This window comes from Hordeum vulgare, chromosome 4H, assembly GCF_904849725.1.
Source record: "Hordeum vulgare subsp. vulgare chromosome 4H, MorexV3_pseudomolecules_assembly, whole genome shotgun sequence".
NCBI lineage: Eukaryota > Viridiplantae > Streptophyta > Magnoliopsida > Poales > Poaceae > Hordeum > Hordeum vulgare.
This window is the reverse complement of record NC_058521.1, coordinates 605,029,368-605,173,546: the sequence shown is the minus strand read 5'-3', so window position 1 is coordinate 605,173,546 and position 144,179 is coordinate 605,029,368. Positions and strand designations below refer to the sequence as shown.

Here is a 144,179-nt window from a genome sequence, read left to right as displayed (position 1 = left end):
CGCGGTTGATGTAGTGGAACGTCCTCACGTCCCTCGATCCGCCCCGCGAACCATCCCACGAACCGTCCCGCGATCCGTCCCACGATCCGCTCCGATCTAGTGCCGAACGGACGGCACCTCCGCGTTCAGCACACGTACAGCTCGACGATGATCTCAGCCTTCTTGATCCAGCAAGAGAGACGGAGAGGTATATGAGTTCTCCGGCAGCGTGACGGCGCTTCGGAGGTTGGTGGTGATCTAATCCTAGGAGGGCTCCGCCCGAGCTCCGCAGAAACGCGATCTAGAGGAAAAACCGTGGAGGTATGTGGTCGGGCTGCCGTGGCAAAAGTTGTCTCAAATCAGCCCTAATACCTCAGTATATATAGGAGGGAGGGGGGAGGGAAGAGGCAGCCTCAAACCCTCAAGGTTTGGCCGAAATTGGAGGTGGAGGAGTCCTACTCGAATCCTACTTGGACTAGGATTCCACCTTCCCACTTGGAAACTCTTTCCACCTTGTGTTTTTTCCTTCTCAAACCTTATGGGCCTTAGTGGGAACTTATTCCAGCCCACTAGGGGCTGGTTTATCTCTTCCCATAGCCCATGAGACCCCTTGGGGCGTGACACCCCCCCGATGGTCCCCGACACCCGTCCCGGAACTCCCGGTACACTACCGATGAGCCCGAAACTTTTCCGGTGACCAAAACAGGACTTCCTATATATCAATCTTTACCTCCGGACCATTCCGGAGCTCCTCGTGACGTCCTGGATCTCATCCGGGACTCTGAAGAACATTCGGTAACCAACCATATAACTCAAATACGCATAAAATCACGTCGAACCTTAAGTGTGCAGACCCTGCGGGTTCGAGAACTATGTAGACATGACCCGAGTGACTCCTCGGTCAATATCCAATAGCGGGACCTGGATGCCCATATTGGATCCTACATATTCTCCGAAGATCTTATCGGTTGAACCTCAGTGTCAAGGATTCATATAATCCCGTATGTCATTCCCTTTGTCCTTCGGTATGTTACTTGCCCGAGATTCGATCGTCAGTATCCGCATACCTATTTCAATCTCGTTTACCGGCAAGTCTCTTTACTCGTTCCATAATACAAGATCCCGCAACTTACACTAAGTCACATTGCTTGCAAGGCTTGTGTGTGATGTTGTATTACCGAGTGGGCCCCGAGATACCTCTCCGTCACACGGAGTGACAAATCCCAGTCTCGATCCATACTAACTCAACGAACACCTTCGGAGATACCTGTAGAGCATCTTTATAGTCACCCAGTTATGTTGCGACGTTTGATACACACAAAGCATTCCTCCGGTGTCAGTGAGTTATATGATCTCATGGTCATAGGAACAAATACTTGACACGCAGAAAACAGCAGCAACAAAATGACACGATCAACATGCTACGTCTATTAGTTTGGGTCTAGTCCATCACATGATTCTCCTAATGATGTGATCCCGTTATCAAGTGACAACACTTGCCTATGGTCAGGAAACCTTGACCATCTTTGATCAACGAGCTAGTCAACTAGAGGCTTACTAGGGACAGTGTTTTGTCTATGTATCCACACATTCACTGTGTTTCCAATCAATACAATTATAGCATGGATAATAAATGATTATCATGAACAAAGAAATATAATAATAACTAATTTATTATTGCCTCTAGGGCATATTTCCAACAGTCTCCCACTTGCACTAGAGTCAATAATCTAGTTCACATCACCATGTGATTCCAACGAATCCAACACCCATATAGTTATGGGGTCTGATCACGTCTTGCTCATGAGAGAGGTTTTAGTCAACGGTTCTGAAACTTTCAGATCCGTGTGTTCTTTACAAATCTTTATGTCATCTTATAGATGCTGCTACTATGTGCTATTCGGAAATACTCCAAATATCTACTCTACTATACGAATCCGTTTCACAACTCATAGTTATTCGGATTAGTGTCAAAGCTTGCATCGACGTAACCCTTTACGACAAACTCTTTAACCACCTCCATAATCGAGAAAAATTCCTTAGTCCATCAGTTACTAAGGATAAATTTTGACCGCTGCTAGTGATTCAATCATGGATCACTCTCTGTACCTCTCAACAGACTTTGAGTCAAGGCACACATGAGGTGCGGTACCCAGCATGGCATACTTCAGATTCTACGGCCAAGGCATAGAAGACGACCTTCGTCTATTCTCTTTATTCTGCCGGGGTCGAGTTTTGAGTCTTACTCAAATTCACACCTCACAACGCAACCAAGAACTCCTTCTTTGCTGATCTATTTTGAACTCCTTCAAAAACTTGTCAAGGCATGCATCTTGTTGAAACTTCCATTAAGCACTTTCGATCTATCTCCATAGATCTTTGTTGCTCAACGTTCAAGTAGCGCAATCCAGGTACTCCTTTGAAAACTCCTTTCAAACAAGCTTGTATGCTTTACAGAAATTCTACATTACTTCTGATCCACAATATGTCAACCACCTATACTTATCAGAAATTCTATAGTGCTCCCACTCACTTCTTTGGAAATACAAGTTTCTCATAAACCTTGTACAAACCCAAAATCTTTGATCATCTCATCAAAGTGTATATTCCAACTCCGAGATGCTTGCACCAGTCCATTGAAGGATCACTGGAGCTTGCATACTTGCTAGTATCTTTAGGATCGACAAAACCTCCTGGTTGTATCACATACATTGTTTGCTCAAGGAAACCGTCGAGGAAACAATGTTTTGACATCCTATGTGCAATATTTCATAAATAATGCAGCAACTACTAACATAATTCTAACAGACTTTCAGCATCGCTACGAGCGAGAAAGTCTCATCATAGTCAACTGTTTTATCTTGTCGGAAACATCTTTGCGACAAGTCGAGCTTTTCTTAATAGTGACTTATCACCATCATCGTCTGTCTTCCTTTTAAAGATCCATCTTTACTCAATAGTCCTATGACCATCAAGTAGTTCTTCCAAAGTCTACACTTTGTTTTCATACATGGATCCTCTCTCGGATTTCATGGCTTCGAGCCATTTGTCGAAATCCGGGCCCACCATTGCTTTCTCCATAACTCATAGGTTCACTGTTGCTCAACAACATGACCTCCAAGACAGGGTTACCGTACTACTCTGAAGTAGTATGCGACCTTGTCAACCTACGAGGTTTGTAGTAACTTGATCCGATGCTCGATGATCACCATCATCAGCTTTCACTTCAATTGGTGTAGGCGCCACGGGAACAACTTCCTGCGCCCTGCTACACACTGGTTGAAGTGATGGTTCAATAACCTCATCAAGTTCTACCACCCTCCCACTCAATTCTTTCGAGAGAAACCTTTCCTCGAGAAAGGATCCGTTTCTAGAAACAAACACTTTGCTTTCGGATCTGAGATAGGAGATGTGCCCAACTGTTTTGGATATCCTATGAAGATGCATTTATCCGCTTTGGGTTTGCGCTTATTCGACTGAAACTTTTTCACACAATTGTCGAAGCCCCAAACTTTCAAGAAACGACAGTTTAGATTTCTCTAAACCTCAGTCTATACTGTGTCATCTCAACGGAAATACGCGGTGCCCTATTTAAAGTGAATGCGGTTGTCTCTAACGCATAACCCATAAACAATAGTGGTAATTCGATAAGAGACATCATAGCATGCACCATACCAAATAGTGCGTGGCTATGACGTTCAGACACATCATCACACTATGATGTTCCAGGTGGCATGAACTGCGAAACAATTTCCACATTGTCTTAACTGCGTACCAAAACTCGTAACTCAGATATTCATTTCTATGATCATATCGTAGACAGTTTATCCTCTTGTTACGACGAACTTCAGCCTGAAACAGAATTGAACATTTCGATATTTCAGACTTGTGATTCATTAAGTAAATACTCTTGTATCTACTCAAATTGTCATTGAAGTAAGAACATAATGATATCCACTGCGTGCCTCAGCACCCATTGGACTGCATACATCAAAATGTATCACTTCCAACAAGTTACTATCTTGTTTCATCTCAATGAAAACAAGGCCTTGCTCATGTGGTATGATTTGCATGTCACTAGTGATTCAAAATCAAGTGAGTATAAAGATCCATCAGCATGGAGCCTCTTCATGCAATTTATACCAACATGACTCAAGCGGCAGTGCCACAAGTAAGTGGTACTATCATCATTACCTCGTATCTTTTGGCACCAATATCATGAACATGTGTAACACTACGATCAAGATTCAATAAACCATTGAAGGTGATTATTCAAGCAAATAGAGTAACCATTATTCTCTTTAAATGAATAATCGTATTGCAATAAACACGATCCAATCATGTTCATGCTTAACGCAAGCACCAAATAACAATTATTTAGGTTTAACACCAATCCCGATGGTAGAGGGAGTGTGCGATGTTTGATCATATCAACCTTGGAAACACTTCCAACACGTATCGTCACCTTGCCTTTAGCTAGTCTCCGTTTATGCCGTAGCTTTCATTTCGTGTTACTAATCACTTAGCAACCGAACTGGTATCCAATACCCTCGTGCTACTAGGAGTACTAGTAAAGTACACATCAACATCATGTATATCAAATATACTTCTTTCGACTTTTGCCAGCCTTCTTATCTACCAAGTATCTAGAGTTGCTCCGCCTGAGTGACCGTTCCCCTCATAACAGAAGCACTTAGTCCCGGGCTTGGGTTTAATCTCGGGTCTCTTCATTAGTGCAGCAACTGCTTTGCCGTTTGAAAGGATCGATATGGTTGGCTAGAGGGGGGGGGTGAATAGACAACGACCACTTTTTAAATAATCTTAGCAAGTTAAGGTAAACAACATACGGGTTCACAAATAATACGACAATGAGGTGAACCCTAAAGAAGCTAACAACGAGAGCTATTAAGACAAGTAAGATATAGTCACAAGCATAAGCAAATACAAACTAAAGGATAGAGATAACCACAAGTGGAACCGATGGAGACGAGGATGTGTTACCGAAGTTCCTTCCCTTTGACAGGAAGTACGTCTCCGTTGGAGCGGTGTGGAGGCACAATGCTCCCCAAAAAGCCACTAAGGCCACCGTATTCTCCTCACGCCCTCGCACGATGCAAGGTACCGTGATTCCACTATAGGTGCCCTTGAAGGCGGCGACCGAACCTTTACAAAAAAGGTTGGGGCAACTCCACACAAAGCTTGGAGGCTCCCAACTAGACCACGAAGCTTCACTACAATGGAATATGGCTTTGAGGTGACCTCAACCGTCTAGGATGCTCAAACACCCAAGAGTAACAAGATCCGCAAGGGATTGGTGGGGGAATCAAATTTTCTCTTGGTGGAAGTGTGGATCTAGGCCTTCTCAACCAATCCCTAAAGAATCAACAAGTTTGATTGGCTAGGGAGAGAGATCGGGCACTTTTGAGCTTAGGGAGCAACAATGGAGCTTGAGAGGGTAAGAGATAAGGTTCCACAGCTAGAAGAACCCTTTATATAGTGGGGGAAAAAATCAGACCGTTTTCCCACTCTCTGCCCGAGCTCCAGCGGTACTACCGATGTCTGCAGCGGTACTACCGCTGGCACTCCAGCGGTACTACCGCTGACCAGGGGCGGTACTACCGCTGGATGCATCGGTACTACCACTGGATGCAGCGGTACTACCGCTGGGCCCCTCGTAGTGCAAAAGCACTACCACCGCCAAGAAAGTCTTCGCAAAAAGGTCTGTCCACGAACTACCACTAGGCAGGCGGTACTGAGCTCCTGGAGCGGTACTACCGCTGACCAGGGGCGGTACTACCGCCTGCCAGCGGTACTACCGCTGGCTGCTGCGGTACTATCGCTGGCTGCTGCGGTACTACCGCTAGACTTCTAGCGGTACTACCGCTAGGGCCAGCGGTACTACCGCTGGGGACCAATTTGCAAGGAGGAAAGAAACACAGTGGCGGGGGCCGCTCCAAAAATGAAGGTAAGGGAGAATATGTGAAGTGTGCGCGTGCAAAGATAGATTCCACCCAAACCTTTCCACTACGGATCCCCTCTTAATAGTACGGCTTTCCTATGACTCAAATAAAGAGAATCGTAGAGAGCGTCGTGCTTCCGTTCCATGAATGAGGAGACGAGTCGTCTTCTGCCGTTGACGTGTGTTATCTGAAACCTTAACACATACGGTTAGTCCTTTACGGTACTGTCATCAATTACCAAAATTATTTAGGCATAAACTATGCCCCAACAATCTCCCCCTTTTTGGTGGATTGATGACAATACCGGATTTGCACAGAGAATAATATGAGAACAAAAAGATAGATATATATGACAATACGGGGCATATGACTCACAGCATATGATGGAAATAAATCTCACATAAGTTCATGTCTCACAAACGATAGCAAACTAGAAGCAAACCAAGTTCGAAGCAAACCACGAAAGAAAGGTAAGCAAAACAAAGTTCGACTATGAAAGCAAATCCAGCTCCTAGACTCTCTCCCCCTTTGGCATAAGACACCAAAAAGGGGCACACCTAACGCCATAGGTAGTTACTCCTCATCCTCGGCATCGCCAGACTCGTCGGTACCCTCCTGATCATCCTGCTCCTCCTCTTCCTCCTCATCGCCAGACCACTGGTAACCTTGAGCCTGCATCCAAGTAGCCTCTGGAGTGATATCGTCCTCTGATCCGCTGGAGATGTCCACATCAAGAGACCTGAGAACGCGCTTGTGCCTCTGGCGGCTCTCCTTCTGAGCCACGTGCGTCTGGTACTGACCCTTAGCCTGCATACAGAATAGAGTCTTCATCTTATCCTGCTGTTTGATGGCCCAAGATGGCATGGCAGAAGGGCGGGACTGAGAGGCGGTTCCTCTGTCAGCATCAGTCTCTGGGTCAGTATCCATGTGCTGAGAGGAAGTTGATGGGTTGGCCCATTTCTCCTTGACGCTAAGCTTGATTGGGTCGTGCACAATGTAGTCAGACTGAGCGTAGAGCACCTCCTCTGGAAAAGTTTCTTGCCACTTCTGAAAAATATAAGCGAACAGATAGGGCCCGTAGATGGGAACCTTACGCATGATGATGCAGTTCCAGAGTTCCGTGAACATCACATCAGAAATATCAAGAGGGGCAGACTCCTTAGTCATAGCCTCCTCACAAAGCAGCAGCATCTCAGCCAAAGAGCCATGAACCTCGTCAAAGTTACCAATGCGAGGGAAGAGGGTGTTGCGAAGGATCTGATGCATGATGTCCACATGTTTGGGGGAGCACACCCTTCCTCACATAGAGTTTCTGCAATCTGTCCTTTGCGGGGGGCCTATCGGTGGGGGAGGCAGCATGAGGACGCAACCCAAGTGGAGTGTCAGCTCCTTGGAAGTCAACCTTGAGGAGTTGCATGAATTCACGCCAGGAACCGGTCATCTTCTGAGACCCTGTCATCCACACCATAGAGCGCTCTTCATCAGGAGAGAAGTGGACCGTGGCATAGAACTGAGCAACAGCAATGGGGTCAAAATTTGTCTTGAAAGTGATGATGTCCTTGATGCCCAGTTTGTCAATCAGAGAGAGGGCATCACCAAAATAGTCCAGGTTCCGATGAAGATGAGCTAGGTCAATCCACTGAACGGGGACATAGGTCTTCTTGAACTGCGCGACAATATCACGGTAGATCCTGCACTGATCCTTTGCCCAAACATGGTCAAGATTCTTGATCACAACCTTCTCTTTGAGATAATGGTTCTGAGTGCGAAACTGCAGAAAGTCCTTGGGGGCATTGTTCGGACATTGATCCCCTTATCCTTGTGTGCGGTCTTCTTGAAGGACTGCTTTTTGGGTTGCAGACCTGAGGTGGCAGACCCCTCGGGAGCTTCTTGGTTGCGAAACTTCTTTGACTGCGTCTCCCGTGGGGGGTTCGAACGGCGAGAACTACCTGTGACACAAAACACACAGCAAAAAGAAGCGACAAAAAGAGTCAAGGCAATGAACTTAGAAAAAGCAGAAAAAAATAAACACTCATTGCCAAGCACATGAAAAGAATGCACAATGAATCCTCCTGGCGGTAGTACCGCTACCCCTAGCGGTAGTACCGCTGGGGCCTAGCGATAGTACCGCTACCCGTGGCGGTAGTACCGCTGGGGCCCCGCGATAGTACCGCTACCCCTGGCGGTAGTACCGCTGGGGGTCCTGGTGGTAGTACCGCTACCCCTGGCGGTAGTACCGCTGGGGCCCCGCGATAGTACCGCTACCCCTGGCGGTAGTACCGCTGGGGTTTGACTTTCAGATCTGACACATAAAAATAGACCTCGTGCATAGGGCTACACGATTTTTACGAGGGGCATGGGCTGTATATGAACACTAAGAACTCCACCCCAGCCCTACTCACATGAGGATCACAGGAATCACCGAAATAAGTACATGCCTAGGCAAGAGAGAGCAAGTTTTAGATCTAATCCAAACATAGTTCAAGTGCTAGATCTAAAACAAGTAAATCCTAGAGCATGGCAAAATAATCAGCAATGATTCATAGGACCCATACTCCCCTCAAATATCTCCTTCATGCCATCCAAGAACAAGGCACAAGATCAAAGACATGGATCCAATCCCCAAATGCTCCTAACCCTAGAACAAGAACATCAACCAAATAGAAGAAGGGGAGGAGCTTTACCGGGATTCATGGCCCTTGGAGGAGGAAGGAGAGGTGGAGCAACCCTTCCAATCCAACGAAGAGAAGGAGCTCCACGAAACGAGATCAAAACAGGGGGATTTCGGGCTAGGGGAGGGAGGAGCCGCGAGAAAGAAGAAAGAGCCTGACAAAAACGGGCTCCCCCTCCTTTATATAGCCCAAGAGATACGGGCCAGCGGTAGTACCGCTGAGGACCTGGCGGTAGTACCGCTGACTGGCGGTAGTACCCCTGGATGCAGCGGTAGTATCGCTGGGGTCCTGGCGGTAGTACCTCTCCCCCTTGAGACAGCCCTAAACATTTCCTACCCGGTCGTGTTAGATGGGAATTCTCGCGGTAGTACCGCTACCCCTGGCGGTAGTACCGCTGGGGTCCTGGCGGTAGTACCGCTACCCCTGGCGGTAGTACCGCTGGGGTCCTGGCGGTAGTACCGCTACCCCTGGCGGTAGTACCGCTGAGGTCCTGACGGTAGTACCGCTACCCCTGGCGGTAGTACCGCTGCAAATGTCACAACGCGGCCTAGGATAAGAGAAGAACTTGGGCAAATGACAAGTAAGTAAAAACGAGATAACACCTAGAAAAATGTATTGACTTGTCATTGTATATCCTTTCTTCTATACAAAAGAAAGGTGGGAGGGGCGGTGGCCGAGGTCACCTATGTTTGAGACAATGGTATGACACCGCGAAGAATTATCCTTGGGTTCATGACCAATGCTCGTCTTTGAAGCACAAGTGCCATTTGACAATGGCTAAAGTGAAAGACTAGATTGATTTATGCATAATGGGGGGAGGGACAGTTCATTGAGAGAACAACACTCCCCCTATGTCCATGCCTACATCTAGACCAAAATGGAATGCGAAGTGAGGTGCAACATGCCTAGTTTCAATCCACATACTTGAATCAATGATATTTAGCTCATGCCTTAACTCCCGGAACCTTGCTTCATCTAGAGGCATAGTGAAAATATCTGCAAGTTGCTCTTCAGTGTGGATGAAGTGAACCTCAATATCACCTAGCTTGATATGTTCACGAATGAAGTGATGACGAATATCAATATGTTTGGTTTTTCTATGTTGCACTGGGTTGAGGGAAATCTTGATAGCGCTTTGATTGTCACATAGAAGAGGCACTTTGTCACAAGTGACACCGTAATCCTTTAAAGTTTGCCTCATCCATAGCAATTGTGCACAACAACTTGCAGCTGCCACATACTCAGCTTCGGTGGATGATAAGGAGACGCAATTCTGCTTCTTAGACGACCAACTTACCAATGAGCGACCAAGGAACTGGCATCCTCCAGACGTTGACTTCCTCTCCACACAATCTCCTGCCCAATCTGAGTCAGAATAGCCAACTAGATTGAAGTTTGCTCCTTTGGGATACCAGAGGCCAAAGTTTGGGGTATGAGCCAAATATCGAAAGATTCGCTTAACGGCCATGTAATGGCTTTCTTTTGGTGCGGATTGAAACCGTGCACATATCCCTACACTCAACATAATATCCGGTCTAGATGCACAAAGGTAAAGGAGGGATCCAATCATGGAGCGATATACCTTTTGATCCACTGCTTTACCATTGGGATCACTGTCAAGCTTGCATCTTGTTGGCATGGGGAACTTGACCGATTTGACATCTTCGAGCTCGAACCGTTTGAGCATGTCTTGAGTGTACTTGGCTTGTTTGATGAATGTCCCGTCTAGACCTTGTGCAATCTCGAACCCGAGGAAGAACTTCAACTCTCCCATCATGGACATCTCAAACTTCTCAGTCATTAGTGCAGCAAATTCTTCATTGAAGGAAATGTTAGGAGAGCAAAAGATAATATCATCAACATATAGTTGGCATATGAACAAATCTCCTTTAACCCTCTTAGTAAAAAGAGTGGGATCTATCTTCCCAATTTCAAACCCAGGATCTTGTAACAACTCAGTAAGATACTCATACCACGCGCGTGGGGCTTGTTTAAGGCCATAGAGTGCCTTATTGAGTTTGTACACATGATTGGGGAGCTTGGGATGTTCGAATCCCGGGGGTTGTTTGACATAGACCAACTCATTCAAAGGACCATTAAGAAAGGCACTTTTCACATCCATTTGTTGAAACTTGAAGTTATGATGAGAAGCAAATGCAAGCAACATGCGAATAGATTCTAGACGAGCAACAGGGGCAAATGTTTCACCGTAGTCGATACCCTCGACTTGGGAGTAGCCTTGAGCCACCAATATTGCCTTGTTTCGAATCACAATTCCATTGGCATCTTGCTTGTTCTTGAATATCCATTTGGTCCCGATGACATTATGTTCCTCCGTTGGCCTAGGCACTAAATCCCAGACTTGGTTGCACTCGAAGTTGTTAAGTTCTTCGTGCATGGCCATAAGCCAATCCTCATCATCGAGCGCTTCCTGTACCAGTTGAGGTTCACAATACGAAACAAACGCATGATGCTCAAAATAATTCCAAATCTGTTGTCAGGTGGATACTCCCCTTTTTATACTGCCAAGTACATCCTTCATAAGATGTGACTTGACTCTCAGCTTGTTCGCAATCTTGGCTGCTCGACGCTCCAAGAGTTCTTCATTAGAAAACGGGGGAGCATCAACTTGTTTCCTTTTCTTGCCCTTGCGTCTTGAGCCGGCTGTTGGTGCTCCAGAAGGGAATTGTGAGACAGTCTCCTGGTCATCTTGTCCTTTGACTTGAGCAGGTTCACTAGTTTGTTCTTGTATTTGTGGTTGCTCTTGATCTTGATCTTGTGCTTCTTCTTGGTCTGGATCTCGGGGTTGCACTTGATCTTGATCATGAGCCGGTTCGGTGTCTTGGGGTAGTGCTTGAATATCCTGAGACACCCGACGGACGAGTCTGCCGCCCCGACGAACATCTCCACCACCCTCGATCCTAAATAGGAAGCCGAGCTCACCCAATTCCTCCGTGAGAACTGGGACATCTTCGCATGGAAGCCTTCTGACATGCCGGGTGTTCCCAGGGAGTTGGCTGAGCACCGACTGCATGTGGATCCCGTCGCTCGGCCCGTCCGAGAGCGCCTGCGTCGGTCCGCCGCGCACAAGAGGAAGGCAATCGGAGAAGAGGTGGCCAAGCTGCTGGCTGCCAACTTCATTCGCGAGGTTCACCACCCCGAGTGGCTCGCCAATGTCGTCATGGTGCCCAAGAAGGACAAATCACTCCGAATGTGCATTGATTTCAAGCACCTCAATAAGGTCTGCCCGAAAGACCATTTTCCGCTCCCCCGCATAGATCAAATTGTCGATTCCACTGCGGGATGCGAGCGTTTGTCATTCCTTGATGCCTACTCGGGTTATCATCAGATCCGTCTGCATGGTCCCGATGAGTTGAAAACAGCCTTCATCACCCCGTTTGGGTGCTTCTGCTACATCACTATGCCTTTCGGTCTAAAGAATGCAGGAGCTACCTTTATGCGCATGATCCAAAAATGTCTCCTCGACCAGATCGGTCGCAATGTGGAGGCATACATGGATGATATCGTAGTCAAGTCACGCAAAAGTTCCGACCTGCTGACTGACTTGGCAGAAACATTCGCCAGCCTTCGTAGGTACGATATCAAGCTAAACCCAGCCAAGTGTTCATTCGGTGTTCCCAGCGGAAAGTTACTCGGTTTCTTTGTTTCCGAACGAGGGATCGATGTTAACCCCGAAAAGATCAGGACCATCGTCCGAATGGATAGGCCGGTCAGAATACGCGATGTTCAACGGCTCACAGGTTGCCTAGCGGCTTTGAGCAAGTTCATCAGTCGACTCGGCGAAAAAGCACTTCCTCTGTACCGACTCATGAAGAAGTCAGATACCTTCGAGTGGACAGACGAAGCTCAAGTCGCATTCGACGACCTCAAAGTCCTACTTTCCACCCAGCCGGTTCTTACTGCTCCGCTCAGTAAAGAGCCCCTTCTTCTATATATCGCGGCTACAAATCAAGTCGTCAGTACTGTTCTTACAGTCGAACGAGAAGAAGAAGGCAAAGCATACAAAGTTCAGCGGCCAGTGTACTACGTCTCCGAAGTCCTGACCCCTTCCAAGCAGAGGTATCCCCATTATCAAAAGCTTATCTATGGGATCTATATGACTGCGAAGAAGGTGGCCCATTATTTCCAAGACCACTCGGTATCTGTCGTTTCTGATGCTCCGTTGTCGGAAATTCTCCACAATCGGGACGCATCGGGCCGAGTGGCGAAGTGGGCGATGGAGATGCTGTACTGCGACATCAAGTTCGAGGCCAAGAAAGCTATTAAGTCTCAAGCCCTGGCTGACTTTATAGCAGAATGGGTAGAACAACAGCAACCGACTCACATCTACTCGGCTCATTGGACAATGTTCTTCGATGGGTCTAAGATGTTGAATGGATCCGGCGCTGGTGTTGTGATCATATCGCCAAAAGGTGACAAGCTCAAGTACGTGCTTCAGATACACTTTGATTCCTCTAACAACGAGGCAGAGTATGATGCTCTTCTCTACGGATTGCGCATGTCCATCTCACTCGGCGTCCGTCGCCTGATGGTCTACGGCGATTCGGACTTGGTGGTCAACCAAGTGATGAAAGAGTGGGACGTAAGGAACCCCACCATGACGACATACTGCAATGCAGTCAGGAAGCTGGAGAAGAAGTTTGAAGGTCTAGAACTTCATCATGTTCCGAGACTGAAGAACCAAGCAGCTGATGAGTTGGCGAAACTCGGATCCACTCGGAGACCAGTCCCGAGTGACGTCTGCCTCGAGCACCTCCATCTTCCCTCAGTCAAAGAAGATCCCTTCACTGAAGAACCAGTACAACCCAAAAGCGCAACAGATTCGACTGAAGTCGATGTGCCTGCTGTGGTTGATCTGGTCACAGAGATTCTGGTAGTCGTTCCCGATTGGACTGTGCCGATCATGGCATTTATCTTGAGACAAGAACTTCCAGAAGATGAAGTCCAAGCCCGGCAAATAGTTCGCAGGTCGAAGGCATTCAGTGTCATTGACGGTCAATTGTACAAGGAGAGTGTTTCAGGCATCCTCCAACGTTGCATTTCCCCAGAGGAAGGACAGTTGATCTTAGAGGATATCCACTCGGGAACCTGCGGACATCACGCTTCTTCGAGAGCAATCGTCGCCAAGGCGTTCAGAGTTGGATTCTTCTGGCTGCAGGCTAACGAGATGGCCAAAGCTATGGTCAACCGATGTGAAGGCTGTCAATTCTACTCCAACAAGTCCCACAAGCCAACATCTACACTAAAGACTATCCCACTTGTGTGGCCATTTGCAGTTTGGGGATTAGACACAGTCGAACCATTCAAGACAGGCCAAGGAGGCTACACACATCTGTTGGTGGCAGTCGACAAGTTTACCAAATGGATAGAAGCCAAGCCCATCAAGAAACTCGATGCCTCAACAGCCGTCAAGTTTGTCAGGGACATCATTTCCAGATTCGGGGTGCCTCACAGCATAATCACAGACAATGGGACAAACTTTGACTCGGACAGATTCAAAGGCTTCTGTGCAAGTCAGGGTATCCGAGTGGATTTTGCTTCCGTAGCACATCCGCAATCCAATGGACAAGCTGAGCGTGCGAATGGACTTATCCTTCAAGGTTTGAAGCCTCGACTCTTGCGAGAGGTAGGACATGCTGCTGGTGCATGGGTCACCGAGTTACCTTCAGTACTTTGGGGCCTCCGCACCACTCCAAACCGATCAACGGGGCGATCGCCGTTCTTCCTCGTCTATGGAGCAGAAGCGGTCCTTCCGAGTGACCTGCTTCACAATGCCCCGCGAGTCGAACTCTTCTCCGAAGCCGAAGCGGAACAAGCAAGGCAAGATGGAGTCGATCTTCTAGAGGAGGAGCGCGAGATGGCACTCACTCGCTCAACAATTTACCAGCAAGATCTGTGACACTTTCACGCACGTCACGTCAGGAGTCGCACATTCCAAGCTGGCGATTTAGTGCTCCGAGTGGATCAGCAAAGACCACACAAGTTGGCTCCGGTCTGGGAAGGGCCTTTCATCGTTTCCAAGGTGCTGAACAACGGAGCATACAGACTATACAACATTCAGAGGGAGACAGACGAGCCGCGTGCATGGAACGGAGATCTCCTCAAGCGTTTTTATACGTGATCGTCGACTGAAGCAGTGTAACGAACAAGTTTGAAGAAATAATATATTCAGCAGATTCAGTTTTCTGCATATTCAGAGTTCTCAAAAAAAAAACTTAGCTGCGATCCCGAATCGCCTAAGTATTAACTTCCTCCGAGTGTGCACTATACGTCGCACTCGGGGACTTAGCCGCGATCCTGTATCGCCTAAGTAATAACTCCCTCCGAGTGTGCACTTCACGTCGCACTCGGGGACTTAGCTGTGATCAAGAATCTCCTAAGTATTCACTCCTTCCGAGTGTGCACTTCACGTCGCACTCGGCGACTTAGCCGCGATCCTGCATCGCCTAAGTACTAACTTCCTCCGAGTGTGCACTATACGTCGCACTCGGGGACTTAGCCGCGATCCTGCATCGCCTAAGTTTTAACTCTCTCCGATTGTGCACTTCACGTCGCACTCGGAGACTTAGCTGTGATCACGAATCGCCTAAGTATTAACTTCCTCTGAGTGTGCACTATAAGTCGCACTCGGGGACTTAGCCGCGATCCTGCATCACCTAAGTAATAACTTCCTCCGAGTGTGCACTTCACGTCGCACTCGGGGACTTAGCTGTGATCAAGAATCGCCTAAGTATTCACTCCTTCCGAGTGTGCACTTCACGTCGCACTCGGTGACTTAGCCGCGATCCTGCATCGCCTAAGTACTAACTTCCTCCGAGTGTGCACTATACGTCGCACTCGGGGACTTAGCCGCGATCCTGCATCGCCTAAGTTTTAACTCTCTCCGAGTGTGCACTTCACGTCGCACTCGGAGATTTAGCGGTGATCACGAATCGCCTAAGTATTAACTTCCTCCGAGTGTGCACTATACGTCGCGCTCGGGGACTTAGCCGCGATCCTGCATCGCCTAAGTAATAACTCCCTCCGAGTGTGCACTATACGTCGCACTCGGAGACTTAGCTGTGATCACGAATCGCCTAAGTATTAACATCCTCCGAGTGTGCATTATACGTCGCACTCGGAGACTTAGCTGTGATCAAGAATCACCTAAGTAATAACTTCCTCCGAGCGTGAACTATACGTCACACTCGGCGACTTAGTTGCGATCCTGAATCGCCTAAGTCTTAATCTCCTCCGAGTGTGCACTACAAGTCCCACTCGGGGACTTAGACGTGACCAAGAATCACCTAAGTCTTAATCTTCTCCGAGTACGCACTAAGTGTTCCACTCGAAACAACATTTCAACAAAAGACTAAATGTTTTCATTCCGACAACATAAGTCCAAAAACGATAGCTGACTCAGTGCGGATCAAGATTACCCGCACCGATCTAAAAGTATGACGGCCAACAGAAGTCGCCACAGTATCTTACAGGTAAACACTCGGCATACCGAGGATAAAGTTTGATCACGCGTCAGCTGGGCCGGCGTCAGGACTAGAGGGCTCCACAAAAGTGTCCAAGTCGATTCCATCAGCGATGCGGGTGGCAGTCTCAAGGAACGTCTCCATGAAGTCTTCGAATTGAAGCTTCTTCGTGTTGGCGACCTTCAATGCTTTCAGCTTATCTTCCCGCACCTCCTTGCAATGGACTCGGACCAAGGACAGCGCAACGTCAGCACCGCAACGCGCTGTCGATTTCTTCCAGGATTGCACTCGGTCCGGAATCTCCTCCAGTCGCCCCAACAGAGTCTCCATCTCCTGCCGCGACTCGTCTTCCGGCCAAAGCTCCTTCTCAATGCGGCCGATGACTTCTCTGAGTCGGCTGACGAAAGGACCCACTTTGTCTACACGGATATGCGCCCGGAGCAGATCCCGGTTGGCGTCCTCGCCGAGTGGCACATTGTCCTTCATGGACCGCTCTACAGCCGCCGCTTCAGCTTCGGCGTCACCACAAAAATCTGCACCAAACGAGCAAACAGACAGTAAAAACCGAGTGTTCGTCACACGGTACAACCACTTGACAAAGCATAAGACTTACCTGCCAGACGAGTCATCATCTCGACAGCCCAGTCGTTGACATACTTCTCCTAAGCTGTCCATCGTTTGTTCCGAACAGCCATTTGATTGTGCAGTTCAGTCCTCTGTTTCTTCAGTCTCTCCACCTCCGCCACAAACACCCTGTTTGCCTCCAGCGCCTCCTCCAAGGACTTCTCTCGAACTTCCAGCGCGTCCTTCATGCCGGCCATGGCGAGCATTGCAGCTTCCAGTTCACCAGCATACTGGTTCCTCTCCGCCCTCAAGGCTTCATAAGCAGTTCCCATTTCACAAGTTTTCTACACCACGAAACAAAGGGTAATCAGCAAGTTTCTCAATACACAATATAAGTTCTTCAGACCCCTGCCGACGCAAGCAGTCGACAGCGGTCTCGGGGACTACACCCAGTGGGTTCACTAAGAGTGACCCCACTGGCATGCACCTCAAGCAGGCCCGCCCTATTGAGATGCATGTTTTCACCTACGCCTCAGGGGATAATACTACTCCACCTGCGTGCAACTTACTCTCGGAGACTCTTACCGCAAGAGCGCTCCGACTGCAATAAGTACTCGCACTCGGAAATATTGTCTACGGACACAACTAAACTAAAGACCAAATGTATAAAGACAATTGTCGGTGCAAGCATTCGACGGAAGTCTCGGGGACTACACCCATTGGGTTCACTCGGAGTGAACCCATTGCAAACAGCAGACAACACCCAGTGGGTTACAGAAGAAAAAGAAGTTCTTACTAGACTACTTACTCGGATGTCATCGCGCGGCTCCAAGCTCCGCCTGTACAAGGCCGCAACGGAGTCATAAGCCCTCTTGGTCTCTCCGGCCATCAGCTCCGCCTGGATCATGGCCCCCTTGGCCGCCCCCACCTGCTCCTCTCGGACACACAGAATGCTGAATTTAGCATTCGACGAATCGGGAATCGTGGGAAGTTCCTGGGGCATCCCAAGGTTCGCCCCAGTAGGTCCCTCACCCACCGGCACCGGTTCAGTCGATGGAGGCACTTCAGTCGGTGGAGGCACTTCGGTCGGGGGAGCGTTGGCGGCAGGGGCGGCAGCAGGAAGAGCGGCCTCAAGGACAAGCTCCAGGACAGGCTCCACGACGGGGTCGGCTCTCCACTGGTCACCCTCGTCCAGGCAGATCGCCCCTGACAAGCCAAATAACATAACGCCTTAGAAAAAGAAAAGGATGGCGCAGTCTACAGGAATAAAATACCCGACTCTCCCACAACATACCTGGCTGAGACGAAACGACATCATCCGTGTCCATGGGGCCGTCCCCTTGGCGGGCCGGCGAGGTTGCCGAAGTGGCAACCCTGTCGAGTGAAGTCCATTCGACTTGTAAAGCAGGAGTTCACTCGGTCAACAGAAAGAGCCGAAAGTTAGATTCACTTACGTGGAGGTGACGGGGATGGCTATCCTCATCCGCGGCAGAGCCTTCCTAGGTTTGGGCCCACTTGGCTTGGGCGCCCTGGAGGACTGGCGTGCAAGTTCAGCGGCTGCGTCCCTGGCCCTCTTGGTGCCTCGAACACTCGGTACCGCCGGGGCAGCAGGCGGAGCACTCGACGACGTAGGAGGGGCTGAAGGGACGGCAGGCTCATGCCGACGCTTACTCCGATGCTCTGGCCACGGAGGTGGCAAATCTGGCTCTTCATCCTCTTCCTCTTCCTCGTTGTCTTCCTCCTCCGACTCCCCGCTGTCGAAGATGTATTCGGCGCTCTCCACGCTCCCCTCCTGGCTGCCTTCTTCCTCCTCCTCCTCCGGATTCCCGTTCGAGACGGGGGAAGACCAGTTGGTCCACTCCTGCATGAGGTTCAGTCGGAAACATTAAGCATCACACGGAGATATAAATAAACGACTGAAATCAAGACAGTACAATGCACTCGGCTAATGCTACTCACCTGATTCGGTGGAGGGTTGTCCGTGCTGTAAGGCGTCACTCGGCGGGCTCCTTTGGGGTTCTCACAGGGACCCGTGATTTGGAGCACCCATGAGGTCACCTTCTCCTCGAGAATGCCCTCCACGTTGGTCCGAGTGGAATCCTCGGGCCCTGTGTAGTGCCACATAGCGTGGTGGCGGGCCTGCAGAGGCTGGATTCGCCGACCGATGAAGACTTCCAGCAGGTCAATACCGGTGACCCCCCTCCTGACAACATCCACGAGTGCCTCGACCAAAGGCTGGATGTCGTTCTTCTCGGCTTTCGAGAGGGCGAGTTGCTTGGGCGGAGCAGGACGGTCTAGACTAAATGGAGGCAGCCCAGTCGACGCGTTCGGACAGGCTATGTCCTGGCAGTAGAACCACGTCGACTGCCAGTTCCTAACCGACTCGCTCAACTAGAGAGCAGGGTAGCTGCTTCGACTCTTCTTTTGAAACCCTAAACCCCCGCAGAGCTGGAGGAGATGCGTCTTGTCATCCGACTGACTAAGACGTTTGATGGTTTGAGAGCGGGCGGAGAAGATATGTTTGAATAAACCCCAATGGGGGGGCAACCGATAAAGCACTCGCACAAAACAATGAAGGCAGAAAGGTGGGCGATGGCATTCGGAGGGAAGTGATGGAGTTGAGCACCAAAATGATTCATGATACCTTTGAAGAAAGGATGCGGGGGCAGAGAGAAACCTCTGTGAACATGGCTGAGGAGCAAGACGCGCTCCCCCTCCCGTGACGCCGGCTCGACCTCGTCGTCCGCCGGCAGCCTCCAGGACTTATGCACGAGCTGGCCGTGCTCTACCAGCTCCAGCAGGTCCCCCTCCGTCACCGTGGAGGGGAGAAAGTCTCCCTGGATCCACCCCGCCGGCAACGGCCGCAACCGCCGCTGAGCAACCGCCGCTTTGGTATTCTTCTTCCTCGCCTCCATCTTGCTAGTCTGACCTTTGGTCATGGCGGCGATGGTGAGCTCTCGAGAAGGAGGGGAAGAGAAGGGCGTATAGGCGCAGGAGGTGGCGAGGAAGACGGAGTAAGCAAGAGCAAAGGATTCGGCGAGCGTAACCGAAAGGTCTCGTCGCCCAGAGTTAAATAGAGCACCGACTGGGTCGCTGGCGAGCGGGCCCGGAATCTTATCTGCCCAACCAGCCACGGCGATATCAGTGGAGGAGTTGAAGGCGCAGGGATCGAGGAGTCAGGCGCTACTCGAGAGCGCTGACGTCATCCCCGCTAAGCGCGCGGAACCCGAAATTTGAGATCCCGGAAAACCCGCCGCTGTCAGTTGACCGGTCGCGTCAAAAGATGTCGTGGAAGCACTCGGTTCCCGACAGTCTGTTTCGCAAGCACTTCCACTCGGAGCATTGGTCGAGAGAGAGATAAAATGGATAAGGGCAAGCAACGCCCAAGCCGAACCTAGTTCAATCAGATCTGAACCTCAAGCACCGCTTCGACATTTCAACCCCAATCCATTCGGGGACTAATGATGGGGTCATAGTCCTAGGGTAGGGTCATAGGCCTGCCCTACACGTCCTACCCAAGGGCTACCCCACACAAGGGACAGGACCTTAAGTATGCCCCGACTGAATTAAGGTACCCCCATCATCCAGTCGGTAGCAGGCCCGGAATCATCCAGTCGGAGACTAACATTCGGAGAATACCGGGCCTACCGACTGGATACACTCGGTGCGCCATAACCTCTCTGGAGGGAAACTGCTGTACGTTTCCGGGTGCATTTACTAGCATTTAGAGCATACGTTACCTGTAACGTATGCATTCAATCGCCACTACTCCATCCTTGAATCAGAACCGTTGTGGAGGGCAGCGCACTCTATATAAGCCGCCCTCCCCCACTGGTAAAAGGGTTAGCAAATCTTTGTACTCCATATCACACTCGGTAACAAGCTCCGAGAGCACTGAGACGTAGGGCTGTTACCTCCACCGCAGAGGGGCCCGAACTCATACAACCTCGCCGTAGCTAGGACTCTGCCCATCTCATTCGTACCCTACACATCTACTGTCAGGCTTATACCCACGACAGGCGCTGCTTTTCTTCTTGGAGACGTCGGTCTATGTATGCTCCTCTACCTCCCTCCTACCCGCCCTCGAGTGAAAACCCTAACTCCGGTGGGCGGCGATGGCATCCTTCACGTCGTGACCTTCCTGAAGGCGTTACCTTGAGGGTTGAGTGATGATGGGCACTATGTGGATCCTCGACGGCTACTGGTGATGGGCACTGATTCGAGGGAAACCCTAGGATCTGGTCTTCCATATCGGACGATGGCGGTACTCCGGTGTCGTTTTCTCTTGGGAACATCATTTGTGGAGCAGCGTTGGATGACAAAGGTAGGAGGTGGAGCGGCTTCGTCTTGCATGGAGTTGTGGTGGAGTTGTCAAGTCATGCCTAGCTAACAGGTGATACGCTAAGTCATGCTACGCTAAGTCATGCCTAGTTGGCAGGTGCTACGCATGACAGTTCTTTCAGAGTCTTGGTGTCTAGACGGATGAGTGCAGGGCAGTGGCGTCGTAGGGCGCCGTGGTGGCGTCGACGGATGTACGGACTTGCAAGGATGATGCAGATCTCTTTTCTGAAGATGGGTCGGTGATACGAAGATGATGGCGGCTTCTAAAACATGTGCTTGTGGTATGCGCTTTATGTTTGCTACACCGGTTGTTGGTCCCGATACGTTATATTGATGGATTGACGACGATGCCGGTTTTAGATATGGGGAATGAGAGCACTTCACATTATCGAATTTGTAGATATGAGTGATGGTTTCGGATGTATTGATGTATGTTTTTTATAGAACTTTATGAAATAATTAATAAAATTGGCCACATGCACCGATTGATGCATAGGCCGACCACCTTTCTTATAAAAAAAGGGGTTGTCGCTAGGTGATCCACATACCTAGTTCTAATTTTTATTATCTTTGATTGATGTTGCAGTTTAATTTGTAAAAAAAAAGTAATGAATGAATGAGACGCAGGTATACGTGCTCGGTCGCTACAAGGATTCTGATATTTGTTTTCCGTTGTGGTGCCTCGAACAACACGAACTGCATGCGGTCGAAACGTATCCGTATAAGTCTGTCTCTTTGCAGATCGATCGTATCTGAGTCGGGTTTCCTTTCCTTTCCTTTTGGGTCTCAAGAGTCCGTGACCGGCCGGGAACCACGTACATGTGCTTCGATCGGGGTCTCAATCATATCGTTTCCATACGAGTCGAGTCGGTTTGGGTCTCGATCAGCTGGGCACTTAAGATAAGATAGTACTAATACAAATGCTCGTGCGTTGCACCGGGCTAGAAAAAAGTGCAGAACCTACTTGTTTTGTTATTATGCGGTATTAATTTTAATAAATGTCAATTATAATGTTAAATGTAAGACATCTATTTTTGGACGGAAGGAGTTTCGTTTAAAGGTTTAAAATATAATGTAATGCTAACATAAGAATTGAATTACTTTTTTAACAATAATTATCGTTTTTATTGAATGGTAATAATGTTCAGTGCACAACCTTGAAGGAGCATTATTGGTAATTTGGTAGTATACTTCATTTGGCTGATCCTAACATACCCACCTCACAATAGGCCATGAGCAGTCTGATAATTAATGCGGTAAGTCACAACTAAAAACTCATCATCCACAATACTCTTGTGACATGCAGAAGTTGAAAACCTTATGAAAACAATTAAATAATTGATTTGCTGCAAATTATACTTTCCCCTAAAAAATAAAGAATCAACTAAGTATAAGTATCATATGTTTATATCTAACAAAGACCACAGGTAAACACCAGTGTTAACATACTCTGTTTTTTAAGGAAATGCTTGAAAACACACCTGCCTTGCTACCCATTTGCCGGAAAATTATGTATGTTGTGGTAATTGGAGGGGGGAACCTAAAAACCTATGAAAAGGCAAATCAGTTCCATGACAACACATGTCGAGGCTTAAGTCGAATATACAATAGAAAATTCATTGCACTGCGACACAGAAAAAAACCCAGTTAAAGCAGAAGCCGCATCAAAGTATTAGAGCTCTAGATCTGGCAAAACAGGTTCAAAAAAACATGACCTCAACTATCAGTTCTCTAAAATGCATGAACAAAAGAAAGGAGAAGTGAACTTGAGCACAACCATCTTCAGAGCTTGTGAAACACTCATGCTGCCATGAGTGACTGACAAAGACAACACATGAATCAAGATACAACAGAATTTGTCCCAACTACAACCTGAACATGAGCCACACTGGTTTATCTCACTACAATCTCCAGCATTTGTCCCAACTACAGCTACAAGTTACCTACCATCAGCCTACATTATTACATCACATCACTGTCAAGAACAGCCATATGCGCCCCTGGACACCGTCACCACCAAAGACCCGCACTCCATTGCCTAGGTTGTCTTGAGGCCCTTCACCACCTCCACCATGCTCGGCCTCTTCCACAGCTCGTCCGCGGTGCAGTCCAGGGCAATGGCGAGCACACGCACCATCTGCTCCCGCCACACGCCTCAGACTGGCAGGCAAGGATCAAACAGCTCGTTCCTGGTTCTGTGGGCGATCATCCATCGTGCCCAGCCAACAAGGTTCCCACCCCCTTCCACATCTTCTTGCCCTGTGGGTGGCCGTCCTGTGAGCAGCTCCAGCATAACGACACCGACAAAACTGGAAAACTAATACCTTAAATAATGGAGCAATTCTTCAAGATGATGTCTTCGCAGGTGAATTAAACTTAATGACTTTTCTGATAATGTGAATGTTTTTCCAGTTAAAAAATATGACGTGGATTCTAGTGTAAACAACCTAGACCCAAAATTTGCTTAAAGCTCCTTACCCGCATGTTTGACGGTCATGCGTGTAGCAGCACGTGGACTTTAGTCCCACTGGCCCAAAAAGGTTAGTCTGAAACTGCTATGATTTAAGCCAATATGCACCATACGCTAGTACAGTTCAATGTAAACTGGCTATGTGGTAAAAAAATGACATATTAGATGATACAGTTAAGTTTCTTTCAGTAAATAACCCTATATCCCCTCCCTCACACCACCACACAAGCACGGAAATTTGCTATGTATATAATCCTTGAAACTGCACTGTCATTTTTTACTCTAAGCATGGTGTGCGATGTTGAATGCTAACATGTACAATGACCTCTCTGTTGAGATTTTTACTTAAAACAATGTGAAGATTATCTGATATACATATACCTTGCCCGAGATTCGATCGTCGGTATACCTATACCGTGTTCAATCTCGTTACCGGTAAGTCTCTTTACTCGTTCCGTAGCACGTCATCGTGTGACTAACTCCTTAGTCACATTGAGCTCATGATGATGTTCTACCGAGTGGGCCCAGAGATACCTCTCCGTCACGCGGAGTGACAAATCCCGATCTCGATTCGTACCAACCCAATAGACACTTTCAGAGGTACCCGTAGTGCACCTTTATAGTCACCCAGTTACGTTGTGACGTTTGATTCACCCAAAACACTCCTACGGTATCCGGGAGTTGCACAATCTCACGGTCAAAGGAAAAGACACTTGACATTAGAAAAGCTTTAGCATACGAACAATACGATCTAGTGCTACGCTTAGGATTGGGTCTTGTCCATCACATCATTCTCCCAATGATGTGATCCCGTTATCAATGACATCTAATGCCCATGACCAGAAAACCATGATCATCTATTAACTAACGAGCTAGCCAACTAGAGGCTTGCTAGGGACTCATTGTGATCTATTTATTCACACATGTATTACTGTTTCCTGTTAATACAATTATAGCATGAACAATAGACGATTATCATGAACAAGGAAATATGATAATAACCATTTTATTATTGCCTCTAGGGCATATTTCCAACAGTCTGCCACTTGCACTAGAGTCAATAATCTAGTTACATTGTGATGTATCGAACACCCATAGCATTATGGTGTTGATCATGTTTTGCTCGTGGAAGAGGTTTAGTCAACGAGTCTGCAACATTCAGATCCATGTGTATTTTACAAATCTCTATTACTCCACTCTGGACATGGTCCTGGATGGAGTTGTAGCGGCGTTTGATGTGCTTCGTCTTCCGCTGAAACCTGGGCTCCTTGGCTATGGCGATGGCCCCAGTGTTATCACAGAAGAGTGTCATTGGACCCGACACGCTCGGAACCACTCCAAGGTCGGTGATGAGCTCCTTCATCCAAATAATCCTTCATGAGCCGCTTCTGAAGCAGCTATGTACTCCGTTTCACATGTAGATGCTGCCACTACTTCTTGCTTGCTGCTGCACCAGCTCACTGCCCCACCATTAAAAACATATACGTATCCGGTCTGTGACTTAGAGTCATCCAGATCTGTGTCGAAGCTAGCATTGACGTAACCCTTTACGACGAGCTCTTCGTCACCTCCATAAACGAGAAACGTTTCCTTAGTCCTTTTCAGGTACTTAAGGATATTCTTGACCGCTGTCAAGTGTTCCATACCGGAATCACTTTGGTACCTCCCTACCAAACTTATGGCAAGGTTTATATCAGGTCTGGTACTCAGCATGGCATACATAAGAGAGCCTACGGCTGAAGCGTAGGGGACATAACTCATCTTCTCTCTATCTGCTGCCGTGGTCGGCGACTGAGTCTTACTCAATCTCATACCTTGTAAAACTGGCAGGAACCCTTTCTTTGAGTTTTCCATATTAAAATTCTTCAATATCTTGTCAAGGTATGTACTTTGCGAAAGACCTATGAGGCGTCTCGATCTATCTCCATAGATCTTGATGCCTAATATGTATGCAGCTTCTCCAAGGTCCTTCATTGAGAAACTCTTGTTCAAATAGGCCTTTATGCTCTCCAACATCTCTATATTGTTCCCCATCAATAATATGTCATCCACATATAGTATGAGGAAAGCTATAGAGCTCCCACTCACTTTCTTGTATAGACAAGCTTCTCCGTAAACCTGTATGAACCCAAACGCTTTAATCACCTCATTAAAGCGAATGTTCCAACTCCGAGATGCTTGCACCAGCCCATAGATGGAGCGCTGGAGCTTGCACACTTTGTTAGCACCCTTAGGGTCGACAAAACCTTCTGGTTGCATCATGTACAACTCTTCCTTAAGGTTCCCGTTAAGGAACTTGTTTTGACGTCCATCTGCCAAATTTCATAATCATAAAAGGCGGCAATTGCTAACATGATTCAGACTTATTTTAGCTTCGCTACGGGAGAGAAAGTATCTTCGTTGTCAATTCCTTGAATTTGTCGAAAACCCTTTGCGACAAGTCGAGCTTTATAAACGGTTACATTACCGTTTGCATCAGTCTTCTTCTTGAAGATCCATTTATTTTCTATGGCTCGCCGGTTATCGGGCAAGTCCACCAAAGTCCATACTTTGTTCTCATACATGGATCCTATCTCGGATTTCATAGCTTCAAGCCATTTGTTGGAATCCGGGCCCGCCATCGCTTCTTCATAGTTCGAAGGTTCACCGTTGTCTAACAACATGATTTCCATCACAGGGTTGCCGTACCACTCTGGTGCGGAGCGTGCCCTTGTGGACCTTCGTGGTTCAGTAGTAACTTGATCTGAAGCTTCATGATCATTATCATTAACTTCCTCTTCAGTTGGTGTAGGCGCCACAGGAACAACTTCCCGTGTTGCGCTACTATCCTGTTCGAGAGGGGGTGTAATTACCTCATCAAGTTCTACCTTCCTCCCACTTACTTCTTTCGAGAGAAACTCTTTCTCTAGAAAGGATCCGTTTTTGGCAACAAAGGTCTTTCCTTCGGATCTAAGATAGAAGGTATACCCAATAGTTTCCTTAGGGTATCCTATGAATACGCATTTCTCCACTTTGGGTTCGAGATTTTCTGGTTGAAGTTTCTTCACATAAACATCGCAGCTCCAAACTTTAAGAAACGATAACTTAGGTTTCTTGCCAAACCATAGTTCATACAGTGTCGTCTCAACGGATTTAGACGATACCCTATTTAAAGTGAATGCTGCAGTTTCTAATGCGTATCCCCAAAATGATAGCGGTAAGTCGGTAAGAGACATCATAGATCGTACCATATCTAATAAAGTGCGATTACGACGTTCAGACACTTCGTTGCGTTGCGGTGTGCCAGGCGGCATCAGTTGTGAAATGATTCCACACTTCCTTAGGTGTGTGCCAAATTCGTGACTCAAATATTCTCTTCCACGATCAGATCGTAGACACTTAATTTTTCTGTCACGTTGATTCTCGACCTCACTCTGAAATTCCTTGAACTTTTCAAATGTCTCAGATTTGTGCTTCATCAAGTAGATATACACATACCTACTCAAATCATCGGTGAGAGTGAGAACATAAAGATAGCCACCGCGAGCTTCAACGTTCATTGGACCACACACATCAGTATGTATTATTTCCAATAAGTCGGTTGCTCTCTCCATTATTCCTGAGAATGGAGTCTTAGTCATCTTGCCCATGAGGCACGGTTCGCATGTGTCAAATGATTCAAAGTCAAGAGACTCTAATAATCCATCAGTATGGAGCTTCTTCATGCGCTTAACGCCGATATGACCAAGGCGACAGTGCCACAAGTATGTGGGACTATCATTATCAAATTTACATCTTTTGGTACTTACACTATGAATATGCGTAACATCACGATCGAGATTCATCAAGAATAAACCATTCACCAGCGGAGCATGACCATAAAACATATCACTCACATAAATAGAACAACCATTATTCTCTGACTTAAGTGAGTAGCCGTCTCGCATTAAGCAAGACCCTGATACAATGTTCATGCTTAAAGCCGGTACTAAATAACAATTATTAAGGTTTAAAACTAATCCCAACGGTAGATGTAGAGGTAGCGTGCCGACGGCAATCACATCGACCTTGGAGCCATTCCCGACGCGCATCGTCACCTCGTCCTTGGCCAGTCTCCGCTTATTCCGTAGTTCCTGCTTTGAGTTGCAAATGTGAGCAACAACACCGGTATCAAATACCCAGGGGCTACTACGAGCGCTGGTAAGGTACACATCAATAACATGTATATCACATATACCTTTAACGTTGTCGACCTTCTTGTCCGCAAGTATTTGGGGTTGTTTCGCTTCCAGTGACCCTTTCCCTTGCAATAGAAGCACTCAGTCTCAGGCTTGGGTCCATTCTTTTTCTTCTTCCCGGCATCTGGCTTACCGGACGCGACAACGGCTTTGCCGTCTTTCTTGAAGTTCTTCTTACCCTTGCCCTTCTTGAAACTAGTGGTCTTGTTGACCATCAACACTTGATGCTCTTTCTTGATTTCTACTTCTGCAGACTTGAGCATCGAGTACAACTCGGAAATGGTCTTCTCCATCCCTTGCATGTTGTAGTTCAGCACAAAACCTTTGTAGCTTGGTGGGAGAGACTTGAGGATTATGTCAATTATAGCATCATCTGGAAGTTCGACTCCAAGTGAAGTCAGACGACCGTCTAACCCAGACATTTTGAGTATGTGCTCACTGACAGAACTGTTCTCCTCCATCTTACAGCTAAAGAATTTGTCGGAGACTTCATATCTCTTGACACGGACATGAGCTTGAAAAACTAGCTTCAGCTCTTGGAACATCTCATATGCACCGTGTTGCTCAAAACGCCTTTGGAGCCCCGTTTCTAAACTGTATAACATGCCACACCTAACCAGAGAGTAGTCATCACTCCGCGTTTGCCAGACGTTCAAAATGTCCTGGGCTGCTGCGGGAGCAGGAGAGTCACCTAGCGGCGCATCAAGGACATAAGCCTTTTTAGCTGCTTCAAGGATGAGCTTCAAGTTGCGAACCCAGTCCGCATAGTTACTACCATCATCTTTCAGCTTGTTTTTCTCTAGGAATGCGTTGAAATTGAGATTAACGTTGGCCATCTACAACATTTATAAAGACAACTTTTAGACTAAGTTCATGACAATTAAGTTCATTTAATCAAATTAAGTATGAACTCCCACTTAAATCGACATCTCTCTAGTCATCTAAGTGATACATGATCCATGTCGACTAACCCGTGTCCGATCATCACGTGAGACGGACTAGTCACCATGGTGAGCAACTTCATGCTGATCGTATTCAACCATACGACTCATGTTCGACCTTTCGGTCTCTTGTATTCGAGGTCATGTCTGTACATGCTAAGCTCGTCGAGTCAACCTAGGTGTTTCGCGTGTGTAAATCTGGCTTACACCCGTTGTATGCGAACATTAGAATCTATCACACCCGATCATCACGTGGTGCTTCGAGACAACGATCCTTCGCAATGGTGCACACTTAGGGGAATACGTTTTTGAATTTTTAAGAGGGATCATCTTATTATGCTACCGTCGTTCTAAGCAATAAAATGAAAAAGATGATAAACATCACAAAGCAATCATATAGTGACATGATATGGCCATTATCATCTTTGCTCTTCCGATCTCCATCTTCATGCATCGCATGATCATCATCGTCACCGGCGTGACACCATGATCTCCATCATTGTGTCTCCGTGAAGTCGTCACGCCAACTACTACTATCACTACTACTATAGCTAACCATTAGCAATGAAGTAAAAGTAGTAAACACATGGCGTTGCATCTCATACAATAAATTAAGACAACTCCTATGGCTCCTGCCGGTTGTCATACTCATCGACATGCAAGTCATGAAACCTATTAAAATAACATGATCATCTCATACATCATACATGCAACATCACAACTGATACCACTGTGTTGCAAGTTTTACGTGGCTGATTTGGGTTTCTAGCAAGAACGATTTCTTACCTACGTGACAGCCACAATGATGATATGCCAAAGCTATTTACCCTTCATAAGGATGTAGGGGAACGTCGCATGGGAAACAAAAAATTTCCTACGCGCACAAAGACCTATCATGGTGATGTCCATCTACAAGAGAGGATTTCCGGTCTACGTACCCTCGTAGATCGCACAGCAGAAGCGTTAGTGAACGCGGTTGATGTAGTGGAACGTCCTCACGTCCCTCGATCCGCCCCGCGAACCATCCCACGAACCGTCCCGCGATCCGTCCCACGATCCGCTCCGATCTAGTGCCGAACGGACGGCACCTCCGCGTTCAGCACACGTACAGCTCGACGATGATCTCAGCCTTCTTGATCCAGCAAGAGAGACGGAGAGGTATATGAGTTCTCCGGCAGCGTGACGGCGCTTCGGAGGTTGGTGGTGATCTAATCCTAGGAGGGCTCCGCCCGAGCTCCGCAGAAACGCGATCTAGAGGAAAAACCGTGGAGGTATGTGGTCGGGCTGCCGTGGCAAAAGTTGTCTCAAATCAGCCCTAATACCTCAGTATATATAGGAGGGAGGGGGGAGGGAAGAGGCAGCCTCAAACCCTCAAGGTTTGGCCGAAATTGGAGGTGGAGGAGTCCTACTCGAATCCTACTTGGACTAGGATTCCACCTTCCCACTTGGAAACTCTTTCCACCTTGTGTTTTTTCCTTCTCAAACCTTATGGGCCTTAGTGGGAACTTATTCCAGCCCACTAGGGGCTGGTTTATCTCTTCCCATAGCCCATGAGACCCCTTGGGGCGTGACACCCCCCCGATGGTCCCCGACACCCGTCCCGGAACTCCCGGTACACTACCGATGAGCCCGAAACTTTTCCGGTGACCAAAACAGGACTTCCTATATATCAATCTTTACCTCCGGACCATTCCGGAGCTCCTCGTGACGTCCTGGATCTCATCCGGGACTCTGAAGAACATTCGGTAACCAACCATATAACTCAAATACGCATAAAATCACGTCGAACCTTAAGTGTGCAGACCCTGCGGGTTCGAGAACTATGTAGACATGACCCGAGTGACTCCTCGGTCAATATCCAATAGCGGGACCTGGATGCCCATATTGGATCCTACATATTCTCCGAAGATCTTATCGGTTGAACCTCAGTGTCAAGGATTCATATAATCCCGTATGTCATTCCCTTTGTCCTTCGGTATGTTACTTGCCCGAGATTCGATCGTCAGTATCCGCATACCTATTTCAATCTCGTTTACCGGCAAGTCTCTTTACTCGTTCCATAATACAAGATCCTGCAACTTACACTAAGTCACATTGCTTGCAAGGCTTGTGTGTGATGTTGTATTACCGAGTGGGCCCCGAGATACCTCTCCGTCACACGGAGTGACAAATCCCAATCTCGATCCATACTAACTCAACGAACACCTTCGGAGATACCTGTAGAGCATCTTTATAGTCACCCAGTTACGTTGCGACGTTTGATACACACAAAGCATTCCTCCGGTGTCAGTGAGTTATATGATCTCATGGTCATAGGAACAAATACTTGACACGAAGAAAACAGCAGCAACAAAATGACACGATCAACATGCTACGTCTATTAGTTTGGGTCTAGTCCATCACATGATTCTCCTAATGATGTGATCCCGTTATCAAGTGACAACACTTGCCTATGGTCAGGAAACCTTGACCATCTTTGATCAACGAGCTAGTCAACTAGAGGCTTACTAGGGACAGTGTTTTGTCTATGTATCCACACATTCACTGTGTTTCCAATCAATACAATTATAGCATGGATAATAAATGATTATCATGAACAAAGAAATATAATAATAACTAATTTATTATTGCCTCTAGGGCATATTTCCAACAGTCTCCCACTTGCACTAGAGTCAATAATCTAGTTCACATCACCATGTGATTCCAACGAATCCAACACCCATATAGTTATGGGGTCTGATCACGTCTTGCTCATGAGAGAGGTTTTAGTCAACGGTTCTGAAACTTTCAGATCCGTGTGTTCTTTACAAATCTTTATGTCATCTTATAGATGCTGCTACTATGTGCTATTCGGAAATACTCCAAATATCTACTCTACTATACGAATCCGTTTCACAACTCATAGTTATTCGGATTAGTGTCAAAGCTTGCATCGACGTAACCCTTTACGACAAACTCTTTAACCACCTCCATAATCGAGAAAAATTCCTTAGTCCATCAGTTACTAAGGATAAATTTTGACCGCTGCTAGTGATTCAATCATGGATCACTCTCTGTACCTCTCAACAGACTTTGAGTCAAGGCACACATGAGGTGCGGTACCCAGCATGGCATACTTCAGATTCTACGGCCAAGGCATAGAAGACGACCTTCGTCTATTCTCTTTATTCTGCCGGGGTCGAGTTTTGAGTCTTACTCAAATTCACACCTCACAACGCAACCAAGAACTCCTTCTTTGCTGATCTATTTTGAACTCCTTCAAAAACTTGTCAAGGCATGCATCTTGTTGAAACTTCCATTAAGCACTTTCGATCTATCTCCATAGATCTTTGTTGCTCAACGTTCAAGTAGCGCAATCCAGGTACTCCTTTGAAAACTCCTTTCAAACAAGCTTGTATGCTTTACAGAAATTCTACATTACTTCTGATCCACAATATGTCAACCACCTATACTTATCAGAAATTCTATAGTGCTCCCACTCACTTCTTTGGAAATACAAGTTTCTCATAAACCTTGTACAAACCCAAAATCTTTGATCATCTCATCAAAGTGTATATTCCAACTCCGAGATGCTTGCACCAGTCCATTGAAGGATCACTGGAGCTTGCATACTTGCTAGTATCTTTAGGATCGACAAAACCTCCTGGTTGTATCACATACATTGTTTGCTCAAGGAAACCGTCGAGGAAACAATGTTTTGACATCCTATGTGCAATATTTCATAAATAATGCAGCAACTACTAACATAATTCTAACAGACTTTCAGCATCGCTACGAGCGAGAAAGTCTCATCATAGTCAACTGTTTTATCTTGTCGGAAACATCTTTGCGACAAGTCGAGCTTTTCTTAATAGTGACTTATCACCATCATCGTCTGTCTTCCTTTTAAAGATCCATCTTTACTCAATAGTCCTATGACCATCAAGTAGTTCTTCCAAAGTCTACACTTTGTTTTCATACATGGATCCTCTCTCGGATTTCATGGCTTCGAGCCATTTGTCGAAATCCGGGCCCACCATTGCTTTCTCCATAACTCATAGGTTCACTGTTGCTCAACAACATGACCTCCAAGACAGGGTTACCGTACTACTCTGAAGTAGTATGCGACCTTGTCAACCTACGAGGTTTGTAGTAACTTGATCCGATGCTCGATGATCACCATCATCAGCTTTCACTTCAATTGGTGTAGGCGCCACGGGAACAACTTCCTGCGCCCTGCTACACACTGGTTGAAGTGATGGTTCAATAACCTCATCAAGTTCTACCACCCTCCCACTCAATTCTTTCGAGAGAAACCTTTCCTCGAGAAAGGATCCGTTTCTAGAAACAAACACTTTGCTTTCGGATCTGAGATAGGAGATGTGCCCAACTGTTTTGGATATCCTATGAAGATGCATTTATCCGCTTTGGGTTTGCGCTTATTCGACTGAAACTTTTTCACACAATTGTCGAAGCCCCAAACTTTCAAGAAACGACAGTTTAGATTTCTCTAAACCTCAGTCTATACTGTGTCATCTCAACGGAAATACGCGGTGCCCTATTTAAAGTGAATGCGGTTGTCTCTAACGCATAACCCATAAACAATAGTGGTAATTCGATAAGAGACATCATAGCATGCACCATACCAAATAGTGCGTGGCTATGACGTTCAGACACATCATCACACTATGATGTTCCAGGTGGCATGAACTGCGAAACAATTTCCACATTGTCTTAACTGCGTACCAAAACTCGTAACTCAGATATTCATTTCTATGATCATATCGTAGACAGTTTATCCTCTTGTTACGACGAACTTCAGCCTGAAACAGAATTGAACATTTCGATATTTCAGACTTGTGATTCATTAAGTAAATACTCTTGTATCTACTCAAATTGTCATTGAAGTAAGAACATAATGATATCCACTGCGTGCCTCATCACCCATTGGACTGCATACATCAAAATGTATCACTTCCAACAAGTTACTATCTTGTTTCATCTCAATGAAAACAAGGCCTTGCTCATGTGGTATGATTTGCATGTCACTAGTGATTCAAAATCAAGTGAGTATAAAGATCCATCAGCATGGAGCCTCTTCATGCAATTTATACCAACATGACTCAAGCGGCAGTGCCACAAGTAAGTGGTACTATCATCATTACCTCGTATCTTTTGGCACCAATATCATGAACATGTGTAACACTACGATCAAGATTCAATAAACCATTGAAGGTGATTATTCAAGCAAATAGAGTAACCATTATTCTCTTTAAATGAATAATCGTATTGCAATAAACACGATCCAATCATGTTCATGCTTAACGCAAGCACCAAATAACAATTATTTAGGTTTAACACCAATCCCGATGGTAGAGGGAGTGTGCGATGTTTGATCATATCAACCTTGGAAACACTTCCAACACGTATCGTCACCTTGCCTTTAGCTAGTCTCCGTTTATGCCGTAGCTTTCATTTCGTGTTACTAATCACTTAGCAACCGAACCGGTATCCAATACCCTCGTGCTACTAGGAGTACTAGTAAAGTACACATCAACATCATGTATATCAAATATACTTCTTTCGACTTTTGCCAGCCTTCTTATCTACCAAGTATCTAGAGTTGCTCCGCCTGAGTGACCGTTCCCCTCATAACAGAAGCACTTAGTCCCGGGCTTGGGTTTAATCTCGGGTCTCTTCATTAGTGCAGCAACTGCTTTGCCGTTTGAAAGGATCGATATGGTTGGCTAGAGGGGGGGGGTGAATAGACAACGACCACTTTTTAAATAATCTTAGCAAGTTAAGGTAAACAACATACGGGTTCACAAATAATACGACAATGAGGTGAACCCTAAAGAAGCTAACAACGAGAGCTATTAAGACAAGTAAGATATAGTCACAAGCATAAGAAAATACAAACTAAAGGATAGAGATAACCACAAGTGGAACCGATGGAGACGACGATGTGTTACCGAAGTTCCTTCCCTTTGACAGGAAGTACGTCTCCGTTGGAGCGGTGTGGAGGCACAATGCTCCCCAAAAAGCCACTAAGGCCACCGTATTCTCCTCACGCCCTCGCATGATGCAAGGTACCGTGATTCCACTATAGGTGCCCTTGAAGGCGGCGACCGAACCTTTACAAAAAAGGTTGGGGCAACTCCACACAAAGCTTGGAGGCTCCCAACTAGACCACGAAGCTTCACCACAATGGAATATGGCTTTGAGGTGACCTCAACCGTCTAGGATGCTCAAACACCCAAGAGTAACAAGATCCGCAAGGGATTGGTGGGGGAATCAAATTTTCTCTTGGTGGAAGTGTGGATCTAGGCCTTCTCAACCAATCCCTAAAGAATCGACAAGTTTGATTGGCTAGGGAGAGAGATCGGGCACTTTTGAGCTTAGGGAGCAACAATGGAGCTTGAGAGGGTAAGAGATAAGGTTCCACAGCTAGAAGAACCCTTTATATAGTGGGGGAAAAAATCAGACCGTTTTCCCACTCTCTGCCCGAGCTCCAGCGGTACTACCGATGTCTGCAGCGGTACTACCGCTGGCACTCCAGCGGTACTACCGCTGACCAGGGGCGGTACTACCGCTGGATGCATCGGTACTACCGCTGGATGCAGCGGTACTACCGCTGGGCCCCTCGTAGTGCAAAAGCACTACCACCGCCAAGAAAGTCTTCGCAAAAAGGTCTGTCCACGAACTACCACTAGGCAGGCGGTACTGAGCTCCTGGAGCGGTACTACCGCTGACCAGGGGCGGTACTACCGCCTGCCAGCGGTACTATCGCTGGCTGCTGCGGTACTACCGCTAGACTTCTAGCGGTACTACCGCTAGGGCCAGCGGTACTACCGCTGGGGACCAATTTGCAAGGAGGAAAGAAACACAGTGGCGGGGGCCGCTCCAAAAATGAAGGTAAGGGAGAATATGTGAAGTGTGCGCGTGCAAAGATAGATTCCACCCAAACCTTTCCACTACGGATCCCCTCTTAATAGTACGGCTTTCCTATGACTCAAATAAAGAGAATCGTAGAGAGCGTCGTGCTTTCGTTCCATGAATGAGGAGACGAGTCGTCTTCTGCCGTTGACGTGTGTTATCTGAAACCTTAACACATACGGTTAGTCCTTTACGGTACTGTCATCAATTACCAAAATTATTTAGGCATAAACTATGCCCCAACAATCTCCCCCTTTTTGGTGGATTGATGACAATACCGGATTTGCACAGAGAATAATATGAGAACAAAAAGATAGATATATATGACAATACGGGGCATATGACTCACAGCATATGATGGAAATAAATCTCACATAAGTTCATGTCTCACAAACGATAGCAAACTAGAAGCAAACCAAGTTCGAAGCAAACCACGAAAGAAAGGTAAGCAAAACAAAGTTCGACTATGAAAGCAAATCCAGCTCCTAGACTCTCTCCCCCTTTGGCATAAGACACCAAAAAGGGGCACACCTAACGCCACAGGTAGTTACTCCTCATCCTCGGCATCGCCAGACTCGTCGGTACCCTCCTGATCATCCTGCTCCTCCTCTTCCTCCTCATCGCCAGACCACTGGTAACCTTGAGCCTGCATCCAAGTAGCCTCTGGAGTGATATCGTCCTCTGATCCGCTGGAGATGTCCACATCAAGAGACCTGAGAACGCACTTGTGCCTCTGGCGGCTCTCCTTCTGAGCCACGTGCGTCTGGTACTGACCCTTAGCCTGCATACAGAATAGAGTCTTCATCTTATCCTGCTGTTTGATGGCCCAAGATGGCATGGCAGAAGGGCGGGACTGAGAGGCGGTTCCTCTGTCAGCATCAGTCTCTGGGTCAGTATCCATGTGCTGAGAGGAAGTTGATGGGTTGGCCCATTTCTCCTTGACGCTAAGCTTGATTGGGTCGTGCACAATGTAGTCAGACTGAGCGTAGAGCACCTCCTCTGGAAAAGTTTCTTGCCACTTCTGACAAATATAAGCGAACAAATAGGGCCCGTAGATGGGAACCTTACGCATGATGATGCAGTTCCAGAGTTCCGTGAACATCACATCAGAAATATCAAGAGGGGCAGACTCCTTAGTCATAGCCTCCTCACAAAGCAGCAGCATCTCAGCCAAAGAGCCATGAACCTCGTCAAAGTTACCAATGCGAGGGAAGAGGGTGTTGCGAAGGATCTGATGCATGATGTCCACATGTTTGGGGGAGCACACCCTTCCTCACATAGAGTTTCTGCAATCTGTCCTTTGCGGGGGGCCTATCGGTGGGGGAGGCAGCATGAGGACGCAACCCAAGTGGAGTGTCAGCTCCTTGGAAGTCAACCTTGAGGAGTTGCATGAATTCACGCCAGGAACCGGTCATCTTCTGAGACCCTGTCATCCACACCATAGAGCGCTCTTCATCAGGAGAGAAGTGGACCGTGGCATAGAACTGAGCAACAGCAATGGGGTCAAAATTTGTCTTGAAAGTGATGATGTCCTTGATGCCCAGTTTGTCAATCAGAGAGAGGGCATCACCAAAATAGTCCAGGTTCCGATGAAGATGAGCTAGGTCAATCCACTGAACGGGGACATAGGTCTTCTTGAACTGCGCGACAATATCACGGTAGATCCTGCACTGATCCTTTGCCCAAACATGGTCAAGATTCTTGATCACAACCTTCTCTTTGAGATAATGGTTCTGAGTGCGAAACTGCAGAAAGTCCTTGGGGGCATTGTTCGGACATTGATCCCCTTATCCTTGTGTGCGGTCTTATTGAAGGACTGCTTTTTGGGTTGCAGACCTGAGGTGGCAGACCCCTCGGGAGCTTCTTGGTTGCGAAACTTCTTTGACTGCGTCTCCCGTGGGGGGTTCGAACGGCGAGAACTACCTGTGACACAAAACACACAGCAAAAAGAAGCGACAAAAAGAGTCAAGGCAATGAACTTAGAAGAAGCAGAAAAAAATAAACACTCATTGCCAAGCACATGAAAAGAATGCACAATGAATCCTCCTGGCGGTAGTACCGCTACCCCTAGCGGTAGTACCGCTGGGGCCTAGCGATAGTACCGCTACCCGTGGCGGTAGTACCGCTGGGGCCCCGCGATAGTACCGCTACCCCTGGTGGTAGTACCGCTGGGGGTCCTGGTGGTAGTACCGCTACCCCTAGCGGTAGTACCGCTGGGGTTTGACTTTCAGATCTGACACATAAAAATAGACCTCGTGCATAGGGCTACACGATTTTTACGAGGGGCATGGGCTGTATATGAACACTAAGAACTCCACCCCAGCCCTACTCACATGAGGATCACAGGAATCACCGAAATAAGTACATGCCTAGGCAAGAGAGAGCAAGTTTTAGATCTAATCCAAACATAGTTCAAGTGCTAGATCTAAAACAAGTAAATCCTAGAGCATGGCGAAATAATCAACAATGATTCATAGGACCCATACTCCCCTCAAATATCTCCTTCATGCCATCCAAGAACAAGGCACAAGATCAAAGACATGGATCCAATCCCCAAATGCTCCTAACCCTAGAACAAGAACATCAACCAAATAGAAGAAGGGGAGGAGCTTTACCGGGATTCATGGCCCTTGGAGGAGGAAGGAGAGGTGGAGCAACCCTTCCAATCCAACGAAGAGAAGGAGCTCCACGAAACGAGATCAAAACAGGGGGATTTCGGGCTAGGGGAGGGAGGAGCCGCGAGAAAGAAGAAAGAGCCTGACAAAAACGGGCTCCCCCTCCTTTATATAGCCCAAGAGATACGGGCCAGCGGTAGTACCGCTGAGGACCTGGCGGTAGTACCGCTGACTGGCGGTAGTACCGCTGGATGCAGCGGTAGTATCGCTGGGGTCCTGGCGGTAGTACCTCTCCCCCTTGAGACAGCCCTAAAAATTTCCTAGCCGGTCGTGTTAGATGGGAATTCTCGCGGTAGTACCGCTACCCCTGGCGGTAGTACCGCTGGGGTCCTGGCGGTAGTACCGCTACCCCTGGCGGTAGTACCGCTACCCCTGGCGGTAGTACCGCTGGGGTCCTGGCGGTAGTACCGCTACCCCTGGCGGTAGTACCGCTACCCCTGGCGGTAGTACCCCTGAGGTCCTGACGGTAGTACCGCTACCCCTGGCGGTAGTACCGCTGCAAATGTCACAACGCGGCCTAGGATAAGAGAAGAACTTGGGCAAATGACAAGTAAGTAAAAACGAGATAACACCTAGAAAAATGTATTGACTTGTCATTGTATATCCTTTCTTCTATACAAAAGAAAGGTGGGAGGGGCGGTGGCCGAGGTCACCTATGTTTGAGACAATGGTATGACACCGCGAAGAATTATCCTTGGGTTCATGACCAATGCTCGTCTTTGAAGCACAAGTGCCATTTGACAATGGCTAAAGTGAAAGACTAGATTGATTTATGCATAATGGGGGGAGGGACAGTTCATTGAGAGAACAACACTCCCCCTATGTCCATGCCTACATCTAGACCAAAATGGAATGCGAAGTGAGGTGCAACATGCCTAGTTTCAATCCACATACTTGAATCAATGATATTTAGCTCATGCCTTAACTCCCGGAACCTTGCTTCATCTAGAGGCATAGTGAAAATATCTGCAAGTTGCTCTTCAGTGTGGATGAAGTGAACCTGAATATCACCTAGCTTGATATGTTCACGAATGAAGTGATGACGAATATCAATATGTTTGGTTTTTCTATGTTGCACTGGGTTGAGGGAAATCTTGATAGCGCTTTGATTGTCACATAGAAGAGGCACTTTGTCACAAGTGACACCGTAATCCTTTAAAGTTTGCCTCATCCATAGCAATTGTGCACAACAACTTGCAGCTGCCACATACTCAGCTTCGGTGGATGATAAGGAGACGCAATTCTGCTTCTTAGACGACCAACTTACCAATGAGCGACCAAGGAACTGGCATCCTCCAGACGTTGACTTCCTCTCCACACAATCTCCTGCCCAATCTGAGTCAGAATAGCCAACTAGATTGAAGTTTGCTCCTTTGGGATACCAGAGGCCAAAGTTTGGGGTATGAGCCAAATATCGAAAGATTCGCTTAACGGCCATGTAATGGCTTTCTTTTGGTGCGGATTGAAACCGTGCACATATCCCTACACTCAACATAATATCCGGTCTAGATGCACAAAGGTAAAGGAGGGATCCAATCATGGAGCGATATACCTTTTGATCCACTGCTTTACCATTGGGATCACTGTCAAGCTTGCATCTTGTTGGCATGGGGAACTTGACCGATTTGACATCTTCGAGCTCGAACCGTTTGAGCATGTCTTGAGTGTACTTGGCTTGTTTGATGAATGTCCCGTCTAGACCTTGTGCAATCTCGAACCCGAGGAAGAACTTCAACTCTCCCATCATGGACATCTCAAACTTCTCAGTCATTAGTGCAGCAAATTCTTCATTGAAGGAAATGTTAGGAGAGCAAAAGATAATATCATCAACATATAGTTGGCATATGAACAAATCTCCTTTAACCCTCTTAGTAAAAAGAGTGGGATCTATCTTCCCAATTTCAAACCCAGGATCTTGTAACAACTCAGTAAGATACTCATACCACGCGCGTGGGGCTTGTTTAAGGCCATAGAGTGCCTTATTGAGTTTGTACACATGATTGGGGAGCTTGGGATGTTCGAATCCCGGGGGTTGTTTGACATAGACCAACTCATTCAAAGGACCATTAAGAAAGGCACTTTTCACATCCATTTGTTGAAACTTGAAGTTATGATGAGAAGCAAATGCAAGCAACATGCGAATAGATTCTAGACGAGCAACAGGGGCAAATGTTTCACCGTAGTCGATACCCTCGACTTGGGAGTAGCCTTGAGCCACCAATATTGCCTTGTTTCGAATCACAATTCCATTGGCATCTTGCTTGTTCTTGAATATCCATTTGGTCCCGATGACATTATGTTCCTCCGTTGGCCTAGGCACTAAATCCCAGACTTGGTTGCACTCGAAGTTGTTAAGTTCTTCGTGCATGGCCATAAGCCAATCCTCATCATCGAGCGCTTCCTGTACCAGTTGAGGTTCACAATACGAAACAAACGCATGATGCTCAAAATAATTCCAAATCTGTTGTCAGGTGGATACTCCCCTTTTTATACTGCCAAGTACATCCTTCATAAGATGTGACTTGACTCTCAGCTTGTTCGCAATCTTGGCTGCTCGACGCTCCAAGAGTTCTTCATTAGAAAACGGGGGAGCATCAACTTGTTTCCTTTTCTTGCCCTTGCGTCTTGAGCCGGCTGTTGGTGCTCCAGAAGGGAATTGTGAGACAGTCTCCTGGTCATCTTGTCCTTTGACTTGAGCAGGTTCACTAGTTTGTTCTTGTATTTGTGGTTGCTCTTGATCTTGATCTTGTGCTTCTTCTTGGTCTGGATCTCGGGGTTGCACTTGATCTTGATCATGAGCCGGTTCGGTGTCTTGGGGTAGTGCTTGAATATCCTGAGACACCCGACGGACGAGTCTGCCGCCCCGACGAACATCTCCACCACCCTCGATCCTAAATAGGAAGCCGAGCTCACCCAATTCCTCCGTGAGAACTGGGACATCTTCGCATGGAAGCCTTCTGACATGCCGGGTGTTCCCAGGGAGTTGGCTGAGCACCGACTGCATGTGGATCCCGTCGCTCGGCCCGTCCGAGAGCGCCTGCGTCGGTCCGCCGCGCACAAGAGGAAGGCAATCGGAGAAGAGGTGGCCAAGCTGCTGGCTGCCAACTTCATTCGCGAGGTTCACCACCCCGAGTGGCTCGCCAATGTCGTCATGGTGCCCAAGAAGGACAAATCACTCCGAATGTGCATTGATTTCAAGCACCTCAATAAGGTCTGCCCGAAAGACCATTTTCCGCTCCCCCGCATAGATCAAATTGTCGATTCCACTGCGGGATGCGAGCGTTTGTCATTCCTTGATGCCTACTCGGGTTATCATCAGATCCGTCTGCATGGTCCCGATGAGTTGAAAACAGCCTTCATCACCCCGTTTGGGTGCTTCTGCTACATCACTATGCCTTTCGGTCTAAAGAATGCAGGAGCTACCTTTATGCGCATGATCCAAAAATGTCTCCTCGACCAGATCGGTCGCAATGTGGAGGCATACATGGATGATATCGTAGTCAAGTCACGCAAAAGTTCCGACCTGCTGACTGACTTGGCAGAAACATTCGCCAGCCTTCGTAGGTACGATATCAAGCTAAACCCAGCCAAGTGTTCATTCGGTGTTCCCAGCGGAAAGTTACTCGGTTTCTTTGTTTCCGAACGAGGGATCGATGTTAACCCCGAAAAGATCGGGACCATCGTCCGAATGGATAGGCCGGTCAGAATACGCGATGTTCAACGGCTCACAGGTTGCCTAGCGGCTTTGAGCAAGTTCATCAGTCGACTCGGCGAAAAAGCACTTCCTCTGTACCGACTCATGAAGAAGTCAGATACCTTCGAGTGGACAGACGAAGCTCAAGTCGCATTCGACGACCTCAAAGTCCTACTTTCCACCCAGCCGGTTCTTACTGCTCCGCTCAGTAAAGAGCCCCTTCTTCTATATATCGCGGCTACAAATCAAGTCGTCAGTACTGTTCTTACAGTCGAACGAGAAGAAGAAGGCAAAGCATACAAAGTTCAGCGGCCAGTGTACTACGTCTCCGAAGTCCTGACCCCTTCCAAGCAGAGGTATCCCCATTATCAAAAGCTTATCTATGGGATCTATATGACTGCGAAGAAGGTGGCCCATTATTTCCAAGACCACTCGGTATCTGTCGTTTCTGATGCTCCGTTGTCGGAAATTCTCCACAATCGGGACGCATCGGGCCGAGTGGCGAAGTGGGCGATGGAGATGCTGTACTGCGACATCAAGTTCGAGGCCAAGAAAGCTATTAAGTCTCAAGCCCTGGCTGACTTTATAGCAGAATGGGTAGAACAACAGCAACCGACTCACATCTACTCGGCTCATTGGACAATGTTCTTCGATGGGTCTAAGATGTTGAATGGATCCGGCGCTGGTGTTGTGATCATATCGCCAAAAGGTGACAAGCTCAAGTACGTGCTTCAGATACACTTTGATTCCTCTAACAACGAGGCAGAGTATGATGCTCTTCTCTACGGACTGCGCATGTCCATCTCACTCGGCGTCCGTCGCCTGATGGTCTACGGCGATTCGGACTTGGTGGTCAACCAAGTGATGAAAGAGTGGGACGTAAGGAACCCCACCATGACGACATACTGCAATGCAGTCAGGAAGCTGGAGAAGAAGTTTGAAGGTCTAGAACTTCATCATGTTCCGAGACTGAAGAACCAAGCAGCTGATGAGTTGGCGAAACTCGGATCCACTCGGAGACCAGTCCCGAGTGACGTCTGCCTCGAGCACCTCCATCTTCCCTCAGTCAAAGAAGATCCCTTCACTGAAGAACCAGTACAACCCAAAAGCGCAACAGATTCGACTGAAGTCGATGTGCCTGCTGTGGTTGATCTGGTCACAGAGATTCTGGTAGTCGTTCCCGATTGGACTGTGCCGATCATGGCATTTATCTTGAGACAAGAACTTCCAGAAGATGAAGTCCAAGCCCGGCAAATAGTTCGCAGGTCGAAGGCATTCAGTGTCATTGACGGTCAATTGTACAAGGAGAGTGTTTCAGGCATCCTCCAACGTTGCATTTCCCCAGAGGAAGGACAGTTGATCTTAGAGGATATCCACTCGGGAACCTGCGGCCATCACGCTTCTTCGAGAGCAATCGTCGCCAAGGCGTTCAGAGTTGGATTCTTCTGGCTGCAGGCTAACGAGATGGCCAAAGCTATGGTCAACCGATGTGAAGGCTGTCAATTCTACTCCAACAAGTCCCACAAGCCAACATCTACACTAAAGACTATCCCACTTGTGTGGCCATTTGCAGTTTGGGGATTAGACACAGTCGAACCATTCAAGACAGGCCAAGGAGGCTACACACATCTGTTGGTGGCAGTCGACAAGTTTACCAAATGGATAGAAGCCAAGCCCATCAAGAAACTCGATGCCTCAACAGCCGTCAAGTTTGTCAGGGACATCATTTCCAGATTCGGGGTGCCTCACAGCATAATCACAGACAATGGGACAAACTTTGACTCGGACAGATTCAAAGGCTTCTGTGCAAGTCAGGGTATCCGAGTGGATTTTGCTTCCGTAGCACATCCGCAATCCAATGGACAAGCTGAGCGTGCGAATGGACTTATCCTTCAAGGTTTGAAGCCTCGACTCTTGCGAGAGGTAGGACATGCTGCTGGTGCATGGGTCACCGAGTTACCTTCAGTACTTTGGGGCCTCCGCACCACTCCAAACCGATCAACGGGGCGATCGCCGTTCTTCCTCGTCTATGGAGCAGAAGCGGTCCTTCCGAGTGACCTGCTTCACAATGCCCCGCGAGTCGAACTCTTCTCCGAAGCCGAAGCGGAACAAGCAAGGCAAGATGGAGTCGATCTTCTAGAGGAGGAGCGCGAGATGGCACTCACTCGCTCAACAATTTACCAGCAAGATCTGTGACACTTTCACGCACGTCACGTCAGGAGTCGCACATTCCAAGCTGGCGATTTAGTGCTCCGAGTGGATCAGCAAAGACCACACAAGTTGGCTCCGGTCTGGGAAGGGCCTTTCATCGTTTCCAAGGTGCTGAACAACGGAGCATACAGACTATACAACATTCAGAGGGAGACAGACGAGCCGCGTGCATGGAACGGAGATCTCCTCAAGCGTTTTTATACGTGATCGTCGACTGAAGCAGTGTAACGAACAAGTTTGAAGAAATAATATATTCAGCAGATTCAGTTTTCTGCATATTCAGAGTTCTCAAAAAAAAACTTAGCTGCGATCCCGAATCGCCTAAGTATTAACTTCCTCCGAGTGTGCACTATACGTCGCACTCGGGGACTTAGCCGCGATCCTGTATCGCCTAAGTAATAACTCCCTCCGAGTGTGCACTTCACGTTGCACTCGGGGACTTAGATGTGATCAAGAATCTCCTAAGTATTCACTCCTTCCGAGTGTGCACTTCACGTCGCACTCGGCGACTTAGCCGCAATCCTGCATCGCCTAAGTACTAACTTCCTCCGAGTGTGCACTATACGTCGCACTCGGGGACTTAGCCGCGATCCTGCATCGCCTAAGTTTTAACTCTCTCCGATTGTGCACTTCACGTCGCACTCGGAGACTTAGCTGTGATCACGAATCGCCTAAGTATTAACTTCCTCTGAGTGTGCACTATAAGTCGCACTCGGGGACTTAGCCGCGATCCTGCATCACCTAAGTAATAACTCCCTCCGAGTGTGCACTTCACGTCGCACTCGGGGACTTAGCTGTGATCAAGAATCGCCTAAGTATTCACTCCTTCCGAGTGTGCACTTCACGTCGCACTCGGTGACTTAGCCTCATGTGCTCTAGAATCAAATTTAGCTAACCGTGCTCCTTTCTTGAGAATGAAACACTTACAACCGAATACCCGGAAGTACTTGAGATTGGGTTTATTTCCAGTTAGAATCTCATACGGAGTCTTCTTCAAGCCTTTGCGGATGTAGAGCCGATTGGATGCATGACATGCTGTGTTGATGGCCTCTGCCCAGAAGTTATATGGAGATTTGAATTCTGCCATCATTGTCCTTGCAGCGTCTATCAAGGTCCGGTTCTTCCTTTCTGCCACGCCGTTTTGCTGAGGGGTATATGGTGCAGAATATTGGTGTTTTATTCCCTCATCACCTAGAAACTCATCTAAGGTGTAGTTCTTGAACTCGGTGCCGTTGTCACTCCTAATCGTCAAGATCTTTGCTTCATGTTGACGTTGCGCTTCATTAGCAAAGTTGATGACCGTTTGTTGAGTTTCACTCTTCTTTTTAAAGAAATATACCCAGGTATATCTTGAGTAGTCGTCAACAATCACTAAGCAATACTTCCTGCCTCCAAGACTATCAAATGATGGAGGACCAAACAGATCCATATGGAGAAGTTCCAATGGCCTCTTAGTGTAGATAATAGTCGTTGGACGATGAGCAGTTTCATGAATCTTTCCTTCAATGCAGGCACTTCAAACACGATCTTTAGCAAAGCTCACATTTGTTAGTCCACGAACATGGTCCCCTATCAGAAGGCTTTGCAAAGATCTCATATTGACATGAGCTAAATGGCGATGCCAAAGCCAGCCCACGTCAACTTTAGCCATTAAACATGTCGCAGTCTTAGTGGGTCGCTTTGAGAAGTTCACCACGTAAAGACCATTTTCGACATGTCCAACATAGGCTACTTTAAGAGTCTTGCTTCTCAGGAGGACCACAGTGTCAATATTAAAGAATGTGAAAAAACCCATAATTGCGAGTTGACGAACCGAAAGTAAATTGTAGGCAAGTGACTCGACAAGCATGACCTTCTCAATAGATAAATCTTGAGAGACGACCACCTTACCAAATCCCAATACCTTTTAAGAGGATGCATCGGCGAATTGGACATGGGTGGGCATAGATGGAGAAGGATGCACATCCACCACTAAGTTATTTGCTTCCGGTCATATGATTTGTTGCTCCACTATCGAGCAACCATGACACCCCACCAGAAGCAAACTCCTGCAATAGATCAAGGCTTGGTTTTAGGTACCCATTTTTTAATGGGTCCTTTCATGTTAGAGACAAGGGTTTTAGGAACCCAGATAGCCCATTCAATATCCTCATCGTAGGAACCAACAAATCTGGCATAAACATGCCCATCACTAGCGCAACATAAGTCATAAGAAGAATTGAATTTACTGGTTGTGTTAGTAGGAATGGTTTTTCCCTTCTCGAGGTTTCCATAGTCCACCTTGTTCCTGTTCACCTTCTGAGTCCCCTCACCCTCTTTGACAAAGATGTCCATGAGGGTGGGAGATTGTTTGTTCCTGTTCCTTCTTTTACCTTTTGACTTGGAGGTAAGTCCAAGTCCCTCCTTTCCTGCAACACCCTTTTGAGTGCTCAAGAGGTCGTTCAGACTCTTCTCACCTTGTATGCATGCCACAAGGCCCTTCTCAAGTTTCTCCTTTAACTTGGCATTTTCCTCCACAAGATATACATGCTCACAACAGGGATTAGTTGCACAAGCATTATCAATTAACACAAAGGGAGGGCACGTAGAGATCTCCTTGGTAAGTTTTACTTGGAGTTGATCATGAGACTCTTTCAGAGAGAAATGAGCACCTTTCAAGGCCTTGTGGGCCTTGTCAAGTGTGTCAAACTCCTCTTTGAGTTTGTCATGTGTTGGGAAACGTAGCATAAATTCAAAATTTTCCTACGCTTATTCAGATATTCCTATGGAGAGACCAGCAACGAGAGAGGGGTAAGAGCATCTTCGTACCTTTGAAGATCGCTAAGCGGAAGCGTTGCTAGAACGCGGTTGATGGAGTCGTACTCGCAGCAATTCTGATCTAGTGCCGAACAACGGCACCTCCGCGTTCAACACACGTGCAGCCCGGTGACGTCTCCCGCACCTTGATCCAGCAAGGAGGAGGGAGAGGTTGGGGAAGAAGACCAGCAACACGACGGCGTGGTGTTGGTGGAGAGACGAGGTCTCCCGGCAGGGCTTCGCCAAGCGCCGGTAGAGAGGAGGAGGAAGAAGTGCAGGGCTGCGCCGAGGGAGAGGGAAAACTGTGTCCTCCAAAGGCCAAAAGTGCCCACTATATATAGGGGAAGGGGAGAGGGGGTGCCACCCCTAGGGTTCCCACCCTAGGGGGTGCGGCAGCCCTCCCAGATGGGGTTTGTGGCGGCCAGATGGGGAGGAGGGGGTGGCGCACCCCTCTGGTGGGCCTAAGGCCCACCTAAGTTAGGGTTCCCCCCTCTTTTTCTTTCCCCTGCGCCATGGGCTGATTGGGGAGGCGCACCAGCCCAACTAGGGGCTGGTTCCCACCCCCACTTAGCCCATCTTACCTCTTGGGGTCGCAGCCCCCCTTCGGTGGTCCCCCGGGACCACCTCCGGTGGTCCCGGTGGTCCCGGTACGTTACCGGTGATGCCCGAAACACTTCCGGTGTTCGAAACCATCCGTCCTATATATCAATCTTTACCTCCGGACCATTCCGGAGCTCCTCGTGACGTCCGGGATCTCATCCGGGACTCCGAACAACTTTCGGTAATCTCGTATAACAATTCCCTATAACCCTAGCGTCATCGAACCTTAAGTGTGTAGACCCTACGGGTTCGGGAGACAGGCAGACATGACCGAGACACCTCTCTGGCCAATAACCATCAGCGGGGTCTGGATACCCATGGTGGCTCCCACTAGCTCCACGATGATCTCATCGGATGAACCACGATGTCAAGGATTCAATCAATCCCGTATACGATTCCCTTTGTCTGTCGGTATAGAACTTGCCCGAGATTCGATCGTCGGTATACCTATACCTTGTTCAATCTCGTTACCGGTAAGTCTCTTTACTCGTTCCGTAGCACGTCATCGTGTGACTAACTCCTTAGTCACATTGAGCTCATGATGATGTTCTACCGAGTGGGCCCAGAGATACCTCTCCGTCACACGGAGTGACAAATCCCGATCTCGATTCGTGCCAACCCAACAGACACTTTCGGAGGTACCCGTAGTGCACCTTTATAGTCACCCAGTTACGTTGTGACGTTTGATACACCCAAAGCACTCCTACGGTATCCGGGAGTTGCACAATCTCACGGTCGAAGGAAAAGATACTTGACATTAGAAAAGCATTAGCATACGAACAATACGATCTAGTGCTAGGCTTAGGATTGGGTCTTGTCCACCACATCATTCTCCCAATGATGTGATCCCGTTATCAATGACATCCAATGTCCATGATCAGGAAACCATGATCATCTATTGACTAACGAGCTAGCTAACTAGAGGCTTGCTAGGGACACCTTGTGATCTATTCATTCACACATGTATTACTGTTTCCTGTTAATACAATTATAGCATGAACGATAGACGATTATCATGAACAAGGAAATATGATAATAATCATTTTATTATTGCCTCTAGGGCATATTTCCAACAGTCTCCCACTTGCACTAGAGACAATAATCTAGTTACATTGTGATGTATCGAACACCCATAGCATTATGGTGCTGATCATGTTTTGCTCGTGGAAGAGGTTTAGTCAACGGGTCTGCAATATTCAGATCCGTGTGTACTTTACAAATATCTATCACTCCAGTTTGGACATGGTCCTGGATGGAGTTGTAGCGGCGCTTGATGTGCTTCGTCTTCCGGTGAAACCTGGGCTCTTTGGCTATGGCAATGGCTCCAGTGTTATCACAGAGGAGTGTCATAGGACCCGACGCGCTTGGAACCACTCCAAGGTCGGTGATGAGCTCCTTCATCCAAATTCCTTCATGAGCCGCTTCTGAAGCAGCTATGTACTCCGCTTCACATGTAGATGCTGCCACGACTTATTGCTTGCTGCTGCACCAGCTCACTGCCCCCCCATTCAACACATATACGTATCCGGTTTGTGACTTAGAGTCATCCGGATCTGTGTCGAAGCTAGCATCGACGTAACCCTTTACGACGAGCTCTTCGTCACCTCCATAAACGAGAAACATTTCCTTAGTCCTTTTCAGGTACTTAAGGATATTCTTGACCGCTGTCCAGTGTTCCGCACCGGGATTACTTTGGTACCTTCCTACCAAGCTTATCGCAAGGTTTATATCAGGTCTGGTACACAGCATGGCATACATTAGAGAGCCCACGGCTGAAGCGTAGGGGACAGAACTCATTTTTTCTCTATCTGCTGCCGTGGTCGGCGACTGAGTCTTACTCAATCTCATACCTTGCAAAACTGGCAAGAACCCTTTCTTTGAGTTTTCCATATTGAATTTCTTCAATATCTTGTCAAGGTATGTACTTTGCGAAAGACCTATGAGGCGTCTCGATCTATCTCTATAGATCTTGATGCCTAATATGTATGCAGCTTCTCCAAGGTCCTTCATTGAAAAACTCTTGTTCAAATAGGCCTTTATGCTCTCCAACATCTCTATATCATTCCCCATCAATAATATGTCATCCACATATAGTACGAGGAAAGCTACAGAGCTCCCACTCACTTTCTTGTACAGACAGGCTTCTCCGTAAACCTGTATGAACCCAAACGCTTTAATCACCTCATTAAAGCGAATGTTCCAACTCCGAGATGCTTGCACCAGCCCATAGATGGAGCGCTGGAGCTTGCATACTTTGTTAGCACCTTTAGGATCGACAAAACCTTCTGGTTGCATCATATACAACTCTTCCTTAAGATTCCCGTTAAGGAACGCTGTTTTGACGTCCATTTGCCAAATTTCATAATCATAAAAGGCGGCAATTGCTAACATGATTCGGACTGATTTCAGCTTCGCTACGGGAGAGAAAGTCTCTTCGTAGTCAACTCCTTGAATTTGTCGAAAACCCTTTGCGACAAGTCGAGCTTTGTAAACGGTTACATTACCGTTTGCATCAGTCTTCTTCTTGAAGATCCATTTATTTTCTATGGCTCGCCGTTCATCGGGCAAGTCCACCAAAGTCCATACTTTGTTCTCATACATGGATCCTATCTCGGATTTCATGGCCTCAAGCCATTTGTTGGAATCCGGGCCCGCCATCGCTTCTTCATAGTTCGAAGGTTCACCGTTGTCTAACAACATGATTTCCATCACAGGGTTGCCGTACCACTCTGGTGCGGAGCGTACCCTTGTGGACCTTCGTGGTTCAGTAGTAACTTGATCCGAAGCTTCATGATCATCATCATTAACTTCCTCTTCAGTTGGTGTAGGCATCACAGGAACAACTTCTTGCGTTGCGCTACTTTCCTGTTCGAGAGGGGGTGTAATTACCTCATCAAGTTCTACCTTCCTCCCACTTACTTCTTTCGAGAGAAACTCTTTCTCTAGAAAGGATCCGTTCTTGGCAACAAAGGTTTTACCTTCGGATCTAAGATAGAAGGTATACCCAATAGTTTCCTTAGGGTATCCTATGAATACGCATTTCTCCGCTTTGGGTTCGAGCTTTTCTGGTTGAAGTTTCTTCACATAAGCATCGCAGCCCCAAACTTTAAGAAACGACAACTTAGGTTTCTTGCCAAACCACAGTTCATACGGTGTCGTCTCAACGGATTTAGACGGTGCCCTATTTAAAGTGAATGCTGCAGTTTCTAATGCGTATCCCCAAAATGATAGCGGTAAGTCGGTGAGAGACATCATAGATCGTACCATATCTAATAAGGTGCGATTACGACGTTCAGACACTCCGTTGCGTTGCGGTGTGCCAGGCGGCGTTAGTTGTGAAACGATTCCACACTTTCTTAGGTGTGTGCCAAATTCGTGACTCAAATATTCTCCTCCACGATCAGATCGTAGACATTTAATTTTTCTGTCACGTTGATTCTCAACCTCACTCTGAAATTCCTTGAACTTTTCAAACGTCTCAGATTTGTGCTTCATCAAGTAGATATACCCATACCTACTCAAATCATCGGTGAGAGTGAGAACATAATGATAACCACCGCGAGCTTCAACGTTCATTGGACCACACACATCAGTATGTATTATTTCCAATAAGTCGGAGGCTCTCTCCATTAGTCCTGAGAATGGAGTCTTAGTCATCTTGCCCATGAGGCACGGCTCGCATGTGTCAAATGATTCAAAGTCAAGAGACTCTAGTAGTCCATCAGTATGGAGCTTCTTCATGCGCTTAACGCCGATATGACCAAGGCGGCAGTGCCACAAGTATGTGGGACTATCATTATCAACTTTGCATCTTTTGGTACTCACACTATGAATATGTGTAACATCACGATCGAGATTCATCAAGAATAAACCATTCACCAGCGGAGCATGACCATAAAACATATCACTCATATAAATAGAACAACCATTATTCTCTGACTTAAATGAGTAGCCGTCTCGCATTAAGCAAGACCCTGATACATTGTTCATGCTTAAAGCTGGTACTAAATAACAATTATTAAGGTTTAAAACTAATCCCGACAGTAGATGTAGAGGTAGCGTGCCGACGGCGATCACATCGACCTTTGAACCATTCCCGACGCGCATCGTCACCTCGTCCTTGGCCAGTCTCCGCTTATTCCGCAGTTCCTGCTTTGAGTTGCAAATGTGAGCAACAGCACCGGTATCAAATACCCAGGAGCTACTACGAGCGCTGGTAAGGTACACATCAATAACATGTATATCATATATACCTTTAACGTTGCCGGCCTTCTTGTCCGCTAAGTATTTGGGGCAGTTCCGCTTCCAGTGACCTTTTCCCTTGCAGTAGAAGCACTCAGTCTCAGGCTTGGGTCCGTTCTTTTTCTTCTTCCCGGCATCTGGCTTACCGGGCGCGGCAACAGCTTTGCCGTCTTTCTTGAAGTTCTTCTTACCCCTGCCTTTCTTGAAACTAGTGGTCTTGTTGACCATCAACACTTGATGCTCCTTCTTGATTTCTACTTCTGCAGACTTGAGCATCGAGTACAACTCGGGAATGGTTTTCTCCATCCCTTGCATGTTGTAGTTAAGCACAAAGCCTTTGTAGCTTGGTGGGAGAGACTGGAGGATTCTGTCAATGATAGCATCATCCGGAAGTTCGACTCCAAGTGAAGTCAGACGACCGTGTAACCCAGACATTTTGAGTATGTGCTCACTGACAGAACTGTTCTCCTCCATCTTACAGCTGAAGAACTTGTCGGAGACTTCATATCTCTCGACACGGGCATGAGCTTGAAAAACTAGCTTCAGCTCTTGGAACATCTCATATGCTCCGTGTTGCTCAAAACGTCTTTGGAGCCCCGTTTCTAAACTATATAACATGCCACACCTGACCAGAGAGTAGTCATCACTCCGCGCTTGCCAGACGTTTAGAACGTCCTGGGCTGCTGCGGGAGCGGGAGGGTCACCTAGCGGCGCATTAAGGACATAAGCCTTTTTAGCTGCTTCAAGGATGAGCTTCAGGTTGCGAACCCAGTCCGCATAGTTGCTACCATCATCTTTCAGCTTGTTTTTCTCTAGGAATGCGTTGAAGTTGAGGTTGACGTTGGACATCTACAATATTTATAAAGACAACTTTTAGACTAAGTTCATGACAATTAAGTTCATTTAATCAAATTAAGTATGAACTCCCACTTAAATCGACATCCCTCTAGTCATCTAAGTGATACATGATCCATGTTGACTAACCCGTGTCCGATCATCACGTGAGACGGACTAGTCACCATGGTGAGCAACTTCATGCTGATCGTATTCAACCATACGACTCATGTTCGACCTTTCGGTCTCTTGTATTCGAGGTCATGTCTGTACATGCCAAGCTCGTCGAGTCAACCTAAGTGTTTCGCGTGTGTAAATCTGGCTTACACCCGTTGTATGCGAACGTTAGAATCTATCACACCCGATCATCACGTGGTGCTTCGAGACAACGATCCTTCGCAACGGTGCACACTTAGGGGAATACGTTCTTGAAATTTTTAAGAGGGATCATCTTATAATGCTACCGTCGTTCTAAGCAATAAGATGTAAAACATGATAAAACATCACAATGCAATCATATAGTGACATGATATGGCCATTATCATCTTTGCTCATTCGATCTCCATCTTCAGGCATCGCATGATCATCATCGTCACCGGCGTGACACCATGATCTCCATCATCATGATCTCCATCATCGTGTCTCCGTGAAGTCGTCACGCCAACTACTACTATCACTACTACTATGGCTAACCGTTAGCAATGAAGTAAAATAGCAAGCACATGGCGTTGCATCTCATACAATAAATTAAGACAACTCCTATGGCTCCTGCCGGTTGTCATACTCATCGACATGCAAGTCGTGAAACCTATTACAATAACATGATCATCTCATACATCATACATGCAACATCACAACTTTGGCCATATCACATCACATGTCAAACCCTGCAAAAACAAGTTAGACGTCCTCTAATTGTTGTTGCAAGTTTTACGTGGCTGATTTGGGTTTCTAGCAAGAACGCCTTCTTACCTACGTGACAGCCACAACGATGATATGCCAAAGCTATTTACCCTTCATAAGGACCCTTTTCATCAAATCCAATCCGACTAGAGTAGGAGAGACAGACACCCGCTAGCCACCTTTATGCACGATGTGCATGTCTGTCGGTGGAACCAGTCTCACGTAAGCGTACGTGTAAGGTCGGTCCGGGCCGCTTCATCCCACAATACCGCCGGAAAAGAATAAGACTAGTAACGGTAAGCAAATTGACAAGTCATCGCCCACAACCTTTGTGTTCTACTCGTGCATAGAATCTACGCATAGAAAACCTGGCTCGGATGCCACTGTTGGGAAACGTAGCATAAATTCAAAATTTTCCTACGCTTATTCAGATCTTCCTATGGAGAGACCAGCAACGAGAGAGGGGTAAGAGCATCTTCGTACCTTTGAAGATCGCTAAGCGGAAGCGTTGCTAGAACACGGTTGATGGAGTCGTACTCGCAGCGATTCCGATCTAGTGCCGAACAACGGCACCTCCGCGTTCAACACACGTGCAGCCCGGTGACGTCTCCCGCACCTTGATCCAGCAAGGAGGAGGGAGAGGTTGGGGAAGAATACCAGCAACACAACGGCGTGGTGTTGGTGGAGAGACGAGGTCTCCCGGCAGGGCTTCGCCAAGCGCCGGTAGAGAGGAGGAGGAAGAAGTGCAGGGCTGCGCCGAGGGAGAGGGAAAACTGTGTCCTCCAAAGGCCAAAAGTGCCCACTATATATAGGGGAAGGGGAGAGGGGGTGCCACCCCTAGGGTTCCCACCCTAGGGGGTGCGGCAGCCCTCCCAGATGGGGTTTGTGGCGGCCAGATGGGGAGGAGGGGGTGGCGCACCCCTCTGGTGGGCCTAAGGCCCACCTAAGTTAGGGTTCCCCCCTCTTTTTCTTTCCCCTGCGCCATGGGCTGATTGGGGAGGCGCACCAGCCCAACTAGGGGCTGGTTCCCACCCCCACTTAGCCCATCTTACCTCTTGGGGTCGCAGCCCCCCTTCGGTGGTCCCGGTGGTCCCGGTACGTTACCGGTGATGCCCGAAACACTTCCGGTGTCCGAAACCATCCGTCCTATATATCAATCTTTACCTCCGGACCATTCCGGAGCTCCTCTTGACGTCCGGGATCTCATCCGGGACTCCGAACAACTTTCAGTAATCTCGTATAACAATTCCCTATAACCCTAGCGTCATCGAACCTTAAGTGTGTAGACCCTACGGGTTCGGGAGACAGGCAGACATGACCGAGACACCTCTCTGGCCAATAACCATCAGCGGGGTCTGGATACCCATGGTGGCTCCCACTAGCTCCACGATGATCTCATCGGATGAACCACGATGTCAAGGATTCAATCAATCCCGTATACGATTCCCTTTGTCTGTCGGTATAGAACTTGCCCGAGATTCGATCGTCGGTATACCTATACCTTGTTCAATCTCGTTACCGGTAAGTCTCTTTACTCGTTCCGTAGCACGTCATCGTGTGACTAACTCCTTAGTCACATTGAGCTCATGATGATGTTCTACCGAGTGGGCCCAGAGATACCTCTCCGTCACACGGAGTGACAAATCCCGATCTCGATTCGTGCCAACCCAACAGACACTTTCGGAGGTACCCGTAGTGCACATTTATAGTCACCCAGTTACGTTGTGACGTTTGATACACCCAAAGCACTCCTACGGTATCCGGGAGTTGCACAATCTCACGGTCGAAGGAAAAGATACTTGACATTAGAAAAGCATTAGCATACGAACAATACGATCTAGTGCTAGGCTTAGGATTGGGTCTTGTCCACCACATCATTCTCCCAATGATGTGATCCCGTTATCAATGACATCCAATGTCCATGATCAGGAAACCATGATCATCTATTGACTAACGAGCTAGCTAACTAGAGGCTTGCTAGGGACACCTTGTGATCTATTCATTCACACATGTATTACTGTTTCCTGTTAATACAATTATAGCATGAACGATAGACGATTATCATGAACAAGGAAATATGATAATAATCATTTTATTATTGCCTCTAGGGCATATTTCCAACATCATGGCCAACCCCAAGAGCATACTGTTCAGACTTAAGCATGCGAATAAGAACAACATCATGATCTAGTTTCTTTTGCATTTTAGCGCAGTCATCGTTATATGACTCCTCAAGAGCCAAACGAAGAGTGCGCTCCTCTTCTAGAGCATTAGATAATTCGGCAATTTCATCGACATAGTCACGACTGTGTCCCTGAAGCTCGGAGATGGTCTCCTCATGAGACTCAATGAGGTCAGTGGCCTCACCCAGTTGTTACAAAAGAGCAACAAAGTGCTTATTGGATTCTCCCTTAATAGTGCACAGAAACTTGTCAAGATCATGCTCATTAAGTTCCCCAACATCACTATCTTCAACACAATTTAACAATGAAGGAGCAGAAGCAATGTTGGTCTTAATGATGGGAGTTACCTGAATGATACCTTTTGCCATGAGGCACTTGGTGATGTGGTTCTCGTTAGGGGCGTTGAAGAGAGACACCTTCTGGGGAGAGGTAGTGGCAATAGCAACAGTTGCCGTTGCCACTGTATCATCATCATCATCATCTGAAGGATACTCTTCAAGGGCCACCATCCCTTTTGGGTGAGGTTCCTTCACAAAGTTGTTCTTGATTGGAAATGATTTGGTTTTGTCTTTGCGAATGAGCTTGCCTCCGTTGTCTTCCCTTTTCTCATAGGGACATTCGGCCACGAAGTGACTCACGTTACCACAGTTATAGCATGTCCTTACTCGTTGTTTGGGTTTGAATCCACTTGAGTTGTTCTTGGTGAAGGTGGGTCTTGAGTTCCTCTTGTTGCCCCAGAATTGCCTTGATGCAAGAGCCATGTGCTCATGATAGGCATACTTTGTGTCCTCAGGGCAGCCCTCCTCTTCCTCATCTTCTTCTTCTTCTTCAAGCATTGCTTTTGCTTTCAACGCAAGGTTGGGTGAAGTTGTGTTTGATCGAACACGAGCAAGTGCATTGTCGGCTGCTTCGTTCATGATTGACATTGCAATGAATTCATCCAACACCCCACTCGAAGACAAGGAGTGAAAGTCTAGCCGCTGACGAATGACTGATGACATAGCTTTGTTGAAAGGCATGATGGCTTTAAGGAACTTGCGTTTGACCCACGTGTCATCCACATCCTTGCTCCCATGATCCTTGAGTGCCACAGCAATAGCAGTCACCCTCCGACAGAGATCACGAGGGTCCTCGTCTTCCTTCATCACAAACTCATCGGCCTTATCAAGTATCACTTCATAGTTGGATCGTTGAATGCTTGAGCTTCCCTTGTACAACACCATAATATGCTCCCAACAATCCTTGGCCAAAGTGAAGGGACGCAAGTGAGGAAGATCTTCAGGTGGCACTGCAGACTGGAGAATAAACAAAGCAAAGTGATTGTATTGATTGTCTGCATCTTCTCTCGGAGTGAGGTTGCTTGGATCATGGGGATAATATCCTTGCTCAATAATTCTCCACAAATTTGTTGAGTTGTGATTCAAATGAGACTTAATAGAAAATACCCAGTTAGCAAAGTCACCTTTCACAAGCATAGGAGGAGGACCAACAGGATTAAGACGTGGTGCGGGAACAGATCCTCCATAGACCATGGGGGGTGGAACTGAGGCATATGTTCCAGTCCCATCCTTTTCGTGAGATGAGGGAGGTTGCATACCTTTAGCCGCTTCCTTAGAGGAGTTGGCCTCCGAATCGGAAACGGCGGGTTTAACCACTATAGCCGGTTCGGGTGAACTTTTAAATCCCTCAATTAACTCTTTAAGCATGGTCTTGACCTCGTTCGTCAAGGACGTCTTGAGAGCGGCCATAGCCGTATTCAAGTCGTCCCTTGTGACCGAAGTCAAGTCCATGGCCTCGGGTTGCCCATGGTTAATTCCCTCTTCGCCTTCCATACTCTTCGGGTGGTTAAACCCTTAATAAAGAGACGTGGTTCTGATACCAATTGAAAGGATCAATATGGTTGGCTAGAGGGGGGGGGTGAATAGACAACGACCACTTTTTAAATAATCTTAGCAAGTTAAGGTAAACAACATACGGGTTCACAAATAATACGACAATGAGGTGAACCCTAAAGAAGCTAACAACGAGAGCTATTAAGACAAGTAAGATATAGTCACAAGCATAAGCAAATACAAAGTAAAGGATATAGATAACCACAAGTGGAACCGATGGAGACGAGGATGTGTTACCGAAGTTCCTTCCCTTTGACAGGAAGTACGTCTCCGTTGGAGCGGTGTGGAGGCACAATGCTCCCCAAAAAGCCACTAAGGCCATCGTATTCTCCTCACGCCCTTGCACGATGCAAGGTACCGTGATTCCACTATAGGTGCCCTTGAAGGCGGCGATCGAACCTTTACAAACAAGGTTGGGGCAACTCCACACAAAGCTTGGAGGCTCCCAACTAGACCACAAAGCTTCACCACAATGGAATATGGCTTCGAGGTGACCTCAACCGTCTAGGATGCTCAAACACCCAAGAGTAACAAGATCCGCAAGGGATTGGTGGGGGAATCAACTTTTCTCTTGGTGGAAGTGTGGATCTAGGCCTTCTCAACCAATCCCTAAAGAATCAACAAGTTTGATTGGCTAGGGAGAGAGATCGGGCACTTTTGAGCTTAGGGAGCAACAATGGAGCTTGAGAGGGTAAGAGATAAGGTTCCACAGCTAGAAGAACCCTTTATATAGTGGGGGTGGGAAATCAGACCGTTTTCCCACTCTCTGCCCGAGCTCCAGCGGTACTACCGATGTCTGCAGCGATACTACCGCTGTCCAGGGGCGGTACTACCGCCGCCTAGCGGTACTACCGCTGGCCCCAGCGGTACTACCACTGGGCCCCTGGTAGTGCAAAAGCACTACCACCGCCAAGAAAGTCTTCGCAAAAAGGTCCGTCCACGAACTACCGCTAGGCAGGCGGTACTGAGCTCCTGGAGCGGTACTACCGCTGACCAGGGGCGGTACTACCGCCGGCCAGCGGTACTTGTTGGAATTGTGCCCTAGAGGCAATAATAAATGTATAGTTATTATTATAATTCCTGTATCAAGATAATAGTTTATTATCCATGCTATAATTGTATTGAATGAAGACTCATTTACATGTGTGGATACATAGACAAAACACCGTCCCTAGCATGCCTCTAGTTGGCTAGCCAGTTGATCGATGATAGTCAGTGTCTTCTGATTATGAACAAGGTGTTGTTGCTTGATAACTGGATCACGTCATTGGGAGAATCACGTGATGGACTAGACCCAAACTAATAGACGTAGCATGTTGATCGTGTCATTTTGTTGCTATTGTTTTCTGCGTGTCAAGTATTTATTCCTATGACCATGAGATCATATAACTCACTGACACCGGAGGAATGCTTTGTGTGTATCAAACGTCGCAACGTAACTGGGTGACTATAAAGATGCTCTACAGGTATCTCCGAAGGTGTTAGTTGAGTTAGTATGGATCAAGACTGGGATTTGTCACTCCGTGTGACGGAGAGGTATCTCGGGGCCCACTCGGTAATACAACATCACACACAAGCCTTGCAAGCAATGTAACTTAGTGTAAGTTGCGGGATCTTGTATTACGGAACGAGTAAAGAGACTTGCCGGTAAACGAGGTTGAAATAGGTATACGGATACTGACGATCAAATCTCGGGCAAGTAACATACCGAAGGACAAAGGGAATGACATACGGGATTATACGAATCCTTGGCACTGAGGTTCAAACGATAAGATCTTCGTAGAATATGTAGGATCCAATATGGGCATCCAGGTCCCGCTATTGGATATTGACCGAGGAGTCTCTCGGGTCATGTCTACATAGTTCTCGAACCCGCAGGGTCTGCACACTTAAGGTTCGACGTTGTTTTATGCGTATTTGAGTTATATGGTTGGTTACCGAATGTTGTTCAGAGTCCCGGATGAGATCACGGACGTCACGAGGGTTTCCGGAATGGTCCGGAAACGAAGATTGATATATAGGATGACCTCATTTGATTACCGGAAGGTTTTCGGAGTTACCGGGAATGTACCGGGAATGACGAATGGGTTCCGGGAGTTCACCGGAGGGGGGCAACCCACTCCGGGGAAGCCCATAGGCATTTTGGGGGGTCACACCAGCCCTTAGTGGGCTGGTGGGACAGTCCACCAATCCCCTATGCGCCAAGAGAGAAAAAATCAAAGGAAAGAAAAAAAAAAGGAAGAAGTGGGAAAGGGGAAGGACTCCCTCCCACCAAACCAAGTAGGACTCGGTTTGGGGGGGGAGAGTCCTCCCCCCTGGCTCGGCCGACCCCTTGGGGATCCCTTGGACCCCAAGGCAAGGTCCCCCTCCCTCCTCCTATATATATGGGGCTTTTAGGGCAGATTTGAGACGACTTTCTCACGGCTGCCCGACCACATACCTCCATAGTTTTTCCTCTAGATCGTGTTTCTGCGGAGCTCGAGGGAGCCCTGCTGAGACAAGATCATCACCAACCTCCGGAGCGCCGTCACGCTGCCGGAGAACTCTTCTACCTCTCCGTCTCTCTTGCTGGATCAAGAAGGCCGAGATCATCGTCGAGCTGTACGTGTGCTGAACGCGGAGGTGCCGTCCGTTCGGTACTAGATCGTGGGACTGATCGCGGGATTGTTCGCGGGGCGGATCGAGGGACGTGAGGACGTTCCACTACATCAACCGCGTTCTCTAACGCTTCTGCTGTACGATCTACAAGGGTACGTAGATCACTCATCCCCTCTCGTAGATGGACATCACCATGATAGGTCTTCGTGCGCGTAGGAAAATTTTTGTTTCCCATGCGACGTTCCCCAACAGTGGCATCATGAGCTAGGTTCATGCGTAGATGTCTTCTCGAGTAGAACACAAAAGGTTTTGTGGGCGGTGATGTGCGTTTTGCTGCCCTCCTTAGTCTTTTCTTGATTCCGCGGTATTGTTGGATTGAAGCGGCTTGGACCGACATTACTCGTACGCTTACGAGAGACTGGTTTCATCGTTACGAGTAAACCCCTTTGCTCAAAGATGACTGGCAAGTGACGGTTTCTCCAACTTTAGTTGAATCGGATTTGACCGAGGAGGTCCTTGGATGAGGTTAAATAGCAACTCATATATCTCCGTTGTGGTGTTTGCGTAAGTAAGATGCGATCCTACTAGATACCCTTGGTCACCACGTAAAACATGCAACAACAAAATTAGAGGACGTCTAACTTGTTTTTGCAGGGTATGATTGTGATGTGATATGGCCAATGATGTGATGTGATATATTGGATGTATGAGATGATCATGTTGTAATAGAAATATCGACTTGCACGTCGATGGTACGGCAACCGGCAGGAGCCATAGGGTTGTCTTTATACTAACATGTTTGTGCTTGCAGATGCGTTTACTATTTTGCTAGGATGTAGCTTTAGTAGTAATAGCATAAGTAGCACGACAACCCCGATGGCAACACGTTGATGGATGATCATGGTGTGGCGCCGGTGACAAGAAGATCGTGCCGGTGCTTTGGTGATGGAGATCAAGAAGCACGTGATGATGGCCATATCATATCACTTATGAATTGCATGTGATGTTAATCCTTTTATGCACCTTATTTTGCTTAGAACGACGGTAGCATTATGAGGTGATCTCTCACTAAAATTTCAAGACGAAATTGTGTTCTCCCCGACTGTGCACCGTTGCTACAGTTCGTCGTTTCGAGACACCACGTGATGATCGGGTGTGATAGACTCAACGTTCACATACAACGGGTGCAAAACGGTTGCGCACGCGGAACACTCGGGTTAAGCTTGACGAGCCTAGCATGTGCAGACATGGCCTCGGAACACATGAGACTGAAAGGTCGATCATGAATCATATAGATGATATGATTAGCATAGGTATGCTTACCACTGAAACTACTCCCGACTCACGTGATGATCGGACTTGGGATAGTGTAGGTGGATCATGAACCACTCAAATGACTAGAGAGATGTACTTTTTGAGTGGGAGTTTAGCATATAATTTGATTAAGTTGAACTCTAATTATCTTGAACATAGTCTAAGTCCACTTTGAATATATTTGTGTTGTAAATCATGGCTCACGCAAGTGTCATCCTGAATTTTAATACGTTCCTAGAGAAAGCTAAGTTGAAAGATGATGGAAGCAACTTTGTAGACTTGGCTCGTAATCTTAAGCTAATCTTACAAGCTGGAAAGAAGGATTATGTCCTTAATGCTGCGCTAGGAGATGAACCACCCGCTACGGCTGATCAGGATGTTAAGAACGCTTGGTTAGCACGTAAGGAGGACTACTCAATAGTTCAATGTGCAGTCTTGTATGGCTTAGAACCGGGACTTCAACGTCGCTTTGAGCGTCATGGAGCATTTGAGATGTTCCAGGAGTTGAAGTTTATCTTTCAGAAGAACGCCCGGATCGAGAGGTATGAGACCTCCGATAAATTCTATACTTGCAAGATGGAGGAAAACTCGTCTGTCAGTGAACATGTGCTCAAAATGTCTGGGTACTCAAACCGTCTAGCTGAACTGGGGATTGAACTCCCGCAAGAAGCTATCACTGACAGAATCCTTCAATCACTGTTGCCAAGCTATAAAGGCTTTGTGTTGAACTACAACATGCAAGGGATGAACAAGTCTCCCGGCGAGTTGTTTGCGATGCTGAAAGTCGCAGAGTCTGAACTCCGTAAAGAGCATCAAGTGTTGATGGTGAGCAAGACCACTAGTTTCAAGAGAAACGGCAAAGGCAAGAAGGGCAATTCGAAGAAGAGCGGCAAGCCTGTTGCCAATCCGCCGAAGAAACCCAAGGCTGGACCTAAGCCTGAAACAGAGTGCTTCTATTGCAAGGGTATGGGTCACTGGAAGCGCAATTGCCCCAAGTATCTGGCAGATAAGAAGGCGGGCAAAGAAAAATCAGGTATATTTGATATACATGTTATTGATGTGTACTTAACCGGCTCTCGTAGTAGTGCCTGGGTATTCGATACCGGTTCTGTTGCTCACATTTGCAACTCGAAGCAGGAACTGCGGAATAGACGAAGGCTGGCGAAAGACGAAGTGACGATGCGCGTAGGAAACGGTTCCAAGGTTGATGCAATCGTCGTCGGCACAGTGTCACTTCAACTACCATCGGGATTAGTGATGAACTTAAATCATTGTTATTTAGTGCCTGCGTTGAGCATGAACATTATATCTGGATCTTGTTTATTGCGAGACGGTTACTCTTTTAAGTCTGAGAATAATGGTTGTTCTATTTCTATGAGTAACATCTTTTATGGTCATGCACCGAATGTGAGAGGATTGTTCATATTGAATCTTGATAGAGATACGCATATACATAGCATTGAGACCAAAAGAGTTAGAGTAAACAATGATAGCGCCATATTTTTGTGGCACTGCCGCTTGGGTCATATTGGTGTAAAGCGCATGAAGAAACTCCATGCTGATGGACTTTTGGAGTCACTTGACTTTGATTCACTTGACACGTGCGAACCATGCCTCATGGGCAAGATGACTAAGACTCCGTTCTCCGGAACGATGGAGCGTGCAAGTGACTTGTTGGAAATCATACATACCGATGTGTGTGGTCCAATGAGCGTGGAGGCACGCGGCGGATATCGTTATTTTCTCACCTTCACTGACGATCTAAGTAGATATGGTTATGTCTACTTGATGAAGCACAAGTCTGAAACATTTGAAAAGTTCAAGCAATTTCAGAGTGAAGTGGAAAATCATCGTAACAAGAAGATCAAGTTCCCACGGTCTGATTGTGGGGGTGAATATCTAAGTTTCGAGTTTGGTACTCACTTAAGACAATGTGGAATTGTTTCGCAGTTAACACCGCCCGGAACACCACAGCGTAATGGTGTGTCCGAACGTCGTAATCGTACTTTATTAGAAATGGTGCGATCTATGATGTCTCTTACTGATTTGCCGTTATCGTTTTGGGGTTATGCATTAGAAACAGCTGCATTCACTTTAAATAGGGCACCATCGAAATCCGTTGAGACGACACCATATGAACTGTGGTATGGCAAAAGGCCAAAGTTGTCGTTTCTTAAAGTTTGGGGATGTGATGCTTATGTCAAAAGGCTTCAGCCTGAAAAGCTGGAACCCAAAGCGGAAAGGTGCGTCTTCATAGGTTACCCAAAAGAGACAGTTGGGTACACCTTCTATCTCAAAACCGAGGGCAAAGTGTTTGTTGCTAAGAACGGAAATTTTCTCGAAAAGGAGTTTCTCTCGAGAGAATTGAGTGGGAGGAAGATAGAACTTGACGAGGTTGTCGAACCTCTCATCCCTCTGGACGGTGGCGCGGGGCAAGGGGAAACCTCTGTCATTGCGACGCCGGTTGAGGAGGAAGTTAATGATGATGATCATGAAACTCTAGTTCAAGTTTCTGTTGAACCACGCAGGTCGACGAGATCATGCGCTGCTCTAGAGTGGTACGGTAATCCCGTCTTATCAATCATGTTGTTAGACAACAATGAACCTGCAAATTATGAAGAAGCAATGGTGGGCCCAGATTCCAACAAATGGCTAGAAGCCATGAAATCCGAGATAGGATCCATGTATGAGAACAAAGTGTGGACTTTGGAGATGCTGCCTGAGGGCCGCAAGGCTATTCAGAACAAATGGATCTTTAAGAAGAAGACGGACGCTGACGGTAATGTGACCGTTTATAAAGCTCGACTTGTGGCAAAGGGTTTTTCACAAGTTCCAGGAATTGACTACGATGAGACTTTCTCTCCCGTAGCAATGCTTAAGTCCGTCAGAATCATGTTAGCAATAGCTGCATTTTTCGATTATGAAATCTGGCAGATGGATGTCAAAACGGCGTTCCTTAACGGTTTCCTTAAGGAAGAGTTGTATATGATGCAACCCGAAGGTTTTGTCGATCCTGAAAATGCTGACAAGGTGTGCAAGCTCCAGCGATCCATTTATGGACTGGTGCAAGCATCTCGGAGTTGGAACAAACGCTTTGATGAGGTGATCAAAGCATTTGGGTTTATACAAGTGGTTGGAGAATCTTGTATTTACAAGAAAGTGAGTGGGAGCTCTGTGGCGTTTCTAATATTATATGTGGATGACATATTACTGATTGGAAACAACGTAGAGCTTTTGGAGAGCATAAAAGGTTACTTGAACAAAAGTTTCTCTATGAAGGACCTAGGAAAAGCTGCTTACATTCTAGGCATTAAGATCTATAGGGATAGATCAAAACGCCTGATAGGACTTTCACAAAGCACATACCTTGATAAAGTTTTGAAGAGGTTCAAAATGGAACAGTCCAAGAAATGGTTCTTGCCAGTTTTACAAGGTACGAGATTGAGTAAGACTCAGTGCCCATCAACTTATGAGGATAGAGAGCATATGCGCTCCGTCCCCTATGCTTCAGCCATAGGTTCTATCATGTATGCAATGCTGTGCACTAGACCGGATGTTAGCCTGGCCATAAGTATGGCAGGTAGGTTCCAGAGTAATCCAGGAGTGGATCACTGGACGGCGGTCAAGAATATCCTGAAGTACCTGAAAAGGACTAAGGAGATGTTTCTCGTGTATGGAGGTGACGAAGAGCTCGCCGTAAAAGGTTACGTCGATGCAAGCTTTGACACAGATCCGGACGACTCTAAGTCGCAAACCGGATACGTATTTATTCTTAATGGGGGTGCAGTAAGCTGGTGCAGTTCCAAGCAAAGCGTCGTAGCAGATTCTACATGTGAAGCGGAGTACATGGCTGCCTCGGAGGCGGCTAAGGAGGGTGTCTGGATGAAGCAGTTCATGACGGATCTTGGAGTGGTGCCAAGTGCACTGGATCCAATAACCTTGTTCTGTGACAACACTGGTGTCATTGCCTTAGCAAAGGAACCAAGGTTTCACAAGAAGACCAGACACATCAAACGACGTTTCAACCTCATCCGCGACTACGTCGAGGAGGAGGACGTAAATATATGCAAAGTGCACACGGATCTGAATGTAGCAGACCCGCTGACTAAGCCTCTTCCACGGCCAAAACATGATCGACACCAGAACTGTATGGGTGTTAGATTTATCACAATGTAATTCACATGGTGATGTGAGGGCTAGATTATTGACTCTAGTGCAAGTGGGAGACTGTTGGAATTGTGCCCTAGAGGCAATAATAAATGTATAGTTATTATTATAATTCCTGTATCAAGATAATAGTTTATTATCCATGCTATAATTGTATTGAATGAAGACTCATTTACATGTGTGGATACATAGACAAAACACCGTCCCTAGCATGCCTCTAGTTGGCTAGCCAGTTGATCGATGATAGTCAGTGTCTTCTGATTATGAACAAGGTGTTGTTGCTTGATAACTGGATCACGTCATTGGGAGAATCACGTGATGGACTAGACCCAAACTAATAGACGTAGCATGTTGATCGTGTCATTTTGTTGCTATTGTTTTCTGCGTGTCAAGTATTTATTCCTATGACCATGAGATCATATAACTCACTGACACCGGAGGAATGCTTTGTGTGTATCAAACGTCGCAACGTAACTGGGTGACTATAAAGATGCTCTACAGGTATCTCCGAAGGTGTTAGTTGAGTTAGTATGGATCAAGACTGGGATTTGTCACTCCGTGTGACGGAGAGGTATCTCGGGGCCCACTCGGTAATACAACATCACACACAAGCCTTGCAAGCAATGTAACTTAGTGTAAGTTGCGGGATCTTGTATTACGGAACGAGTAAAGAGACTTGCCTGTAAACGAGGTTGAAATAGGTATACGGATACTGACGATCGAATCTCGGGCAAGTAACATACCGAAGGACAAAGGGAATGACATACGGGATTATACGAATCCTTGGCATTGAGGTTCAAACGATAAGATCTTCGTAGAATATGTAGGATCCAATATGGGCATCCAGGTCCCGCTATTGGATATTGACCGAGGAGTCTCTCGGGTCATGTCTACATAGTTCTCGAACCCGCAGGGTCTGCACACTTAAGGTTCGACGTTGTTTTATGCGTATTTGAGTTATATGGTTGGTTACCGAATGTTGTTCGGAGTCCCGGATGAGATCACGGACGTCACGAGGGTTTCCGGAATGGTCCGGAAACGAAGATTGATATATAGGATGACCTCATTTGATTACCGGAAGGTTTTCGGAGTTACCGGGAATGTACCGGGAATGACGAATGGGTTCCGGGAGTTCACCGGAGGGGGGCAACCCACTCCGGGGAAGCCCATAGGCATTTGGGGGGGTCACACCAGCCCTTAGTGGGCTGGTGGGACAGCCCACCAATCCCCTATGCGCCAAGAGAGAAAAAATCAAAGGAAAGAAAAAAAAGGAAGAAGTGGGAAAGGGGAAGGACTCCCTCCCACCAAACCAAGTAGGACTCGGTTTGGGGGGGGGGAGAGTCCTCCCCCCTGGCTCGGCCGACCCCTTGGGGATCCCTTGGACCCCAAGGCAAGGTCCCCCTCCCTCCTCCTATATATATGGGGCTTTTAGGGCAGATTTGAGACGACTTTCTCACGGCTGCCCGACCACATACCTCCATAGTTTTTCCTCTAGATCGTGTTTCTGCGGAGCTCGGGCGGAGCCCTGCTCAGACAAGATCATCACCAACCTCCGAAGCGCCGTCACGCTGCCGGAGAACTCTTCTACCTCTCCGTCTCTCTTGCTGGATCAAGAAGGCCGAGATCATCGTCGAGCTGTACGTGTGCTGAACGCGGAGGTGCCGTCCGTTCGGTACTAGATCGTGGGACTGATCGCGGGATTGTTCGCGGGGCGGATCGAGGGACGTGAGGACGTTCCACTACATCAACCGCGTTCTCTAAAGCTTCTGCTGTACGATCTACAAGGGTACGTAGATCACTCATCCCCTCTCGTAGATGGACATCACCATGATAGGTCTTCGTGCGCGTAGGAAATTTTTTGTTTCCCATGCGACGTTCCCCAACAGTACTACCGCTGGCTGCAGCGGTACTACCGCTCGCCTTCCAGCGGTACTACCGTTGGGGACCAATTTGCAAGGAGGAAAGAAACACAGTGGCGGGGGCCGCTCCAAAAATTAAGGTAAGGGAGAATATGTGAAGTGTGCGCGTGCAAAGATAGATTCCACCCAAACCTTTCCACTACGGATCCCCTCTTAATAGTACGGCTTTCTTATGACTCAAATAAAGAGAATCGTAGAGAGCGCCGTGCTTCCGTTCCATGAATGAGGGGACGAGTCGTCTTGTGCCGTTGACGTGTGTTATCTGAAACCTTAACACACACGGTTAATGCTTTACGGTACTGTCATCAATCACCAAAATTACTTAGGCATAAATTATGCCCCAACACCGTTTCACGAAGTATCCCTTCTAGCCCTTGCCTTTCTCGAAACTTAGTGGTTTTACTAACCATCAACTATTGATGCTCCTTCTTGATTTCTACTTTCGCAGTGTCAAACATCGCGAATCGCTCAAGGATCATTGTATCTATCCTTGATATGTTATAGTTCATCACGAAGCTCTCACAGCTTGGTGGCAGTGACTTTGGAGAACCATCACTATCTTATCTGGAAGATCAACTCCCACTTGATTCAAGCGATTGTCGTACTCAGATAATCTGAGCACACGCTCAACGATTGAGCTTTTCTCCTTTACTTCGTAGACAAAGAATCTTGTCGGAGGTCTCATACCTCTTAACAAGGGCACAAGCATGAAATCAAAATTTCATCTCTTTAGAACATCTCTTATGTTCCGTGACGTTTCAAAACGTCTTCGGCGCCTTGCTTCTAAGCCATTAAGTATTTTGTACTGAACTATCGTGTAGTCATCAGAAACGTGTATGTCGGATGTTCACAACATCTACAGACGACGCTCGAGGTGCAGCACACCGAGTGGTGCATTAAGAACATAAGCCTTCTGCGCAGCAACGAGGACAATCCTCGGTTTTACAGACTCAGTCTGCAAAGTTTGCTACTATCAACTTTCAACTAAATTTTCTCTAGGAACATATAAAAACAGTAGAGCTATAGCGCAAGCTACATCGTAATTCGCAAAGACCATTAGACTATGTTCATGACAATTAGTTCAATTAATCATATTACTTAAGAACTCCCACTCAAAAAGTACATCTCTCTAGTCATTTGAGTGGTACATGATCCAAATCCACTATCTCCAGTCCGATCATCACGTGAGTCGAGAATAGTTTCAGTGGTAAGCATCTCTATGCTAATCATATCAATTATACGATTCATGCTCGACCTTTCGGTCTCATGTGTTCCGAGGGCATGTCTGCACATGCTAGGCTCGTCAAGCTTAACCCGAGTGTTCCGCGTGTGCAACTGTTTTGCACCCGTTGTATGTGAACGTTGAGTCTATCACACCCGATCATCACATGGTGTCTCGAAACGAAGAACTGTCGCAATGGTGCACAGTCGGGGAGAACACAATTTCGTCTTGAAATTTTAGTGAGAGATCACCTCATAATGCTACCGTCGTTCTAAGCAAGATAAGGTGCATAAAGGATTAACATCACATGCAATTCATAAGTGACATGATATGGCCATCATCATGTGCTTCTTGATCTCCATCACAAAGCACCGGCATTATATTTTTGTCACCGGCGTCACACCATGATCTCCATCAACGTGTCGCCATTGGGGTTGTCGTGCTACTCATGCTATTACTAATAAAGCTACGTCCTAGAAATATAGTAAACGCATCTGCAAGCAAAAATATTAGTTTAAAGACAACCCTATGGCTCCTGCCGGTTGCCGTACCATCGACGTGCAAGTCGATATTAACTATTACAACATGATCATCTCATACATCCAATATATCACATCACATCGTTGGCCATATCACATCACAAGCATACCCTGCAAAAACAAGTTAGACGTCCTCTAATTGTTGTTGCATGTTTTACGTGGTGACCATGGGTATCTAGTAGGATCGCATCTTACTTACGCAAACACCACAACGGAGATATATGAATTGCTATTTAACCTCATCCAAGGACCACCTCGGTCAAATCCGATTCAACTAAAGCTGGAGAAACCGACACTCGCCGGTCATCTTTGAGCAACAGAGTTACTCGTAGCGATGAAACCAGTCTCTCGTAAGCGTACGAGTAATGTCGGTCCGAGCCGCTTCGATCCAACAATACCGCGGAATCAAGAAAAGACTAAGCAGGGCATCAAAACGCACATCACCGCCCACAAAAACTTTTGTGTTCTACTCGAGAAGACATCTACGCATGAACCTAGCTCATGATGCCACTGTTGGGGAACGTCGCATGGGAAACAAAAAATTTCCTACGCGCACAAAGACCTATCATGGTGATGTCCATCTACGAGAGGGGATTTCCGATCTACGTACCCTCGTAGATCGCACAGCAGAAGCGTTAGTGAACACGGTTGATGTAGTGGAACGTCCTCACGTCCCTCGACCCGCCCCGCGAACCGTCCCACGAACCGTCCCGCGATCCGTCCCACGATCCACTCCGATCTAGTGCCGAACGGACGGCACCTCCGCGTTCAGCACACGTACAGCTCGACGATGATCTCGGCCTTCTTGATCCAGCAAGAGAGACGGAGAGGTATATGAGTTCTCCGGCAGCGTGACGGCGCTTCGGAGGTTGGTGGTGATCTAATCCTAGGAGGGCTCCGCCCGAGCTCCGCAGAAACGCGATCTAGAGGAAAAACCGTGGAGGTATGTGGTCGGGCTGCCGTGGCAAAAGTTGTCTCAAATCAGCCCTAATACCTCAGTATATATAGGAGGGAGGGGGGAGGGAAGAGGCAGCCTCAAACCCTCAAGGTTTGGCCGAAATTGGAGGTGGAGGAGTCCTACTCGAATCCTACTTGGACTAGGATTCCACCTTCCCACTTGGAAACTCTTTCCACCTTGTGTTTTTTCCTTCTCAAACCTTATGGGCCTTAGTGGGAACTTATTCCAGCCCACTAGGGGCTGGTTTATCTCTTCCCATAGCCCATGAGACCCCTTGGGGCGTGACACCCCCCCCCCCCCCGATGGTCCCCGGCACCCCTCCCGGCACTCCCGGTACACTATCGATGAGCCCGAAACTTTTCCGGTGACCAAAACAGGACTTCCTATATATCAATCTTTACCTCCGGACCATTCCGGAGCTCCTCGTGACGTCCTGGATCTCATCCGGGACTCCGAACAACATTCGGTAACCAACCATATAACTCAAATACGCATAAAAGCACGTCGAACCTTAAGTGTGCAGACCCTGCGGGTTCGAGAACTATGTAGACATGACCCGAGTGACTCCTCGGTCAATATCCAATAGCGGGAACTGGATGCCCATATTGGATCCTACATATTCTCCGAAGATCTTATCGGTTGAACCTCAGTGTCAAGGATTCATATAATCCCGTATGTCATTCCCTTTGTCCTTCGGTATGTTACTTGCCCGAGATTCGATCGTCAGTATCCGCATACCTATTTCAATCTCGTTTACCGGCAAGTCTCTTTACTCGTTCCGTAATACAAGATCCCGCAACTTACACTAAGTCACATTGCTTGCAAGGCTTGTGTGTGATGTTGTATTACCGAGTGGGCCCCGAGATACCTCTCCGTCACACGGAGTGACAAAACCCAGTCTCGATCCATACTAACTCAACGAACACCTTCGGAGATACCTGTAGAGCATCTTTATAGTCACCCAGTTACGTTGCGACGTTTGATACACACAAAGCATTCCTTCGGTGTCAGTGAGTTATATGATCTCATGGTCATAGGAACAAATACTTGACACGCAGAAAACAGTAGCAACAAAATGACACTATCAACATGCTACGTCTATTAGTTTGGGTCTAGTCCATCACATGATTCTCCTAATGATGTGATCCCGTTATCAAGTGACAACACTTGCCTATGGTCAGGAAACCTTGACCATCTTTGATCAACGGGCTAGTCAACTAGAGGCTTACTAGGGACAGTGTTTTATCTATGTATTCACACATGCACTGTGTTTCCAATCAATACAATTATAGCATTGATAATAAATGATTATCATGAACAAAGAAATATAATAATACTAATTTATTATTGCCTTTAGGGCATATTTCCCACAAAGGACCCTTTTCATGAAATCCAATCCGACTAGAGTAGGAGAGACAGACACACGCTAGCCACCTTTATGCACGGTGTGCATGTCTGTCGGTGGAACGAGTCTCACGTAAGCGTACGTGTAATGTCGGTCCGGGCTGCTTCATCCCACAATACCGCCGGAAAAGAATAAGACTAGTAGCGGCAATCAATTGACAAATCATCACCCACAACCTTTTGTGCTCTACTCGTGCATAGAATCTACGCATAGAAAACCTGGCTCTGATACCACTGTTGAGGAACGTAGCATAAATTCAAAAAATTTCCTACGCATATTCAGATCTTCCTATGGAGAGACCAGCAACGAGAGAGGGATGAGTGCATCTTCATACCTTTGAAGATCGCTAAGCGGAATCGTTACTAGAACGCGGTTGATGGAGTCGTACTCGCGGCGATTCAGATCGCGGTGTGATTCCGATCTATTGCCGAACTACGGCACCTCCGCGTTCAACACATGTGTAGCTTGGTGACGTCTCCCGCACCTTGATCCAGCAAGGAGGAGGGAGAGGTTGGGGAAGAACTCCAGCAGCACGGCGGCATGGTGTCGATGGAGAGACGAGGTCTCCCGGCAGGGCTTCGCCAAACACCGGCAGAGAGGAGGAGAAAGAAGGGCAGGGCTGCGCCGAGGGAGAGGGAAAAGTGTGTCCCCCAATGGCCAAAAACCCTCTCTATTTATAGGAGGAGGGGGAGGGCTGCGCCACCCCTAGGGTTTCCTCCCTAAGGGCCGGCGGCCACCAGATGGGAGAGGGGGGACGGCGGCCAGGGCAGGGCAGGGAAAGGGGGGCGCCCTAGGTGGGCCTTGGGCCTCCCCTGCGCCTAGGGTTTCCCCTCCCTCCCTCTCTGGTGCGCATGGGCTGGGTGTGGGGGGCGCACCAGCCCACCTAGGGGCTGGTTCCCTCCCACACTTGGCCCATGTAGCCCTTCGGGGCTTGTGGCCCCTCCCGGTGGGCCTCCGGAACCCTTCCGATGGTCCCGACACTTTGCCGGTGGTGTCCGAAACATTTTCGGCGTCCAAATCCATCCATCCTATATATCAATCTTTACCCCCGGACCATTCCGGAGCTCCTCGTGACGTCTGGAATCTCATCCGGGACTCCGAACATCCTTCGGTGACCTCGTATAACAGTTCCCTATAACCCTAGCGTCATCGAACCTTAAGTGTGTAGACCTTACGAGTTCGGGAGAGAGGCAGACATGACCGAGACACCTCTCCAGCCAATAACCATCAGCGGGGTCTGGATACCCATGGTGGCTCACACTTGCTCCACGATGATCTCATCGGATGAACCACGATGTCAAGGATTCAATCAATCCCGTATACAATTCCCTTTGTCTGTCGGTATAGAACTTGTCCGAGATTCGATCGTCGGTATACCTATACCTTGTTCAATCTCGTTACCGGTAAGTCTCTTTTCTCGTTCCATAGCACGTCATCGTGTAACTAACTCCTTAGTCACATTGAGCTCATGATGATGTTCTACCGAGTGGGCCCAGAGATGCCTCTCCATCACACGGAGTGACAAATCCCGATCTCGATTCGTACCAACCCAACACACACTTTCAGAGGTACCCGTAGTGCACCTTTATAGTCACCCAGTTACTTTGTGACGTTTGATACACCCAAAGCACTCCTACGATATCCGGGAGTTGCACAATCTCACGGTCGAAGGAAAAGACACTTAGACATTAGAAAAGCTTTAGCATACAAACACTACGATCTAGTGCTACGCTTAGGATTGAGTCATTAGAAAAGATTTAGCATACGAACACTACGATCTAGTGCTACGCTTAGGATTGAGTCATTAGAAAAGATTTAGCATACGAACACTACGATCTAGTGCTACGCTTAGGATTGAGTCATTAGAAAAGCTTTAGCATACAAACACTACGATCTAGTGCTACGCTTAGGATTGAGTCATTAGAAAAGCTTTAGCATACGAACACTACGATCTAGTGCTACGCTTAGGATTGAGTCATTAGAAAAGCTTTAGCATACGGACACTACGATCTAGTGCTACGCTTAGGATTGAGTCATTAGAAAAGCTTTAGCATACGAACACTACGATCTAGTGCTACGCTTAGGATTGATTCATTAGAAAAGCTTTAGCATATGAACACTACGATCTAATGCTACGCCAGAGAGTGGGGCAACAACCAGGCATGGGCCCGCCCCCGCCCAGCCCAACCCAAACCCAAACCCAACCCAACCCAACGGTCGTCACTCACCAACACCAACACAAGAGGAAGAGGGGAGGCAGCGGCAATTTCGAATTCGGACGGCGGCTCGCTCAATTGAGAAAGACCACACAAAACACTAGGGAAGGGGGGAATCTGAAAACCCAAACCCAAATCCAAATCCAAATCCAAATCCACGCCTCTCCTCCTCATCGCTCGCACCACGCGGCGGCTCTCGGCCGGACCCTCATGGAAGCCGGCGACGACCCCATGGACTTCACCTGGACCGCCGGCTGGGAGGCGGCGCACCCGGCCTGCGACTCCAGTCCCGATCCCGCGCCCGACCCCGCGCCGGCCTGCGACTCCAGCCCCGACCCCAAGCCGGCGCCGCCGGCCTGCGACTCTAGCCTCGACCCCGCGCCCGACCCCGCGCCGGCGCCGCAGGAGGCGGAGGCGGAGCCCATGATCCTCGTCTCCGGCCCGCGCGTCGCCGTCTCCGGGCTGAGGCGGGCCGACTGCCACGCAGGTGCTGCTCCCCTCGGGCGTACCGTCGTCCTCGTCCGCCCGCTATGTCTAGGTTTTCGCGTTTCTCCCCTGCGCATTTCTTCCCAGCGGAGCGGGTGTCCTTCGCTGGTCTTGCCGTGGAATTGCCAAGTGGATCTGGCTGGAGCCCTAGAGTTGGCTCGGATTCATAAACCCACCCTAGAGGGATCTAAATCCCATTTCTCTCCCTAGGTTCAGGTTTTCAGAGCCTTGCTACCCTGCTCCAAAATGGCCAAGCCTGCCTTTCTCACCTCATTTCACATGCTATGCCCTACTCTATTGCTCCCAAACAAATTGTAAAATGCAAGTTGCTCATCTTACAATGCTTTTCCTACCTCTGTCTCAAGTTATTATTTTCTTATAACCCTTTTTACTGCCTGTGAATGCTCTCAAGCAGGTGAATGCGTCCTGTTCCTCAATGCGGGCGGGTGCGCCATCGAGGACGACGATCCCTCCGCAAAGTTCTCCAGCGATTCTTTCTTTCAAGGAGGGGAGTCGATAGAGACTTCCGAGAGCATACTCGAAGGCGGCGACTATCCGTCGCTCTACAGCTCGGCACGCTACGGCGATTTCAGCTACAGATTCGATGGCCTTGCCCCTGGAGACTATTACCTGGATCTGCATTTTGCTGAGATTGTGCACACCGGTGGGCCAAAAGGAATCAGATCGTTTGATGTGCTCGTGCAGGAAGACAAGGCAAGCCCACTGACTTGTCTGTCTCGTTAGGTTTCGTTGCATGGTTTCCTTATCCACACTTGGCTCAACAACAGTCTGCCTTTTTCTTCACAGATCTTGTCTGAACTTGATGTGTTCGCGGTGGTCGGAGGTAACAGGCCCCTTCAGGTGCTTGACATCAGGGCTTATGTTGGGAGCAATGGTGTTATCATCATCAACTTCAAGGGAGTAAGAGGGAACCCCATGGTTTGTGGCATCTGCGTTCGGAAAGCCCCAGCAACACCAGGTACTTGATTTGTTTTAGATGCAAACAATGTCCTCATTCACTAGCCTGCATTCCCAGCGATAATCTTTGCATTGAACGTGCAGCGGCAAAGTTAGGTACGCGAGGGACTGGCTTATGCAAAAAGTGTTTAACTGTTGTTGAGATTTCTTCACCTATTCAGGTCAGTTTTCTCACAAACTGTTTTACCATCCTATCTCATCTCATGTAATCCTGATACATGATCAACGTACCCAAATTGCAGAAAAGGACAATAAAACTGATCTCAAAGTACGAGAAACAGATTGAGGACCTAACCAGCCAATGCACCAGCAAGTCCGATGAGTGCTCCATGGCATGGTCTTTAGTAGAATCTACCAACCAAGAACTTGACAGGCTGAAGATGGAGCTTCACCAAAAGCTTGTGCAAAGTGATAATTTTGGTAATTACCAGACTAATGCATTAAGCATCGTCCTGTCCTGTTTTTTCTTCGTATAGGTACCATTGTTCTAATATATAATACAATAACTTGCAGAACAAGTCCTTGATACGCAAACAGACCAACTTAGAAAAGTCTCTCAGAACTACGAAAATGACAAGAAACTATGGGCTGCTGCCATATCTAACCTGGAGAGCAAGATCAAGGTAATGCTGATTTACTGTCTGCAAGATCACTACAACCACAAGAAATAGTGAATGATTGCAGTAGCTGCTGCTAATTGTATCTTCATAATACTCACTCAGGCCATGAAGCAAGAGCAAGCACTGTTATCTCTTGAAGCACACGACTGTGCGCAAGCGGTCCCTGATTTGAGTAAGATGATTGAAGCTGTTCGAGCCTTAGGTAATATCTGACTCTGAAGTGACACTGTTGCACAGCTTTCAAGTATTTAACAAAGCCTTGCATGTTTCTGGTATTGCAGTTGCACAGTGTGATGATCTGAAAGTGAAGTACCATGAAGAGATGGCCAAGAGAAAGAAACTTCATAATATTGTCCAGGAGACAAAAGGTTCTTATTGCCCCCTCTGTATTCACATCCTTACACTCATTTCTAGAATTTGGTTGGGATAATGACTCTGCCCATCTCTTTCATTTTCAGGAAATATTAGAGTTTTCTGTAGATGCCGCCCCTTGAGCAAAGTTGAGACATCTTCAGGTTTTAAGTGTGTGGTAGATTTTGATGGAGCAAATGATGGTGACATTGGGATTATGAATGGTGGAACAACAAAAAAGACATTCAAGTTTGACAGAGTTTACACACCAAAGGATGACCAAGGTATCTCTCGTTACTTTGGAGCCTGTATTAGCGTTTTGTTATGTTCCATAACTGTTCTTACAACGCGAATAATGCTAATATAGGTTGCTTCTAGTTTATGCTTCCGAGTAATGGTTGAGATATCCATTAGAAAATTCTTTGTTTGTCTGATATACAAGCTGTATTCATGAACAGCCGAGGTTTACGCCGATGCCTCTCCATTGGTCACGTCAGTGCTTGATGGATACAATGTATGCATTTTTGCATACGGACAAACAGGAACTGGGAAAACCTTCACCATGGAAGGGACTGAAAGGAACAGAGGAGTAAACTATAGAACTCTGGAGGAGTTGTTCAAGATTGCCGAGGAGAGAAAAGATACTGTCACGTACAACATATCTGTTAGTGTCCTTGAGGTTTACAATGAACAAATCAGAGATCTGCTTGCAACATCCCCTTCATCTAAAAAGTACAATCACTTTCCGTCAGTACCCTTCAGTTTTGTTCACAAGAGTTCATCTAAGAAGTGCATCCACTTTCCTTTAGCACACCCTTCACTTCTTGTTCACAGTGGTACACGGTGTGGTAACTTGTATGTCTTTGCGTGTAGGTTGGAGATCAAACAAGCAGGTGAAGGATCCCATCATGTGCCTGGCATAGTTGAGGCCAAAGTTGAGGACATAAACGAAGTTTGGGATGCCTTACAAACTGGAAGCAATTCCAGGGCTGTAGGGTCAAATAATGTGAATGAACACAGCAGTCGCTCACACTGGTTGGTCCAAATCCTCTGACATTCCTTTTCAGTTGCTATTTGAATGCATGTTCAGATGCAAAAGAGTCATTTTTCATTTCTTGGTGGAATACTTGCTTGTGGTCAAAGTGTTTTAATCTTCATATTTTGTTTTCAGCATGCTCTGCATCATGGTTAGAGCAAAGAACTTGATAAATGGGGACTGCACAAGAAGTAAACTCTGGCTAGTAGATCTTGCTGGGAGCGAGCGGTTAGCCAAGACTGACGCTCAAGGTGATCGGCTTAAGGAGGCACAAAATATTAACAGGTCGCTTTCTGCTCTAGGCGATGTAATTTCTGCTCTTGCTTCCAGAAGCAGCCACATTCCATACAGGTTTGCACTCTCAGTCAGTAACATGTTTGCACCGATCAGCTCCTGTTTTCTCACTGCCTTGATATTTTTTATTTTCCTGAGCAGAAATTCCAAGTTGACACACTTGCTCCAAGATTCTCTAGGTAACTTGATATGTTGTTCATATCAATAACACACAGTACTAAATATTAATCATTTCTGTTGCTCTGCATTCTCTCACTCGGCTACGATATTAATCTGCTCTTTTTTGTTCTTCTCCACATTTGCGGTAACAGGAGGGGATTCGAAAGCCCTAATGTTTGTACAAATCAGCCCATCCGACAACGATGCGTCGGAAACCTTGAGTTCGCTAAACTTTGCTAGCCGTGTTCGTGGTATAGAACTGGGCCCGGCAAAGAAGCAGGTTGACACGGCCGAACTTCAGAAGTTCAAACAAATGGTGAGTGTTGATACTGCCTTCTCCTGAAGCTTTCTTTCCTGTGCCTGCTTGAAGCTGAACTGATGGATATTTCTGGGTCAGCTTGAAAGGTCTAAGCAAGAGGTCAAGCTTAAGGACGATTCTTTGAGAAAGCTGGAAGAGAACTGCCAAAATTTGGAGAAACAAACCAAGGGAAAAGAGCAACTTTACAAAAACTTGCAAGAGAAGGTATGTGTAATTGTGGCCAATGCTGCAGTTTGAAATATCTGAATTTTCTGTTGATTCTAGGCTGCTTTCCTTCGCTTGGAAGTCCTGCCTTACAGATTTTTTTTTTTGTAACTTGAAGGTGAAGGAGCTTGAAAGCCAACTAGACTCTAAGGAGAAGCAGCAGAATCAGCTTTCTGAAAAACTTAAGGAGAAAGAAGAAACATGCACTGCGCTTGAGCAGAAGGTATGAATGGAAGCAGTTGATGTCGTTTAACAGCTACTGTAATGTAATTGTTTAGGGGAAAGGAGCAGATAATGATACATCCATGCTATCCTTTTGCAGATAAGGGAGTTGGAGCGCAATCTTGAACAGCAGCACCGATCAGACTGTGATGTTGCAGCTCTTAACCAATCGGTACAGAAGTCAACTTGTACAGTTTTTATCAGTATAATAATCGTCAATGGGCATTAGCAACAGACTAGGATTGATTTCGTTATTTCAGATTGAGGAGCTGGAGCAGCTGTGGCTCAAGCTGAAGGAACAGGAACAGCAAACATCAGATGCAGAATCAAAGGTATTTTTAAGCTTGAGAACCAAAGGTTTCTTAGGTTGCAGCTCTTAACCAATCGGTACAGAAGAAGTTTTTACCAGTATAATAATCATCAATGGGCATTAGCAAGAGACTAGGATTGATTTGCGTTATGTACTTGTTTCAGATTGAGGAGCTGGAGCTCAAGCTCAAGGAACAGGAACAGCAAAGATCAGCTGCAGAATCAAAGGTATTTTTAAGCTTGAGAACCAAAGGGTTTGTTTGTAGATTCTCAAGGCACCGTGTAGATGACACTTGTATATTCGTCAAAAAAATTGTGTAGGCAAGGGAAATGGAACAAGAGCTCTTGGAAGCACAGAAAACAGAATCAATGCTTGAGAGCCAGGTGGACATCCTTTTCTCATAGCTTTGCTGCATTACACTCCTCCTTACATTTTGGAGGGCACTAGTAATGCTAATGCAGATCCTGACTGACGGACCTCCTCCATGTTATTTCAGCTGCTGGACCTCAAGAAGAAACTACCGGAGATGGGGGCAAGAAAACTCCAAGACGCAAACGCGATGCCTGAACCCTGTAACAATCCAATACCAAGGGTTCTTCCTGCCACCCCTGTAGAGGCGAACATGGTGCCGCCTCCTTGTGCGAGGGAGGTGATGAGCGAGAAGGCGCAGCAGCAGCACCACCGCATCCTGAGAAGCTCGGACTCGGCCAACAAGCGGGTGCCCAGCTCCCTCTTCGCCGAGGCGGGCGTTGTCAACGAGAAGAAGAGGAAAGGGGAGGACAGCCACCCTGCCGCCTCTGCGAGGCAGAACGCGGGGAGGAAGAGGAGCAGCCTGCAAGCTGAGGTCGAGAACCAGCTCCCTGCCGCCGCCGCCGCCACAAGGAAGAGGAGCCTGCAGGGCGGGGAGGTGAGGTCGAAGAGGGCGTCGAACCCAGCTAGGCCTTCGACGTCCGCGTCTTCCAGGGCCACAACGGCAAGCGTGGCCGCGAACAAGGCGGTTTCTGGTTCTAGGGTCACCAGGCAGCAGCAGGCTACCGTGGTGAGCAGCAACAAGACCAAGGGCTGGGTGAGGTAGGCAGACCCCCTACCTGGGCTGCGTTGCGTTTAGGCGTTGTAGTAGATGAGATGAGATGAGATGAGACGAGACGGGACGCCATTGTCGTAGTGACCGACGACTTGTCTGTAACTTTGTTTGTAGAAGATGCTCTAGTCTACTTTTTTTTTTTTTTTTTTTTACTGTACCCCTCCCTCTCCCTGGTAGAAGACGATGGATTGGAATTGGACGCTCAACCTTGAGCTGAGCTGAGCTCAATTAAGGCATCATCATCATCATCATCATGTGTTTGCTTGCAGTTGCAGTGAATCAGTCAGACATTGTTTGTTGTTACTGTAATCAGCAAGTGTTTACATTTACATGCTAGAGAAAACAGAGGCTGTTTTCCAGATCATCAACACATAATAGAACATACATACATACATATGTAGTGGTACTAAGTAACTGGACTAAGTATAGAAAGATGACAGCGATCGAGCAATCGGCCAGCAGCATATAGCTCGTGAACATCTGGCTAGGTCGCTTGGGAAGTGGGGGTGCGAACCAACCGAGAAGCCCAGCGACGCACGCCATGACGGCCACCGAGAGGTACATGGCGCACACGGTGGGCACGCAGGTTGACACATGGATTAGCAATCCACGAGGCCTAAACAAGCTAATCCGCGCCCTCCATCTCACACACACGAATAGCAGCATCAGTACCCTCTCGTTTAGGGTTTTAGGACCTCCGACGGCGATCCGATCGCCGACGTGAGGATTATCGATCGCTGGGCTAGTCCGGGCAAGGCAATTTGGGCGCTTTCAACGGGGTGCGATGGCCGGAGACAATGGGTCATCCTCCTCCTCGGGGTGGACTGGGAAGAATCTGGAGGACATGTTGCAGCACCTTGATCTGAAGGACGAGGAACTAGATGATGTGGTGGTGGGCGAAGAGGAGGTCAAGAAACTTGAGGCGGACGCACGGTGGCTTGCGATTGGGAAGTTGCACACCTCTCGGCCTTTCTCATCGGCAACTATGTTTGAAACCCTAAAAACAGTGTGGGGATTGGCTAAACCCCCGAAGTACACAGAAGCGGGAGACAATCTATTTGCGTTCCAGATGTTCTGCTTGGGGGATTGGAAGAAGGTGGTCCATGGAGGACCGTGGCTGTTCCGGGGCATGGGGCTTATAGTGGAGGACTATGACGGGAAGACGAACCCTGCGGAGGTGGTGCTCGATGGTATCCATGTCTGGGCACAGATTCATGGGATCCCTGATATGTATAGGAGTATGGACATTGTGGATCAGCTTGCCCGGCGTATTGGCAGGGTCAAGGAAATCCAACTCTCTCCCAGACTGTTCTACGCAGGAGATTACGTGCGAGTTCGTGCGCGCATACTGGTTGGTAAACCTCTTACTAGGGTTACGGCTCTGGTAGTATCAGGGGAGGTCCGGCGCATGTTCCCTATCAAGTATGAGAAAACACCATATTTCTGTCAGGTTTGTGGACTTATGGGACACAGCCATGAGTGTGGTGATGGTGTGTGAGAGGCGAAGCAGAAACAATGGGGGAGCTGGATGCTGGCACAGAGGAAGGAGGTGGCGTCGGGTAAGAGAGATGAGGACCACGCAGGAAGAGGCGGTCGTTCTGGAGGTAGAGCAAGAGCTAGTGGTAGGGGGCGTGGTGGTAACAGGGGCCATACATCTCCAGCTCGCAAGAGATCGTCCCAGGATGCGGGACTGGATGATGGACAGGGAGAGGAAGATGATGTTACTAGTCCTTTGAAAGCACCCAGACCCGAGGGAGAAGCATCGGATAATGATTCAGGAACCCGGCGTAGTCTGAACTTAGCTCTGTCGATCTGTCAGCATGAAAGCACAAGGGTGCGAACAACATCTAGCAGCACGCATAGTATGGGAAGTGAGAAGGATCAGAGTGAAGGAGGGAGGGTGATGAATGAGGTTAACACAGATAAGCCCATTCCACCCCCGCCACCAACGTATATTTCTCCCCGAGAGCTCAAAAAAGCCAAGAATACATCATCGCCTGGCAAGTATAGGACGACGGTGGCATCAGGAAAAGAAGTTCAGACCTTGGCACTTGCGGCTGCCTCCCTCGAGGAGGACCGCCGGGCCTAATGTCGATCTTATGCTGGAACTGCCGCGGGTTGGGCGACCCCGCGACAGTTCATGAACTCCGCGACCTTGCGCGGGAGAGTGCGCCAGCTGTTCTTTGTGTTGTGGAGACACAAATATCAAAGAATCGCATGGAGGGATTGGCAAGAACTTTGGGATATGAAAGTGCATATGGAGTGGGAAGCTCGGGCAGAAGTGGAGGATTATGCATGTTTTGGAGGAAACCCCTCATACTACAGCTGCGAAATTTCTCCAAATATCACATTGACATGGAGGTTAATGAGGAAGGTAGAGACCCATGGCGATTAACATGTTGGTATGGGGAGGCAAATAGGAGCTTGCGGTATAAAACGTGGGAGATGATGCGTTTCCTGAAGACGGATAGTGATCTTCCGTGGTTATGCATAGGAGATTTTAACGAGGTGCTCAGGAGGGAAGAGCAGCTAGGCCCAAACGATCGCGATATGGGGCAAATTCAGGCTTTTCGCGAGGCGGTGGATGTGTGCCAGTTGGGGGACCTAGGGTATATCGGGCTGGACTGGACCTTCGAACGTAAAGTACAGAATGGGGCTACATGCAGAGTTCGTCTGGACAGAGCCTTGGCTTTGGTGGAGTGGAGCGCCATGTTCCCAATGGCCTCGTTACGTCATCTCCATGCGGTCAAATCGGATCATTCCCCTATCCTCCTTCTAAATAGTATGGAAGCACACAATCAGAGAATAGGGAAGGGGAGGCCCTTTCGATACGAAATGATGTGGGAGAGGCATGAGGGCTTCCAAACAACAGTCCAGGAAGCATGGACAACAACCACTGCTACATCAACAAAGGAGATAGGGGAGAAGTTGCAGCGCTTGGCAGTAACTCTGACGGGGTGGGGCTCCAACACCTTTGGTGCGGTTCGAGCAGAGCTGAGGAAGTTGCGGGCTAGGTTAAGTGTGCTGCGGGAGGACCTCCATCGAGTTGCCGCATCTCGGGAGGAAGTTAAAACAGAGGATAGAATCATTGAGCTGAGATTTCGAGAAGAGATCATGTGGCGCCAGCGTGCACGAATCCAGTGGCTTATGGAAGGGGATAAGAATACGAAGTTTTTTCATAAGAAAGCTTCGAGCAGGAGAAAGAAGAATACAGTGGTGAGCTTGATGCGCCCTGACGGATCCACATGTGATGATCTAGGGGAATTGCAGCACATGACAGTCCAGTACTATGAGAAGTTATATGCTTCTGAGGGGGTTATCGGAATGGAGGAACTGCTATCCCATGTACCTTGTAAGGTTTCCACACCCATGAATGAGATGCTAGCGCAGGTTGTAACGGAGGAGGAGGTAAAAAGGGCGTTGTTTCAAATGTATCCTACAAAGGCTCCAGGACTGGATGGCTTCCCGGCGCATTTATTTCAAAAATATTGGCATTTATGTGGTGCTGAAGTGACCAACATTGTTATTCGAGTGTTGAAAGGAGAAGACTTCCTCGAGGAGCTTAACAGGACGTTCATTGTTATCATCCCTGAGGTTTTAAACCCCACATTACTATCTCAGTTTCGGCCGATCAGCTTGTGCAATGTGCTCTTTAAAATTGCATCCAAAGTACTTGCTAACCGTCTGAAGCAGATTCTCTCGGAAATCATCTCTGAAGAACAATCGGCGTTTGTGCCAGGCCGCTCGATCACTGATAATGTTATTACAGCTTATGAATGCCTTCATTTTATGAAGAATAATAGAAGCAAAAAGAATGGGCATTGTGCAGTAAAGCTGGACATGATGAAAGCTTACGACCGAGTTGAATGGGTCTATCTAGAGGCCATTATGAGGAAGTTGGGTTTTTGTGAAGCTTTTGTGCGCCAGATTATGAGAGGGGTAACCTCGGTGTCTTTCTCGGTACTTTTTAATGGAATGCAGACCGAGGGGTTTAAACCATCAAGGGGCATTAGGCAAGGGGATCCGATCTCCCCATACCTGTTTTTGATTGAGGCAGAGGGGCTCTCCTGTATGCTACATCATGCCAGTACGAAAGGGGTTTTTGAAGGTATCCAAATTGCTACTCTCGCGCCAAAGGTAAACCATCTACTGTTTGCGGATGACTGCTTGCTTTTCAGTAAGATTACCTCAGAGAATGCCCACAAATTGAAGGAAATACTAACAGCATACTGCCACGCATCGGGCCAGCGAATAAACAATGAGAAATCATCTATTTACTTTGGGAAGGGATGCCCGGAAGTGCAAAGGGAAGTGTTCAAAGGTATTCTTCAAATCCACAGGGAGACACTATGCGAGAGATATTTGGGTTCACCATCAGAGGTGGGGCAAGCAAAGAATGGAGTATTCTCATATCTGAAGGACCGTGTATGGAAGAATATTCAAGGGTGGATGGAGAAGTGCTTGGCAGGCAGCGGCAAGGAGGTTCTCATAAAATCAGTGGTGCAGGCAATACCAACCTATTCTATGGCGATCTTCAAGTTACCACGGGGGTTATGCCAGCATATCACGGCCATGATTCGGAAATTCTGGTGGGGGTGCAAGGCAGGGGAGAGGAAAACGGCGTGGGTGTCGTGGGAAACTATGTGCATGCCGAAGTACAAAGGGGGTTTGGGATTCCGCGATATGGAGCTTTTTAACCTGGCTTTGCTTGCCAAGCAGGTTTGGAGGGTGATGACGGAGCCCAACACGATGAGTGCAAGGATTCTGAAGGCGGTGTACTTCCCCTCAACAGACATTATGTCCTCCCAACTGGGATCACGGCCATCGCAGGTATGGAGGGCTCCGTGTGAGGGTAGAGATATTCTCAGGACAGGGTTAGTAAAACGGATTGGTAATGGCGAGGATACTCACATATGGAATGACAATTGGCTGCCCCGAGATTTCTGCCTACGCCCCTGTGCTGCGATCTCGGCAAATCCTCCGGAGAAGGTCTCGGAATTAATATCACATGCGGACCGATGTTGGGATGATCATGCTCTGTCTGTTCACATGCTCCCAATGGACGCCGATATAGTGCGCAAGATCCCTCTTAGCTACACTGCACAAACAGATTTCTATGCATGGCATTATGAAAAGTCGGGTTTGTTTACGGTGAGATCATGCTACAGGATGGTAGTGGCAACGAAATTGCGGCGGGAACGTTGGCTCAATGGAGATGCAGAAGCTTCAGACACTGACCGACAAGAGGCCAACTGGAAGAAACTATGGGGGACTAAGGTTCCGGCAAAACTACGTCTGTTCGCTTGGCGGCTCGCTCGTGCCTCACTACCAACGGGGCAGGACAGGGGGAGACGGCAGATGACAGTAGATACATCATGCCCAATCTGTCAAGGGGCGGAGGATAGCTGGCGCCATGCTCTACTGGACTGCAATATGGCGCGAAGTGTCTGGTCTTTGCGTGCCGATGACGATGATTCTTTGCTTCCAGCCTACGGGGATGAAACGCAAGACCCGAAGCTCTGGTTACATGGGATATGCAACACACTACCCTCTGAGCAGTTCATCGCTATTCTGACCACACTGTGGGCGATCTGGTGGGCTCGACGAAAGGCCATACATGAGAAGGAATTTCAAAGCCCCCTCTCGACCCACCTGTTCATCGAGAGGTACCTAAATGAGCTACGTGGTTTACCATCGATGCAGAAGAGCACGACAAGGAGGACCAATGTTTTGCCTGCCCCCATCCGGTGGTGAGGCGAAGTTGAATGTGGATGGAGCTGTCGCCAAGTCTTCCAATATTGGGGCGGTTGGAGTAATATGCCGTGATGCACAGGGACATTTCATGGGGGCTTTGGCGATAGTCCTAATGGGGGTGATTGATCCTGCAGTGGTAGAGGCCCATGCATGCAGGGAGGCAATAGCTTTGGTGGAAGATTTGATGATCACAAACATTCGTATTGCATCGGACTGTCTGAGAGTCATAAAAGATCTTCAAATCCAAGATCAACGGGGCGAGTATTGCATGATCCTCCATGATATTCAAAAGAGTAAATCTAGTTTCAATAGTTACACTTTTGTTTTTGAACGTCGTGTTAGTAATAGTGAGGCGCATAAAATAGCAAGGATGGCTACTACCCTAGGTTTAGGGCGTCATCTTTGGCTACGGCGTCCTCGTGACAACTTACGTATTCCCCAAGACATTATGAGTTGAATAAAATGGGTTGTCAATCAAAAAAAAGGTGATAGCGGTGTTAAAAGAAAAACTTTTTTTTGACAACTTTAGGTGATATTGAGACAACTTTAGTGTTAAAAAAAAAGAACTTATTTTTTGGTCTAGTTGGACTACCTATTTGATTAATTTTTGTAAAAAATGAGAAAATCACATAAAACATAAGGCCCATTTATTGCTACGTACAAGTAATTGCATGCGGTTGATGCTTAATTGCCTATAAATACTAAATTGCCAAACATTGATGCCTAGTTGCCTATTAATGATGATGAGTTGCCTATGATTGATGCTCAGTTGACTACAAATACTGTGAAATTGCTCAGTTTTGATGCTCAGTTGCCTATTAGTAATAATCAATTGCCTGCGGTTGATGTTCTGTTGCCTATAATTGATGTCAAGTTGCCTGCTATTTGTAAAGAGTTGTCATAATTGTACTCGAGTATATCACAAAAAAGTTAGCAACTTTTAGTGTGTTTTAAAATTGTCTGCTATTTGTAAAGAGTTGTCATAATTGCACTCAAGTTGTAAAGAGTTGTCATAATTGACTGCTCGCGTGACTCGTCCATCCACCACTGGATCCAGGCGCTTGCCCCGCCATCCCCGTCACCCCATTTGCTTCGGCGATCCGACGGCGCTTCCCCGGCCTATCCCCGTGCCGCTGCTACTTCCTCTGTGTCCCTCTAGTCGCCGCCACCCTTCGCGCGCGCCATTCCTCTGACGAAGAGCGCTCAGCCGCCCACTGCCGCTCGACGCTCACAACGTGTTCGACAAAACGCTTGCAAGGTATGTATTGCTTCAACTTCACATTTTTTACATGAATTTGGTGCATGCTTTTTATAGTTTTTATAGACTAGTTTAAATTTAATATTGTAGATGAGTTCTTCATATGATTCTTCTGAAGAAGAATTTGATATTGAATAGAAGGAGGACCTTGCAATGATCCTAGCTATGCACATCAATAAAAAACCGAAACACGGTTGTTCGGTTATGGGTCGGCAGAAAATTTGGAGGGATAAGATCGATGCCGACAATAGATTGATGAGGCATTATTTTATGGATAATCCCGTGTACCCCGAGTTGTGCTTCCGGCGCCGATTTAGGATGAGCACCGAGTTGTTCAGGCGCATTGCAGAGAAACTGGTGAGTCATGATCGGTTTTTTCAGCAGCGGAGGGATGCCGCCGGAGTACTCGGGCATAGCACCTTTCAAAAGGTGACAACCGCTTTGCGTATGCTCGCATACGGTATTCCGGCTGATCTAGTTGACGACCACTTGGCCATGGGTGAGAGTCAGGCCATCATGTGTGTCAAGCGCTTCGTAATCGGAATTGTGCAAGTGTTTGGTCCGGAGTATTTGAGATCTCCCAATGCTGAAGACGTCGCAAGGCTATTGGAGATGGACAAAGCTCGTGGGTTCCCATGTATTCTTGGCTCAATAGATTGCATGCATTGCAATTGGAAGAACTGTCCTAAGGCATGGCATGGGCAATTCCGTGGCCAAAAAAAAGGGTTTCACTATAATCCTTGAAGCGGTGGCCGATCAAGAGACTTGGATTTGGCATGCTTTTTTGGAGTGCCTGGATATTTGAATGATATCAACGTTGTTCGTCGGTCACCACTCATGAATAAGATTGCAAATGGTGAACTATCACCGATGCAGTTTATAGCAAAAGGTCATACCTACAACTATGACTACTATCTTGTGGGTGGCATCTATCCAAAGTGGCAAACATTTGTCAAGCCGTTGAAAAAACGGAAAGGTAAGAAAAATTTAGATTTCCACAATGCTCATGCGACGGCTCGGAAAGATGTGGAGAGAACTCTTGGGATTTTGCAAGCCTGGTTTGCTATTGTGAGAGGACCGGCTAGATTTTGGGATCAAAAGATGCTTTGGTACATCATGCACGCTTGTGTGATCATGCATAACATGATCATTGAGAATGAGCGCGGCCAAGATTTAGACTACTCTCAGTATGAGCTCCTGGAACATCCTGTGCGAGTGCGTCGTCAGGCTGTGAGAGCGGCCCGATTTGTTGCCTCCTATCATGTCATTCGAGTGCCGAAACACATGATGATCTTAAGAAGGATCTAATCGAAGAGTGGTGGACATGAAATGCCCAACAAAATGAATGTTGATTTATACGTTTCATGTTGTACGTTTGATGTTGTGGCGTCGAACTATTTGTTTGATATTAAAACTCGTTGATTTGTTTGTTTGATGTTGTACGTTTGGTGCCGTGGAATTAATAAACTATGCTATGTCTTTTTTCGATGTTTGAAATATCCATATTGTGTTGATGAAAATGATCAAGATGCAAGCTCCGGACGCTCCAGCGCGCTAAATTTTAGCGCGTCCGCTGAAACGGCTCGCCTGCGCTATACTTTGGTGCGGCTGCTGTATAACAATTTTAGAGATGCTTTAATATAAATATATTTGATAATGATTGCTGCTAGCTGTTAATTCCAGCGTAACAGAAAACTAGCTACGGTTAATGCCATCAAGGAGGAATTAGCAGCAGTTTCAGAAAACAACATATGTGAGGGTTTTTGCAATGGATGGATCTACACAGGTACAGTCTGAAAAACTGAGAAACAAAACACCAGGCGACATCTACACATATAACACGAATTATGGTATGGCACATAAATAGGTTATACCTGGTACGTACGTACAGATTTGCACTCAAAAGGCAGATGACAGTTGTAAATTGATCTGAAACAGTTGTAAATGAATTCTAATTGGTGTCGTCGTGGATGGCAACTGATGATGCGGGCGTTGTGGCCTGCTTGTACTTGTACCACTTTGCAATCCAGAGGTAGACGATGAAGTTGAGGGCGCTGAGCACGGCCAGCACCCAGTAGAAGTAGTCGAGGTGCCCCCGGTTGAGGTTGTCCGGGATCCACCCGATGCCTCCGTTCCTCGTCGAGACGGCCGTCACGATCACCACGAGCAGCGTGCTCAGGTAATTTCCCAGCGCGTTGGACGTGAGCGAGAGCGCCGAGCCCATGCTCCTCATGGCGTCCGGCGACTGGTCGTAGAAGAACTCGATCTGCCCCACGAAGGTGAAGACCTCGGCGGCGCCCACGATCAAGTACTGCGGCACCTGCCAGAAGATGGACATGGGCAGGTAGTCCTTGGAGTCGAGCATGCCGTGGCCGGCGGCCACGCGGAGCCTGGCCACCTCCAGCACCCCGGCCGCCACCATGGAGAATATGGATATGACGAGCCCGATGCCCATGCGCTGGAGCTGCGTGAAGCCTCGCGGGTGGCCCGTGACCCGGCGCGCGGCGGGCACGATGAGGCGGTCGTAGGCCGGCGCCCACACGATGACGGCGATGGTGTCGAAGATGGAGAGGGAGGCGGCGGGGATCTTGAAGGTGGCGCCCATGCGCGGGTCCAGCGTGTTTCCCTGGAGCACGAACATGGTGCTCATCTGGCTGTAGACCGCCGACATGACGATGCCGCTCGCCCACACCGGGAGCAGCCGCACCATGCTCTTGAGCTCCTCCACCTGCGTCACCGTGCAAAGCCTCCACGGGTCGTCGGATTCGCCGGGATCCACAACCACCGCCGCCCTGTCGAGGCACCTCAGCTGCTCAGTGTGCTCCAGCCTCCTGCTGCCCTCGATGGCCGCCTTGCCGTCCGGCGACGCCACCTCGTGCAGCAGCGAGGCGTCGGCGGGGAGCGGCACGTGCGACTTCCTGCAGGCGGCGACCAGCACCTGCAGCATCCTGGTGAGCGGGCTGCCCCCGGGCCTCTGGTACCGGTAGAGCCTGCTGCCCATGAGGAAGCTGGCGACGGCGACGGCCATGGCGGCGGCGGGGATCCCAAAGCCCCAGCCCCATCCGACGTTCATCTGGACCCAGACGAGCACCGAGGAGGCGACGAGGGCGCCGACGTTGATGGACATGTAGAACCAGTTGAAGAAGGAGCTCTTGCTGCGCATCTCGCGCGGGTCGGCGTCGTCGAACTGGTCGGCGCCGAAGGAGGAGACGCAGGGCTTGATCCCGCCCGTGCCGACGGCGATGAGGTAGAGCGCGGTGAAGAAGGCGGCGTTCTGTCCCGCGGAGGGCGGGCAGCCGGCGCAGTCTGGCGGGCGGAGGGCGGGGACGGTGGCGGAGAGGGTGAGGAGGGCGAGGCCGGCGATGTAGAGTGCCATGAAGGCGGCGATGGTGCGGAACCTACCAAGATAGGCGTCGGCCAGGAAGGCGCCGAGGAGGGGCATGACGTAGCAGGTGCCGGACCAGTTGTTGACGTTGGTGGCGGCGGCGGCGTTGCCCTGGTGGAGGCGGTCGATCATGTAGTTGACGAGGTTGGAGCTCATGCCGTAGTAGGCGAGCCGCTCGCAGCACTCGTTGCCCAGGATGAAGGGGCACGCCCTCCACCCGCCAGTCTTGCTCCTCACCGCCGGCTTGCCGGACACGTCCATCGTCCCGTCCATGGTCGTCGGCGTCCTCTCTTCTCCTCCACCACCCGCCGGCTTGCCGGACACGTCCGTCGTCCCGTCCATGGTCGTCGTCGTCCTCTCTTCTCCTCCACCACCCGCCGGCTTGCCGGACACGTCCGTCGTCCCGTCCATGGTCGTCGTCGTCCTCTCTTCTCCTCCACCACGCGCCGCCGCCGCCATCGTCAATGTGATCTATCTATCTATCAAGAAGTTGTTTTTTTTCTGTCGTCGGGGGATATAGATATATATAGATATAAGGGTTGTTGCTCCACGCGTATCGGATCGGAGTCTTGATTCCCCATCGTGATTCTATTTCATTTGAATCCGTATCCAAGCCCAACACTTTTTTTCTTTTTTGCGGTTTAATATGGTTTGAATCTTATTTAACTCGTACGTATGTATATACTTACATCTAAGCCCAACTTTTTTTTTTTTTGAACGTGGTATATACTGCATCATATCATATCACACATCGGCAACTTATATGCGACGGAAAAATGGTAATAATTGGATAGTAATAATAACATGACAATTACAGTTTACGATTGGATGGTAATTATTTATAATCTGGATTTTTAGGAAACTACATAAATCTTGCCTCAAGGAAACTAATAACAGCTGGGGCGTTTGCTGGAGACGACCAGATATTTCATTTTTCGAATTTGGCTCCATCGCAACTAAACTTTGCTTCAATCTTCCTTCAAAAAGACAAACTTTGCTTCGATCTAGTGGTAAATTGTTTCCAAATAGCTTGGTTTCAACGTGTCAAACCATGCTGGTATCGGCTGTAGAATTTGATTCCATGGTGAATAGTAATGAAATTTGCTTCCACACCAACCAACATGGGCCCACAAAATAAGCGGAGGCGGCAGTGAATTTCATCCATCATAACCCATCTTTTTATTAAGATATGAATGGGAAAGCAGATACAAAATGGCCAGGTTACATGTCACATAAGCGCAGCAGAGGCTTACAACAATAGCCTCACAAGCACCCTAACAACAACAAACAAACAAACCAACCAACCTAGCCGTGAGGGCCCCCGAGTGCTACTCGACGATATGTCCACAACTTCAGAGCCCATTTACCTCTAGGTTGCTGTCATCGCTGCCAGGGATAGGGAATGATGCATCCACCGCGCTTCCCAAGCAAACACTTGACACTTCAGGTTCTAAAAGCACACTTATCAAGAGACCAGACGAGTCTCAACAAATCAGCTCAGCTTCATTGAAGCTATCTGGGTAGCAAGCTCCATGGCCTCCTTGACCCGAGAAGCATCACTTCCCTGCATTCATATTTGCATATATTGCATTGCAAGGATTATTCACAGATAGTAACGGTAATTACTCGTGCGTACTAGACTCTTTTTACCTGGCCCTGGGCGAGGCCATTCTTGCCGCCGCCTCCTTTCCCCTTGAGTGGTGCGATTGAAGGCGTAAGCCAATCCAACACCTTGAAGCCATTGGGTGCGTCGGGAGGTACACCCGCATAAATGACAGCCTTGTTTGATGCCTCGTCTGTGCTGAATACCATTATCGGCAGACCCTGGCACCAGCACATCCAAAGATTTGACACAAGGAATACAAATTTAATGATTCATAAATATAAATAAAGTTGTTGGAGTAAGTTGGAAATTATGCTGAATCTATAGTTATTTTAAGATGATGGGGAACACTACTAGACAGAAACGGATTGGACTACCGACCTTGAACCGGTCCATGGCTTTGACAACTGCTTCCCGGACAGCAGTGGTATCAAGGCCCACATCGGCGTGGGTAACACAGAAGGATTTTCCTTCAGAAACAGCAGCTTCTGCGGCATCTATGGCAGTCTTGACAGCCTTTTGGATATTTTCTTTGCCCATTTTCTTCTTCGCCTCCCTAAGTTGCTCCTGATATATGCAACAGCCATAATCAGCTTTCATTTTAACTATTGACAAGATATGACAAATGAACTGAAGCGTTTACAGACCTCCAGCTTTGAGATATTGCCTTTTAGATCAGCTTTTCTTGCAGCTGGGATAGCAGCTGCATCCAGTGTATTCTTGATGGACCCAATTTTCTGATGAAGAAACATCATTCTTAGATACAATCTGATACTATAAAGCAGATCAACAGGAAATGGCTACAAAGTACAATTGATGCCATCTATTTACATAAAGGTTACGGACATAGTATTTTTTTTCTAAGAAAACAAACAAAAATGACAATAACTTTTAACAATATCCAATTTATCAGAGTATCAAAACCATATAGCTCACACTAAGAGACACAAGCACAAAAGGGAAAAGCTAAGTACCTTTTCCAATGTCGCCCCGTCCAGTTTAGATGCTTCATTGATATCACTATCGATAGATGATGCCAACTTCATAGCCTGTGAGGCACACTCAGCAGTAACAGCCGTTATCCTCCGAACACCTTTTGCGATACCCTCTTCAGATATGAGAGCAAATGCTGCAGCATCTCTAGTGTTTGAAATGTGTGTACCTGACATACATAAACTTTAGATGACATGAACACACAAATGTAGAATTACATAGAACGGAGTAGCAAGTATACCTCCACACAGCTCAGTTGATATGGATAACCATTCTTTGCTTTCAGGGTTTGCAAGCAGATCTTCCACTTTGCGGCCAATCGATACAACTCTTACAGGATCAGGGTAGATCTACAAAGTCCATATGCAAAACGAATTACACAAAACAACAGGGCAGGCAAACGAGATATGAGAACATGGTATGCCAAGCTGGGTAAGAGAACACACTTCACCAAACACAGCTCGCAGACCATTTATGCGCTTTGCGTCAACCAATTTTATTTCTTGTGCAGATACCTCCAGCTCATCCTTTATTTGCTGGTTCACTATATACTCAATTTTTCTCAGATCTTCAGGCTGAACAGGTTTCCCTGTTATTATGTACTAACAGTTGAGTTGACAAGCTGAGGAAAAACAACATGTGTATGCATGAAATATATAAAGAATCACAGCATACCATGGGAGAAATCAAATCTCAGCTTCTCTGGAAGAACAATGGAACCTTTCTGGTCAATATGGTCACCAAGTACTTCCTACATTTACAATAGCGGAACCATCATGAGTGCAAAAAAGTACTCCCTGTAAAATCTGAGAGGCTTGAAAACATACCCTTAGAGCAAAGTTCAGCATATGGGTACATGTGTGGTTTGGAGCAATGAGAGTACGCCGTGTGTAATCAACCTACCAAGAGGAATAGAAGTATCGCAATGTAATTTAGCAAATTTCACAGGTCAATTGATTCGGTATAAAGAACTAATCAGTACAGAATGTTACTTTGCATTTCACTTCATCACCAACAGATAATGCCTTGGAGTTAGGCCCTTCCAGAAATGAACCGATATGCAGGACATAGCCAGCAAACACTTGGACATTGTTCACAGTGAAAGATCCAGTTGGCCCCTCGATACTCCCAGTGTCATAGATCTATTGCAGAAATATCACATGGCATGTCAAAAGAATTCATACAATGCATGACGCAACTCCCAAACATGCAGGGGAGCTGTGTATATATATACAACCCCTAACCCCACAAGATAGAACAAGAAACAACCATGGCAGCATGGTGACTTCAAATAAACAAGAAAACATCCATGGTTGTTGAATGTTAATTGCAATGTTTGTTCTTTTGGCAATGTACCGGTATTAACTTGTCAAATTTTGAAGCCAATGTATTGTATGGGCAACTTCGAAGCCCTCAACACTATTTTCCTCAGAGTGAGAGATTGGATATAACCGTAATGTGGTGTTCAAAATGGTGTAATGACAGAAGGCATTACTTCAACCATTTATTTATGAAGTGATGTAGATTATTAGGATGACATACAAAACAACAAAGAAAGCCAATCAGGTTTCAACCAACGGGAGGTATCACTGCAGGGTGTACTAATGAATCAACCAACATGATCATGTTAAAATTAACAAAAATTACTGTCATGTGGGGTCATTGCTACATGAGGACACCCCATCAGATATCAGCTCAATAGTTACTACAAAAAATATCTAACTCGCAAACTAAGGTAACTATCAAGCTGGTGTCAGCCGGGGTTTCTTCCTGTAGGCCCCACATGACAATTACAATATCATGTTTATTCAGTGGGTAAGCTGATAATTTATTGCATGATTGCAGCTCGAGAGGTGATTGCACTTGACATTTTCATTCAACTACAACAACATGCTGTCGAAAGTGAAGTTGTACCTGACCACCCTGTTCCGCATAGAAGCTTGTGCTTTCCAAAACAAGGCCAAAATCTTCATCACCAGATGCAGTGGCTATGAACTCTGAGCCAGTATAGATAGCTTTTACCACACTGCTATGTACCTGCAAAATGTTTTTAGGTATATCGGCCATAATCAATATACAAGTGTTTAACCACAGTGCGAAATATGAACAGTGCAAGAACAATCAAAAGCAGGTAGCCAGGTAAATTCACTACTTGAATGGAATTCTACAAAATCCCAAACAGGCACTGAATGTTTAAGGAACTGTACCTAACAGCCAAACAACAACTAAATAATCTAACTAAGCATCTAACCTCGTGTTTGAATTTCGGGCTATCATTTGTGCTGGCAAGCCCCTGATTGCGCAGGTGCGATGTAGCATTAGCATCCAGGACAATAGACTTGCCACCAGCCTGCGAGAAAAACATATATAGCAAAATCAGAAAGAAATATGGTATATAAACCATAACAGATAAAAGCTGCCAATCAATTTAAGAAGAAATAAATACAACCTTGTAGCGAGCATTTCTAGCCTTTTGTCTTGCTTCTTCCATAGCAATATTAAAACCCTCCATGTCAACAGATAGCCCGAAGTCTACTGCCATGACCTATGAGATAGGAACAACAACGATACCAGAAAAACAGACAATAAGAGCTTTAGCAACAGCATAAACATGAAAATATAGCACTGTCAAATTAATTTGATTAAATTTACTGATGAAAACATGAAGAACAAACCTCAGTCAAATCAATTGGATAGCCATAGGTGTCCCACAGAACAAATGCATCCTGAAAGAACAAATAACGGTTGCAATACATGACAGATAGCAATATAAACTCGAAAAATTCAGCAGGATGTAACAGAAGATTGATAAACATAACCGAAGTATGATCTAAGAGACATGTCTCTATGGAGTGGACTCCCATTCTTAGAATATGGACGACGAAAAGAATTATTCCACATTACTGTAGAGAATATGATCAAGTTTACCAAATAGTCAAATTCCGTAGTTTTTGACATGTTTCTCGAATACGAAGGAATAAATAGAAATTAGAACGACAAAATAGAGAATATGATCAACTTAACCAGATAGTGCCTACACAATATTTAAAACGACGTCCGAGAATAACTACCAACAACGTATCCGACAGATATCCAAGTTCTGGTTCCTCATGCCATTTTTAAGGGGTTTGGTCAGTTTGTAACTATCTGAACCATTTTCACCGCTGCCATCAAACCATTTGTATGACAGGATAGTTAGATTCTCAGGAATTGTTCTTAAGGCGCCAAGGCAACCTAAGGTGAGTACCCACTGCCCTGACATCAGTGAGATAACACAACACATGCTCAGACAACAAACAAACTATAAGTCTGCTTAGGTGCAAACATCTTCTAGTGAAAACAAAATGACTCAAGTAAGATGGTAGTAATTCAAAACCAAAGCACTTGCCTGGCCACTAAGTACAGTCCCGCCATTCTCCTTGACAGCATCTGCGGCTTTCTTAAATCTCTCATATCCCTGAAAATTACACCAACAGCACAGTCAGTTAACCACCTGAACAGCCACAAGAAAGGACAATACATATTATGATGGTTCTAAGAAAAGAACGGTCAACTAAATTTCAACTGTAAGCTTTCTTAGTCTCTGTTCCTATATGAAACACATTGGCAAGGCGCCTATTAGGAACTACCATTAAAGTATAAGCATGATAAACATAATCATGCCCAAGTGGAAACCAAATAAATAGGATTACTAATGGTCATTTCATAGAAAAGGTGAGACAATTTATCGTGTATGCTATTGTGATTGCACTAAGCTGATGTAAACCAGGATTGAAACAATCACACCGGATATATTCCCTAATGTTTTGCCTCATAACAAGAGACTACCTGGTTACTCAGCACAACACGTTAATATATATAAAGCCTTTTTAGCAGTATCTCACGAGCAAAACAGCGGTACAGAAGATACAAGGTATAAACTGGCCCAGATCCTCCGGCAACAACAAAAAGTTAGGTTATATGATAACAAACTAGCCAAATTACTGCAAAACAGCGGTACAGAAGATACAAGGTATAAACTGGCCCAGATCCTCCAGCAACAACAAAAAGTTAGGTTATATGATAACAAACTAGCCAAATTACTTTGGGACTAGCACATGTTTACAAGGATAGAGTATGCTTTAAAGAAAAGGATAGAGTATGAAAACACTGCCTAAGAGTGTGCAAACACCCAGATTTGATTGCAATGAAATTACTTCAACAAGCTTCACTTGGGCCAAATTGATGTTACTGTTATGCAAATACTCCTGGCAACCAAGATTACCTTTGCTAGAGTGCTCTCAAAGCTTGCCTCTTCTTCTTTAATTATATCTTTAATATTCTTTTCATTGTCCTTCAGCTCAGGAAACACATCACCCATCACTCGGACAAAAACATCTACAAGGCTGTACAAGACAGGTACAAAACAATGGTAAATCAAATGCCAGCTTTGAGAACAACAACGATGAGAGAGGGATGGCAGTCACCGGAAATATGGAGAGAGAATCAGAAACAAATCGGAAAAATTGATGTGGAAGTAAAAGGTATCATGCTAGCAGGAGCCAGCCACAGCCAGAGGCATGGACTATTCTAATAATTGGGCTGGTTACCCATTTCTTGCATTGGGCCTAAAAGGTCTGTTGCTCTTGTGAGCATGGTTAGTCACTACTAACTGGACAGTAATGTTTAAGCCAGCACAACCACGTATCCATTTAATCCCTTTTTATTGATTCCCTTTTTGAGCATTATATGCATGTACATAAAGTTAACTATATGTAGACTATAAAACCCAGAACAGAAACCTGAATGATTTGGTACAAGTATGTTCAGTTCCAAACACCAAACTGGAAAGGTGACCAGAATGGATTCAATAAGTATGCTTTCAACCAAATAGCAAAGATGGACCAAAGCTGCCAAATAATTTGGATGTATTTAGTAATTAATTGGTCCACATGCACTTTAAGGCTTTGTATAGAAAGAGCGGCTGTTGTATCAGTACATATATGTGTGTATCTAATGTGTGCACTTTTTTTCCACCATCTGTTAACCATCCTACGTGTGGGATGTTAGGGGAGGCAAGGTTTCAAAACCTCATTATATCTAATTTCTATGGAGCATACGCACCCCTCCTATTGATGACTACATGACATATAAAGAATCACATTAACGTTCTGAATATTGGCATTGTCTCCAAAACTCTGTCCGCCAATTTTTTTAGGAAAATTGGTGTTAAAATTTTACTGCTGGTCAACGGTATTTATTCTACAGTGGTGGGAGTGGCAGTTAATTGGTAAATGAATATTCAAGTTATGGCAAATACATTATACAGCAGTTCCAGAATACACTCAAGCATAGGACAGTGATATCCAAGAACCCAGGCCATCACACTTATTAAGGTAGTTATTATGAAAAAAAAAACTCCCCTAGGCATGTGCTTAAGCATGCTTAGGCGCTAGGCAACAACCAAACGCCTAGCACTTAATCATGCTAGGTGCGCGCTTACATGAGATAGGCACTAGGCAATGCCAAAACACACTAGCACTTTTTTTCCTACAAGCGAACAAAATTCCAAAACCATGCGTCGTTATCAGGACCAAATGCCAGTTAAAATAAACATTTGCTAGCAAAAAAATATGCACATGAACCTGCAACAAAAGGTATTGCGGGAACAATGCTATTGTGCACACAAGCAAGCAGCCAACACAGATGACTCCAGTTCCAAGTTATGCCCAAGAACCCAAACCCAAATTAAAGTAACAAATAGCAGAATCACTCATGACCCTAGGCTCATAATAAATTAGCTAAAACCGTGTGTGAACATAGTTTTTTCTTATTGTCATATGATATCTCTACAGTCATCCTCATAAGCCTTAATTGCATTTTTAGCACTCGGAGTAAAAAAAAGTTATGCAAATATACCATTAAGGAAAGCATACAGAATACAATAGATGCAGGTTACAGTTCTTACGAGCTAAAAAATCCTTGCTTTGCCATCAATTTTTGATGACCAAAGTGAACAGCACGTCTAAGTATACGCCTTAGAACATACTCTCTTCCATCATTTCCTACAGAAAAACTCATATTAGAACAAAGAAACATCACTGTATAACACAAAACAAAGCCCTGAAACATTGTAAAAATACAATCGCTCAGTAGTTGCGACAAAATCTTTTCAGTTCTACATCATCCTCACTAGATAGGTTGACCAAGAACATCATCCTCACTAGATAGATTGACCAAGAAGGTGGATCCACCAAAAACAATCCCATGAATAAACTGAATGAAGACAATAACAGATTTTCTGCAGTTGTTCTGAACCTTTATTGCCAAAAATATTATGTAACTGCCAAAATATTATCAAGGCATTTAGATGTATTATTATGCAGCAAGTAACTTAAAAAGGCATTTAGATGTATTATTATTATCCATCTGTTTACATTACACAACTAAACCATACTTATATGGATGGCAATAGTTTTAAACCATGTATCCCCAACCAAAATAGTATGAACTCACCAGGTCGAGAACCATCAGCGATAGCAAAAGAAAGGGTTCTTATGTGATCTGCAACAACCCTATATGCCATATCAACTTTCCCAACATCATCGGATCCTACTTTACCAGAGTATGGTTGAATTCCAGCGCCTGCCAGCTGCATTCATAATGCATGTCCAATTCATAATAAATATCATTTACTTAAGTTTAGGCAATAATTTTATTACTTGAGCCAAATACTGCAGTCACAACTCACAAGCACAAAAAAGAAGGTGCAAGTGTGCATCTGGACAAAATACCTTGTGGATGGCATCAAATAATGGCATGAATACATCTGTATCGTAATTGCTCATTTTGTTCTGAAGGATAGACGTTAAACGCTCGAAGCCCATTCCAGTGTCAACGTGTTTTGCTGGCAAGGATCTCAAAGTACCGTCTGCTTCCCTGTTGAACTGGGTATTAATCAAAATAGCCAAATGTCAGTGCATATAGAACAGATAAAAAGCAAATGGCTAGGCGCGCACACATGGAACAGAGTAACTGCAACGTATTTGATATTAAAGCTCAATAATCTAGAAAGAAACGAGTTTGTAAAAAATAGAATGTTAACCTGAATAAAGACAAGATTCCATATCTCAATACATGTAGGGTCATCATTATTGACTAGTGAAGCTGCGTCACGGTTGCCAATACGATCAAAATGAATCTCTGTGCATGGGCCACAAGGACCTGTGTCGCCCATCTCCCAAAAGTTGTCCTGCTCAAAGAATGCATTGTTAACACAGTTCTTTAATATATAGGGACATTCAGACAACAGCATAGGTCCAACAGAAACGAAGATTATACTACAACATAACGTCGAAAACAGATACGAGCTCGACCAACAAACCAAGCAGAGCACATGGAGAATACAATACCTTGCAACCGAAAGGCAGAACCCTTTCAGTGGGTAGATACTTCAACCATATGTCTTTGGACTCTGTGTCGGGGGCGAGACCAGCCTTGTCATCGCCACCAAAGTATGTCGCATAAATCCTATCAGTGGGCAATTTGTAGACCTGTGCATACATACATACAGTATGAAATACAGTAGTTAGCAAACAAGAAGATGATAGTTTTGGCTTGTGATGAAGGGAAGGGAAGGGATGATGAATTTGTAGACCTGTGTGAGGAGCTCCCATGCGTATGCGATGGCCTGGTCCTTGAAGTAGTCCCCGAAGGACCAGTTGCCGAGCATCTCGAAGAAGGTGTGGTGGTATGTGTCCTTGCCGACGTCGTCGAGGTCGTTGTGCTTGCCGCCGGCGCGGATGCACTTCTGGGTGTTGCAGGCGCGGCGCAGGCGGCCGAGCGGCGAGTCCGGGTCGGCGGCGCCGAGGAAGACCGGCTTGTACTGGTTCATCCCGGCGTTCGCGAACAGGAGCGTGGGGTCCTCGAAGGGCACCACGGGGCTCGACGGCCACGGCGTGTGCGCCCTGGACCTGAAGAAGTCGATGAAGACCTGCCGGACCAGGGCGGACGGCCAGTCCGGCGCCGCCTCCTCCTCCATCGGAGGGCCGGCCGTGGATGGTCGGAGGGACGAGAGGTGGATGGCGGCGGCGGCGGCGGCGGCGGCTGGCAGAACCCTATCCCTAGCACTTGGCCTTGGCTTTGGCTTGGTGGTGAGCAGCAGGCGGAGGGCCAGATGCAACATACAGTACACACACACTTCCAGAGCTTCAGTTTATGATGAGGGCCGGCCAAGTAAGCTTCCATTGCTTCCTTTTTCTTTTTTCTTTTAAAAACAAATATTCCAAAAGATCTCAGGTGTTTGGATGGATTGATCTCTCGATACACGAGGGATTGGGCAAAACCCTTTGTCTCGGCTTTGTTCGGTTATACCCAACCCCGTCGGTGATCCACGTGGATTTCACCTGATCAGGGTCCAATCCTGGTTTGCCCGCTACGTGCCTTCCGTTAGCCCCTGTCGGGATGAAACCCTGCTCAAACCCCTTCCAAACCACGTGGAAATGGCCGGGAAGTAGACCTCTCCTCCCCCTGGAAGCAACCCTCGCTCGATTACACTCTCTCTCTCTCTCTATTGCCACAACCCCTCTCTCCCTCTTTCGATTTTGTGGCGACGCCAACATCGAAGGAGGAGGAACGGCGGCAACGCTACTGGAGGAGAAGGCAGCGACACTTCCCCCTCCCCTTCCTCTCCCTCTCCCCTCTCCAACCACCAGCACCTCATCCAATAGCAGTGGCGGCGCAAGCTCAGCGGCGACCGAGAGCATAACCACTGCAAGCTTTCTGACGACCACAACGACCCTATCGTCGGCATGCTTCTTCCCCGGTCGTGGACTTGTAAGCCAACGCTCCTCCTCCTCTTCTTCCTTCCCCTCGTCCTCTAATTTCTAGGGTTCTTACTCTGCTTCTTGCATTATGACTTCTCATTGCTAGGACTAACATAATAGACAATAGTATACACGGATTGTGGGTTAGGGGATTGGGTGACGGGGTGGATGTCATCAAATCCCTGCGTGGGTATAATCATCTGGAGGTTTGATTCCCATGAAATCGAACAAAGCCTTGAGGATTTGTGGTGACAAAATTGACGGACTTCCGAAATCTGGTGTGGAGAAGGCTGAAGAAACCTATGGGCCACGAGCCAGACCGAAGGGCGCTCTCTTGGGTTGTTGTTGTTGTTGGGAGCTCCCCGCGTGGTGGCTGGAGCATGCTAGGGTTCCACCTAAATGACATAATTAGCTTAGTTAGCTCCTAAATGATCTATTTAATAAAACATGACCGATACTTAGCTAATTATCCTCGAAATGACATAATTAGCTCCAAAAAGGCATTCTTAGCTAATTTAGCCCGAAGAAGGGGACAAGAGGAGAAGAAAGAGGAAAATTAAAGGAAGGAAGAAGAAGAAGAAGAGAAGAAGAAGAAGAGAAGGAGGAGGATAAGAAGAAGGAGAAGAATGAGGAGAAGAAGGAGAAGGAGCTCCTCCTTCGGAGCTCCTTCTCCTTCTCCTTCTTCTTCCTCCTTCTTCCTCCTTCTCCTTCTCCTTCTTCTTTTCTTCTTCTTCTCCTCTTCCTTCTCCTTCTCCTCCTCCTCCTCCTCCTCCTCCTCCTTCTTTTACTTCTTCTTCTCTTTCTCTTCTTCTACGTAGCTTAGACTCATCCAAGAAAGGCTAAGTTGGCTAATTATCCTACGAAATGACATAATTAGCTTAGTTAGCTCCAAAATGACCTATTTAATAAAAAATGACTTATACTTAGCTAAGTTCTCTTTTAAATGACATAATAAGGCTTACGTTGCTGCAAGATGACCTATCCCCCCTAACTTAGGTATTAAATGACCTATAGTTAGCCTAGCTAGATCCAAAATGGCTTAATAAGCATAGTTTGCTCCGGAATGACCTATTTTACCCAAGTTAGCTCCGAAACGACCTATAGTTAGCTAGGGTTCCACCTAAATGAAATAATTAGCTTAGTTAGCTCCTAAATGATCTATTTAATAAAACATGACCTATACTTAGCTAATTATACTCAAAATAACATAATTAGGTCCAAAAAGGCATTCTTAGCTAATTTAGCCCGAAGAAGGGGACAAGAGGAGAAGAAAGAGGAAAAATGAAAGGAAGGAAGAAGAAGAAGAAGAAGAGAAGAAGAAGAATAGAAGGAGGATGATAAGAAGAAGGAGAAGAAGGAGGAGAAGAAGGAGAAGGAGCTCCTCCTTCTCCATCTCCTTCCTTCTTCTTCCTCATTCTCCTTCTCCTTCTTCTTTTCTTCTTCTCCTCTTCCTTCTCCTTCTCCTCCTCCTCCTCCTTCTCTTACTTCTTCTTCTCTTTCTCTTCTTCTATGTAGCTTAGACTCATCCAAGAAAGGCTAAATTGGCTAATTATCCTACAAAATGACATAATTAGCTTAGTTAGCTCTAAAATGACATATTTAATAAAAAATGACCTATAGTTAGCTAAGTTCTCTCCTAAATGACATAATAAGGCTTACGTAGCTGCAAGATGACCTATTTCCCCTAACTTAGGTATTAAATGGCCTATAATTTGCCTAGTTAGATCCAAAATGGCTTAATAAGCATAGTTTGCTCCGGAATGACCTATTTTACCCAAGTTAGCTCCGAAACGACCTATAGTTAGCTAGGGTTTCACCTAAATGATATAATTAGCTTAGTTAGCTCCTAAATGGCCTATACTTAGCTAATTTCTCTCCAAAATAACCTATATACACTTCTTCATCTAGTATTATTCTTCTAACTTTCTTATTTGTCATTTTGCAGATTAAATTCACTTCACGGGAAGCTTGGATTATATTGATGGAATGCTTGAAGATGATTTCTTGTACCATGGCTTGTATTGAAACTATTGTAATATATGGATATATATGAAACTTTGTATGCATGTGGATGAAACTGGTGTAATATATGGTTTGGTACGGATGCAACTTGCATAATATGTATGCACTATGGATGAGAGTTATTTTAATATGATTATGAGTACGAAAAGAAAAATATTTATGTCAAATATATATATATATATATATATATCCTGATTATTGTTAAAAATGCTGGATATAATAAAAAATAAATTAAAAAGGGGCTGGTTCCCCCCTTTGCCGTCTGCCCCCACATGGGAAAGGGGGGATGGCAGACGGCAAAGAGGGGAGAGAGAGGGGGTTGGTTCCCCCCTTTGTCGCCTGCCCCCGCATGGCAAAGGGGGGAATCAGCCCCCTCTCTCTCCCCTCTTTGTCGTCTGCCCCCACATGGCAAAGGGGGGATGACAGACGACAAAGAGGGGAGAGAGGGGGGGCTGGTTCCCCTCTTTGCCGTCTGCCCCACATGGCAAAGGGGGGGATGGCAGACGACAAAGAGAGGAGGCCTGCCGTTAACACTTAACGGGGCCGTTGCAGTATGTGTCGTCCCATTTATTTTGCCGTTTGCCCCCTCATGGCAAAGATTCTTTGTCGTCCGCTTTAAAAAAGCAGACGACAAAGAACCTCTTCACCGGATTTTTTTTGTCGCCTACTTTGCCATCTGCTGACCGACGACAAAGCCTTTGCCGTCCGTGGTTCCCCCCTTTACCGTCTACCATGGCAGACGGCAAATTTCTGAATTTCAGTAGTGTATAGGCATCACGTCCAAAACAAGTAGACCGATACTGTGTGCATCTACTACTATTACTCCACACGTCGACCGCTATCCAACATGCATCTAGTGTATTAAGTCCATAAGAACAGAGTAACACTTTAAGCAAGATGACATGATGTAGAGGGATAATCTCAAACCAATGATAAAACCCCCATCTTTTTACCCTTGATAGCAACTACTTGATGTGTGCCTTGCTGCCCCTACTGTCACCAGGAAAGGTCAGCACATGGTAGAACCCAAAACCAATCACTTCTCCCATTGCAAGAATCATAGATCTAGTTGGCCAAACAAAACCCAAGACTCGGAGAGACTTACAAGGATATCAAATCATGCATATAAGAAATCAGCAAAGACTCAAATATATATCATAGATAATCTGATCACAAATCCACAATTCATCGGATCTCGACAAACACACCGCCAAAGAAGATTACATCGGATAGATCTCCATGAAGATCATGGAGAACTTTGTATTGAAGATCCAAGAGAGAGAAGAAGCCATCCAGCTACTAACTACGGACCCGTAGGTCTGAAGTGAACTACTCACGAGTCATTGGAGGGGCGATGATGATGATGAAGAAGCCCTCCAACTCCAAAGTCCCCTTTGGCAGGGTGCCGGGAAGGGTCTCCAGATGATATCTCGCGAAAACGGAAGCTTGCGGCGGCGGAAAAGTATTTTCGAGGCTCCCCTGATTTTTTACTGAATATTTGGAAATATATAGGCCAAGGATCTAGGTCAGGGGGCGGCCAGGGAGGCCACAAGCCCTGCCACCGCCGTCTCCCCCTGTTGGCGGAGTGGGGGCTTGTGGGCTCCCTAGAGCCCACCTGGCTTGGCCCAAAGGCCCCCTGATTTTCTTCCGATCGGGAAAAATAATTTCGGGGTTTTTCTTCCGTTTGGACTCCGTTCTAAAATCAGATCTGAAAAGAGTCAAAAACATAGAAAAAACAGGAACTGACACTTGACACTGAATTAATAAGTTAGTCATAAAAAAGATATAAAAGGTATATAAAACATCCAAAGAAGACAAGATAACAACGTGAAACCATAAAAAAATTATAGATACGTTTGAGACATATCAGCCGACGACGTCGCCCGCCTCTACGCTCTCTTCAGCAACGCGCGCCTCGACGAGGAGCCTCGCCACCTTGACGGGGACATCGACATCGACGCACTCTGCGCAAGCTTCAGCAGGCTCACCCTTGAGGATATGCCTGCGCTCGATGAGCACCCGTGCTATGTACTCGACTGCAGCGATCCACCATCGTTTGCAGGGTGTCTTGCCCCGCACGGCATGGCCATTACCTTTGATCTTATGGAGGTGATGGTTGCTGGCACTAGCACCAGTCCAGGTCGTGGCAAGGCTGCGGTGGATGCAACTGACCCCCCCTCCGGGCCCTGTCGATCCGCTTCACGCCACCCTTGCCGGGCTAACCACGCCTATCGCCACTACGACAAACACTGCAGAGGCCAGGGCCGAGCTGGAGGAAGCTCGCAAGCAGCTCCTGGTGGAGGGCACCGCCCATGCCACCGTCAAGCGTCGGATGAAGGCTACGCAACGCGAGTATAGCTCCTCTTACGGTCTCACTATGGCTGCTGATGGTCCTAGCCGCACGTGGAAAGTTCCGCGGCCGCGGCCGGGTAGTTGCCGAAATCCTAGACGGCAAACTGCCCATGTACGTCGGCGTGGAGAGGTCGAACGTGGCGAGGCCGAGGCGAATGTCGCCGGAGCGGATCTCGGTGTAGTAGATTGTTGCGTCCCGGAAAAAGAAGCAGACACGCGCCTCATGAGGTTGTGGTGTTTCCTCGCCGCAGACGATCTCAGCGCTCGCTCGCTCGCAGAGAGTCACACACATCTCCCTCTCTCAGTCACGCTGCCAACGAGGCCCCACACAGCTCACGGGCCCACAGGCCATCGTCGGTTCCGCCAAGAGCACCTCGCGTCCCTCGCCCGCCACGTCGCAATGTACGCCCTCCTCCTTTTTTCCCCCCTCTCCTCTCTCGGTGGTCTCCCGACACGAGTCAACGACCCCTCTCTCTCTCTCCCTCCCTCCCTCCCTCAGTCTAGTCCAGCCGGCGGAGGCGGAGGGGCGTGACTCCGGCCGCGGCCGAGATGGTGAGGGGCGGGAGCATGCGTCGTCCCTCGCTGGCGGCGGCGGCCGAGCCCGCCGTGCCGGAGTTCACCGTCTCGCCCGACGACTACAGGCTCATGGAGGAGGTCGGCTTCGGCGCCAACGCCGTCGTCTACCGCGCAATCTTCCTCCCCGCCAATCGCACCATCGCAGTCAAGTGCCTCGATCTCGATCGGGTCAACAGTAACCTCGTCAGCTCTCCCTCCCTCTCTCTCTGCCTCCGATTTTCCAATTCCCCATCGCCGACGCCCTTCTATCTCTCTCTCTGTCTCTGTAGGAATAGGAATAGGAATAGGAATATGAATAGGAATAGGATTGGGCGGTACATGTGTTGTGGATGCACTCCACCTTGCTCTGTGTTATTAAGTTGTGGATCCTTTTTTTTTTTTTTTTTGTTTCGTTTCAGTGCTGAAAATGCTACTACTGGCTTTGGTAGCATCAGGCTTTATGTTTCCTCTTACTGGACCTATCATCGGCTGACAAGTTGATACACTCGATCCTGCGACTTCTCCTCCCAATTTTCGCATGTTTTCATCACTGATTTGCATTACTCTGTACATTACCTAGGGCTCTTTATCTGTATTATTACCAGGGGCACAATTACGAACCTCTGCTTGCTATCCTACAATTGGTTTCACAAAGGCTGCTCCTAACTCTTCTGGACGCAGTGCATGTGCTTTGTGGTCTCTAGGATGGCATGTACATGCAGCGACTTGAATCTAGGATCCCACGATGATATACCTATCTTGTTTCGATGCTGTATTTTTCTAAATTGCTTCGTCGTTCCTGCCCTACTAACCTGCAATATCGCTTGCTCATTTCTCAAGTGCCCAACTCTACGCTACCAATGAAAATGAAAATAGTCTTCATAATAAATGGATCTGTATATTCACCACTACTTTCTTAGGCCAATGTTCCGTACTCTTGCCTCTTGGTGTTCCCTTTTCTACTCAATGTCAGTTGTGTATGTAGCATCTCACAGTGGTATTCGATATGTGTATATCCTTTCCAGGATGATGTGCGCAAGGAGGCTCAGATAATGAGCTTGATAGATCATCCTAATGTCATCAGGGCTTACTGCTCTTTTGTTGTCGATCACAACCTTTGGGTGATAATGCCATTCATGGCAGAGGGCTCATGTTTACACCTAATGAAGGTCGCACATCCTGATGGCTTGGAGGAGCCTGTTATCTGCTCTATTCTTAAAGAAACACTTAAGGCTCTGGCTTACCTCCACGGCCAAGGACATATCCACCGAGATGTTAAGGTTGGCCTTCTTCTAATACAGTGTTTATGTACGCTCATTTTTTCAGTGCTTTTGCTCAATGTATGTAACGTTATGCAGGCGGGCAATATCCTTATCGATAGCCCTGGTGTAGTCAAGCTTGGGGACTTTGGTGTATCTGCTTGCTTGTTTGACAGAGGCGACAGGCAAAGATCCAGGAATACGTTTGTGGGAACACCGTGCTGGTACCGTACCTGTGTTTTTCCGAATTTCTTCCTTTTGGAGGCTCAATAAGTTTGAGCAACAACAAATCCTTTAGTCCCAAACAAGTTGGAGGCTCAATAAGTTTGAGCAACAACAACAACAACAAATCCTTTAGTCCCAAACAAGTTGGAGGCTCAATAAGTTTGAGCAACAACAACAACAACAAATCCTTTAGTCCCAAACAAGTTGGAGGCTCAATAAGTTTGAGCAATGTATGAAAAATGCTTTATATGATTCTTCTTTTGTTTGGTGTTTAGGATGGCTCCAGAAGTTCTCCAGCCTGGGACCGGTTATAATTTCAAGTATGTTTTGAATATCATGCTCATGTTATCTTTGCTACTCTAGAATACCTTTAGATGCAGTATTTCAAGTTTGTCTGGTCCATGAGTGACCATCATTTTTTAACTAAAACGAGTTATGTATACATTGGCATCATACATTACTAGTACACCTGAGGTCACTCAAGTAGTCTCTGGAATTTTATGTTCATATTAAATGCTCAATCACTATTTCTAATTTGAAGAAATAATGCCATCAATCTTTCTTACATTTTTGTCTTTTTCATCAATCCACTTTATAATTGCAATACTCTTTATTTTGTTTTCTATATGTTTTCTTGCATGTCGTTGTATTTTGTCTGAGGTCACTGAAGTATTGTCTTGGAATTTTATGCTTGGGTTAAATGCCGAACAAATATCTCTAGTTTGAAGAAATCAGGCTAGCAATCTGTGTTACATTTGTCCTCTTCATCTATCCAGTTTATAATCGCAATATTCTTTATGTTGTATTTTACTTGTTTGCAACTAGATATTTGAGGTGTGCTAACGACTAGTTGCCCTCTGTCCAGAGCTGATATATGGTCATTTGGAATAACTGCACTGGAGCTTGCACATGGCCACGCTCCCTTCTCTAAGTATCCTCCCATGAAGGTAATGAGTTATTTATTCTTTTGCAAAGTAAAATACTTCTGTCCTTTTCCAGTTTCTGTCTTAGGAAAAGAGCAAGTACTATTAAGCAAGTGTTTGATCAGCTTCATAATTGCCTTTTCTACTGTAGTTGTTCTTATACTAAAATTTTCACCATGGTGTCCTGTTAGCAGTTTGTAGACACATGTTTTTCATCATCTTTCTTTGCCAAAAATTCCTGTATTCACACTTACAACACATCTTTTTTAGCCTAGGAAAAAAAAACTCCCCACTTAGGCAAAATTCCATTATGCTACAGTTCTATGCCTACTTTTCATGAACTTGCTTATACTTACTGATGTTCAACAGTCTTGTAAAATTTAACCATAAGCTCAGCGGCCTTGTCCATGAAATTAGCAATTGAAGTCTACAAACTTTCTTGTTTATCAAGGGCATTGTCGAAGGTGGCAACCTGTGTATGTGAACTTTCTTTTTAAGTGAAGTTTACCTTGTTGGATGCAGGTTCTTCTCATGACCCTTCAAAATGCACCACCTGGTCTTGACTATGACCGCGACAGAAAATTCTCAAAGGTAGTACTGGTCCAGTTCCTGGCTTGTGTCTTCTGGCTATGTTTTAACAGCAATACCTACTTGTCCTAGGAAGCCGCTTCAGTTGTTATTATAGAGTGGACATATTAGATTACAATGTTTACCTTTCTAATGAAGGCTTTTCAGCTGTAATCAGTCTTTCAAGGAAATGGTTGCAATGTGCTTGGTAAAAGATCAAACTAAGAGGCCAACAGCTGAAAAGTTACTAAAGCATTCGTTTTTCAAGAACACAAAGGCCCCACAGCTGACAGTCAAGAGCATCTTAACTGATTTGCCCCCTCTGTGGGATCGTGTGAAGGCACTCCAGGTTTTGCTCTCGTGCTATCTTCTTATTTTACTTGACACTGAAAACAATATCTCAGCAAATTACTGTGCTTTTTCAGCAAAAAGATGCAGCACACCTGGCTTCATCCGAACAGGAAGCACTTTCGATGGTTTGTGATATAAACACTTTCTTGTGTTATTCTTTGCTTTTGGCGTAGTTCTTTTCATTTGAGGCCATGAAAGTCTGCTTATGTTATTTACTCTTGTGCAAAGTGAACTAGCAATCGTGATGTTTTTTGGAATCACAGAACAAAGTAAGACTCACTAGCCAATCAAATTTAGAAGTTGATCTCATACGGGCCAAGACATTGGTTTCTTATAATTAACCAAGTTAAGCTGGAACTCTCTGACAGATGCTCACCTGGCTATGAGCTGTTTTTTCCACATACAAACAATTAATAACATTTTATTCAGTTCGCACAAAGATATCATAACTACTTGCAAATTAAGGTGCTTCTGTTTGCTGTAGAGCTTTTCCTGCAAAGTGAACTCGTACAGTACTGTGTTGTAAACTTCTTTCTGCTGGTGGTGGTGGTTGGGGGGGGGGGGGGTTGATGCAGCATGGTAGTGTCATATAATTCATGGAAACTTTGCAGCTTGTATTATTTATCTGTTTTAGAAATGCATGTACGCAATTCCGTCCTTCAATCCACTTACGTGACTTTCTTGTGGTTTCTCCAACAGAGTGAGTATCAACGAGGTGTCAGCGCATGGCACTTTGATATTGAGGATCTCAAGGCTCAAGCATTACTGGTAAAGCAATAGCTTCTATAATTTCTAAAAAATTGCTACATGTCTACATCACTCACACATTTTTGAGGCGTAAGTGACTCTGATATGACCTTACAAATAAGCTCCCAAATTTATGCAGATTAATGATGACGATCCACCTGAATTGAAGGAAGATGATGACAGCGCCCGAGTAACTGAAATTGATAAGGTTTGTTTGATTTGATTCCATTTCAAAATTAATAACGTTAAACCTGTGCTACAGCAATGATAGAATAAGCTTGCAAATGCACTTGATGACAAAGTTTTCTGGAGTGCATCCAAGAGAAGTGATATCATATATGTCTATCATAGGAAAAAGATATACCATTTATCTAATTTGAAGAGTAAGGGCATGATTACCTACTGATAAAAGGAGTGCCACAAATGTTTCTGACTGAATCTGAAAAGTATATTTATCTCTTGTGATGCTAGAAATGTTATTGTACAGGAGACAAAGATCTGCAACCTATGGTTACTGTCCTGCAGTTTCTCACTAACTTCTGTCATTGCAAAAATCACCTGCATTCCCTGTTGCGTTATATCTAAATATTTTTCTATGTGCAAGAGAGAATCATACCAATGTTTCTTTTGTGAATGCTCTATTGGCAGGGCACATCTTTTGAGAGTCATTTTGGACAATCAGCGCTTCTGAATGGAAATAACCACAGGTTGAATCAGTATGTAACGTTTCAGCATCGATCCAACTCTATAGGATCATTTTTTATCTTATAACAGGAGGAGGATTAGCGAGCCTTGATGCATATTGTTTTCTTGCTAGTAGTGTATTCATACTATTTTGTTATATTTCAGTGAACGAACTTGTACCACTGCAGTAAATCCAGGTGGAAATGGCCCTGAAACAAGTGATGAATTTGCTTCTGACCTTGGCAATGCTGATAGTCCAAGGATGGTTGATGGACGCATAACGCAAGGAACAGAAAATGATTCGTTGTCCTCTACATCGAAGCAAGGTTCTGAGGCTGGAAACCCCAGGAGTGAAGTTAGACAAAGACAAAGGACATTCTCTGGTCCGGTTATGTATTCTGGTACCCGCAGTAGTTCACTGATTGAAAGAGGTCATATTATTGACAAGTATGGTCGACAATTTCTTCTAACTTTTTACATTCTGTTTGATCTGTTTACATATAAAAAACTTCAACAAGAAAAGGAAGTCCCCTTAACTCTGTTTACGCTCTTACTATAGGGCTGCTGTTCAGTTCTTCCAGATTTCATGTTTTAAGAGGTTCTGTTTATAAGTCCTGACCAAATTTGTTTTCTAAGAAGCATGTTTATAAATACATGAAATTTTACATATCTGAGTATTTAGACACAGAACACAATTCTCCTTTATATGCGGACTGTGGATGGAGTACGAGAGAAATTTAACTGTATATTGCTAAAGGTCATTATGGACTTCTTAGTCTAAACTTCCATGTCGTTGACAGCCTTGATATTTTGTTGTAGCCCTAAAAAAACTATAAACATATATTTTTATTATCATGATGATATGTTGAATACTTAATAGCGGAGCAAACCAAATCCTAACTGATCTGATATTTTTATTAGGATGGACAGTCTATTATAATAATAACTAATGGTTACTCTAAAAGAGCCCTTCCTTAAATCCAATGTTGTACTCTGTTCCATTAGCATACGAGTTTAAATTGCATTTGATATTTGTTCCTCTTCACAGGGATGCAGGAGGTCGATCATTATCTAATAAACAAAAGAGTGACACGGGTAGAATCGATGATCTTAGTGGTCCTCTTTCACTTTCAACCCGTGCTTCTGCAAATAGTCTGTCTGCTCCTATTCGATCTTCTGGAGGTAGGATAAAGCATCCGCTGTTCTAACGCAGCTGTGCACCACTTTTGTCAATCCACATCATAGACCTGCAGTCATGTTTAACATTAGCTTAGCACATCAGCACAGCACACAACATGCTTCAGAAAATATTAGCGTTCTTGTATCCAGTCTTTTATGATAGGGTAAAACATTTATCATTCTTACACAAATGTTTTTACTTTTGTGAATGTATATAAAAAGACTTGGGGTCCGTACATTAAAAGGGCTTGCAATTTTCTGTCTTTAATTCACAGGATATGTGGGCTCCTTGGGAGATAAGCCTAGGGTGGAAATAAAAGGCCGATTTTCTGTAACATCCGAAAATGTGGATCTGGCGAAGGTACATTACCTGTTGAGCAATGCATACCCTTCAATAGGGTAGTGCTTACGAGCAAAACAATACTTCAGTGAGAAAACTGAATAAAGTCTACTTGACAGGTTCAGGAAATTCCAGTGATCAAAATTTCACATAAACCACAGGAGGTAAGAACTCAGGTCTCTACAATGAAAAAATCAGCCAGTGTTGGTGCTTGGCCAGTGAAGTCTAAGTCAATGGTACGCTTTTATGTCTAAAGTATCATTTGTGGCAAGAGAAAAACATTTAATTAATTAAGATTATGCATTGTTGCATGAAATGTTAATTTTTACTATGTATGTAACGCTGGCGATTTTTTCCCCAAGCTCTCAAACAAAACTAAACAAGATTAGAGCAACTATAATATTTTAAGTTTTGTGCAGTTATTCCTATGAAAAGATAAAGGGGCATGTTCTCTTTCTGATGATGTTCACTGTGAACATTCGTACCCCTTGTTTAAGAATTTCCATAGTGCTGTTTAATTATTTCTGGTTAAGATTTGTTATATTTTCTTTTAGGAACGTCAATTGCATGGCATGCTATCAAGTTCATGTTTACTAGTATAATCTTTCATAAGTTGCGTGCTATAACTGAATTCTAAAGCATGCAAAAGCTATGTTTAAATTGGCAGTTTTGACATGTTTGATTATGCATGTTATTATATCAAAGAAGATTTAGATTTGTGGTGCATATCTTTTCAGTTAATTGATTTATGCTTGCTTGAATGCATCGGTTTTGCAGTCTAATAGTCATCATCGGAAGGAATTCCGAGACAGCTCAGTATCTGCATCAATTCTAATTCCCCATCTTGAAAACCTTGTACAGCAGACCACATTTCAGCAAGTATGGGAGAAACTCTATAATGCCCCTCAACACACGTGCATTACAAATATTTGTAGTACTGTATGGTTAACCATTTCCCATTTCCTTTTCACAGGATATCATCACGAACCTAATGAGTAACTTGCAACAGAATGAGAAACCCAATGGTAATCAATTTCAACTGTAGCTGCTCAAAGTTTCAGTTTCCCCTTTTTATGATTAAACTATTCTATTTTCTCCAGGGCCACAGACTAGAGTTCAGAATATGGAGGGTGATACAGGGGTGAGCTTCTCTTTAGCTTAATAAGTATAAAAAATCACATGCAGAGTTCATCATTTTTATCTCATACACATAATTGATTTACAAGATGGATTTATTTATGTTAATTACAGTAGTATTGATACAACAACAACAACAACCAAGCCTTTCAGTCCCAAACAAGTTGGGGTAGGCTAGAGTTGAAACCCATAAGATCTCGAAGCCAAGTCATGGCTCTGGAACGTGGATAGCTAACTTCCACGCACCCCTGTCCATGACTAAGTCTTTGTCGATATTCCAAACCTTCAGGTCTCTCTTAACGGACTCCTCCCATGTCAAGTTTGGTCTACCACGACCCCTCTTAACATTCTCAGCACGCTTTATCCGTCCGCTATGCACCGGCGCTTCCGGTGGCCTCCGTTGAATATGTCCAAACCATCTGAGACGATGCTGGACAAGCTTCTCTTCAATCGGTGCTACCCCAAGTCTCTCTCGTATATCGTCATTCCGTACCCGATCCTTCCTTGTGTGACCACATATCCATCTCAACATGCGCATCTCTGCTACACCTAACTGTTGGATATGTCGTCTCTTGGTTGGCCAACACTCCGCGCCATACAACATCGCAGGTCGGATAGCTGTCCTATAAAACCTGCCTTTTAGCTTTTGTGGCACTCTCTTGTCACAGAGTACACCAGAAGCTTGGCGCCACTTCATCCACCCAGCCTTGATTCGGTGGCCCACGTCTCCATCGATATCGCCATCCTTCTGCAACATGGACCCCAAATATCGAAACGTGTCTCTCTCCGGTACCACCTGCCCACCAAGGCTAACCTCTCCATCCTCGTGCCTAGTAGCACTAAAACTGCACCTCATGTATTCAGTTTTAGTTCTACTAAGCCTAAAACCTTTCGATTCTAGAGTCCGCCTCCATAACTCTAACTTTCTATTAACCCCCGTTCGGCTATCATCGACTAGCACCACATCATCCGCAAAGAGCATACACCATGGGATATCTCCTTGTATATCCCTTGTGACCTCATCCATCACCAAATCAAAAAGATAAGGGCTCAAAGCTGACCCTTGGTGTAGCCCTATTCTAATCGGAAAGTCATCGGTGTCACCATCACTTGTTCGAACACTTGTCACAACATTATCATACATATCCTTGATGAGGGTAATGTACTTTATTGGGACTTTGTGTTTCTCCAAGGCCCACCACATGATATTCCGAGGTATCTTATCATAGGCCTTCTCCAAATCAATGAACCCATATGAAGGTCCTTCTTTTGCTCCCTGTATCTCTCCATCAGCTGTCGTACCAAGAAGATGGCTTCCATGGTAGACCTCCCAGGCATGAAACCGAATTGGTTTTTGGTCACGCTTGTCAACCTTCTTAAGCGGTGTTCAATGACTCTCTCCCATAGCTTCATAGTATGGCTCATCAGCTTGATTTCGCGGTAATTAGTACAACTTTGAACATCCCCCTTGTTCTTAAAGATTGGTACTAAAATACTCCGCCTCCATTCTTCAGGCATCTTGTTTGACCGAAAAATGAGGTTGAAAAGCTTAGTTAGCCATACTATCGCTATGTCTCCAAGGCCTCTCCACACCTCGATGGGGATACCATCAGGACCCATCGCCTTGCCTACTTTCATCCTTTTTAACGCCTCCTTAACCTCACACTCCTGGATACGTCGCACAAAGCACATGCTGGTATCATCAAAGGAGTCGTCTAGCTCAATGGTAGAGTTGTCAACCTCTCCATTGTAAAGGTTGTCAAAGTACTCCCGCCATCTACGCTTGATGGCCTTATCCTTCACAAGAAGTTGATCATCTCCGTCCTTGATGCATTTGACTTCGCCGACATCCCTCATCTTCCTCTCCCTAATCTTGGCCATCTTATAGATGTCCCTTTCGCCTTCCTTAGTGTTTAAACGTTGGTAGAGGTCCTCATACGCCCGACCTCTCGCTTCACTCACCGCCCGCTTTGCAGCCTTCTTCGCCACCTTATACTTCTCCGTGTTAGCTGCACTCCTGTCCAGATATAGGCATCTGAAACAGTCCTTCTTCTCCCTAATAACCTTCTGGACCTCATCGTTCCACCACCAGGTGTCCTTAGCTTCCCTTCTACTTCCCTTGGTCACCCCAAACTCCTGTACAGCGACCTTCCGCAAGAAGGTCGCCATACTCGTCCACATCAAGTTTGCATCGCCTCCTTCCTCCCAAGGGCCCTCCTTCATGACCCTCTCCCTGAAAGCCTGGAATGCCTCCCCCTTGAGCTTCCACCACTTCGTTCTAGCGACTTTGGCGCGCTTATCCCGTTGGACACGAATCCTAAAGCGGAAGTCAGCAACCACAAGCTTATGTTGAGGGACGACACTCTATCCAGGTATCGCTTTACAATCAATGCAAGCGCGTCTGTCTTCTCTTCTAGAGAGGACAAAATCAATCTGGCTAGAGTGTAGACCACTACTGAACGTCACTAGATGGGATTCTCTCTTCCTAAAGAGGGTGTTAGCTACAACCATGTCGTAGGCTAGAGCGAAGCTCAGGACATCTTCTCCTTCTTGGTTCCTGATGCCATAGCCAAAGCCCCCATGCACCCTTTCAAAACCTGTGTTAGATGTACCCACATGGCCATTGAGGTCTCCTCCTATGAAGAGCTTCTCACCAATAGGTACCCTCCTAACCAAGTCCTCCAGGCCTTCCCAGAACTCCCTCTTGGTGCTGTCATTGTGGCCTACTTGCGGGGCATACGCGCTGATAACATTGAGGACTAAGTCCCCAACTACCAGCTTGACAAGGATCATCCGGTCCCCTTGCCTCTTAACGTCCACAACTCCATCCCTAAGGCTCTTGTTGACCAAGATGCCTACTCCATTCTTGTTTGAAGTTGTCCCCGTGTACCACAACTTGAAGCCGGTATCCTCCACCTCATTCGCCTTTTGTCCCTTCCATTTGGTCTCTTGGACACATAGAACATCAACACGCCTCCTCACCGCCGTATCAACTAGCTCCCGTAACTTACCCGTCAGGGACCCTACGTTCCAGCTACCTAAGCGTATCCTCCTAGGCTCGGCTAACTTCCTTACCCTCCGCACTCGTCGAGTCAAATGCGAACACCCTTGCTCATTTTTCACTACACCGGGGCGTCGGTGCAGCGCGCCACTAAGGATGCGGCGACCCGACCCTTGCTCACTTATCACCGTATCCAGATCAAGATACGGCGCGCCACCAAGGGGGTGACGGCCCGGCCCTTGCCCATTTGACACCACACCCGGGTTCCGATGTGGCGCGTCGCTAAGAGGGTTACGCCCCAACGAATTTCCTTTGGGTTTTATCTCCATAAGAGTGGCTGGGTTTTTCACGTTGGCTCGCCACGCCTATCACAACCCTCCTCCTTTACCCGGGCTTGGGACCGGCTATGCTGAGACAACATAGGCGGAGTTAATTACAGTAGTATTGATACTATAAATAATTCTTTGGCTCATAAGTTTGTGCACATGCTTCTGGCAGGTTGAAACTGGTAGTGCTGAGAGAGAACGGAAACTACTTGCTAAAGTATTCGAATTACAGTCAAGGTAGGTTGATTTCTTGGCAGTTGATATTTGGAAGGGATAACCACATACTTCCATGTTCAAAATTTTGATATGGTAAAGTTTTTTTTTTTACTTCCGACTGCAAACAACCTAATTTTCTACACAAAACCTTTTGCTCTGGTGTATACCTCAATCCTATTTGGAAGGGATAACCACATACTTCCATGTTCAAAATTTTGATATGGTAAAGTTTTTTTTTACTTCCGACTGCAAACAACCTAGTTTTCTACATAAAACCTTTTGCTCTGGTGTATACCTCAATCCTATTGGTCGTTCGTGATCTGTTATGCTTGTGCCGCGCTTTTGGTATAGTCATCGCTGATGTTTGGTTGCCATCATGCGTTAACAGCGCAGCATAATGCTACCTGTTTTTGCGAGCTTGAACTGTGTGTCTGTGCGGCTTCAAGAGTCACAACCCAACCACATTATTTATCATCTTGCCTTGTGTTACTGTTTTGCCATGCAACTATCATGTGCAGCTCTTGATGCTGTAGTTTGGGCACTGCGTCCTTTCTCCACTCCCTGCTCCCCAACTGATAAATTTTACGATGCCAGCTAAAAATAGGTTGCTTTCTACTCCCTCTGTACCTAAATAATTGTAGTTGGGGAGACTAAATAATTGTAGTTGGGGAGAACTTTCTACTCCCCAACTACAATTATTTAGGTACAGAGGGAGTACTTTCTTCTATGTTATGATATCGAGTGAGCTGTAATTAATTTGAGACCTGTATGTCAAGTTATGTGTAAAACAGTACAAGTCACATGCAGAAAGTGGTCTACGGATATGGCTTGACGAAACAGTTGGCAGAATCCAAAAAATCACGGTTTTGATGTATTTTTCTGTGTTTTGTCAGGCTTGTTCGTACTCCAGTCAGGAATTAACATGACTTAGCTCTAGCTTTGTTTCATTCTTCACTAAATAGGCTGTTATATTCCTTATCACTCCCTCTGTACCAAAATATAAGACGTTTTTGCAGTTCAAATTTGAAGTCTTATATTTTTGTAAGGGGGAAGTAGTTATTTTCCATATCAAACAATTGTTTGAGGATCCAAGTAACAATTTACATTTGTCTCGCAGGATGATTTCTTTAACTGATGAGTTGATCGCATCAAAGCTGAAGCATGTTCAGGTCAGTATCGAGCAATTTCTGCAACAACCGAGTAAAGAGACTTGTAATTCCACATGTATGCAAAACAGCAGTACAACTTAGGGATATATCGAATTAGAGCATCTAACAAATGAAAAAAAATATGCTAAAAGTTATCACCATATGTAAGACGATCATCGTGCGTGCAGCTGCAAGAAGAGCTAAATACACTGTACATCCAAGAAGAAATAGCCGACACAAGAGAGGATGGCAACGGAGAAGCATGACCAGGCGATGCACCTACCTTTGAGTGGCACAAGGAGTATTCTCAAGTGACTATAATATAATCTGCGTGCCCCGGCTCATGCATTGACCAGGCCGCCTCCGTTGGCTTGTGAAGAAGGCATGCGTTTGAGGTGGATCGCTGGTATAAGAGAGAGGACTTGAAAACCTCTAGATGACGAGTCTACTCAGGCAGCAGAGAGAGAGAGAGAAGCTGTTGGAGGTGTAGCAGGAGAATATGCTGGTTGTTGCTATCTGTGTGTGTGTCTGTACATAGCCTCTATCTACACTAGTTAGCAGCATCTGTAGCTAGTATGGGTTTGGTTTTGTTTCGTTTTACCGACTTGACTTGCGGCATCGGTTCATTTTGGCGGTGCCGCGCTCATCACTGGTATGGCCGTTGATGCCAGGTGATGCAGCAGTAGAGCCAATTTGGTTGCAGAGAATAACTGGAAGATTGGAATGTATTTATACATATCATATTTATGCAAAGGGATTTGGAATAAACGAGATGTTGCTTCATTTTGCATCACCTGGAACCGTGTCTCGTGCTCGTTCGTTTGTGTCCGGGTCGGGTCGTCATTGCGCCAGGCCGTTGGTTGGATCTTGGGTTGGTGGCACTTTGTACAGTAGGATTTTCCACTAGAGTAGAGGACCACGGACAAAATAACCACCCATCACATGCAACTTTCATTCCGTAATCAATCAATTCCAGTGCTCTGTTTCTTTTCTTTCTTTTACTTACTTGTAGCAACTCTAGCGGATTCCGGCCATTTGACAAAATAACTGTCGGTTTATGGGACCAAGGTGAATTTGTCGACCGAAACAGATCCCGCATATTCGTTCATCCAGATTTTTTTTTTCAAAGATCCTCTGAACCGCGGCCTATTTCCTCCATACCTATACGAATTGTCTTCTTTTTGCTGGATCCCCTTTCTCTTGACGTGACGTGAACTTACTTTCGGCCACTTAACTTCCCGCCTCCGACCTCACCGTCCAGCCTTGCGGAGACGGAATTTGACTAGACGGTGTACCCGCAGTCATTGGGTGTCCCCATATGAAGCTCTGCTGCCACCCTCGGCGGTAAAATTGACAAAAATGATCCCTGAGCGTAAAGAACTTACGGATTGATCCCTCGGGGGAAATATTTTATCGACCTGACCCTTTTATATGGCGCCCGACACCTAGACGCCACACTACACTGTGTGACGCCTAGCCGTTCGGCGCCACACCCCCCGACCACCTGGCAGGGAGGGCCCACCTCTCAGGCCGTGTGACGCCTAAGCCTCAGGCGTCACACATTGTAATGTGTGACGCCGAACGCTTAGGCGTCACACATTGACTTAACTGGCCACGGGCCAGCCCCCCTCCCCACCCCTCCCCAGGGACGAAGCTGTAGTATAGTCGCTGGGGTCAATTGACCCCAGTGCCTTTGAGTATTTGAAGCTAACTATGTCTAGTAATACTACGTTTGACCCCAGCCAAAAAATATATTTGACCCCAGCCCAGCACCTGATGTACAGCTTTACAAAGCGCCAACACACAAGGCCCTTGGCCCATAAGACGTGGCTTAGGCTAGCTTACACAGGTACATACGTACGCGTATACGAGTAACTTCCTCTCTTCGCTATCGTCAGGCCGCCTCTCGGTCGCATCGCCTTCGCCTATTGCCCTAATCTAATCGCTGACAGCGGCGATCCCCAATCTTCAAGGGTGATTCCGGCCGGCCGGCCGCGCTGCCGCATAATCTTTAATCTCCGATCATTCTCTCCAACGTTGGCAATTCTCAAGCAGGTACACCGTACAGGCGTACACCAATCTCTTTCTCAGTTTCTCTTGGTCTCACGGTTAATAACTCATTCTCTCTAGATGGCTAATTACTAAGTTTAATTTATGGTTTTTGCTGCATCTAGGAGGCTAGTACTAGAAGGATATAGACAGATTTCTGCTGAAACGTACTGGACTAGAGACTGATCTGGCAGGGAATTCAAGGTCAGTTAGACTAAGGCAAGATCAGGCACCAAATATTGGTACAACTAGTACAACAGACATGAATTTGGATGAACTTCCTTTTGATCCGGCTAATCGAAAAAGAACATCACAGTACACTAAGAATCCAAAGAAGCAAGATGAGATCAGAAGAATATATTTAACTAGAGGACCTTATAGGCCACAAGAAGGCTTTATATATCCTCAAAAGACCATCGGAGGATTCGAGAGAAGATTCAAGCCAAAATGGTATAAAGATTATCATTGTCTAGAGTACAATGATAAAGTGGATAAGGCATTTTGCCAATGTTGCTATTTGTTCAGGGATTGCATCGACGGTCAAGGTGGGAATGATGCATTTGTTGTCAATGGTTTCTCTAGTTGGAATAAGAAATACAGATTAGATACTCATGTGGGTGAGGTTAATAGCTATCACAATGTAGCTGCGAAAAGGTGTGATGCCTTGATGAATCAAGATCAGTCCATTAAGGTTGCCCTCAACAAGCAAACTGATATTACAAAAAGGCAAAATCGTATTCGGTTGAATACTTCTGTCGAATCAGTTAGATACTTGTTACATCAAGGTTTAGCTTTCCGTGGCAATGATGAATCAGAGGAATCCAAAAATAAGGGGAATTTTCGAGAGTTGGTACAAACATTAGCAAATCAAAATGAGGATGTGAGGAATGTAGTTCTTAAGAATGCTCCGGAAAATTGCAAATGGGTGTCTCCAGATATTCAAAAGGAACTTGCAAATTATTTTGCAAAGGTAAATTACTAAAATAACTATTCTTTATTTATTTCATATGATTTATCTCTTTGAGCACCCAAGATTATATTTTATCTTGTTTATTACAGATAAGATTGAATTCTATTCTTGAAGAAATTGGTGGTGATGTCTTCAGTTTGTTGATTGATGAGGCTTCCGATGTGTCGGACAAAGAACAAATGGATGTTGTGCTGAGGTATGTTGACAAGCTAGGGTTAATCCTGGAACGACTAGTTGGGATAGTACATGTGAAGGAAACATCGGCAACGTGTCTCAAGTCAGCCCTTGAGAAATTGCTTGTTGATATTGGATTAAGCTTCAAGCAAGTTAGAGGACAATGCTATGACGGGGCGAGCAATATGAGGGGCGAGTTCAATGGTTTGAAAGCTAAAATTCTGGAAGATAATAGATCAGCATATTACGTGCATTGTTTTGCTCACCAACTCCAATTGGTTATCGTAGCAATTTCAAAGAAGAATGAAGATATTGCAGATTTTTTTTACATGATCTCCCTTTTGTTTACTGTTGTTGGAGCTTCATGCAAAAGAAAAGACATGATCAGAGAGACTAATAGAGAGAATGTAAAAAGAGGCATAAGTAGTGGACGAATTAGTACCGGCACAGGGTTGAATCAAGATCAATCACTTCAAAGGGCGGGAGACACCCGTTGGGGTTCTCATTATAGAACCCTCTCAAGCTTAATTCAGTTGTTCCCATCAATTGTTAGTGTCCTCAAGTATGTATCAAAAGAAGGCAAGAAAGATTCCAAGAAAAGTGAAGCACGTGGTCTTCTATCATTTTTTGGAACCTTTGATTTTGTTTTCTATTTGCACATGATGTTCCATATATTAGGGAGTGCCAACACTCTGTCACATGCATTGCAACAAAAGGATCAAGATATCTTGAATGCAATGTCATGTGTGAAGTCAACAAGGAATGATCTACAACAACTAAGAGATAATGGGTGGGAATCACTTCTAGAGAAGGTATATTCATTCTGTGAAGAACATGACATTCCCAAACTGAACATGCATGATGAATATGTCAATCGATATAATACACGGAAAAGAACCAATATAACAAACCTACATCATTATCAAATAGAGTGTCTTAACACCGTTATTGATTGGCAACTTCAAGAGTTTGATGACAGATTCAATGAAGTAAATTCTTCATTGCTTATTCACATGGCTTCTTTCAATCCAAAAAACTCTTTCGCTGCTTTTAACCCGGAGAGTTTGCTGAAGCTAGCTGAGTTTTATCCTCAGGATTTCCATTCATCAAAATTGATGGATCTTGGGCATGAACTTCGGATTTACATTGAGAATGTCCGAGCGGACAAAAGATTTGCCAATTTGGATGGCATTGCAGATCTTGCTAAAAAATTGGTGGACACTAAGAAACATCTTGCTTTCCCTGTGTATCAACTTCTAAAGTTGGTACTGATTTTTCCCGTTGCCACGGCGTCAGTGGAGAGATGTTTTTCAGCAATGAATACTGTGAAGTGTGTTTTACGTAACAAAATGGGCGACAAGTTCATGAGTGACTGCTTGATTTGCTATGTGGAGAAAGATATATTTTCTACCATTACGAATGATGCCGTAATTGATATGTTTAAGAAAATGAGTGATCGGGAAGGCAAACTATAAAATGTGAGTCTCACATCACTGTAAGTTTGTAACATTTTCTCAATGCTATTTATTCTCTATATTATTTTTACACACCATTCATGTGAATATAATATATTTCTCTTGTTGATCCTTTTCAGGAAGTTACAAATGAAATTGTCGGAAGTCTTTTCTGCTTATTTTATCTTTAATGTGTAAACAAATGGTTTTATGACTTCACGAAACTAGTACTTGGTATGACTATCTTGTTATTATGATACTGATTATATCATTGGCTAGTTGCATATTTTCGTTCTTCATGTTTCCCTTGGATGTTATTTCTATTGTGCTATAATGGGCACATTTTTGGGGTTTCCTTTTTATATTGCTCTCGGCATGAGCACGCCATAGCCTGTGCTATAGTGGGCATTGGATATTGGTTGACCCCACTGATCATTTTTCTAGCTTCGTCCCTGCCCCTCCCTCATTCAAACAGAAACTACAACGGCTGGCTCTCACCCCCTCCCTAATCCCCTCCCCCATCTCCTTCAGATCTGGTGATTTCTTCCTTGGATTGATCCCCCAGGGTAATCTCCTCCCCCATCCCTTCCGTTTCCCATCCTTCTATCCAAGTGTATTAGGTTTTTGTTGAGTAGATTGATTTGAGTAGGTTCTTAGGATTTGACTAGTTAGGATATGAGTTAGTATATGAGTAGATGAGTAGTAGTAGTTCATATTTGTAGTTAGTATTAGTAGTTAGTATATGAGTATATTAGTAGTAGTAGTTCATATTTGTAGTTAGTATTAATAGTTAGTATTAGTAGTTAGTAGTAGTAGTTAGTATTAGTAGTTAGTATGTTAGTATATTAGTAGTAGTAGTTCATATTTGTAGTTAGTATATGAGTATATGAGTAGTAGTAGTTCATATGAGTTCTTAGGATTTGAGTAGTTAGGATATGGTGAATATGAGTTAGTATATGAGTAGATGAGTAATTTGAGTTCTTAGGATTTGAGTAGTTAGGATTTGAGTTCTTAGGATTGTAGGATGGCGTAATTTTTTGAATATGAGTATTTTTTGAATATTAGTTAGTATATGAGTAGATGAGTAATTTTTTGAATATTAGTTAGTATATGAGTAGATGAGTAATTTTTTTGTGATTTGTAGGATGGTGTGGCTTCTGAATAATGTTTATGACGTTGAACACCGGGCCTATTTCATGTCAGAGAAGAAGATGGTAAGTAGAAAATGATTAGTAGATGAGTAATTTTTTGAAAATGTAATAAGCACTTGATATCTTCTTCTCCTATATGTTTGCAGGAGCTTACGCCCTTGAAGATCCGGTCTCATGGGGCATCCTCTGTAATGCAGTACGATGAGCGGTACACCCCGTACATCGAGATGATAGGGCTCCTTCCATTCGTGCAGCTTGTGAGTCGGTCAACTCCCAATCTGAACGCTGCGGCAGTCACAACACTTATTGATCGTTGGAGGCCGGAGACACATAGTTTTCACCTCCGGACCGGAGAGATGACGGTTACTCTTCAAGATGTTTCCATGATCACCGCACTTCCGATCGAGGGGAAGCCTCTTTGTATGAGCACTGATTCCGAGGGATGGCGGCAACAAATGGAGGCTCTTATTGGTATGTCGCCGCAGGAGCCGGAGGTAGAAGATGGAGGGAAGAAAGATAGAGTCCCGGCCGGCGCTCCTTTCACTTGGATTGCCGCGAACTTTGCTCATTGTCCTGAGGACGCAGATGACGAGGTGATCCAGAGGTATGCTCGCGTGTACATGTGGTACGTCATCTCTAGGACTATCTTTGCTGACGGCACAAGCAAGAATGCTCCATGGATGTGGCTGAAGGCGTTGACTGTTTTCGACAACAAGTTCAGCTGGGGCTCGGCCGCACTGGCTTACTTATATCGGCAGGTAATAAATTGTTAGTATTAAGTACTCTCTGTTATCTTTTTCTGCTAAACTGATGCATGCTTGTTGTTATTTGTAGTTGGACGATGCTTGTCGCAGGACGACAAAGGACGGTGGAGTTGGTGGTTGTATGCTCCTACTTTCAGTATGGAGCTGGGAACGCCTACCTGTTGGACGCCCTAAAAGCTCACAATGGAATACCTGGGATGAGCACGGCAACCCTATACAGCAACCTACATGGGCTTACAAGTGGGACTTGGTATCGGAGGTGGCAAGCGAAGTGAACCTATTATACAAGCAATACACCAACGAGATGGATTCGCTTACCCCCGAGCAGGTAAGATGGTTTCACAGTTGACTTCCAGCTTCTATGTTGTGAGTAAAATGAATTGTGCCTTTCATTTTGTGTTGTAGGTTGAATGGGAGCCATATGGTGTCGGGCCAAACTTTGGTGATGCACACACGTTCGATCTCAATCCACTATGCGTGCAGGAAAGACATCTTTGGCTAATGCGTTGTCCCCTTATATGCAATTGGGCGGTTGAGTTTCTATGTTGTCCCCTTATATAAACACATGTTCTTCCCATACCTAAACAACAAAACATACAACCTTTTTTATAAGCAATCATACAATTACAATAACCCTAGCCTAACTTCCAAATAACCCTAACCCCATCATAACCCTAACACAACCAAACATCCCTACCCCTAGCCTAACCATAACCTAACCCTAGCCTAACCCTAAAACAACCATAATGCACACATCCAAACAACCCTAATCCTAACCCCATCATACCCCTTATCCTAACATACAAACAAATAAAACAATATCATATACATCCCACATTTCATGAAAAACTAGGGTTTCCTCAAATTTGCAAAAAAAAGAACACAAAAGATTTTCCTTTGGATGAGAATGAGGGGAGATGTGGGGATTACCTTAGGGGAGTGATTGGGCAACAAATGCCCGGTCCAAACCTTCAGATTTCATGATTTAGAGAAGGATTTGAGGGAGGGGGCAGTGGCTGGGAGAGGGGCTGGGGGAGGGGGGCTGGCCCGTGGCCAGTTAAGTCAATGTGTGGCGCCTAAGCGTTCGGCGCCACACATTACAATGTGTGACGCGTGAGGCTTAGGTGTCAGACGGCCTTGGGGGTGGGCCCTCCTTGCCAGGTGGTCGGGGTGTGACGCCGAACGGCTAGGCGTCATACAGTGTAGTGTGGCGCCTAGGTGTCGGGCGTCACACAAAAGGGTCAGGCCGATGAAATATTTCCCCCGAGGGGTCACTCCGTGAGTTCTTTCCCCCCAGGGGTCATTTTTGTCAATTTTGCCACCCTCGGCCGATCATGCCGGTGCTGCTGACCTAGCTCCTTTTGCCGCCACCATCAAGAGGAAGCGGCAGGGAACCAACCGCCGACGCGTCGTAGGCGGATGTACGAGGGGCAGGCGGATACCTATACACAAGGTGTAAAAACAATACAGTCCTTATGCATCTAGGGGTTGTACCCACAATAAGTCCTTGTCTTTCTTCTTACACTTGTTATTTCATGGACCCTTTTAACAAGCTATGTATAACTTTTGTATATATGTTTAGTATTTTTGTGCCGATTTATGTTGTACTACGAGTGAGTGAGTCACAAGTTTAGTTGGACGGATATCCCATTCTTTTCTTTCTCAAACGAGACATGCAACTATCTACTACCACTCTCTGGAAAGAAAATGTCGTCGTGTCAACTCAAAAGGACAAAAGCATGCAATTCTTTCTCCCTGGAAAATCTAGTGCCACTCGATCGGACGCTGTGCTCTGCTACCCCCCCACCCCAAAAATAATAATAATAATATCACCGCTCCATGCCGTGGTTGCTGCCGGAGCCGCGCCCGCTCACCGCCACCGTCGCCTCGCCTTCATCCGACGGCGCGACGCCGGAGCCCTCCTTCCGGCTCCTCGTCTTGATCAGCCCGTACAGCTTCTTCAGCTCCCGCATCGGCGCCGCGTCCTTGCCCAACGCCCCGCCGTCAGCGCACGCCGCCTCCTCCTCCGCGTCCCAGCTCGTGATCCGCCTGTGCGGCATCCGCTGCGGCGCAGGAGGCGTCGACGCGCGCTGTAGCCTCGTGATGACGGTGCGGAGCGCGCGGCTCGGGGACGCGCGGTTGGCGAGCATGATCTCGCCCAGCTCGGCGGGGCTGGGGCGGCGCTCGCCGGCGGCGATGAACCCCTCCTCCACCTGCGGATACAGCTTGTGGTCCGTGAGCCCCAGGTAGCTTCCGGCCAGCGCCTTGAAGGCCTCGAAGTCGCACAGCGTGAACCGGACGTGCACGTCCAGCCTACCCGGCCGCGTCACCGCCGCCGGCATGGGCGCGACGCCCCGCATCGTGAACACCATCACGCGCTCCTCGCCGCAGCACGAGGACACGCCGTCCATGAAGCTCAGCACCCGCGCCTCCGCGCCGTCGCCTTGGTCTTTTCCTTGGAGCTGCAGCTGCAGGTGGCGGTCGAGGTCCTCGACTAGGATGAGGGAGCGCGGGGTGGTGCGCATGAGCAGCGCGCGGAGGTCGACGTCGGTGCGGGACAGGTCGACGTCGTAAACGTCGTAGCCGAGGAAGCGCGCCATGGCAGCCGCGAAGGTGGACTTGCCGGTGCCTGGCGGGCCGTGGAGAAGGTAGCTCCGGCGCCAGACGCGGCCGAGCCGGTGGTAGTAGGCGCGGCCCTTGGCGAAGCTCTCCAGGTCGGCGCGGACGCGGGCCTTGAGGTCCGGGTCCATGGCCACCGCGTCGAGCGTGGCCGGGTGCGCGAACGGCGCCGACGCCCACCTGGTGACGTCGGGACCGGCGTTGACGAACAGCCTCAGCTCCCGCCTCCGCAGCTCCATGTCGTCGGCCACGGACTCGACGTGCTGCAGGTAGGGCCGGAGCACCCTTGCACGGTGGTGCCGGCGCACGCGCAGCACCAGCGCCTCGCCGTCCTCACGACAGGTCCACGCGAGGCGCGCGCCGAGGAAGGCGTCCCGCGCGGTGTGTCCCGGGCCGAGGCGGAGCGAGAAGCCTCCGTCGGTCTTCTTGGCGGAGGAGGAGAGCACGGAGACGGCGTGGGCGTCCTCCAGCGACGGCAGCGAGGAGACGTAGGCGGTGGCCTTGCGGAAGAGCGGGTTGTCACCGTCGACGCCGCGGAGCCTGCGGGGGACCTCGTGGAGCTGGTACGCCTGCGTGTGCTCGTCGGCCCAGCGCCATAGCCGGCGCAGCGCGTGGAGCGCCGACCTGTGCGACAGCGCCAGCCGCAGCGCCGCCACGGCGTAAGCGATTAGGAGGACGACGCACACGGCGGCCATGGCGTACGTTGAGCTGAGCGTTAGTGCGTAGTACGTGTCGTGTCCGTTTGTGGGGGGTGGCCGAGCTTTTAAGAGGTGGTGTGGAGGAGGATGGAGTTGGCGCGCGGCGGCGATGGATCACAATCACAACTCAACTCACACGGCCGGTCAAATGATGACAGGATATATAGGTGTGGCGTGCTGGAACTGCAAGACAGAGGGCGACCACGTAAAATGCAGGTGTGTCTGACATTTTCGTGTGAGTTCGTTGCTCATCAATCATTCTGCTGCCGCCGCCGGCTCGACTCGTTTGAATTGAATTTGTCTTTGGCTCTGGCTCTGGCTCTGGCTCTAGCTCTTGGCTTGTTCCGCTGTCGTCGTCGTCGCTTGGTTTAATAAGGAGAAGACTTTCCACAAATAAATCTAATCTAATGGCGATGGATTAGTAGAAGTAGTAGGCTCATCTAGAAGACATTTTTTTTCTACAAGACAGTTGGAGGAGATGATTAGTGGACAGCAACACCGAGCTCCAGAAACATTCAGTGGTTAATTGGAGTAGCTAGCTGCCACCAGACTACTCCGGCCGACGCCGACGCCGACGCCGTCCATTGAAGATGCAAGGGGTGTTTCTTTACATGAACCTTTTACCGTAGGGATTAAAAAAGTCCCTTTTAGTCCTTTGTGAAAGAAACATGAAGGACTTTTAGGTTCTAAAATGTGATATTTGGGACTAAAGAAGAAGTCCCTATGAATGGGTCTTTTTGGGACTTTTTTGACACTTTTTTCAATAGTGCCCGTACTCTTAGCATGTTATCTAATAACTTCTAGTACATTACTAAGGGTAATATAGTCTTTTTGCATGTCATTTAATAACCTCTAGTCTTTGTTCTAGTCCCTGAAAAAAATGGATAGAAACTAAAGACTTTTTAGTTGAAACTAAAAAAATCTTAAGACTTTTTAAAGAAACATGACCGTAGTTATACATATACATGTAGCTACTCCAATTAACCAGCCGGCAAAACTAATGAATCAAACCAGCCGGCAACCTATCAAAAACAAAATAAAAAACCTAGTAATGAATCAAACCAGACATTCTAAGTCGACTGAGATTTACGCAATTAATCACGTCGTTATTCAGTCGTGGTATCTTCTTCTTCACTTCTCTCCAACAGCTGCTGCCTCTTCATGTCGACCATTTTTTTTTTAATTATACGTATATCGTACTAGCCGCTGTATATCGTACGTACTCCCTTGTTGTTGTTGGGCAGCCAGGCTGTGTCCGTATACGTGATGGCTGAATACATCCTGATCCTATAGTCGGACGGACCCATGATCCATAATTTTTACCTATGTACGTATGAGCCACTCAACAGATACTAGTCAACTTAATCGACCCATGCCTGCGTGCCTGACAAGAGAAGAATGCGATACCTGGTGAACATTCAAGCCATGCAGTGACCGGTGTGTCCAAACGCCCAACAAAAAATAAGCTACGTAATCAATTCTGACATTGCTTAAGGCGCTTCAAGTGCATTGGTTCTTAAGAGCAAGTATGCTATAAGGAATAAACTAATATATTTTTGTTTAGTTAGAAGAAAGAGAAGAGGAGAGAGAAGGTAAGCGGGCTCTTAGCTAAAAGCTAGCTATAACACGTGCTCCTAGACCTTTTGTAAATATGAAATGTGGATCATATAATAAAAAAGTAGTACAATTTTGCATTGACCTGACCTACGTGCTACAGTAAGAGGTAGCTAGATCGGGGTCAAGTGCATGCCTTGAATTGAGGCAAATCAAAATTGGCACCCATGCATGCATTGACCTGTGAGGATAGAGGGAATTTCCTACTCAGACAAGACAAGTAAGTCACACCCACACTTTTCAAACACAAGGAACCAAGTTAAGGAAAACGACCGAGTTGGTTAGTAAACGCAACATAAAATATACTGTATATTCTTCTCACGACTTGGTTAGCAAATAATCCAAGGCGCAATCTCGAAAGGATATATTGGAGTATATATATAGTGCTTAAACCTAGCTTCACGGAATGGAATGGAGCGGAGGGGAGAGATTTCGAACAGGGTGATAGTCTGTGCACGAGTTTACGGCGAGCCACTCGTGGCAGGACCTGCTCTTTGTTTTTGGGTGCTGATGATTCGCTTCCACGAGGTCGTCAAATTACTCAGTGACGCCCTTGTTTAACAAAGGGACGAATTTGGTATCCTATCTGGCATGGTTGGACTCAGCAACGCTCTTTCTTAGTATTTCCGTCATTTCACAGTGTAGTGCATATAATTTCATAAAAAGGTTAAACCTCACAAACTTTGATCAAGTTTATAAAATATATTTTTTTTCATTTTTTAATAAATGATGGATTTTATCAATTAAAAATAAAGCATCAAGAAAATATAAATACAATGAGTACACATCCCAGATAAAATACAGACATCCAACTCGAACACACAAATAAATACTTACGTCGACAAATAGCAAAGTCATATAAAACCAAAGATATATGCATGCGAGGAAAAAAAACCAAAACGAGCAGATTCTGCACCAACAATTTCATAACACCATATGAAGAACGAGTCTCTTCAACAATGACACATTCAGAAAGGAAGCGACACTCAAATGCCGCCGTCATTGGATCCAACTATCCAAGGTTAAATGCAAGATTTTTATCAAGAATCAGTTTGAGCATGTGCGAGCAATGCCTTCAACAAGGTTGTCGGTGCTAAATCCGGCATATCTCGAGGTAAGGGTTCAAAGCTAAGCGTCTTGGAGCAATGTTAATATGGACACGAAATTTTACCCCGGTCCAGGCTCTCCCGAAGAGATAATACCCCACGTCCTATTCTTAACTGTATTGATATGGGGTATAGTACAGAGTGTTGGAATTATGCCCTAGAGGCAATAATAAATGTATAGTTATTATTATAATTCCTGTATCAAGATAATAGTTTATTATCCATGCTATAATTGTATTGAATGAAGACTCATTTACATGTGTGGATACATAGACAAAACACCGTCCCTAGCATGCCTCTAGTTGGCTAGCCAGTTGATCGATGATAGTCAGTGTCTTCTGATTATGAACAAGGTGTTGTTGCTTGATAACTGGATCACGTCATTGAGAGAATCACGTGATGGACTAAGACCCAAACTAATAGACGTAGCATGTTGATCGTGTCATTTTGTTGCTACTGTTTTCTGCGTGTCAAGTATTTATTCCTATGACCATGAGATCATATAACTCACTGACACCGGAGGAATGCTTTGTGTGTATCAAACGTCGCAACGTAACTGGATGACTATAAAGATGCTCTACAGGTATCTCCGAAGGTGTTAGTTGAGTTAGTATGGATCAAGACTGGGATTTGTCACTCCGTGTGACGGAGAGGTATCTCGGGGCCCACTCGGTAATACAACATCACACACAAGCCTTGCAAGCAATGTAACTTAGTGTAAGTTGCGGGATCTTGTATTACGGAACGAGTAAAGAGACTTGCCGGTAAACGAGATTGAAATAGGTATGCGGATACTGACGATCGAATCTCGGGCAAGTAACATACCGAAGGACAAAGGGAATGACATACGGGATTATACGAATCCTTGGCACTGAGGTTCAAACGATAAGATCTTCGTAGAATATGTAGGATCCAATATGGGCATCCAGGTCCCGCTATTGGATATTGACCGAGGAGTTTCTCGGGTCATGTCTACATAGTTCTCGAACCCGCAGGGTCTGCACACTTAAGGTTCGACGTTGTTTTATGCGTATTTGAGTTATATGGTTGGTTACCGAATGTTGTTCGGAGTCCCGGATGAGATCACGGACGTCACGAGGGTTTCCGGAATGGTCCGGAAACGAAGATTGATATATAGGATGACCTCATTTGATTACCGGAAGGTTTTCGGAGTTACCGGGAATGTACCGGGAATGACGAATGGGTTCCGGGAGTTCACCGGAGGGGGGCAACCCACTCCGGGGAAGTCCATAGGTATTTGTGGGGGTCACACCAGCCCTTAGTGGGCTGGTGGGACAGCCCACCAAATCCTATGCGCCTAGGAAGAAAAATCAAAGGAAGAAAGAAAAAAAAGGAAGAAGTGGGAAGGGGGAAGGACTCCCTCCCACCAAACCAAGTAGGACTCGGTTTGGGGGGGGGGGGGAGAGTCCTCCCCCTGGCTCGGCCGACCCCTTGGGGTTCCCTTGGACCCCAAGGCAAGGTCCCCCTCCCTCCTCCTATATATATGTGGCTTTTAGGGCAGATTTGAGACGATTTTCTCACGGCTGCCCGACCACATACCTCCATAGTTTTTCCTCTAGATCGTGTTTCCGCGGAGCTCGGGCGGAGCCCTGCTGAGACAAGATCATCACCAACCTCCGGAGCGCCGTCACGCTGCCGGAGAACTCTTCTACCTCTCCGTCTCTCTTGCTGGATCAAGAAGGCCGAGATCATCGTCGAGCTGTACGTGTGCTGAACGCGGAGGTGCCGTCCGTTCGGTACTAGATCGTGGGACTGATCGCGGGATTGTTCGCGGGGCGGATCGAGGGACGTGAGGACGTTCCACTACATCAACCGCGATCTCTTATCGCTTCTGCTGTATGATCCACAAGGGTACGTAGATCACTCATCCCCTCTCGTAGATGAACATCACCATGATAGGTTTTCGTGCGCGTAGGAAAATTTTTGTTTCCCATGCGACGTTCCCCAACAGTGGCATCATGAGCTAGGTTCATGCGTAGATGTCTTCTCGAGTAGAACACAAAAGGTTTTGTGGGCGGTGATGTGCGTTTTGCTGCCCTCCTTAGTCTTTTCTTGATTCCGCGGTATTGTTGGATTGAAGCGGCTTGGACCGACATTACTCGTACGCTTACGAGAGACTGGTTTCATCGTTACGAGTAACCCCCTTTGCTCAAAGATGACTGGCAAGTGACGGTTTCTCCAACTTTAGTTGAATCGGATTTGACCGAGGAGGTCCTTGGATAAGGTTAAATAGCAACTCATATATCTCCGTTGTGGTGTTTGCGTAAGTAAGATGCGATCCTACTAGATACCCTTGGTCACCACGTAAAACATGCAACAACAAAATTAGAGGACGTCTAACTTGTTTTTGCAGGGTATGATTGTGATGTGATATGGCCAACAATGTGATGTGATATATTGGATGTATGAGATGATCATGTTGTAATAGAAATATCGACTTGCATGTCGATGGTACGACAACCGGCAGGAGCCATAGGGTTGTCTTTATACTAACATATGTGCTTGCAGATGCGTTTACTATTTTGCTAGGATGTAGCTTTAGTAGTGATAGCATAAGTAGCACGACAACCCCGATGGCGACACGTTGATGGAGATCATGGTGTGGCGCCGGTGACAAGAAGATCGTGCCGGTGCTTTGGTGATGGAGATCAAGAAGCACGTGATGATGGCCATATCATGTCACTTATGAATTGCATGTGATGTTAATCCTTTTATGCACCTTATTTTGCTTAGAACGACGGTAGCATTATGAGGTGATCTCTCACTAAAATTTCAAGACGAAATTGTGTTCTCCCCGACTGTGCACCGTTGCTACAGTTCGTCGTTTCGAGACACCACGTGATGATCGGGTGTGATAGACTCAACGTTCACATACAACGGGTGCAAAACAGTTGCGCACGCAGAACACTCGGGTTAAGCTTGACGAGCCTAGCATGTGCAGACATGGCCTCGGAACACATGAGACCGAAAGGTCGATCATGAATCATATAGATGATATGATTAGCATAAGGATGCTTACCACTGAAACTACTCCCGACTCACGTGATGATCGGACTTGGGATAGTGTAGGTGGATCATGAACCACTCAAATGACTAGAGAGATGTACTTTTTGAGTGGGAGTTTAGCATGTAATTTGATTAAGTTGAACTCTAATTATCTTGAACATAGTCTAAGTCCACTTTGAATATATTTGTGTTGTAGATCATGGCTCACGCAAGTGTCATCCTCAATTTTAATACGTTCCTAGAGAAAGCTAAGTTGAAAGATGATGGAAGCAACTTTGTAGACTGGGCTCGTAATCTTAAGCTAATCTTACAAGCTGGAAAGAAGGATTATGTCCTTAATGCTGCGCTGGGAGATGAACCACCCGCTACGGCTGATCAGGATGTTAAGAACGCTTGGTTAGCGCGTAAGGAGGACTACTCAATAGTTCAATGTGCAGTCTTGTATGGCTTAGAACCGGGACTTCAACGTCGCTTTGAGCGTCATGGAGCATTTGAGATGTTCCAGGAGTTGAAGTTCATCTTTCAGAAGAACGCCCGGATCGAGAGGTATGAGACCTCCGATAAATTCTATGCTTGCAAGATGGAGGAAAACTCGTCTGTCAGTGAACATGTGCTCAAAATGTCTGGGTACTCAAACCGTCTAGCTGAACTGGGGATTGAACTCCCGCAAGAAGCTATCACTGACAGAATCCTCCAATCACTGCCGCCAAGCTATAAAAGCTTTGTGTTGAACTACAACATGCAAGGGATGAACAAGTCTCCCGGCGAGTTGTTTGCGATGCTGAAAGTCGCAGAGTCTGAACTCCGTAAAGAACATCAAGTGTTGATGGTGAGCAAGACCACTAGTTTCAAGAGAAACGGCAAAGGCAAGAAGGGCAATTCGAAGAAGAGCGGCAAGCCCGTTGCCAATCCGCCGAAGAAACCCAAGGCTGGACCTAAGCCTGAAACAGAGTGCTTCTATTGCAAGGGTATGGGTCACTGGAAGCGCAATTGCCCCAAGTATCTGGCAGATAAGAAGGCGGGCAAAGAAAAATCAGGTATATTTGATATACATGTTATTGATGTGTACTTAACTAGCTCTCGTAGTAGTGCCTGGGTATTCGATACCGGTTCTGTTGCTCACATTTGCAACTCGAAGCAGGAACTGCGGAATAGACGGAGGCTGGCGAAAGACGAAGTGACGATGCGCGTAGGAAACGGTTCCAAGGTTGATGCAATCGCCGTCGGCACCGTGTCACTTCAACTACCATCGGGATTAGTGATGAACTTAAATCATTGTTATTTAGTGCCTGCGTTGAGCATGAACATTATATCTGGATCTTGTTTATTGCGAGACGGTTACTCTTTTAAGTCTGAGAATAATGGTTGTTCTATTTCTATGAGTAACATCTTTTATGGTCATGCACCGAATGTGAGAGGATTGTTCATATTGAATCTCGATAGCGATACGCATATACATAACATTGAGACCAAAAGAGTTAGAGTAAACAATGATAGCGCCATATTTTTGTGGCACTGCCGCTTGGGTCATATTGGTGTAAAGCGCATGAAGAAACTCCATGCTGATGGACTTTTGGAGTCACTTGACTTTGATTCACTTGACACGTGCGAACCATGCCTCATGGGCAAGATGACTAAAACTCCGTTCTCCGGAACAATGGAGCGTGCAAGTGACTTGTTGGAAATCATACATACCGATGTGTGTGGTCCAATGAGCGTGGAGGCACGCGGCGGATATCGTTATTTTCTCACCTTCACTGACGATTTGAGTAGATATGGTTATGTCTACTTAATGAAGCACAAGTCTGAAACATTTGAAAAGTTCAAGCAATTTCAGAGTGAAGTAGAAAATCATCGTAACAAGAAGATCAAGTTCCTACGGTCTGATCGTGGGGGTGAATATCTGAGTTTCGAGTTTGGTACTCACTTAAGACAATGTGGAATTGTTTCGCAGTTAACACCGCCTGGAACACCACAGCGTAATGGTGTGTCCGAACGTCGTAATCGTACTTTATTAGAAATGGTGCGATCTATGATGTCTCTTACTGATTTGCCGTTATCGTTTTGGGGTTATGCATTAGAAACAGCTGCATTCACTTTAAATAGGGCACCATCGAAGTCCGTTGAGACGACACCATACGAACTGTGGTATGGCAAAAGGCCAAAGTTGTCGTTTCTTAAAGTTTGGGGATGTGATGCTTATGTCAAAAAGCTTCAGCCTGAAAAGCTGGAACCCAAAGCGGAAAAGTGCGTCTTCATAGGCTACCCAAAAGAAACAGTTGGGTACACCTTCTATCTCAAATCCGAGGGCAAAGTGTTTGTTGCTAAGAACGGAACTTTTCTCGAGAAGGAGTTTCTCTCGAGAGAATTGAGTGGGAGGAAGATAGAACTTGACGAGGTTGTCGAACCTCTCATCCCTCTGGATGGTGGCGCAGGGCAAGGGGAAACCCCTGTGATTGCGACGCCGGTTGAGGAGGAAGTTAATGATGATGATCATGAAACTCCAGTTCAAGTTTCTGTTGAACCACGCAGGTCGACGAGATCACGCGCTGCTCCAGAGTGGTACGGTAATCCCGTCTTGACAATCATGTTGTTAGACAACAATGAACCTGCAAATTATGAAGAAGCAATGGTGGGCCCAGATTCCAACAAATGGCTAGAAGCCATGAAATCCGAGATAGGATCCATGTATGAGAACAAAGTATGGACTTTGGAGATACTACCTGAGGGCCGCAAGGCTATTCAGAACAAATGGATCTTTAAGAAGAAGACGGACGCTGACGGTAATGTGACCGTTTATAAAGCTCGACTTGTGGCAAAGGGTTTTTCACAAGTTCCAGGAATTGACTACGATGAGACTTTCTCTCCCGTAGCGATGCTTAAGTCCGTCAGAATCATGTTAGCAATAGCTGCATTTTTCGATTATGAAATTTGGCAGATGGATGTCAAAACGGCGTTCCTTAACGGTTTCCTTAAGGAAGAGTTGTATATGATGCAACCCGAAGGTTTTGTCGATCCTAAAAATGCTGACAAGGTGTGCAAGCTCCAGCGATCCATTTATGGACTGGTGCAAGCATCTCGGAGTTGGAACAAACGCTTTGATGAGGTGATCAAAGCATTTGGGTTTATACAAGTGGTTGGAGAATCTTGTATTTACAAGAAAGTGAGTGGGAGCTCTGTGGCGTTTCTAATATTATATGTGGATGACATATTACTGATTGGAAACAACGTAGAGCTTCTGGAGAGCATAAAAGGTTACTTGAATAAAAGTTTCTCTATGAAGGACCTAGGAGAAGCTGCTTACATTCTAGGCATTAAGATCTATAGGGATAGATCAAAACGCCTGATAGGACTTTCACAAAGCACATACCTTGATAAAGTTTTGAAGAGGTTCAAAATGGAACAGTCCAAGAAAGGGTTCTTGCCAGTGTTACAAGGTACGAGATTGAGTAAGACTCAGTGCCTAGCAACTGATGAAGATAGAGAGCATATGCGCTCCGTCCCCTATGCTTCAGCCATAGGCTCTATCATGTATGCAATGCTGTGCACTAGACCGGATGTTAGCCTGGCCATAAGTATGGCAGGTAGGTTCCAGAGTAATCCAGGAGTGGATCACTGGACGGCGGTCAAGAATATCCTGAAGTACCTGAAAAGGACTAAGGAGATGTTTCTCGTGTATGGAGGTGACGAAGAGCTCGCCGTAAAAGGTTACGTCGATGCAAGCTTTGACACAGATCCGGACGACTCTAAGTCGCAAACCGGATACGTATTTATTCTTAATGGGGGTGCAGTAAGCTGGTGCAGTTCCAAGCAAAGCGTCGTAGCAGATTCTACATGTGAAGCAGAGTACATGGCTGCCACGGAGGCGGCTAAGGAGGGTGTCTGGATGAAGCAGTTCATGACGGATCTTGGAGTGGTGCCAAGTGCACTGGATCCAATAACCTTGTTCTGTGACAACACTGGTGCCATTGCCTTAGCAAAGGAACCAAGGTTTCACAAGAAGACCAGACACATCAAACGACGCTTCAACCTCATCCGCGACTACGTCGAGGAGGAGGACGTAAATATATGCAAAGTGCACACGGATCTGAATGTAGCAGACCCGCTGACTAAACCTCTTCCACGGCCAAAACATGATCGACACCAGAACTGTATGGGTGTTAGATTTATTACAATGTAATTCACATGGTGATGTGAGGGCTAGATTATTGACTCTAGTGCAAGTGGGAGACTGTTGGAATTATGCCCTAGAGGCAATAATAAATGTATAGTTATTATTATAATTCCTGTATCAAGATATTAGTTGATTATCCATGCTATAATTGTATTGAATGAAGACTCATTTACATGTGTGGATACATAGACAAAACACCGTCCCTAGCATGCCTCTAGTTGGCTAGCCAGTTGATCGATGATAGTCAGTGTCTTCTGATTATGAACAAGGTGTTGTTGCTTGATAACTGGATCACGTCATTGGGAGAATCACGTGATGGACTAAGACCCAAACTAATAGACGTAGCATGTTGATCGTGTCATTTTGTTGCTACTGTTTTCTGCGTGTCAAGTATTTATTCCTATGACCATGAGATCATATAACTCACTGACACCGGAGGAATGCTTTGTGTGTATCAAACGTCGCAACGTAACTGGGTGACTATAAAGATGCTCTACAGGTATCTCCGAAGGTGTTAGTTGAGTTAGTATGGATCAAGACTGGGATTTGTCACTCCGTGTGACGGAGAGGTATCTTGGGGCCCACTCGGTAATACAACATCACACACAAGCCTTGCAAGCAATGTAACTTAGTGTAAGTTGCGGGATCTTGTATTACGGAACGAGTAAAGAGACTTGCCGGTAAACGAGATTAAAATAGGTATGCGGATACTGACGATCGAATCTCGGGCAAGTAACATACCGAAGGACAAAGGGAATGACATACGGGATTATACGAATCCTTGGCACTGAGGTTCAAACGATAAGATCTTCGTAGAATATGTAGGATCCAATATGGGCATCCAGGTCCCGCTATTGGATATTGACCGAGGAGTCTCTCGGGTCATGTCTACATAGTTCTCGAACCCGCAGGGTCTGCACACTTAAGGTTCGACGTTGTTTTATGCGTATTTGAGTTATATGGTTGGTTACCGAATGTTGTTCGGAGTCCCGGATGAGATCACGGACGTCACGAGGGTTTCCGGAATGGTCTGGAAACGAAGATTGATATATAGGATGACCTCATTTGATTACCGGAAGGTTTTCGGAGTTACCGGGAATGTACCGGGAATGACGAATGGGTTCCGGGAGTTCACCGGAGGGGGGCAACCCACTCCGGGGAAGTCCATAGGTATTTGTGGGGGTCACACCAGCCCTTAGTGGGCTGGTGGGACAGCCCACCAAATCCTATGCGCCTAGGAAGAAAAATCAAAGGAAGAAAGAAAAAAAAGGAAGAAGTGGGAAGGGGGAAGGACTCCCTCCCACCAAACCAAGTAGGACTCGGTTTGGGGGGGGAGAGTCCTCCCCCCTGGCTCGGCCGACCCCTTGGGGTTCCCTTGGACCCCAAGGCAAGGTCCCCCTCCCTCCTCCTATATATGGGGCTTTTAGGGCAGATTTGAGACGACTTTCTCACGGCTGCCCGACCACATACCTCCATAGTTTTTCCTCTAGATCGTGTTTCTGCGGAGCTCGGTCGGAGCCCTGCTGAGACAAGATCATCACCAACCTCCGGAGCGCCGTCACGCTGCCGGAGAACTCTTCTACCTCTCCGTCTCTCTTGCTGGATCAAGAAGGCCGAGATCATCGTCGAGCTGTACGTGTGCTGAACGCGGAGGTGCCGTCCGTTCGGTACTAGATCGTGGGACTGATCACGGGATTGTTCGCGGGGCGGATCGAGGGACGTGAGGACGTTCCACTACATCAACCGCGATCTCTTATCGCTTCTGCTGTACGATCTACAAGGGTACGTAGATTACTCATCCCCTCTCGTAGATGGACATCACCATGATAGGTCTTCGTGCGCGTAGGAAAATTTTTGTTTCCCATGCGACGTTCCCCAACAGTGGCATCATGAGCTAGGTTCATGCGTAGATGTCTTCTCGAGTAGAACACAAAAGGTTTTGTGGGCGGTGATGTGCGTTTTGCTGCCCTCCTTAGTCTTTTCTTGATTCCGCGGTATTGTTGGATTGAAGCGGCTTGGACCGACATTACTCGTACGCTTACGAGAGACTGGTTTCATCGTTACGAGTAACCCCCTTTGCTCAAAGATGACTGGCAAGTGACGGTTTCTCCAACTTTAGTTGAATCGGATTTGACCGAGGAGGTCCTTGGATAAGGTTAAATAGCAACTCATATATCTCCGTTGTGGTGTTTGCGTAAGTAAGATGCGATCCTACTAGATACCCTTGGTCACCACGTAAAACATGCAACAACAAAATTAGAGGACGTCTAACTTGTTTTTGCAGGGTATGATTGTGATGTGATATGGCCAACAATGTGATGTGATATATTGGATGTATGAGATGATCATGTTGTAATAGAAATATCGACTTGCATGTCGATGGTACGACAACCGGCAGGAGCCATAGGGTTGTCTTTATACTAACATATGTGCTTGCAGATGCGTTTACTATTTTGCTAGGATGTAGCTTTAGTAGTGATAGCATAAGTAGCACGACAACCCCGATGGCGACACGTTGATGGAGATCATGGTGTGGCGCCGGTGACAAGAAGATCGTGCCGGTGCTTTGGTGATGGAGATCAAGAAGCACGTGATGATGGCCATATCATGTCACTTATGAATTGCATGTGATGTTAATCCTTTTATGCACCTTATTTTGCTTAGAACGACGGTAGCATTATGAGGTGATCTCTCACTAAAATTTCAAGACGAAATTGTGTTCTCCCCGACTGTGCACCGTTGCTACAGTTCGTCGTTTCGAGACACCACGTGATGATCGGGTGTGATAGACTCAACGTTCACATACAACGGGTGCAAAACAGTTGCGCACGCAGAACACTCGGGTTAAGCTTGACGAGCCTAGCATGTGCAGACATGGCCTCGGAACACATGAGACCGAAAGGTCGATCATGAATCATATAGATGATATGATTAGCATAAGGATGCTTACCACTGAAACTACTCCCGACTCACGTGATGATCGGACTTGGGATAGTGTAGGTGGATCATGAACCACTCAAATGACTAGAGAGATGTACTTTTTGAGTGGGAGTTTAGCATGTAATTTGATTAAGTTGAACTCTAATTATCTTGAACATAGTCTAAGTCCACTTTGAATATATTTGTGTTGTAGATCATGGCTCACGCAAGTGTCATCCTCAATTTTAATACGTTCCTAGAGAAAGCTAAGTTGAAAGATGATGGAAGCAACTTTGTAGACTGGGCTCGTAATCTTAAGCTAATCTTACAAGCTGGAAAGAAGGATTATGTCCTTAATGCTGCGCTGGGAGATGAACCACCCGCTACGGCTGATCAGGATGTTAAGAACGCTTGGTTAGCGCGTAAGGAGGACTACTCAATAGTTCAATGTGCAGTCTTGTATGGCTTAGAACCGGGACTTCAACGTCGCTTTGAGCGTCATGGAGCATTTGAGATGTTCCAGGAGTTGAAGTTCATCTTTCAGAAGAACGCCCGGATCGAGAGGTATGAGACCTCCGATAAATTCTATGCTTGCAAGATGGAGGAAAACTCGTCTGTCAGTGAACATGTGCTCAAAATGTCTGGGTACTCAAACCGTCTAGCTGAACTGGGGATTGAACTCCCGCAAGAAGCTATCACTGACAGAATCCTCCAATCACTGCCGCCAAGCTATAAAAGCTTTGTGTTGAACTACAACATGCAAGGGATGAACAAGTCTCCCGGCGAGTTGTTTGCGATGCTGAAAGTCGCAGAGTCTGAACTCCGTAAAGAACATCAAGTGTTGATGGTGAGCAAGACCACTAGTTTCAAGAGAAACGGCAAAGGCAAGAAGGGCAATTCGAAGAAGAGCGGCAAGCCCGTTGCCAATCCGCCGAAGAAACCCAAGGCTGGACCTAAGCCTGAAACAGAGTGCTTCTATTGCAAGGGTATGGGTCACTGGAAGCGCAATTGCCCCAAGTATCTGGCAGATAAGAAGGCGGGCAAAGAAAAATCAGGTATATTTGATATACATGTTATTGATGTGTACTTAACTAGCTCTCGTAGTAGTGCCTGGGTATTCGATACCGGTTCTGTTGCTCACATTTGCAACTCGAAGCAGGAACTGCGGAATAGACGGAGGCTGGCGAAAGACGAAGTGACGATGCGCGTAGGAAACGGTTCCAAGGTTGATGCAATCGCCGTCGGCACCGTGTCACTTCAACTACCATCGGGATTAGTGATGAACTTAAATCATTGTTATTTAGTGCCTGCGTTGAGCATGAACATTATATCTGGATCTTGTTTATTGCGAGACGGTTACTCTTTTAAGTCTGAGAATAATGGTTGTTCTATTTCTATGAGTAACATCTTTTATGGTCATGCACCGAATGTGAGAGGATTGTTCATATTGAATCTCGATAGCGATACGCATATACATAACATTGAGACCAAAAGAGTTAGAGTAAACAATGATAGCGCCATATTTTTGTGGCACTGCCGCTTGGGTCATATTGGTGTAAAGCGCATGAAGAAACTCCATGCTGATGGACTTTTGGAGTCACTTGACTTTGATTCACTTGACACGTGCGAACCATGCCTCATGGGCAAGATGACTAAAACTCCGTTCTCCGGAACAATGGAGCGTGCAAGTGACTTGTTGGAAATCATACATACCGATGTGTGTGGTCCAATGAGCGTGGAGGCACGCGGCGGATATCGTTATTTTCTCACCTTCACTGACGATTTGAGTAGATATGGTTATGTCTACTTAATGAAGCACAAGTCTGAAACATTTGAAAAGTTCAAGCAATTTCAGAGTGAAGTAGAAAATCATCGTAACAAGAAGATCAAGTTCCTACGGTCTGATCGTGGGGGTGAATATCTGAGTTTCGAGTTTGGTACTCACTTAAGACAATGTGGAATTGTTTCGCAGTTAACACCGCCTGGAACACCACAGCGTAATGGTGTGTCCGAACGTCGTAATCGTACTTTATTAGAAATGGTGCGATCTATGATGTCTCTTACTGATTTGCCGTTATCGTTTTGGGGTTATGCATTAGAAACAGCTGCATTCACTTTAAATAGGGCACCATCGAAGTCCGTTGAGACGACACCATACGAACTGTGGTATGGCAAAAGGCCAAAGTTGTCGTTTCTTAAAGTTTGGGGATGTGATGCTTATGTCAAAAAGCTTCAGCCTGAAAAGCTGGAACCCAAAGCGGAAAAGTGCGTCTTCATAGGCTACCCAAAAGAAACAGTTGGGTACACCTTCTATCTCAAATCCGAGGGCAAAGTGTTTGTTGCTAAGAACGGAACTTTTCTCGAGAAGGAGTTTCTCTCGAGAGAATTGAGTGGGAGGAAGATAGAACTTGACGAGGTTGTCGAACCTCTCATCCCTCTGGATGGTGGCGCAGGGCAAGGGGAAACCCCTGTGATTGCGACGCCGGTTGAGGAGGAAGTTAATGATGATGATCATGAAACTCCAGTTCAAGTTTCTGTTGAACCACGCAGGTCGACGAGATCACGCGCTGCTCCAGAGTGGTACGGTAATCCCGTCTTGACAATCATGTTGTTAGACAACAATGAACCTGCAAATTATGAAGAAGCAATGGTGGGCC

At 46.4% G+C, this 144,179-nt stretch overlaps 6 protein-coding genes across 9 annotated transcripts; 3 read left to right on the top strand and 3 right to left on the bottom strand.

Moving 5' to 3' along the window:
* The first annotated feature begins 73,978 nt into the window (after window positions 1-73,978).
* LOC123450021 (kinesin-like protein KIN-14E) lies at window positions 73,979-80,222 on the top strand. Of its 2 annotated transcripts, XM_045127418.1 has the most exons (21): window positions 73,980-74,398; window positions 74,813-75,111; window positions 75,205-75,376; window positions 75,460-75,536; window positions 75,618-75,795; window positions 75,889-75,998; window positions 76,098-76,197; window positions 76,277-76,363; window positions 76,454-76,630; window positions 76,805-77,078; window positions 77,220-77,381; window positions 77,518-77,733; window positions 77,818-77,855; window positions 77,988-78,151; window positions 78,233-78,358; window positions 78,477-78,581; window positions 78,681-78,752; window positions 78,841-78,912; window positions 79,055-79,117; window positions 79,211-79,273; window positions 79,387-80,222. In XM_045127418.1, the coding sequence occupies exons 1-21, from the start codon at window positions 74,122-74,124 to the stop codon at window positions 79,963-79,965; spliced, it is 3,411 nt and encodes a 1,136-aa protein (XP_044983353.1). In that variant the 5' UTR covers window positions 73,980-74,121; the 3' UTR covers window positions 79,966-80,222. The 2 variants fall into 2 exon arrangements, with proteins under 2 accessions (XP_044983354.1, XP_044983353.1); XM_045127419.1 differs by lacking the exon at window positions 79,055-79,117 and having other exon boundaries at window positions 73,979-74,398.
* Window positions 80,223-88,937: 8,715 nt separating this feature from the next.
* LOC123450916 (protein NRT1/ PTR FAMILY 8.1-like) lies at window positions 88,938-90,781 on the bottom strand. Its single transcript, XM_045127952.1, has one exon. It carries the CDS (start codon window positions 90,711-90,713, stop codon window positions 88,938-88,940), a length of 1,776 nt encoding a protein of 591 aa, XP_044983887.1. The 5' UTR covers window positions 90,714-90,781.
* Window positions 90,782-91,526: 745 nt separating this feature from the next.
* Window positions 91,527-101,146, bottom strand: LOC123450020 (alanine--tRNA ligase-like). The gene is made up of 22 exons (XM_045127417.1): window positions 100,604-101,146; window positions 100,359-100,499; window positions 100,052-100,198; window positions 99,741-99,893; window positions 99,463-99,598; window positions 98,915-99,011; window positions 97,232-97,352; window positions 96,356-96,424; window positions 95,643-95,693; window positions 95,417-95,512; window positions 95,219-95,317; window positions 94,882-95,004; window positions 93,960-94,109; window positions 93,795-93,866; window positions 93,643-93,718; window positions 93,414-93,556; window positions 93,209-93,317; window positions 92,949-93,136; window positions 92,622-92,711; window positions 92,356-92,541; window positions 92,022-92,195; window positions 91,527-91,935 (listed from the first exon to the last, which is right to left on the bottom strand). The coding sequence occupies exons 1-22, from the start codon at window positions 101,129-101,131 to the stop codon at window positions 91,864-91,866; spliced, it is 3,021 nt and encodes a 1,006-aa protein (XP_044983352.1). The 5' UTR covers window positions 101,132-101,146; the 3' UTR covers window positions 91,527-91,863.
* Window positions 101,147-106,665: 5,519 nt separating this feature from the next.
* On the top strand, window positions 106,666-119,586 carry LOC123450019 (germinal center kinase 3-like). 3 transcript variants are annotated; one of them, XM_045127416.1, is made up of 21 exons: window positions 106,666-106,904; window positions 107,726-107,980; window positions 108,059-108,183; window positions 108,460-108,504; window positions 109,050-109,131; window positions 109,630-109,698; window positions 109,853-110,023; window positions 110,100-110,150; window positions 110,725-110,793; window positions 110,912-110,980; window positions 111,421-111,488; window positions 111,622-111,903; window positions 112,505-112,638; window positions 112,911-112,996; window positions 113,095-113,139; window positions 113,753-113,854; window positions 113,949-114,000; window positions 114,076-114,116; window positions 117,612-117,676; window positions 118,773-118,824; window positions 118,992-119,586. In XM_045127416.1, exons 1-21 carry the CDS (start codon window positions 106,695-106,697, stop codon window positions 119,067-119,069), a joined length of 2,151 nt encoding a protein of 716 aa, XP_044983351.1. In that variant the 5' UTR covers window positions 106,666-106,694; the 3' UTR covers window positions 119,070-119,586. The 3 variants fall into 3 exon arrangements, with proteins under 3 accessions (XP_044983351.1, XP_044983349.1, XP_044983348.1); XM_045127414.1 differs by having other exon boundaries at window positions 106,669-106,904; window positions 111,421-111,479; window positions 113,095-113,211; XM_045127413.1 differs by having other exon boundaries at window positions 106,669-106,904; window positions 113,095-113,211.
* Window positions 119,587-121,519: 1,933 nt separating this feature from the next.
* LOC123450915 lies at window positions 121,520-123,471 on the top strand. The gene is made up of 5 exons (XM_045127951.1): window positions 121,520-121,822; window positions 121,912-122,176; window positions 122,351-122,548; window positions 122,804-122,808; window positions 122,965-123,471. The coding sequence occupies exons 1-5, from the start codon at window positions 121,520-121,522 to the stop codon at window positions 123,469-123,471; spliced, it is 1,278 nt and encodes a 425-aa protein (XP_044983886.1).
* Window positions 123,472-126,994: 3,523 nt separating this feature from the next.
* Window positions 126,995-129,067, bottom strand: LOC123447539 (AAA-ATPase At2g46620-like). Its single transcript, XM_045124146.1, has one exon. The coding sequence runs from the start codon at window positions 128,677-128,679 to the stop codon at window positions 127,195-127,197; it is 1,485 nt and encodes a 494-aa protein (XP_044980081.1). The 5' UTR covers window positions 128,680-129,067; the 3' UTR covers window positions 126,995-127,194.
* Between the last annotated feature and the right edge of the window lie 15,112 nt (window positions 129,068-144,179).

Excerpts from the sequence above, each read along its gene's own strand:
- LOC123450916 (XM_045127952.1), bottom strand. The coding sequence starts at position 90,713 with ATGGACGGGACGACGGACGTGTCCGGCAAGCCGGCGGGTGGTGGAGGA.
- LOC123450021 (XM_045127418.1), top strand. The coding sequence starts at position 74,122 with ATGGAAGCCGGCGACGACCCCATGGACTTCACCTGGACCGCCGGCTGG. Across the intron at positions 76,198-76,276 it reads TGAAGCTGTTCGAGCCTTAG|TTGCACAGTGTGATGATCTG; the intron begins GTAATATCTGAC and ends CTGGTATTGCAG. Across the intron at positions 76,364-76,453 it reads TATTGTCCAGGAGACAAAAG|GAAATATTAGAGTTTTCTGT; the intron begins GTTCTTATTGCC and ends TTTCATTTTCAG.
- LOC123450020 (XM_045127417.1), bottom strand. The coding sequence starts at position 101,131 with ATGTTGCATCTGGCCCTCCGCCTGCTGCTCACCACCAAGCCAAAGCCA. Across the intron at positions 99,599-99,740 it reads TATTTGATGCCATCCACAAG|CTGGCAGGCGCTGGAATTCA; the intron begins GTATTTTGTCCA and ends TTATGAATGCAG. Across the intron at positions 91,936-92,021 it reads ATGGCCTCGCCCAGGGCCAG|GGAAGTGATGCTTCTCGGGT; the intron begins GTAAAAAGAGTC and ends ATATGAATGCAG.
- LOC123450915 (XM_045127951.1), top strand. The coding sequence starts at position 121,520 with ATGAATCAAGATCAGTCCATTAAGGTTGCCCTCAACAAGCAAACTGAT. Across the intron at positions 121,823-121,911 it reads TTGCAAATTATTTTGCAAAG|ATAAGATTGAATTCTATTCT; the intron begins GTAAATTACTAA and ends TGTTTATTACAG. Across the intron at positions 122,177-122,350 it reads ACAATGCTATGACGGGGCGA|TTGGAGCTTCATGCAAAAGA; the intron begins GCAATATGAGGG and ends TGTTTACTGTTG.
- LOC123450019 (XM_045127413.1), top strand. The coding sequence starts at position 106,695 with ATGGTGAGGGGCGGGAGCATGCGTCGTCCCTCGCTGGCGGCGGCGGCC. Across the intron at positions 107,981-108,058 it reads ATATCCACCGAGATGTTAAG|GCGGGCAATATCCTTATCGA; the intron begins GTTGGCCTTCTT and ends AACGTTATGCAG. Across the intron at positions 109,699-109,852 it reads GCGACAGAAAATTCTCAAAG|TCTTTCAAGGAAATGGTTGC; the intron begins GTAGTACTGGTC and ends AGCTGTAATCAG.
- LOC123447539 (XM_045124146.1), bottom strand. The coding sequence starts at position 128,679 with ATGGCCGCCGTGTGCGTCGTCCTCCTAATCGCTTACGCCGTGGCGGCG.